This window comes from Hipposideros armiger, unplaced genomic scaffold, assembly GCF_001890085.2.
Source record: "Hipposideros armiger isolate ML-2016 unplaced genomic scaffold, ASM189008v1 scaffold_411, whole genome shotgun sequence".
Lineage (NCBI taxonomy): Eukaryota > Metazoa > Chordata > Mammalia > Chiroptera > Hipposideridae > Hipposideros > Hipposideros armiger.
This window is the reverse complement of record NW_017731761.1, coordinates 1,095,264-1,235,728: the sequence shown is the minus strand read 5'-3', so window position 1 is coordinate 1,235,728 and position 140,465 is coordinate 1,095,264. Positions and strand designations below refer to the sequence as shown.

The following is a 140,465-nucleotide window of genomic DNA, read 5'->3' as shown; positions in this document are numbered from 1 at the left end:
GGATTGGTATTCATATAAAAGCCGGAGTGCATGGTTTTAAGAGCTCGGGTTCAGGAGTTTAAAGGATGTGACTTCCTAATTCCGTTTTACAGAAGAGAAAACAGGCTGAGCGAGGGGAAAGAAAGCTGCCTCAATTTCCTCACCTGCAAATAGGATTAATCCCAAAGACCCCACTGTCACACTGAGGATTATGGGAGCCAAGTCGATAAAGGGTTCAGAGTGGAACCACCCAGCATAGGGGACCATCTCCCACCTCTGCCCTCATCCTTAACAGGTGGCCCATTGCCACGGAGGACACGGAACTGCTCCAGACAGCCTGGCCTTGAAGCCAGACCTGTGGGTGGCCCCCTACCACCCATCAAACACCACCCACTGTATCTTGGCCCTAGTTCCAATGGCTGCCCCATCCTTTGATTCCTGCCCTGCTCCCAGACCTTGGCCCAGGATGAAAGCTGAGGAGGAGACTGGGAAATGAGGGGGTGCTGGGTGGGGCTGGAGGGGTAGAAGGCAGAGCTGGCCCCAGGCCATGGTGATCTCAAGGCAGAGCCGTGTTCTATGGTGCACCTGGGTCCGCGGACCCCTGCAGAAGAGGCAGGAACCTGTACAAAACCCCCTCCCCCACGAGCCCGCCCGGGGCAGGGGAGTCAGGCTGCAGGCTGACCTGGCTCCGCCATTCCCCTGGTCCCTCAGCCCTGGCTCTACCGGGAGTTCACACCATGCGACCTTGTTGTTGTCACAACACACAACAACTGTGTGTTGTTGTCACACAGTTGAAACTGGGCCTCAGTTTCTCCATTTGTGAAATGAGAGAATTGGACGATATGATTTCTGGCATCTGTTCCATTGTTCTGAGTCTTTATTGCTCTGTTGTCTCTCTCTCTCTCCCTCTCTCTCCCATTCTCTGTCTCCTTCACCATCCCGTTCCCTCCCTGAGCCCTCTATATTTCTGTCTCCATCCTGTCTTTCTCTGTCAACTCTCTACTTCTTCCAATCAGGGTCCCCTTTTCTCTCTCCCCATCTCGGTTTCTCTATCTCCCCCTGTACCCCACCTTCCATTACTATCCACTGGTATGACCATTTAATCCCCCCAAATTGATTAAGGGTCCCCTCTGTGCCAGGCCCTGTGCTAGGTGCTGGGGCCCAGGGGTGAACAAGATGTGGTGAAGTTTGGGGCCTCCCAGAAGAAGCACTGACACAGGCAGACATATTCCCGGCCACCAGCTCTGTCCCTGGGGTCAGATACAGGCAGGTCAGGAAAGAGTGGAGGAGGAATCTGGGCCCGACCTGGGCAGAGAAACAGAACCGAGGCCTTAAATATTCAACTCACTGAGCCCAGGGACATCCTCACATCCCTGTCCCTATATCTAGAAGCATGAAGTCAAGCCAGGGCCAAGGTCAGACCGTGATAGAGTGAAGCATACCGGCCGCCATGCCTGGGCTGGTTCCTGGCTTTGCTCATTTGTGAAATGGGCATAATGAAAGTACCCCAAAAGTTGGGTTGTCCGGGGGATGGACTGAGACAGCATGGGTAACACGGTGCTGTGCTTAGTACCTAGTAAGCACTCAGTGAGCGGGGCTGTGGATATTGTATCCACATCTGCCTTTACAGAGCGTTTTCTCATCTCCTATGCTCATCGTCACCTTCTTTTCTGCGTAGCATCCAACGGGGACACTTGTGCCTGCTTGTAACTGCAGTTGCAGAGGTCCTGAAGAGCACAAAGTGACTACACTCTCCACACTCTCCTTGTCCCTGCCCCAGAATCGGCAAGCAGCAGGGACCCCATGGTCTCTCGTAGGCTGGGGTTTTAGAGAGAGGTATCAGGGTCGGAAGCAGGTGAAGTGTCTGCTGATCAGGGTTTCTGCCTGTGTGTGCTGGGTTCACAGTGGAAAGTGCTGCTCTCTGCAGTAACCCAGGCGAGGTTGGGGCCTCAGGCCCCCAACTCCAAGCCCAGGGCCTGCTGAGCCAGCTCCCTCTTTGTGCCACAGACCATAGGGCCTGCTGCCTGCCAGACTATAAAATGGGGGATCGGCCCCTAGTCACCCACAGTACTCACCCGCCCACCTGCCTGTCCCCCAGCAGGAAGTAGCCAGTCCCAGGTAAGAGGGAACCCACCATGCTGCTGAGAGCTGAAAGCGGGTGAGAAAGAGGAGAAGGGAGTCAGAGAAAGGGGGAGGCCGAGAGAGCAGTTACAGCAAAGAATCAGAGACAGGTAATTAAAGGTGGGGGTGCGAAGGGGGGGGAAGAGAAGAGAGAGCACAAAAGCCAGTAATAAAGAACAGAGAGAAGGGACAGGCAGAGCTACAAAAAGAGCAAGATGCTGGAGGCAGGAGAGAGAGAAGGGGAGAGGGGGAGAGAGAGAGAGAGAGAGGGGGAGAGAGAGAGAGAGAGAGAGAGAGAGAGAGAGAGAACTCTAACATCTCTAGAAAGGAATGAGACCCAACTACCAGCCAGGAGAACGTTGATTCACAGGATGATAGGAGGGTAAGCAAGAGCCTGGAAGCCACAGATGTGGCCCAGATGTCTGGCCTGCCCACAGTGGGCAGTGCACCCCAGAGTAACAACAGCCTTTCTCAGGGAAGGCAGAGGCCGGTGGGGATCTGCCATCCACTGGACCACAGGATCTCAATCTGTGTTGTCAGAGGGTCCTCCAACCCTTGGAAATTGTCTCTAAAATTAAAGGGGGCATTTTTTTTTCCTGGGGACAAGGACAAGGCGTTCGCCCAACACTCAAGGGTGTTCATGACCCCAAAGCAACAAGGAACCACTGACACTGACCAGAACCCTCTCCACCCAACGCCTACACAGCCACAGTCCTCATTTTAGAACCCCCGACATGCACTTAAGACGTCCTCTAGGGTCCTCCTTTGGGCCCCAGTCCTAGGCTTGAATCTGCACCCGGACACTCATTCCCAGAGAATGCCCGAGGCAGTAGTTGGACTGGGAAATGAGACGGGAACTTGCATTCATTCCTTCATTCTCTGAACAGATGTTAGATGCGAAGCCTGTATGGGCCAGGGGCTAAGCCAAGTGCTGGGGATGGAAGGGTTAATAAATCAGAATAAGTAAACCACAGAGCATTTCGTAACCCAGTTGCTAGGTCCATCTGCTTGAGCTGAAATTGGAATCCTGCTATTTAGTGGCTGTGTGGGCTTGGGCAGGTCGCCTACCTCTCTGGGCCTCAGATAGCTCAGAGGGGATAAGACAGCACCTACTACTGCATGCCGTTAGGGTGAGGAACAGATGAGTTCATTAACGCATGGAACAGAGCCTGGCATAGCTACCGTTCTCCCCAATGTGACTTCTTGTTACTAAGCTGGTCAGGCAAATTGTTGTGCAAAAAAAGGAAGGAAAAAAAAGGTGTGATAAGTGGTATGGAAAACTACAGGGTGCAAAGGCAGACTCGGGCAGGGGAGTAGCGGGTAGAAGGAAGGCATGGTTGGTGAAGGGCTCAGCCTGGTCCAAGGCCTGGAGGAAGGCCTCAGGGATGATGGTCCCCAGACAGGAAATTCTTGGCTGGGCAGGGAGGTAGGCTAGAAAAATTCCAGTCTTATGTTTTAGAAGGAAAAAAAAGGAGGACATGAGTTGAAAGGAGCCTAAGAAAACACAGGGTGAGGGGATATGAGAGTAGGAAGGCAGCTTTGGGGGTGCCATCCCCGAATTAACCTAGGCCGAAGGTTTCTTTACAGACATTTGCAGGTGGAAACAATGTCTCAGGCTGCGAAGGCCTTAACAACAGCTGCAGGGAACCCAGGGCCAGATAGCAAGGGGAAGGGGGCCCCAGGCCCTGCCCCAGGCCCCGGCTCTGCCCTGGCCCCAGCATCCATGCCCGTGCCCACTGCCAAAGTGGCCGACCTGCCTCCTGGGAGCTACCGGGTAAGGACGTGACGGGTGGGATGGCTAGGCTCCAACCAGCGCTTCCTCCTTCCTCGCCCCTCCCCCTGCCAGTCTCTGACCTGCACAAACACGCGCTCACAGTTTGTGAAGGCAAGAAACAGAAGGATAAAAAAAGTGAGCTGGCTTAGTAGCAGGAGCCACCTGTCCCAGAAGGTTCTATAGGGCAGCAGGATGGCCTCGGATCCCCCTGAAAATTGTGGGTCAGGCTGTAAGGGCTCCTGGAGAGCAAAGGCATGTGGTCCCCTGGGGTCGGGTGGGGTTTGGTTTCAACCTCAGGTGCACAGAACTGGGTCATCATTTCACCTCCCTCGGTTCTTGACACTCTCTCATGTGGTGCACGCATGGCCGGCTTTTATTATGTAGTCACTTACTGAATTGTTCATTTTTATTTAATTTTTCATACGCACCTACAAACCCATCAACCATATTAAAAGCCAGGACTTGGTAAAAATCCTCTTGTTTGAAAATGTTCCCCATAAGCCCACCAGCCTCCTCCCTTGCTCAAGGCAACTTCCATCCTCACCCCTGTCCATCAACTGCTTGCTTGTTTTTAATGTATTCCTTTCAGAGTATATACAGAGGGTGCCCCAAAAATGCATACGCAGTTTAAGAAAGGAAAAATCTGTATCAAATTATGCTGATGCTAACCCCTTTGAGCACCTCCTGTAATTGCAGAAGTCAAACATGACTTGTATTCATCTTTTGTTATCGGTATATATCGAGTACTATAATTTTAATAATTTTTTCCATTCTTAAAATGTGTATACATTTTTTTGGCACCCTCTGTATTTGTAGTTGATCTGGGTTTTTTGTTTGTTTTTACCTTTTTTTTCCTTAATTTTATTGGGGAACAGCCATGGTCATTGGTTACACATTGCTGTCATGCTACAATGGCATAGTTGACTCTTTTAAGGAGGGCGCAGCTCACAGTGGCCCATGCGGGGATTGAACTGGCAACCTTGGTGTTATCAGCACTGTGCTCTAAGCAATTGAGCTAACCTCACCCCCGATCTGTTTTTAACTTATTGAAATATGCTGTATGAAATGACTCTGCATTTTTCTCTTTTCTTTTCATTCACTCTGGGATCCCTGATGGTCATCCATATTGTGCGTTGCTGTGGGTCATTCCTTGTGGCCACTGTCTGATATTTCAGCGTGTGACCATCATTCCTGAACACCCATTGGTGGTCTCTAGCTTTGCTCTGGGGAACAGCAGGGCCAGGCTGTTCTGTCCACGTCTCCTGGGGGCACACGCGCGGGAGTTTCTCTTGGGTAGACAGGTGTAAGAGTAGAAGTGCTAAGTCAAGGTTATGTGCACCTTCTCTTACAGCTGGGGAAACGGACGCTCAGAGGGAAAAAAAAAGACACTTGCCTTGGTTCCAGTAAATGGCAATGTTTTCCCAACTTGGGACAAATGGATACTAAACAAAACTGGAGGCTTAGTGAGGGGAGGGAATTAGCTGACCTTCACACAGGGGCCCCTTTGTGTGGGCCCCACCACATCATGGTGGGTAGGCTGGCACGTGTTTCCCGAGCATCAGTTCTGTGGCAGGAGCTACAGAAATGGATCAACGCCTGTAGGAGCCCTTGGTCTTTGGAGGGGTTGTGTAAAGGGCGAGCGGGATGCATAGAGAGAGACCCAGAAGCAAAGCAATGTGACTGTGCAGTCTCTTCCTTGTACCGCTGATGGGATGAACACAGTGGTGAGCAGTCAACCAACCCCACCTGGAGAGGGGGCATCAGGGAAGGCTCCCTGGAGGAGGTGGCATTCTGAGCCTAGAAAAGGACAGAGAACATGAGCTCTCGGATGGGGATGTGTGTTGGAGAGGGCGTTCCAAGCAGAAGGAATAGCACAGATAAAGGCCTGGAAGGAAGATCCATCAGTGCCTAACAATGGTGCAGATATTAAGTTCAGAAAAGGAGGGAAAGGATGACAGCGTCGTCTCACAGACCTTGGCTCATGTCACACTCTCATGTGGTGTGTGCATGGCCCGTGTTTACTGATATAGGGACTTAATGACCTTTTTGACCTGGAGCCTCTCCAGTTTGGAGACACTCCTCCCCCTCACTCTGCCCCCGACCACTGGGCATGGGGGCCTCTCTCCTCCAGCTGGTGGTCTTCGAGCAGGAGAACTTCCAGGGCCGTCGGGTGGAATTCTCCGGGGAGTGCTTAAACCTGGGAGATCATGGCTTCCACCGAGTGCGCAGCCTCATTGTTACCTCTGGACCGTGAGTGTTGGGTAGGGGAGGAACACTCCTGCAGACAGAATAAAATACAGTAAAACCTTGAATTGCAAGTGACTTGGTTTGCGAGTGTTTCGCAAGACGAGCAAACATTTCTAATACATTTTAACTTGGTAAACGAGCGATGTCTTGCAATGTAAGTAGTTTGTTTCCGGAACGACTTATGCTCGAAAACCAAGGTATTACTGTCATAGCAAAACAGCAGCAGCTGCCATTTACTGGGCACCTGCTCTGCGCCTGCCCCCGTGCTAGCAAAGACACATGGTTTCTTTTCAGTCCTCATTTTAAACCTGAAAGGAGAAGGAGCTATTCTTCTTCTTTCCATTTTACAGATGAGAAAGCTGAAGCTCAGAGAGGTGATTTGATTAGCATAAGGTCACTCTGACGATAAGTCATGATTCTGGGCTCCCAGAAATGCTGTTTCTACTATAGACGGAGCCCTCCCATCACTGAGGGGCGGAGGAGAACAAAGAGCTAAGGATGCACTAGCTGCCCCCTCTCCCGGGCATCAAGCAGCCCCAAGGGTAATAATAAGCAGCTGCTGAGCACCCAGTAGGTGCCAGGCACCGACCGAGGGCTTTACCTGGGATTGTACAATACTCTATGAGGAAGAGGCCATTCTTTTGCCTACTTGACAGGTGGGGAAACTGAGGCTCAGAGGGGTTAAGTCCCTTGGCCAAAGTCTCCTAGTGGTAAGTAGCAGAGCCTGGTTCAACTCAGGTTGATGAATTTCACCCACGAGGCTTTTATGGCCTGCTCCATAGCCTGCCCCTGACTCTGGGTTTCTCTGGGTCTTAGTGACTGCTGGATACAGCAGGAATAATTGTCCTTCGGACATAGTGGCTGCTGCACCAGCTCCAGCCGCTGTGGCCTGAGGTCAGGGCACATGACAAGACTCATGTGGCCCTTTTGCTTCTTGCCTCCTCAACCCGAAAGCTTCCAAGGGGTATGGTCAGCCCATCTGCCCAGCATCTTGGGGCTCTCTGCAGCACAAAGAGCACAGATGGGCTTTGAGCTCAGACAGGCCTGGGTTCCAGTCCCAACTCCCCCAGACTTCGCTCAGTCTCCAAGCCTCAATTTTCTCATCGCTGAAATGGGAGAATAGCAGTCCCCACTACCTTCCACTGAATTATTCTGAGCCCTTAAGAAGATAATGCATCACGGGCCTGGCACTTTGTGGGTGCCCAAACATGACAGGTGACAGTGACGATTAATAGCCCTCCCCATTGCCCTGTGAGTTTAGCAGAGTCATCCTGGTGGAGTGTAGTTGGTGGGGAAGAGTGGGGGGAGTGGGGGAGAAAGGGCATGTCTATCTCCTGCACTCACCCCCACCCCCAGTGTGGTCAACACAGCCTCACCCCCACCCTCCACCCAGCCCCAAAGCCCAGCTAGGAACAGGAGCTGCCGGATGTGGCCAATTTGGGTTTTTAGGCTTTTTTCAGTGCTAGTGACTCAACCCCAAAGTATTTCTCCTCAAACAAAGATGCAGCTGGTCTTTGATGTGTGTCCTGGGGCTGCACCCAATGGGAAAGACAAGAGCCTATGGTTCAGGGCCCTTGGTCTGTATCAGGAACAGCAGGCATGGGGGTGGGGATGGTGATGGAAAAAAGGATGGAGAGGATGAGATGGGCAGGGGGAGGGGTACAGGCATGATCTCAGCACAGAGGCATGCCTCCCTGCAACTTAGGAGACTTCAGCCTGACACCATCGCATGACCTTAGACAGGTGACTTGACCTCTCTGAGCCTGTTTGCATATCTGTACATTAAGATTCCTGCCCTACCTCTTTCCTCGCTTGTAAGGCTCCCATGAGCCATAAGAGATGAGAAGAGGCACTGAAAAAAATTTTTTAAACTTCTCACTTGTGTAACAGGTCCTCACTGGGCATTACGAAGCAGACAGGGGAATTGGGAGGGGAAGTGGGCAGGCTGACAACATCGTATCAGTGTCTGTCTTTCCATGAACTCAGATCTCCAGCAGTTTCCCTCTCTCTTCAATTATAAAATACAGAGGGTGCCAAAAAAAAATGTATACACATTTTAAGAAAGGAAAACTGTATTAAAATTGGAATACTTAATATATACCGATAACAAAAGATGAATACGAGCACATTTGACTTCTGCAATTACAAGAGGTGCTCAAAGTGGTTACTGTCAGTGTCCAGACACTTCTGATGATGGCAAACTACTGCTTGAGCAACTTTGACCAAAGCGTCCACGTGGATGCATTTTTTTGCCACCCCCGGTATATTATTTATTGAGCTTTCTCTGTGATGGACTTGTTCCATGCATTCCTTTTTTAGACCCTCATAACATCCTGACAAGGTAGATACAGTCATTTCTTCTTTTACTGAGACTTAACAAGCCTCCGTGACTTGCCCAAAACCACACAGAAAATAAATGATGAGCTGGAATAAGAGTGTAGGTCTGTTTTCAGAATCAATTCTCTTAACTCCTACATGGCAGCATCTTCCAAGGATTCCTTTCCCATACACCCATCCATCCACCTATCTATCCATTTATTCATCCATCTGCTTACCCCTCCCTCCATCTGTCCATTCTCCATCATCCATCCATCCATCCATCCATCCATCCATCCATCCATCTATCCATCCATCCATCCATCCATCCATCCATCCATCCATCCATCCATCCATCCATCCATCTATCCATCCATCATTGCACTCATCCATAGATCTAGCCATCCAGCCATCTATCTACCCATCTTCCCACCTACCCATCCACCTATCCATCGTTCGTCTACCCATTCATTCAACCATCCATCCATCCATTTAACCATCCATCCACCCACCCATCCTTTTCTGATTTACTCCAGACCAGGCAGGGATGAAGGAGACTCAGCTCTGTTCTGGGAGGACAAGTCTGCATCTTCAGTTTTGTCATTTCAGTGTGGGCTGTCTCATCCCTCAGACAAGACCTGAGGCTTCTGGGACACATTGTGTTTCAGTCCATGGTGGTAGCTCCCCGCCCCATTTTCCCCAATCTCCTGGGAAGAGGAAGGTCCCAGCAGCCCCCAGGGAGATGATACTAATGTCACAGTCCTCTCTTGTTCCAGAGAACTCCTGAAAACATATAGCGCATAGGTCAAGGGGTCCCTTAGTCTCAGCCTTCTCATCTACGAAACGGAGATCATCCACAATCCCTGGTCCCCCTAACACAAGCTCACTTCCTGTCCTTAATCTGGCTGCAATAAGAAAGCCAGGCAAAGCCTCCATTTGACTTCAAGTTTGTAATAGGCCTTGAGAGGACTGAACACCTTCATATGCAGGATCACATTTAATTCTCTTAGGTATCTAAGAGGTAGGTATTATTATCATTTCCCCCCTGCTGCCAACATACCAGTTACTGCGTATCTTCTATATACAGGCCGGTCTTTACCAAATACTCATAGATGATTCAATAACCGGTGTTATTTTTTCCCTTAGCCCTGTACTTCCAGGGCTATTTTTATTTAATATATTTCATTTACAATGACCATTATTAACAGAAATAAACATATTTTAAAAGAACCTCTATATCACTTTTACAAAATGTATATCCATTTTGCAAATGGAAAGTTGGTGCCACTTTCTATAAGTAAAAGATACCATAAAAAATTGATATAATGAACACAGAGCAGGGCTACTGTACTGTTGCCTGCGCAGGACTCTGTGTTACAAAAAGAGAGATTAGTAAGTGTTAAAGACACATTAGCAACCAATAGAGACTTTCTCCTAGCTGTAGTCAAGTTTAACAGAAAATGTCTTCTCCTGTGTTATTTTACCCCAAATCCTCCTAGTACTTAAATCCTGTGGAATCTTACATCTGGGGGAAACTTTCTGTTCACATAATGCACACATTGCTTCATTTAATCCTTCACCAACTCCAAGAATACAGGCATATTAGATGAGGAAACCAAGGCTCAGAGAGGTGAAACCACTTGCCTATGGTCACACAGCCAGCCAGCGGCAGAGACTAGAATCAAACCCATTGGCCTTGGGGCTGCCTTCCAAGGGGAGGAGGTGGGCTTCTGCTAACAATTTCTCTCCGTTTTGCCTTTGTCCCTCCTAACCCTCCCCACCCATCCCCATCCCTCTCATGTCCAGCTGGGTCGCCTTTGAGCAGTCCAGCTTCCAGGGGGAGATGTTTGTCCTGGAGAAGGGCGAGTACCCACGCTGGGACACCTGGTCCAGCAGTTACCGCAGTGACCAGCTCATGTCCTTCCGGCCCGTCAGGATGGTGAGTGGCTCCTGGATGGGGTCTGGGGGGTGAGTGGGGTGGGCAGAGGCACATCTGAGGTCTGACAGCAAGCAAGGAAATGGGGGTGAGCAAGGGAGAGAAGGTGGGAGTGGTGGACAGGGAGGCACGGCAACCTCTGAGCTGTCCAGGGACAGTGGACTCTTGTGCTCGGTAATTCATAAGGTGTCTCTGACACACTCAGGAGGAGCCCTGGGCAGATGAGAAACATAAAACCCATTTCTTTCTTTCCTTGCTGCTATTAAGAATAGACTCGACCTCGCAATTTTTGGAGCTAGGAGCTTCAGCGTCTTCTATGATGCTCCTTGGGGAATGTTTCTAATTCCTGGCTGCACATCATAACCTCCCAGGGAACTTGGAAAATCCCAGTGCCCATCCAAAACATCCAACATGCAGGCTGAAACTTATGCGGTGACTGAGAAGAGGAGGGCTGTGGAAAGGCACCTTGAACTTCTCAGTGATAAGACAAGGTGCTGAATTAGCCCCTTGATCATATGTAACTAAGTTCAATAGTGTAACTTAAAGAAGACTCAAAGCCAAGAGAGGTGGAGTTGTCCCCAAGCGATTCACGGTTTCTCTAGCAGTGTGTTGATCATGATTCATCAACCAACCACATCTTCACTCACAAATGTCAGTTTCCCGTGGTAACCAACTTTTGCCTTCCTGGATGGGAATTTTCCTGAACAATTTTCACAGGCGTCCATTGGAGGCTATCAGGTACCAACAGCCAGCTGTGTGGGCACGCCCAGACTGATCTGAATGGATTAGCCAACCAGGTCATACCCAGGGTCTTCTCAGAACTGGAGGCTAGATTCTCAGCCTTCATAATGGCTTCTTTGTAAGAATACATAGATTTCTCGCAGTCATTGAATGATTCTTAAATGGCAATCTACGGTAAGGGAGTTTGTTTGGGAGAGCCATCAGCTAGGACATTTCCAGTAGCTTCTAGAACGTTGCTGTCCAATACAGTGGGCAGTCGCCATAGGGAATTTGGGCTAGTCTGATTGGACAGGTGCTATAAGTGTAACATACACACCAGGTTTTAAATGCATAGTAAAAAAGAGCAAAGTAAGAATGTAAACGATCATTACATTGTTATATTGGTTGCATATTGAAATTATAATATTAATATTTTGAATGTAGAAAAAAAAATCTAACGCCTGGGTCCCTCCCCAGACCAATGAAATTGGAATCTGTGGGGCTGGGGAGCAGGCGCTGATATCTTTTCCTTGCCCACCACAGGTAGATTCTGTGCAGCCAGGGCTGAGAGCCACCCGTCTGGTCTACTCTGTCCTTTATCCCTGCTACCATCCTGGGGTGGGCCACCTATATCTTGTGCCTGGACAGCTCCCACTCCCTCCATGCTTGGTTTCCTGACTCCTTTTCAGCCTTCTCCCCTGGGATGATAGAGGGCTCTCTAGCCTGCCCAATCTTCCATGTACAGCCATGTCTTCGACCACGGTCGGTTGATCCGTTTCTGCCAGGCTCTGTTGTAGGCTCTGGGTGTACAACTCTGCATGGGACAGGCAAGGAGTCCCTGACTCCGTGGGAGGCAGCTATTGAAACCTAATCACGGAAATCAATCTATTATGGCAAACCACTGTGGTACGTGCTGCACAGGGACCGTGCAGCTTGCTAGGAGAGCGGAAGGGAGGAACTAGAGTTCTATTGTTGTTGGGGGGAAGGGAGTGGTCAGGGGGCAGTCAGAGAAGGCAGCTCTCGAAGGATGAGAACTGAGTCAGCCACGTGAAGAGTGGTGGAGAAACCTTCCAGGGAGCAGTGAGTGCAAAGCTCGGGAAGTTAGGATGGACTAGGTGTGAGCAAGGAACTAAAAAATTGCCAGTGTGGCTGCAGCTGAGGGAGAGGAAGGGAGAGACGTACCACATGGGATGGGACGAATGAGATGCTTCTTTAAAAAGTTCTGTTACTTAGTGGCTGTGTGACATCGATCAAGAGCCTCTGAGCCTCTACATCCCTGACCATAATAACCAACATTTTTTTTCGGCCCCTGGTGTGTGCTAGGCACCGTGCTAAGCAGATTAACTCATGTAATCCTCATGACACCTCCATCAAGTAGCGGCTGGTAGCCTCTTTTTACAGATGACAAGGGCCCTTTCAGGCTGGACAGTGGCAATTCTGAGAGAGTCCCACGGTGGCCTGGGCACACTCAGCTCTCTCTCTTTACACCCACGAGGCCCTGCTAAGTAACTTTTCTTTGCCTCTATTCATATGTCCCATGCCTGAGCCAGCCTCTCCTTCCCCAGGACTCCCAGAAGCATAAAATCTGCCTGTTTGAAGGCACTACCTTCAAGGGCAGCACCATGGAGATCCAGGAAGATGACGTGCCCAGTCTCTGGGTCTACGGCTTCTGTGACCGCGTGGGCAGCATGAGGGTCGCCAGTGGAACGTAAGCATCCTCCAGCTCCCGCTTCAAGCCCAGGCAGACTCGGCGGACTCGGCGGCTGCCTTTACAGGATATAACATCAGACACATCGGAAAGGCCACGGCCCCTCCCAAATTCTCCCCGTGCTGGCAGCTCGGATTCCCCCAACGGTTACATTTTCACAAATTACACATCAGTGTCATCAAACCTGGCAACTGGTTCTAAAAACCTGAAAGATGGAGAGAATAGGGGTGATATTGAAATTGAAAGAATAATGAAGTAAAAGGGGGCAGAGTTGATGCTATAGGTGAGTCTAGATGTGTCTAAGGAGAGAGAATATTTAGGGAAATCCGTAGCCTCCAGGGAAATGAGTGGAATGACTTCTGAGATGAGACTGTGTAATGAAAAGGCCTTGACCCTGTCGCTGATGTGCTGTGGGACCGGGGCAGCCTCACGCCCCGCTCTGTATCTCAGTGTTGCCATCTATACAATGGGCACACCAGACTTTTTTTACCGAAAAGGGCCCTTTGTGCTCTGAACTCTCAGGATTTGAAACATTCAAAAAAGAGCCCCGTGACATCATATCTGTGAGACTACAGGGCAGGGCTGGATGCCCAAAGGAAGCCACTTTACCTATCCCCTGTCCCTCAACCACCATGCCAGACACCCCTGGCCTCCTCTAGGCAAATGTGAAACTCCTGCCTCTCCACTGCTGGTTCTTTCTCAGCTCCTGGAACACCATCAGGGCCCTGCCCTTTTTCTTGCTCCTTTCCTCTTCCCTGAAACCCGTATCCCTGCATTCAAACCATCAGAAATGTCCTACGTATTGTCTGGGAGGCAGGCACTGTGCCAGGCAAACCAAGGAGGCAGAGATGAATAAGATTCAGTTTCTGTCTGCAGGGGGCTTACTTAGCCTGGCAGGGAGACCCACGTATACCTGTGAGATGATGTCCAACCACAATACTAAGTAAGAGATGGTCCACACAGGAGGCCAGAGGAGGAAGAAAGTTTTCTGGGACTTCCTGGATATGTGTGCTAGAATGGAGGGCAGGCCAGAGGCTTACCTGAAGGGGCTGGAACTCAGACCAGACTTTGAAAGGTGACCATCCCCACTTTCTAGAGGAGATTGCAGGGAGAGATGGAGAGCTGGCTGGTCCAGGCGGGGGTCTGGATGCCAGGCAACGAGGCTGGCCATCTCCACACTGTCCTTCTTTCTTCCCTCCCAGCTGGGTTGGCTATCAGTATCCCGGCTACCGCGGGTACCAGTACCTCCTGGAACCTGGTGACTTCCAGCACTGGAACGAGTGGGGGGCCTTCCAGCCGCAGATGCAGGCTGTGCGACGTTTGCGTGACAGGCAGTGGCACCATGAGGGCTGCTTCCCAGTGCTGGCCGCTGAGCCCCCCAAATGAGTCCACACTCTCCTTTGCTCCCTCCTCCCATCCCTCCCTCAGACTCAGTTTCCCTGTTTTTCTCATGCAAATAAAAGTTCCTAAAGCCAGAATATCTCCTGGGTCTGTGAACAGATGTGTGCTGTCATGTGACTTCTTCAGTTTTAATGATAATAATAATAGCAGGGAACACTGCTAAGTTCTTTACAAACATTCTCTCAGTATATCTTTTGGACTACTCTCAGAGGCCAGTGTTATGATCGTTCTCATTCAACAAGTGAGGAAACTGAGGCTCAGAGAGGGAAAGTAACTTGCCTAAAGTCACACAGCTAGAGAGCCGAGAATTGAACCCAGACAGTCTGGCTCCAGGGCTGCACTCTTCAATGAATCTGTGTTTTTAAACTCTACTCCTCCATGCACCATTCTCCACGATTTTTCCCCCCCTCTGTGCTTGCCACCTGCTTTGTTATTTACTTAATATTTTTATTTAAATAGACTTACTAGTTTGTGCTTAAATGCACTGATTTGTAAATAAGACTTTATCATGCTACGAGAAGTGGAAAATCAGCATCCTATGCCACAGATAGGAAGCAATCTTATAAATAAATACAATTTACAGAAGGCCAAGTTTAGAATTCTCAGCAGACGCCCTGGCCTGCGGAAGGCTCTAAGCCTGTAAACTGCTGCTTTGATAAAATGGGTGATTAGCAAGTGTCAGAGGTAGGAAAGACATGCTTGCACCAAACCAAGATTTTTTTTTCCCTCCCTGATTTAATCAAAGAAGATTGAAAAGATCATTGTTTTCTTGTATCTGATTCAGTGTTATTGAATCCTGGGTCCAAGTTCCACCTAGAATCCTGTCTCCCACTACAAATGGTACATGCCCTGCTTTTGGGAAACCCGCACCAGGCAATATTGACTCCCCTATCACCAGTTAGCATTGATTGATGTTATTAACCTTTAATCCATGCAGGAAGCCTGGTGGAGGTGTTGCCATGGCAATCTTCTTGGAGGAGGAGATATTTCAAGGAGGCCTTGAAGGATGGAGCAGGAGCTGGCTTAGTTGTGGGGGGGAGGGGGGGCAGGGAGGACATTCCAGTCAGAGCAAACAGCAGGGCCCCTGCTAATCATAAAAGGATGCCTTTTCCTCAAGACATTGCACTGCTCTCTGCCAGAAGTTATTGGCATACGTCTGTAATGTCCACAATGTGAACGTGGCATCCTTGTACTATGCTCGACTTGCACAACTGTACTTGGCAGCCCTGCAGCCCCGCAGGCAAAGAAAGGCACAGAGGCTGAGAGCGCTTGTGGTGGGCCCCAGTAATGCTTACTGAGGTGGGAGCAGCAGCTTGGTGGTTGTGTGGGCAGAAGTCTGGGGGTGGGGGAGGGAGATGCTGAGTGCGGCAGGAGATGAAGTTGGAAAGAAAGATGGGGCCCCATGACACCAACTCTGTGGTTTACTGAGCTTCGAAGTGGAGCACCACCTGACATAAAAGGTCTTCCTGTCCGGAGCTCACTCTCTCCCGTTTCCTTCTGCCGGAGCTCTCCCAACCTCCACCCTCCAATTTGCCTACCATCTCGTGTTAGAAGAAAGGTTGTCCCTCCTGCCTTGGCCTAGGAGACGGAACTCCTGGGCAGAAATCCGGAGATACGGGTGTTAGCCCTGCTCCACTATTAGAAGCTGCAGGGTTGGGCACATCGCTTCTACTCCCTGGGATTCGTTCTTCCCATCTGTGAGATGACAGCTCGAAGGTCCATCCAGCCCCAAGATTCTAGGATTGTAGGGTTCCAAAATTCCATGATTCTCCAAGATTCTGTAATGTATTTCCAAGCTCCCATGATTCTCGGAATCCAAAGTCAAGCTACATAGATCCCCATGCTCGGTTCCTAAGGCCTTTGAGGGCAGCTCTCCAATTCTATTGTAGTGGAGTCAAGCCTGACAATCATATGAGCTGCACAAACCTAACTTTCATATTTCCTCAATGCTAAGATCTCACCGAGGGCAAGATGCACCATGATTTTCCGATCCAAGAAAATCCTATCAAAGGAAAACATCGGTAAAGTTAGTCCTAAAACTTATTTTCATAGTCTAGGTCTTCTGGATAGCTTTCCCCTTAAAGTGGTCAATCTCCTTATTTTCTCAGGTGTTTCATGAAAAAAATGCGCATGTTAGCATGGCGGAAACATGATATATACACTTGGCAACACAAAAACCGGAAGAAAATAATAAAGTCATTACTTTATATGTAATACATTGTTTTATCAATATGTTTAACTTCTGCTAACGAATTTATGAATAAACAAAACCTGTAATAAAAACACAGAGAACAGATGAAAATTACAAGCAAAAATAAGTTACAGAGATAAAAAGAAACAAGTAAAAGAAAATACACATGAAAAGGTCAGGAGTGAGTGTGACATAAGTGTTATAAACCTGTTGTTCCTTTTGTGGGTCCTAGTTTCAACATGCCTCTTGAAATGTGAAACTTACCACCTGGGACGGGATTTCACAGCTTAAAGATAGGTCACATTTTTGCCTTAAAACCAAAACTTCAAATTTCGACTTCATTAGGTGCTCAGTGGAAGAGAGCATAATGGGTACGACGCTGGAGGTGACCAGTGGATCGGGACTTGACCGAGCGGCCATGCTGCTCACAGCCTCCTTGGGGGCTCCTCCACGCTGGTTTTGACTCTGCAAGAGTTTTGTCCTAAACGCAGGCTTCAGAACACAATGCCTAGGCAAGCTGAGTTGTCACTGTGTTTCATCGCCAGGTCCCACCCAGCTCATGAGTCTTCGAGTCATAGGCCTTTGAAAAGACAAAGCACCTTGGCTGTGGAACATCATCTCTCATCGACGGCGACCGGAAGCAACTCACCATCTTTTGGACACTGAGACACGGACACAAAATGAGCGGTGTGTGTGCGAGAGGCGGGGTGGGTATGTATGGGAGGACTGACCAGAAGTGTGATTCCTGCTATGCCAGGACCAGACGCTGATGGACACACAGCCACTGAACTCTGGATAAAGGGCGTGGTGCCCTGAGGAAGGTCTAGCGAGGTGAGCATCTCTTTAGAGCCATGTTGCTATGACAGCCAGTCACCTGGATCAGATACCCAAGATCAGAGTGCTTTGTGAAGCCAGGGTACCCAGCTAGGCATGATAACCACACACCCTTCCAGCAGATGGCTTCCTGCCCACGGCTGGGCCACCTGCTTCCACCACTGCACTGAATTTGCATCACTAGCTGTTGCTCTAGGTCAAGGCAAATGACCTGAGGGAGCCTCTGTCTCCTCATATGTAAAACGAAAGTAATGATAAGAAACCCTCAGCAGGTTGTAGGGAGTTCAATGATCAGCTGGAATATAATGCTTAGAAAGTGCTCAGAACACAGCAAGCACCTGAATCATCATCAGCAGCAGCCTCTTCTCAAATGTCAGAGAGGAAAAGAGTTTTAGAATCAACATGCTTTATGCCACATTTAGTCTTCCTGCTTTGGGCAAATACTGACTAAGGGCCTCTCGAGGGCCAGGTTTTTCTAGATGCGAGGGATACAGGCTGGGGGAGAAGACAGAGGAGGCCCTGCCTGGCCATTCACAGCCTGGAGGAACCAAACGGGAATGTGCTCTTTCATCTGCCTTCAAAGTCACATCAAATTCCCAGGATGCATGGTCCCGTGTCCATCTCATCAGGATGCCCTAGGGGACATTGAGGCTTCCTCAAGGAGGTGACAGCCAGCTTAAGGCCTGAAGGGGTTTGCTGAGTTGGGAAACTGAGAAAAGGCCCAACTTAGACACCCGAAGTTCATTCTGATCCTCTTCTTTAACCCCACAAAAGATCTAATTCTTTCTTCCAAACATCTCTGGAACTCGGCACTCCCTCCATGCCCCCAACCCCTCCCTGGGTTAGCCAACTTCCCCCTGGAGTTATTTAAACAGCCTCAAAGCCAGTCTCCCTTCCTGTCCTCCTCCAGGCAGCAGCCATGAGGATCTTTGCAGGAAGCAAAGCTAACCAGGTCCTTCCCCAGCTGAGCACCTTCCATGTCTGTCCATCACTGCAAGAGGAAGTCCTGGCACCTTCTCACAGCCCCAGAAGCCCTGCAGCCTCCAGCCCTGCAGACCCCTCTGACCTCCCCTCACCCCTTCTCCCCACATCCCATCTACTCTGCACTTCAGGCAAGGCCCTACCACAAAGGAGCTTCCTGTTGGACATTAGCACCTGTGGGTCCCTGTGACTGGCATATTCTTTCTTCTACGAACCCTCAGCCATGCTTCAGGTCTCAGTGTAAACGCCCCTGGCCCTCTCTCCCTGGACCATGTCAATTCCCTGTCACCAACTCCCCTATGCTTGTTGCACACAAGGCTCTAGTCCTCCTGTTCCCTTGACTCCCAGCACCCAGCACAGGGTGCTCAGAAAATACTATACCTAGAATGTTATTAAACACATGCCTTATTCAGACCTCTTTCCTTGATCTCCAATTCTCTACCCACAAAGGGACATGATCAAACACCCAGCAGGGTTACTATGCAGTTAGTCACACAAAGCCTCCAATTGGTGCCCAATAAGCACTCTATAATATTGTTCTACTGATTTCAGACCGGTAGCAGCCAGCTCCATGGAGGCACAGGATTTCGTTTTGTCAGTTCCAGCACGTTCTACATGGCAGGCACTATTTATTGGATATATGAATGACGTAATGGATGAGCTATGAAGGAACACATGGCAGGCTATGGACAAATCACTTAATATCTGTGTTCCTTGGTTTTCTTATCTGTAAGATGGGATGATAACAGACTTATCACAAAGCTATTAAGGGTTTAAATGTGTAAATATAAAGTGTGTAGAGCAATGTCTGACACTTGGCAGATAATTTTACATATACAAACACACACATATATGTATATATGTATCTATCTATCTATATCTCCGGCATGCCAAAAAAAATGTATACAAGTGGACGCTTTGGTCAATGTTGCTCAAATAGTAGTTTGCTGTAATCGGAAGTGTCTGGACACTGACAGTAAACACTTTGAGCACCTCTTGTAATTGCAGAAGTCAAATGTGACTTGCATTCATCTTTTGTTGTCGGTATATATTGAGTATTACAATTTTTTTTTTTTAAAGATTTTTATTGGGGAATTGGGGGGATGGGAACAGTGCTGGGGAATTGGGGAAAGGGGAACAGACAAGTTGCTGTCGTTTTGTTCTTCAATCTAGTTGTGGAGAATGTTGCTTCACTGGCCCAAGTTGGCACCATCATTGCGCTCTTCTCTGGCGAGGCAGATCAGTCGCCGGCTTCTGGACGGCCGCTCACTGCGGCTGCTGGCCGCTCACGCTGGCTGCTGGCCACACATGGTAGCCCATGGCAATCCACTGCCACAGGGACTGCAGCCCACGCCGTCGCAGGCGACTCATGGCATCCCAGCTCCAGGTTGAGCTGTTGTTCAGCATCTTAGCTGTGGAGGGCAGTGTCACTGGCCCTCATATGTGGGATCGAACCGGGGCCCTCTGGCATCCCAAGCGAGTTCTTAACCATCGCGCCACTCGGCCGGCCCGAGTATTACAATTTTAATACAGCTTTCCTTTCTTAAAATGTGTGTACATTTTTGGCATCCCCTGTGTGTGTGTGTGTGTGTGTGTGTGTGTGTGTGTGTGTGTGTATTAGGGAAACTAAAGCTCAGAGGAAAAAGCAGATAACAATAGTTATCATTTATTGATTGTATAAAATACATTGCTAAACAGATTATATACACACACACACACACACACACACATATATATGTATATACATACACACACATATATATGGTGCCAAAAAAATGTACGCATTAAGGAAAAAATTTTTCCTTAAGAAAGGAAAAATGTATTAAAATTGTAATACTCAATGTATTCCGATAACAAGTCACATTTGACTTCTGCAATTACAAGAGGTGCTCAAAGTGGTTACCATCAGCATAGTTTTAATACAGTTTGTTCCTTTCTTAAAATGTGTATACATATTTTTGGCCCCCTCTGTGTATACACACACACACACACACACACACACACAAATATGTGTGTATATATATACACCATATATATGATATATACACACATATGTGTATATATATAGCATATATATGATACACACATGCATGTGTGTATATACCACATGTATGATATATACACACATATGTGTAGACACATGCCACATATATGATACACACACACACATACACACTTGACCTTCGAACAACGCAGGGGAGGGGTTCAGGTACTGACCCCCTATGCAGTAAAAAATCCGCATATAACTTTGACTTCCCCAAACTTTACTACTAATAGCCTGTTGACTAGAAGCCTTACCAATAACATATGAACAGTTGATTAACAAATATTTTGTATGTATATGTATTGTATACTGTATTCTTACAATAAAGTAAGCTAGAGAAAAGAAAATATTACTAAGAAAATCATAAGAGAAAATATTTTTACAGCATTGTACGTACTTATTGAAAAAAGTCCACATAAGTGGACCTGAACAGTTCAAACCTGTGTTGTTCTAAGGTCAACTGTAAAATATTTGCTGTTATGGTTGTAACTATTACAAATATTTGTTTTAAAGAGGCAATACATACAGTAAGAATAAAATATTTAAACAGAACAAAGAACAAAGGTTCACAGTGAAAAGTAAGCCTGCGTCCCTCCCTGCTCTTGCTTCAGGTAGTCAATGCATATGCATTCATGCATAGATAGAGCTATTATATACGCATTTTATAAGAGCAACAGAGGCACAGAGAGGTTAAATAGCTTAGGCTGAGATCTACCAGTATGTTTTATTTTACTCATGCATATCAGGGTTTCTCAACCTCAGCAAAATCGACATTTTAGGTTGGATGGTTCTGTTAGGGGTGGGGTGAGGGGGCTGCCCTCGACGGGGTAGGACGGGGTAGGACGTTTAGCAGCATCCCAGGGCTCTACTCCACGGCAGTAGGACAACCCCAATCAATTGTGACAACCAAACATGTCTTCAGACATTGGCAGATGTCCCTGGGGCTCAAAGAGGGCAGGGCAAAATCGCCCCCTCCTAGAACTACTCATATATATAGATATATATGAATATTGCTTCCCTCTTTTTTATATGTTTCATACAAACAGTAACGTAAATGCACCCTGCTCAGGGTCTAGTCTACTTGTTTTCTTTTACACCCCTTTTTGGCGATCATTCTACTCGCTGCTTACAGACATAAGGGGAACTTCTCTTAAACAGAGCTGTCACTTCAACAGAACCGGGAAAGGAAAACAGAACTTTCTCCCGGGAGGAAAAGCGGGGAGTTGCCGGTCCTGGGGTTGGCCAGCAGTCAGACCACGGCTTCCGGGGCGGGGGTCAGCTCCCTGGAGCGCCCCCTCCCCACCGCGTGGCCTGGAGGCAGGCCTGCGGGGGCGAGGAGCTGCGGTGGGAGGGGCCGCGTCCGGGCCCGCCCCGCATACGTCACGGCGCCGCGGCCCCGCCCCCCGCCCCCCGCGCGGGTGCCTCCGCCTCCCCCGGCCGGGGTGGCTGGCGAGCGAGGAGTCGCTCGCTGGTCGCGCGGGGCTTCCTCGCTGCGCCTCCGCACGGTAGGTAACGCTGGGGCAGCGCGGGGGACCTGGGCTGCAGCCGCCGGCAGGGGGCCGCCTGCGGATCGGCCTCGGGCTCCGGAGAGCCTTCGGCCCTCGGGGCTTCCTCCTGGGCCCGGCGTGGCTGCCTGGGCTCCGGGGCTGGGAGCAGGAAGGGAGGCGGCGCGGGCGGGCGGTTCGAGGATCCGCACCCGCCCGGCGCTCCGAGCGCTGTCCGCCGGGTGCTGCCGAGACCCGACCCCATTCCCGCGCTTCCCGCTTCGGACTCTGCACCCGGGAGGCGTTCAGTGTTTGTGTGTGTGGCGGAGGGCGGGGGGCTGGGGGAGCGCGACGTGTCACCGCCGTCCGAGTCCACCATCCCTTCCCGGCGTGTGGGGACCCCCCAGGCGGGCGCCGGGACGCCCGGGGGGCGCGTGGAAGTTAACTTGCAGCCTCCGTGGAGTTGCGAGGCGTATCAAAAGTGTTGGCAGTGGGAGGGCGGAAAATCGCTGGCTGGGAAGGGGGGCGCCGAGAGCATGGGTTAGGGGAAGCCCTCATGAACTCGGGGATCACCCGGGAGAGGTGGGGCAAAATTTGGCCAGAGGATCCCATCGCTCGGCAGCCTCTCCCTCTCAGTATGAGCTGGTCGGAAGGCACCTTATAAAGCTGGGACTAGGAGTGGCAGCAAGGGAACGGTGGCATGGTCGCGGGAGGTTGGGCACGCCTGACCTGGCAGAGTGTTATTATGTGGGATGGAAGTGGAGGTTTGGCATTTCCACTCAAAGACCCGTCCGCTCAGGAGGAAGAGTGAGAACCATCCGATTCGGTGCAGTCCTGTCACCTTGCCCCTCCCCGCTTTTACAAATGGGGAAACTGAGGCTCAGAGAGGTCAGGTACCCATGGCCCTAGGTCCCGCCGCTAGGATGTGGCAGGGCTGAAACTCACGGTCAGGCCTCATGACTTCAAGTCATGTGAGAATTTGGGGGATGAAGCTGGCCAACTCCTACTCATCCTTCAGAAGCCTGCCTAGCACCCCCTCCTAGAAGCCTTCACTGGCACTCCCCAGTCATTGTTGGGTGCTTCCTGTTTTGAACCCCACAGAGTTAGCTGGCCCTTTACCTTACCAACCTCCTTGCAGGTCTGTCTCCCATACTGGGCTGTGGACACCTCTTGCATACCCCCCATCTCATACCCTTTCATGCCAGCCGGCTGGCCTGATGGTTACCACAGGCTTTTGTATTTGGGCAGATTTAGGTGTGATTCACCCTGGTTTAGTAGTGATGTGGCCTGGGCTAGTCTTCCTCACTCAGCCTCACTTTCCATGACTGTAATACTGGTTTTGTTGCATCATTTATGAACCATTTTACCCCCATCAAACTACAAGTGTACTTTGCTTACTTAATATGTATGTTTATATCACCCTATTTTTTAAAACCTCATGTAGTTTGATTTATAGCAGCTTTATTGAGATATAATTCATATGCCATACAATTCACCTTTTTAAAGTATTCAATTAAGTGGTTTTGGGGATATTCACAGAGTTGTGCAGCCACCTAATTCCAGAACATTTTCATCTAATTCTAGAACATTTTCATCTAATTCTAGAACATTTTCATCTAATTCTAGAACATTTTCATCTAATTCTAGAACATTTTCATCATGCAAAAAGAAACCCTGGACCCATCATCAGCTACTCCTCAACCTCCCCTCCCCCAGCCCCTGGCAACCTCTAATCTGCTTTCTGTCTCTCTGGCTTTGCCTGTGCTGGACATTTCATATAAATGGAGTCATGCACTGTGTGGCTTGTTGTGACTGGTGCTTTTCACTTAGACTAAGGTTTCCAAGTTCATCTGGTAGCATCAGTACTTCCTCTTTTTTTTAGTATGTCATTACTTTTTCTAGCTGAATAATATTCCATTGTATGGCTGCACCACATTTTACTTATCATTTATGGACATTTGGGTTGTTCCCACTTTTTGGCCATGATGAATAATGAATAATGCTGCTGTGACCATGCAATGTACCAGTCTTCGTAGGAACATACGTTTTCATTTCTCTATAGCGTCTATCCCTAGGAGTGGAATTGCTGGGTCATCAGGTAATTCTATGTTTAACCTTTTGAGGAACCGCCAAACTTTTCCATAGCAGCTGCACCGTTTTCCTTTCCCACTAGCAGCATATGAGGATTCTGATAATCTTACATAAAAATATAGTATTCTCTTAAGCTGTTATAATCTTTGACATTACTGGCTTTGATGTGTTAGTTATAAATTATTTTCTAACATGCATTAAATTAAGAGCCTCATTAGGAGGCCAAGGAGCGTCCTGCAGGTTCACCGACGTCTCTGGGGCCATCAACTAGGAAGCAGATCAAGCCTGTGGAGCGCTTAGCCTGAGGTATGAGTACACTTTTGTTCCTCCTGTAGCAGCGACAATTACTGGCTGAGGGAATTCTGCCAGGCCCTGTGTGGGACAAGGGGGAAGTAGGGAGGAACCCAGGGCTCTGCACCCATCCTGGGACCTAGCACAGGACCTGGTAGTGCCTATTAGGAACCTGTGGGCTGGATGAAGGAAAGGTGGAAACTGCTTAGACCTTCACGCCCCAGGCTGGGGGTGGGGGTGGGGGGAGGCTTCCTCTTGACAGCTGATGATCTGAAGAGGCCAGAGAGACCCTTGGGTTTCCTAGAGTGCAACCCAAAGGGAAGGCCTGTCCCTTGGCCCCAAAAGGGAGACTGGTCCTGTCCATGCTCCACCCTGACCCCCCCATGCTGTCTCTGCAGGTGAGCTCCCGTGGTGGCCCCAGTAAGTAGCCTAAGGGAACCAACCACTCAAGACCAGGCCTTCTGGTCGCTATAGCCAGCCTCTCATGCTTTTGTTCATTTGTGCGTATTTCCCTTCCTTGCCCTTTTAAAACCCTGAATTCCTCCAGGCTGGGGAAATGGACATAGGATTGAGGAGACTAGGCAAGGGACTGCCCCTCTCTGGGCCTCAGTGTGCCCTCCTGGGGAATGGGCATGGATTGAGCCAGAACTCAGATGCAGTAGCACCTTGCGATTGGTAAGTCTGTCCTAGCGCGTTCTCGATGTGACTTTGTGAATTGATTTATAGCAAGAGTGGCAGGTGATATGTAACTGGTATTGGTGATTTGAAAGCCTGGGTGGGGGCTGGTGGCTGGGATTGGCCATGTGGCATCGTGGAAGCTTGTCTGGGTAGCCGCAGCTCCTGGCCTGCCAGCTTGCCACCTCCTCTTACTGCCTGCAAGTCCCCTTGCTCGTCTGGGGCCGCTCAGAGAAGGTTCTGGGATGCCTGCCCCCTCCCATCCACTCCCTCCCGTCTCAGATCTCTTCCACCCCGGGCTGTGGCCTGAGGAGGATTCGTGGGAATGATTCGTTCAGAGCAGCCCTAGAGCTGGGTCAAGCCCCAGAAATTGCAGGGAAGGACGTTGGAGGGCAGTGCCCACGTACCCTGGGGAGCGTCTGGGGCTATCGCCTGGGGAGGAGCTTCACGTTATCCTGTATGCTCAGATGGTGGGCACAAAGGGTGGGCGGTTGGCCCTTTCCCAAGTGAATTCTTGCATCAACCAGACTTTTGACCCAGGCTGCTGTGGCCATCAGACGGGCAGATGGCCAGAAAGCGGGCTTGGTGATAGTGTGCTCGAGGGCTTGGGTCTGTGTTAGAATTCCGCTGCTCCACTTAGGGGCTACGTGTCTGGGGCCATTGGCTACCTTCCCTATGCGTCAGTTTTCTCATCTGCGGAATAGAGGCACAAATAGAACCGACCCTCTGATGTTGTTGGACCTGAGGGGGCGGGGGGTAAAGTACATGCCCTGCCACCAGGCAAAATGTGGAGCCATGGGTCAGACAGGCTCTTTGGACTCTTGAGCGTGTCCCTTTGTGAGCCGTCTGTCAACAGGCAGTCATTACAGATGCATCTTATGTACTTTAACTCACAGAGCTCTCCCATTAGCCCAGTGAGATGAGCAAGAAGAGGCGCAGGGAGGTGAAGTAATGTGCACAGGGTCACCCAGCTAGGAAGTGGGAGAGACAGGATTCGAATCCAGAGTCTATACTCTTCTTTTTTTAAAATATTTAAACTTTATTAGGGAACAGTGTGTTTTCCAGAACCCATCAGCTCCAAGTCAAGTAGTTGTTTCTATCTAGTTGTGGAGGGCGCAGCTCAGTGGCCCATGTGGGGATCGAACCGGCAACCTTGTTATGAGCACTGCGCTCCAACCAATTGAGCTAACTGGCCGCCCCCAGAGTCTATACTCTTAATGACCATCTTCCCCTGCTGTCAATACCCTATCTTAATGCCCAGCACATAGAAAACACTCAGAAAATGTCAGTTATTATTACATTATTATATAATTATTATTATTTATTATATTGTTATATATTAACAATAAATGTTCATCCTGTCCCTTTGTCACACTCTTTCCTGTGTGGACAGAACAAGCAGCTCTTGGTTTGTGAAGTCTAGCATCCTACCCACCCCCCTTACCCCCTACTCCCACCCACTCCCCACACTCTCATGAGCAATTGGGGATGGGCAAAAGCTTGGAGGCAGCTGGGTCCCAACTCTGCCTCCAAATCACTGTGTGACACTGGGCTAGTCACTTAATCCACTTTGACACTCAAATTTCCCCACCTGTGAAATGGGCGTGTTGGTCTGTAACACAAGCTACCTGTCAGTGGTTCGACCCACAATGCTTTTATTTAACTCCCAAGGTGTTTTATTTATTTATTTATTTTAAACTTTATTGGGGAACAGTGTGTTTTTCCCAGGACCCATCAGCTCCAAGTCAAGCCGTTGTCTTTCAATCTAGTTATGGAGGGCGCATCTCAGTGGCCCATGTGGGAATTGAACCGGAATCCTTGGTGTTATGAGCCTGCGCTCTAACCACCTGAGCTAACTGGCCACCCCCATGGTGTTTTGTTTTAAATCGAGCCAACAGTCAAATATTTTTACAGAATAATTCCAATTTCTCACTTCGTTTGGAAACTCAGGAGCTTAGGCCAAACTGGAGCTGCCTGAAGCTGCCCCTTAGATAGCTGGGGTCTCCTGGTCACCACAGTCCCACCACTATGTGCGTGCCCTCTGGCCCTGCGTAGTCTTCAGGGCTCTGAGGACCCCACAGACCTGCCTGGGTGTCACTTGAACAAGCATTTCCATTGCTTTAAGAACAAATATTTTTGTTACCCACTGGTTTCGATGCTCTCCAAGAGGCCTGCCAGCTCTGCGTTTCTAGGACATCAGAGGCTGGCTGAGGCTTCCTGATGCCTTTTTTGCCACTATAAACCCTCAAGGCTTTTAATACACCAGAAGCTTGTCCCCATTCCACACTCCCCAGATGAGGAGCCCCTGTGTCTGGGCCCCAGGGTCTCTCCTTAACTGGTTCAGGCCTCGAACGAACCCACAGTGAGATATTGGGGGCCAGCCGCCATCCCTTTGCTGTGAGTACTGGCAAGTGTATGCATGTGTCCCAACACATCTGCACCCTTTCATACCCTTTCCCTGTCCTCACAAAGTACCAGGGAGGCGTTTGTTACTGAACCCCCCCATTTCCTGGAAACAGGCTTGGAGACAGTCGAGTTACTTTCCCAAGGTCACACAAGGCTGATGAGACAGCACCGGGATTCAAACCCTGGTCTTCCCAACTCCAGAGGCTGCTTCCATTCTGTGACTGCACGACATCCGCTAAGTGACACCCCCTGCTAGCATCTGCAGTCACTACATGTCCCTGGCACCTGGCACTGGACCTGCCGGGGTCATACTAGGCACCCAGTACCTACTTGATGAATAGGAACACGTGGCAGGTTCTCAGCTAGATGCTAGGGTTCAGGATTTAAGAGGCTGCCAGGTCCCAGTTTTCCTGGAGTTTACCTTCTGGTGGAGGCAGCTGATGAGAGAGAAAAAGAGTGAACCACATCTCTGACCAGAGGTGCTGAGCTAGGAAGCTGGGTGCAAAACCTCTCAAAATGTAATGCTTACCTGGGGGACCTTCTTCAAGTGCAGAGTCTCATTCAGCAAGTTTGGGACAGGCCCCTATGACAGCATGTCTAACCAGCTCCCATGAGACCCGAGTGCTGCTCACCTAAAGACTAGACTTGAAGCAGTGAGGGCATAGATCGGAAGTCGGCAAACTGCATGGGCCAAATTTGGCCCACTGCTTGTTTTTATAAGGTTTTATTGGAACACAGCCACGCTCATTTATTTATGTTTTGTCTAAGGCTGCTTCCATCTACAACAACAGAGTTGAGCATTTCCGACAGATCATCATATGGTCCACAAAACTGAAAATATTTACTATTGAGCCCTTTACAGAAAGTCTGGCAACCCCTGATATAATCATTTCTTGGGTTCCTTCAAGTGATACTGTTTTGCGGTTTGGTAAGTGTAAGGTGGTAGTAAAAATGATGGCAGTTAATATTTGAGTGCCTACTGCAGACTTGGCTTAACTCTGATCATAGGTAACACTATTGTCTCCATTTTATAGGTGAGAAAACTGAGGCTCAGTCGCATCACTGACCCTCAGTCTGTGAGCTGCAGAGTGAGGCCCATTGGAGCCTTGTCATCTCATTCTTGCTTTATAGGAGCTTCTGCCTGGAACTTTTCCACAGAGCACAGAGAGGGTTTGGTTTTGATTTCAAGCTGTCCAAGGGCCTCAGGGTACCTTCACTTTGTCTGTGTTCCAGTTTAGTTAACAAATATCCATGCAGCCCATGCTGGGAATTGGGCACCTTGCTGAGTTCTGAGAGGTTATGCATAGTGCTCGGCCTTGTGCATTCCAAAGAGGTCACTCAGGTGCTAAGCTCTTTGGGGGACACTGGTACAGTGATGGGAGGCAGTTGGGGAAGGTGGGCAGTCAGGGAAGGCTTCCTGGAGGAGGGGGTACAAATTACATCAGTAGGCGTTAGCTGGGTAGAAGAGGACAGGAAAGGGTTTCCAGGGGAAGAGAACCACAGGTGCAAAACTTTGGAGGTGTGAGATGCTGGGGCTTCCTAGATTTGGAAGAGTTCATGGCATAGAGACTTTAGTGTGTGTGTGTGTGTGTGTGTGTGTGTGTGTGTGTGTGTGTGTGTTGGGGGTGGGACTTGGGAGATTAACATTGGAGGTCAGCAGAAGTCAAGTCATAACACCTGGGGATTTTACCCTAGAGCATGAGAGAGTTTTCCTCTGCAAGCCCCTCTCCATTCTCTGATGACAGACTTCCAGGAGAAAGCCTCCACTTGGTGCTAACTTAATGCTTCGCTCCAGACTCTGTGGGTTAACAAAGACAGACCCCTGCTGGGCTCCCCCAGGGCCCCTTGGGCAGGTGGCTGCCTCCAGCTGGGAGGCCTAAGGATTGCTTCCTTTGCACTTTATTTTTGCAGATACTTTTATACTTTTTAATTAGGGCATGTTTTATATTTAAGCCAGTGGGTTATACCTTCCTTTGAAAATATGTTTTAGCGATCTTGAATCCATTTAACAAAAATATTCAGTAAGTGAGAATAAAGGGGGTTCTAGATGTAGCCAACATTGGTCAGGTAGTCCTCAGTAGGTGGGAATTTGGGGAGCCCCTTGACAGGAGGTGGGGAGCTTAGAGGGGGCCAGGCCAGCGTTGACCTTGGTCTTAATGTTCTGCACTCTCCCTGAAGCTTCAGGGAACCTTCCTTGGCTGAGGCGCAGGGGCTGACTGTTAGCTGTGGTGGGTGGGGGTGGGGGGTGTCGTCCCTGGGGAGCTGAGGTCGCTGTCCCAGGCTGCTCCCGCTTTGTGTGTCTCTCTTGGTCTCTGTCTCCATCTTTCCCCGGCTCCTTCCCATGCTTGTCTCCCTGTGCGTATGTCTCTCCCCCGTTACTGTCTCTGTCTGGCTGGCTCTCTCCGTCTCTGTGTGTCTGTCTTCTTCCTCCCCGCACTGCACTACTTCCCCTTCCTCCTACCTCACCATGCACAGGCCAGCAAGCACAGCTCTTCCTTTCTCTTATTAGCAACTCTGTCCCACTTCCTTTGGCTGTGAGTGACATCCTGCCTCGGAACTATTGGAACACGCAGAGCCAGGGGACTAAGCCACGCTGTCTTAGAGGCGTGGGAGGCGGTGGTGTGCCACTTCCCAGTGAAGAGGTGGAGGCCCAGGGCGGTCAGCAGCCTGAGGAGGCCACACGGGCATGTCTGGGGCTCTGAATCCCACCCCCACAACCGCCCACTAGCCCCTTGCTCCGCCCCACCGGCCCAGGGCTGTGGGGGAGGGAGAGGAAGAGGAACCCTGGGTTGTCAGCAAGAGGGCAGGATGCCACTTTTGGTTTGATTTGGTTTGGGGACCTCAGCAAGGCTCTGTCACTTGGTTATCCTGCCTCTGGGGTGTCTGCATGCAGTGGATGCTCATACCCCGCCCCCCTTGCCCTCGTCCTGTCCGCACCCCTGTCAGGCCTGCTATGTTTGCAGCCCTGCTGGAGCACACCGCAAGCCAGCAGTGCAGATCTGTTGGCTAAGGGTTTGGGGGAGAAGAGCAGGCTAGAAATTGAGTCCAGCCTCTTCCTCTCACAGATGGGGAAACAGGCCTAGAGATTTGAGGTGACTTGCTCAGGACCGTGCGGTTTTGGAGTACAAAATGGGGTGTGGGTCGCCCACCCCTGCAAGCTAGAAGCAGTGCAGGGAGAGTGTAGCTGATGGGTGCTCTGAGGGGCCCCCTGTGGGTGTCATGTGAAAACCCCTCCTAGGAGTTGGGAGACTCGGGTTTGAGGCTGGCTTGCCCTTGCCCACCTGCTGGGGGACTCTGGACAGGCTCTTCCTCCTCTGAGGTCCTGGGGGTCGCTAGGTGCCTTTCTGGTGATGATAGGCACAGTCCTGAGGATTACATAGGGGGTGTGTCCTTGGGCACAGAGGATTGCAAGGCTGCCCCAGCCTTGGGAACCCCAGTCCTCTGGCTATATGTTGCCTGGTCTGTATTGGATCACAAGGATACTGTTACATGACCTGCAAATTAGCTGGGAAAACCCAAAAGGAGAAGGGGCTCCCAGCCTTAAAGGATTAGGGGGAGCTCCTTCTCATGGCGCTTGAGCCCCGAGATCTGGCCCCTGCCCTCTTCTCCTGCTTCCCCTCTCAAGAAGGTATATAGGAGTGTAGCACCGTTTTTTGTTGTTGTTTTTTTAATTGGGGAACAGTGTGTCCCTCCAGGACCCATCAGCTCCAATTCAAGTAGTTGCTTCATTCTAGTTATGGAGGGCGCAGCTCAGTGGCCCATGTGGGAATCGAACTGGCAACCTTGGTGTTATGAGCACTGCGCTCCAACCAACTGAGCTTACCAGCCGCCCCATGTGTAGCACCTTTGAGCAAGCAGTGTCCCCTGGGTGGCTTGTTCATCTCAGCTTGCTACATCCCATGCCCAGAGTCCCTCATTCAGCAGGTCTGGAAGGGGCCCAGTAATTTGCATTTCTAGCAGATTCCCAGTTGCTGATGCTGCTGGTCTGGGAACCCACTTTGAAAACCACTGTGGTAGACGGTGAGCACACTCTAAATCCAGAGAGTGCAGGTTCAAGACCCTGCCCCACCCCATACCTGCTGGGAGCTCTCAGGCAAGGACTTTACCTCTCTGGGCCTCAGCTTCCTCATTTATAAAATGGGTTAATAATAATAGCACAGTCCTCACGGATTAGTCGTGAGGATTAAATGTGCTAATATATGTCAAGTGCTTAGAATAGTGCCTGAGCATGGAGTAAGCGCTTTATGTGTGTTTGCTATCATTACTATTATTGTTGTTGTTTTAATGACCATTATTATTAACCCCTTCTACCCCAACATTGTTCTCTGTACATCAAATCCTTTTCCATTCCCCTAATTTTCAGTGCACTTTAACACCTCTAGGTCTGTTTATTCCCCTGCTTTAGCCCTGATTTCATTCTGCCAGTTATACAGTTACTTGGGTCTCTGTCTCCCGTGCTGACCCACAACTCCTTCAGATCTCACATCTCGGGACTTTGCCGGCACAAAGAAGGTCCCCTGGGAATGTTGCCCCCAAAGTACAGCCGCGATGTGTTGCAAGAAGGTCATGGGCAGCCGAGCAGAGGTCACAGGAGGCCTCCTCCGAGGCTTCAGGTGGAGCCCATCGGGCATGTGGGATTAGTGAGGGGGGGTAGGATCCCAAAGCCCAAGGTTCAGATCTTGCTTTTAAAAAAAATATTTTATTGGGGAAGGGGAACATTGTGTTTTTCCAGGATCCATCAGCTCCAAGTCAAGTTGTTGTCCTCCAGTCTTAGCTGTGGAGGGCGCAGCTCAGCTCCAAGTACAGTCGCAGTTTTCAATCTTAGTTGCGGGGTGGGGGGGGTGGGGCGCGGGTGGGGCGCGTAGCCCATCATCCCATGCGGGAGTTGAACCGGCAACCTTTGGCAGCTCAGCTCGGGTGCAGCTCACTGGCCCATGTGGGAATCGAACCGGTGACCCTGTTGCTCAGAGCTCGCACTCTTAACTAACTGAGCCACCCGGCCCCCGCAAATCTTGCTTTTACCATTTAGTGCTGTGTGGCCTTTGGTAATTTCTTCATTATCCGGGCCCTTCACATCTTCATTTCAAAATGATACTATCATCACTTCCATCAGTGGGTTTTTGTGAGGATTCAGTGGGGTCTCATTTATGCAGCAAATATCAAGCACCTGCTGTGTGCCGGACTCCATGCTAAGCACTGGGATCCAGCTGTGAGCAAAACAGCCCCTGCCCTTGGGGAGCTGCCGTTTTTTTGTTTTTTTTTTTTTGTTTGTTTTTTAAAGGGACAAAGGGAGAGGTAGGAGGGTTCTCCAGATAAACACAATCAGTAGGATATGCATAGCTATATGCTCGAGATCTATTATAGGAACTGGCTCACCCAGTTATGGAAGCTGTGCAGTCCTCTGATCTGCCATCTGCAAGCTGGAGACCCAGGAAAACTGGTGGTGTAATTCAGCTCCATTCCAAAACCCGAGAACCAGAGGCACTAGTGTGTGAGCGCAGGAGAAGCCATTTATCTCAGCTCAAGCAAGGGGGGGAGTGGGGGTGGGGGTGGGGGAAGCCTACTCGCCCTAACTCCGCCTTTTTGCTCTATGCAGGCTCTCAATGGCTTAGATGGTGCCCACCCACAGTGGAGAGGGTGTTCTTTACTCGGTCTACCAATTCGAGTGTTCATCCTTTCCAGAAATACCCTCACACACACCTCGCCCAGTCAGGTTGACACAGTTAAGCATCCCAGACGTACATAAATGATAGTGTCGGTCCGGGAGGATGGGCCAGGCTGTGTGAAGCGCTCTGTGCCGTCTTGCAAAAAAGAGGCCCTCAGCAATTGTTAGCTGCAATTGTTATTACTGTAATTCGAGCGAGGCGGTGAAAAGGGAAGTATGGTAAGAAGAAGGGATAGTTGCCAGTAACAGCACAGGGATGGGGAGACATTGGGTGTCAACGTCATGATAATCATAGTCACTGCTTACTGATGTCCTCGGGTGGGGAGAGGCTTTGAATTTGTCTGAGCCTCCATTTCCTCACCTGGAAGATGGGTGAACAACAACATCTCGTCAGGTTCATCTTGTCCTACTCTGCTAAGGGCTTCCTAGGTACAAGCCATCTCACTTTCCAGGGAGGTGTTTTTAATATCCCCATTTTCAGAAGAGAATAATGGGGTACAGAGGAATTAGGCCACTTATTTGGGGAAGTAGAGGAGTGGGATTCGAATCCAGTCCTCCACCTGGGGGCAGGGCTGAGGGCTCCCATAGGTGAGTGGTGGGAGGTGAGATTGGGTGGGGCCAGAGCCAGGTGGGGAGGGCTGGAGTTTTCCCTTGAACCCCAAAGGTCGTGGAGCATGTCCTGCTGGAGTCCCTGGGTGGTCCTGGGTATACAGGGTAGGGAGGTTCACGCCTATCTTCCTATTGTACGGTCCAGAAAAACCAGTGTGGGATGAAGCCCCACAAGATGGGTAGTAAGATGGCTCCCCGCTGGCTTCCTTCTGGGGGGGGTCAGCTGGTAGGTGGCAAGTTCCTAGTGAGGCTGAGGTTGTGGCAGGAAGTCATGGGCACCGCCATACCCCTACTTGAGAGCTCATGTTTTGGAGGGTGAGGACGCCCAGGTGTATCCTTCTTCATTGAAAGGAGGGGATTACTCACTGTCACCTTTTCCTAGCTCTGCTCTCTGAGACCGTCTCCACTTGGGAGGAGAGACAGAGAGAGCCCAGACAAAGGCGGTAATGAGGATATAATGAGGATACCAGGGACTTGTGTCTGTCTCCAGCCATTCATTTCTCAGATACCTGAATACCTATGACTTGCCGGTTTTTTGAGCAAACAGGTGTGCAATCTTTATCTTTTCGTGTGTGATGTCATTGAAACTGCAGAATGACCCAGGCGGCAGGCATCAGGAGGACGCCCAATGTGGGGAAAGATGTCACCTTTTGAGTCAGACATACTTGACTTGGAATGCCAGCTGGCTGGTGCACAAGCTATGAGACCTTGGGCCGCCACTTCCCCTCTCTGGGCTTTCGTTTCCTCATGTGTAAAGCAGGGATCATCACATTGATTACCTCTTGGGTTGCTGGGATGATTATAGATAAGATCACATGGTTCCTGATGCACAGAGGTGCTCGGTCATACAAGAATGGTGTTGTTCACCCATTTTACAGATGAGGAAGGGGAGGCTTGGAGACGTTCAGGGACTCAGCACACACACAGCATTTTGCTCCCTGACCTCGTTCCTGGCGATATCCAAGTCTGCTGATGGAAATAGTTTCCAACAAGGCCCCAGGCCTCCTCAGAGCCCCAAGCCATTTTTCTTTAGGAAAAGGCCATTCCCTCACTCTGAATTAGCCCCCCCCCCCCCAAAACTGAACTGTAAGATACCACTTCTTTCTCATGAGTTTCTCCCTTTGATTCTTTGTGTTGGTGTTCTGAGCAGCTCTTGAAGCCTTTGCAATTCTTCCTCTTCTGTTTGCTTCAGGAGCAAGGGAGCAGGAGGAGGGCCCCCCACTTCTGGGATGCTGTTTTTCCAAGAGGGAGGCAGAGGGGCAGCTCAGTGCCCTGGGAAGCGAGATTCCCAGCTGTGTGCTGCCTCTGAACCAGGCCTGTAAACTGTGCTCTTAAGAAAACCCCTACCCATATCCCACCCCCCAGCCCTCACTCACTTGCAAAGGATGAACAGGATGCTAATGCTTTTTGGATGACCCACAAAGGAAGCCTTATCTGGGAACATTCCATCCAGGAACATTACATCCAGCAAGTACTTATTACTTGCTTGTTTTGTTCGAGGTCAAGCTTTCCCACCTTTTGGCCGGCAGCCATTTCAAAAGCTGCACAACAAAGAAGTGGAAGGTAATGCGATCAAAAAAAAAAAAAAAAGCATAAACAACAACTGGGAGCAGGGGGAGGGGGAAGTGAGCCAAGAACTTTCTTAACAAAAAGTATCCAAATGACGGCCCTCTGACCTTTGTGTAAAGATATCATCCTGCAGTCAGCTTCCCAAGTGGAAAACGCAAACCTACACCCTTAGGACAGAAGTGAGATGGTTCCCTGGCTCCAGCCATCACCCTGAGTCTTCAAATCAGACTTTGAAAATCAATTTTGGCTTAGTTTTGTCAAAAATTTTGTAATCATGCTGGGGCCTGGGAGAAAACCATTTGAGTGGTTAAGTGTGTGGAGGTCGAAAAGAGCCTAGTATACGTCTGTATTGGTTGGCTGTGGCTGGTAGAGTCCTAATTTCCAATAACTGAAAGTGGCAAGTGAAGAAATTTATTGGCTCAGGTAAATGGAAAGTCCAAAAGGCATATAGCCTTCAGGTACAGTTGTATCCAGGTGCTCCGGTGTATCAGGGTGCTGTCTCGTTTGCTTTGTCTCTTAGATGGGCGTTCGTCTGTGATGGCTTCCTTCTCAGGCATGCTCTCCCCATAACATCTCAAGGCATCCCTCCTGTTAACTTAGCAGCCTTAGCTATAAGAGAGCTATGTCTGTGCTGAAAGATGGCACATGCTAGGGAAAAAAAGAATAATCGTGCCGTGTAAAGGGGTCTTGCAGTGACATGTTGGTGGGGGCAGGTTGCAGTATGAATTGAGTGATGGGGGGTGAGATGCAAGCGGGAGACGTGGCCAGGTGGCTGTCTGGGGAAAGGAGTCCAGGCAGCAGGGACAGCTGGGGTGAAGGCTCTGAAATAGGACCCTGCTCAAGTGTGAGGCACAGCAAGGAAAGGGAGCCTGTGGCTGGAGGAGAGCGAAGTGGGGCAGGTGGAAGAGGAGGACGGAAAGGCAGGGGGCGGGGTGGAACCTGTTGGGCCTGCAGGCTGTACGGGGACTGGCTTTTCCTGAGTGAAGTCGGGGCCACGGGAGGATTCAGAGCCGAGTGGGCTGCGAGTTGATTTCCATCTTCATACAGCCAGTGGCTGTTCATTGAAAACGGACTGAGGACACAAGGGCAGAATCCGGAAGGCCAGTGAGTTCTGCAGGCAAGAGACGAGGCAGCCCAGGGCGGTGAGAAGTGGGTCACAAAACACACAAACACCCCAGATATGCGAGTGATGTGAACTGGGTGGGTTCTGGCTTTGGTGTTTTTTTTGTTTTCATCGTATCAAAACATACATAACGTAAACGTACCATCTTAACCATTTTTAAGTGTGCAGTTCAATGGTGTTAAAAATACATTCACATTGCTGTGCTGCCCTCACCACCATCCATCCCCATAACTCGTTTCATCTTATAAAACTGAAACTCTGTACCTATTAAATAACTCCCCATGCTCCCCTCCCCGCAGCCCCTGGCAACCACCATTCTATTGTCTGTCTCTGTCTAAGGACCTCGTATAAGTGGAATCACACAGGCTTTGTCCTTTTGTGACTGGCTGATTGCATAATGTCCTCAAGGTTCTTCCATGTTGTAGCATGTGTCAGAATTTCCTTCCTTTTCAAGGCTGAACAATATTCCATTGTATGGATAGGCCACATTTTTTCCATTCATCCATTGATGGACGCTTGGGTTGCTCCCATGTTTTAGCGCATGTGAATAGTGCTGCTCTAAACTTGAATGTACAAATATCTTTTTGAGACCCTGCTTTCACTTCTTTTGGGTAGATACCCAGAAGTGGAATTGCTGGGTTATATCATAATTCTATTTTTAATTTTTTGAGGAACCTCCATACTTTTTTTATAGCGGCTGTACCATTTTACATCCCCACCAACAGCGGGAATATTTTATGCTTTATGTTTTATGACGGTAACCACCCTAGTGAGTGTGAGGCGGCGTCTCATCGTGGTTTTCATTGCATTTCCCTGATGATTAGTGATGCTGGGCATCTTTTCGTGTGCTCACTGGCCTCATATATCCCATTTAGAGAAATGCCTATTCAAGCCCTTTGCCCGTTTTTTAATTGAGTTGGTTTTGTTGAGTTTGAGGATATTTCCTTATATATTCTGGACCGTCAGCCTTTATCAGGTACATGATGTGCAAATATTTTCTCCCATGCTGTGAGTTGCTTTTTCACCCTGTGGATAGTGCCTTTTGATACACAAAATGTTTTAATTTTCATGAAGTCCAGTTTGTCAATTTTTTCCTTTGGTCACCTGTGCCTTTGGAGTCATATCCAAGAAATCATTGCCTGGCGATTTTTGAAGGCACAGTGGACAGGGTTGGATGCTGGGTTGGATTGGGGTTGGAGAGAGAGAGGGGCGTCAAGCCCTTCGAGGCTTTTGGCCTGAGCAGAATGAGCTGCTGTCACCTGTGGGTGCAGTGACTTGGGGGAAAAAACAGGAGATCAGCTTTGGCTGCATTCAGTTTGATGTGCCAGCTCAGTGCCCGGATGGAGGTGACCAGGAGACAGTTGACGCCTGAGTCTGGTGTTGAGGAGAGCTTTGGGCTGGAGATGACAGCCCAGGATTCATCAGCCTGCAGAAGAACGCCTGGTTGGAGGGAGGGGAGATGGTGGCAGACACAAGTAGCTGAGTATGGAACTCCTGCTGTCTGTGCCAGAATTGGCCGGGTTTGGCCCAGTTTAAGGAAAAAACCTGAAAAATGTCACGCGCCAAGAGGTGGTGGTGGGAGAGAGAGAGGAAGACAAGCAGACATCTCATCCTTGGCCTCTAATCAAAAGCCACCTCAGCCTGTCCGCTTGTTTATTGAGTGTGGGCTCGGGGGTACATGTGCCAGGAACTGGGGTGTGGGTGGCACGATTGGGGGCTACGGCTCACTTCACCTTTACGGGCCTGGCATCCAGCACCAACCCTAGCCCTGGGAGAGTGCCTGCCCAGCGAGTGTTGATTGAATGAATGAATGAATGGGGTCTTGTCTGCTCCTCTGTAGCAGACCGGAAAGGTGTGAGGGTAGGAGGATGCCCGGCCAGCACCACCATGCCTCAGCGTTTGACAAAATGTGGTCCTTTAAGACTATTTTTACTGAAGTCAGTACACAGGACAGCTCCCCACCACAGAGAATGGTCTGGACCAAAGGTTGCTGGTGCGAGGTAGGAAACCTTGAGATGGACAGTTACAATGCCATGTGACTTTACAGTTAGGGGAATGAACAGAGGGACCGGCAATCTTAACCCCGTCCAGAGGATGTCAGAGAAGGCGTCACAGAGGGATGAACCTGGAGCTCAGTCGTGAAGGAATGAGTGGACGTTGAGGAAGGGCACAGATGGCGTAGGTGAAACTTAGAGATGGGAAGCTGACACGCCTCGAAAAGAGGTGTGAGGGGGCCATGAGGACCAGTCAGTTAAGGACTTACTCAACCTACGTGTCCACTCTTCAAGCCACACCACACGTGGCTGTTGTTGAGCCCTTGAAAGGTGGCTAATGAGGCTGAGGAACTGAATTTTTTTATTTTAATGTGATTTAACTGTAGATTTCAAAACAAATGACTTGATTCCATTCTTGGAAAACGTTTAAATATGTGTGGCACTGTTTGGGGATGTTCACTATATCTATGAATTTGTTTCTGTTTTATTTTGTTTATTTGTTTGTTTTGTTTTTTTGAGATTCCACATATAAGGGAAATCATATGGTGTTTGTCTTTCTCTGTCTGACTTATTTCACTCAGCATAATTTCCTCTAGATGCATCCATTTGTCACAAATGGTAAGATTTCGTTCTTTTTTATGGCCCAGTAATATCCCATTGTATGTACCACCTCTTTTTTTTTTTTTCCTTGTTTTTTTGGTACCACCTCTTCTTTATCCAATCATCTATGGATGGACAGACACTTGGCTATTGTAAATAGTGCTGCAGTGAACATAGGGGTGCATATGTCTTTTCGAAGTAGTGTTTTGGATTTCTTTGGATAAACAATGAAAAGTGAAATTGCTAAGTCTTATGGCGGTTCTAGTCTTCATTTTTTGAGGAACCTCTATACTGATTTCCATAGTGGCTGCACCAACTTAAAATCCCACCAGCAGCGCACAAGGGTTCCCTTCTCTCCACATCCTCACCAACAGTTGTTTGTTGATTTATTGATGACAGCCATTCTGACAGGTGTGAAGTGATAGCTCATTGTGGTTTCATTTCACCTTTTTCTTTTTACTTTTTTTTTTTTTTAAGATTTTTATTGGGGAATTGGGGGATGGGAACAGTGCTGGGGAATTGGGGGAAGGGGAACAGACAAGTTGCTGTCCTTTTGTTCTTCAGTCTAGTTGTGGAGGACGTTGCTTCACTGGCCCAAGTTGGCACCATCATTGCGCTCTTCCCGGGTGAGGCAGATCAGTCGCCAGCTTCTGGACGGCCGCTCTTTTTACTTTTTTAATGTGGCTTCTAGAGAATTGAATTCCACGTGGTCACACTGGATGTCTGTTGGATATCGCTGTTGTGAGCCATGGCGAGGAGCTGGAATGTCCTGCTGAGGCTGAAGGCTTTAGGCCAGGGTGACGTGACATGGTCAGGTGTCTGTGGTAGCTATACCCTCTGGCTGCAGTGGTGAGCGAAGATTCCAGAAGACGGGCAAGTCTGGCCATAGGGAGACTGCATTGTCTAGGAGGCCTTGAGCTGTAGCCACGCAGAGAAGCCCTGATGCACAGACAGGTAGTGCCCGCTGCCAATCCCTGGGAAGGCGACTAGACTGGACCCAGAAGGAGGAGGGGCCTTTGGGGAGAGGCGTATAGATCTGGGGCTGGCTGATCCTTCAAAAGGCCTCCCAGCTAAGAGCCAGCAGGAGAGACCTCAGCCGCTGCCGACACCTGCCAGCCCCAGCCTGGCCCTCGCCCCTACCCCGGCCGCTGCCTGCACCCCACGAAGGTTTGAGACCCTATCTCTTGCTGCCCAGCCACTGCAGCTGCTCAAGGACAGCTGTGTGACCTTGAGCGAATGGCTTTCCTTCTCTGGGGGCTGCCAGCTTTTCATGGCCTTACCCGCGCGTCACACCTAGACAGCTCAGGAGAGGTCAGAGACGCCCACGGGTGACAGGCCTTCCTGGGCTGCATCTTTTGGGTGGGCAGTATGGAGCCCTGAGGCAGGGGGTGCACGGTACTCTCAGTTTGTAGGGTGGCCTCCCATCTCTGAGCTCTGCGTGGTGTCCGCATGTCATTGCTGAGAAAGTTGAGACTCAGAGTGGTGAGGCAGCTTGCTCGGTCACACAGCTCAAGAGGCAGAATTCAGAGGAGGAATGCTGACCTTGTAGGTCCGAGGCCGTCACTCCTGTGGCCATATCTCAGTGTGCAATTAAGGGCAGGGCTCTGCACCCCTCTGAGCCTCACTTTCCTCATCTGTCAGGTGGGGACGTAGCAGTGCTGACCACAGCCGGCTGTGTGAGGAGGAAGTACGTGGAGCATAGCAGCACAGCGCAGCCCAAGGTAGGGCTCCAGAGGGCGGCCGCTAAGGCCCCCAGCAGCTCTCTGCCGTGAGTGGTATGATCCCATTTTTCAGGGGAGGAAACTGAGGCTGAGATGTGTGGCTGGTGAGAGCAGATCTGGGGTCCCCACCCAGCACTTGGCTCTGGAGCCCTTTCCCTCCACGGCGTGGCCCCCATCTTCACCCTCACTCCAGAGCCCTGGCATTACCCGTTGTGCTTGACAAAGATGAGCTTGCCCCATGCCCCCGCCTGGTCCTTCGTCCTGGATGACTGGACATGGGAGGACACGGGCAGTGCCCAGCCCACAGAGCCTGCTCCTTTCCCCAGGAACTCTCCTTCCTTTGCTCGGTGAGCCCGTAATCTGTCTGCCTTCCCACTCTGAGCTGCTTTCTGACAGCCAGACTGGTTGGGTAGGAAGCTGGCATGAAACATGCCCAGGACGTGGCCGGATCCTAAAAGCCAGAGCTGAGAGAGGCCTTAGAAGTTGTCGACTTGTGTTCTGGTGGTCTAGACGCCTTGTTCGACCTCAGTCTCCACATCTGGAAAATGGGAGGAATTGTCAGCTCTGCATAAACAGAAATGTCTACAATATAAAGTCAGGGAACTTACAGACTGCTGGCAGCAGGGTCTTTTGAGGCACTTTGGCAGTTTCTGCTAAAATGGAAGGGATGCATGACCCCGGAGCCAGCTGAGCCCTTGTAGGTACTTACCTGGAGCTGTGCTTCTCAAGTTTTAATGTGCACGAGAATGCCTGGGATCTAGTTAAAATGCAAACTTTGGTTCAGTACCTCTGGGATGGTACTAACTGCAGGGGACCCTGTTGATGCAGTTAGCAAGGCGCTAGGGTGCCTCCCACACATGTTCCTTTGTGATGGGTGCATGCATCAAAATGAAAGCCTAAATGTCCATCAGGAAGGCCTTGGCGAAATGCATGGTGGGCCGTCTGTGCTGGGGACACTCCAGAGCAATTAAAAGGAGGAAGGGAGGCCCATTGGGTTCTTGCAAATCCATGTGTCGTGTCTTCCCTGAGGATGGGGCACCCTCGGAGTGCCAGGGCTTTGTGTGTTTTATTAACCGATGTGGCCCTGTGCTGAAACAGGGTCTGGCACACAGTAAGTGCTCAGGCTGTGTGTACTGAATGATGGAATCAATATGCTGGTATGGAAAGATCTCCATGACCGAGTGTGGAAAGAACCAAGCAAGGTTCAGAAGGATACGTGTGACCTGGGGCTTCTCAGCCTTGGCGTGACTGACATTTGGGCCAAATGCTTCTTTGTGCTCGAGGCTGACCCCCTGGGCATTGTAGGATGTTGAGCAGCGTCCCTGGCGTCTACCCATCAGATGACCCACAGTGTGACAACCAAAACTGTCTCCAGACATGGCCAGTTTTTCCATGAGGGGCAAAATGAGCCTCGGTTGAGAACCGCTGGTGTGATACGCTAGCGTATAGATGGAAGGAGAGGAGAATGGGGTTTGGGGGTGGGTGAGAGCGAGGCCCTGTGTGATTTCCATTCAGATAGGTATTTGACTATAACCCCAGAAAGCAGGTGTGGGGGCACCTCCCCAAACTGATCAATACCTGTTACTCTTAGAAAAGAGGGATTGAGGTCAGGATTGGAGATTTTCCTCCAGAGAGACTTAATGAAGCCTTCTCTCTCTTTGTTTTTGGTGTTTTTTTTTTAATATGGAGATTGTACCTGTGACTTGAGTAATTAAGTAAATTTTTAAAATAGGAATATGACAAGGGCCGCTTCTAGAGGTGTGAGGATTTAATGAAAGGACGCACTTGAAGTGCTTGGCACAGTGCCTGGCACATAGTGGGAGCACAGCCAAAGGAAAGCATCGTTGTTTTGTTGTGTTGCATCCCTCTGGCAGACCCTAAGCCTACGGAAGCAGTTAAGACCCTCTGTGCATAAGGGCCAAGTGGAGCTCAGAGAGAGGGAGCGACTTTCCCAAGGTCACACAGCAAAGTAGGAGGAAACCAGTTTTCATGGCACTGAAGTAGGGGCCACATCTCCTCTGCCACCCTGTGGCCCCTGCCAGGCATCTGGGCCTCCTGGTCATCACACCTGTGGACTGAGGCCGTGTGGGCTGCTTCAAGTCCCCCAGCTTGTTGATTGCTTGGTGTCCACCAGCCCAGCTGGCGCCCATGGAGTGGGCAAGGCTGGAAGTGGTAGGGGTGTAGCCTGTGGGATTTGTGCTGTATTTTTGCCCAGCAGCATTGCGGGGACTGCCAAGGATGTGGAGCCTGTGATGGAGGACCTTGGCAGAGACAGTCCCTGTAGGTGGGCACTGGCTGCCAACCCTGTGCAGCTTCAGAATTATATTGCACCTCTCCTGTTCAAACACCTGCCGTGGCTCCCTAGTACCCAAGTCTAAATTTCCTTCCTGTGCCTGCTGGGCTAGCATTCCATATCATACAAAAGATTCTCCATGACATAGCTAGATCCCAAATACAAATAGTAGTAGTAATAATAATTAGAGCACCTACCATTTGCCAGTGCTTTACATGCATTATCTTCCTTAATCCTTACAAAAGCTATATGGCATTGCTACAAGTCTGAATATCATTTTACACACGGAGAGGATGATGCTCACAAAGGTTAGTTAAGTGTCTTGTCCAAGGTCACATAGTCATGGCCCAGCCAGGGTCTGCAGCCTGACTACAGAGTCACACTTTTCAACAGGAGGCTAGCCTGCCTCATCTTGTTAGGAGAATGAACCAGCATGATGCCAGCAGAGAGGAGCCCAGGTCTGGGTGTCTGGAGAGCCGGGTCAGGCTTGGCTGCTCCATGACCTTATCTGTGATCGTGGCTGGACTCTCCTCTCTGGACCCGGACCAAACTTTCTCCAAGGCTACCAGGCTTTCTCCAAGGCTGGCTCTGTATTCTGGGACTCAAGGTCCCACAGTTATGTAACAAACCTAGATATCACCCTGATTTCATTTTTCTATTCCTTTATTTTGTCTCACACCATTGATATATGTATATATATATATAAATCCACTGTAGAATAGTTAGAGAATTTCAGGGGGTAAAAAAGAGAAATAAATGGCGCTCCAGTTAGCCTTTGAGGGTCTATCTTTCTGAGGTATTTTTCCAACGTAAATATTTACCAAAATAGGATCAGGTAACCTATGTATCACCTAACATCTTACCCCAGATGTCTCTCAGGGTAATGAACCCTTTTTTTTACAGTCGTATCTAGGTCCGTTATGGTGGTACCATGAACATTTAATTAGAATGTCTAATTAAAGATGATGGTAAATTAATAGCTGGCATTTACTGAAATCCTCCTTTTGCCAAGTCCTGCCCTAAGCACTTGACTCGTCCCCGCAGCCCTCTGCCGCAGGCAGTTCAGCCCCGTTTCACAGACGAGGACATTGAGGCCATTGAAGTTAAGCAGCCCAGGTCTCATGGCCCGTCCTTGGCGGAGGCAGCCCCTCCTGACCCCTCCACCTATGGCCTTAACCATGGGGCCACCCTGCCGTGTGCCTCACCGCCTGTGTTCTCAGGACGCCCTGTGTCTCTGAGGCGGGCATGCTGGGTGCTGGCCAAGGAAGGAGGGCCAATTAGGAGAAGCCACTGTGGTCTGTGGCTGGATATGCAGCCTTGGCCAAAGAAAGGGTGTTCCTGCTGGAAACAGCTCCTCCTCCTGGGCAGGAGAGGCACCTGCCTGCAGGAATTTGCCAGCGCCCGTCTGGGGTGAAACCCAGACTGGCTCAGCTCGATGGATTCCCCAAGCTTCAAAAGTGTGGGTGGCCAAGGCCTCGCCCTGTGGATTTGGGGAATCTTGGATAGAGTGGTTTCTGTTCTTGAAGAGTTTCCACGGTGCCAGGCGCCAGGTCACCCTGAGCTGTTGTGCCTTCCCAATGGCCTATAAACTAGTTTCCATCTTCAGGTGGGGACACTGAGGTTCAGAGAGGTCAAGAGCCTCGTCCAAGGTCACCTTCGCAGTTCACATCTCAGAGAGCTGGGCGTGTAGGGGCATCCCAGGCCATGAGTATTGGAGACTTCTCATGCATCAAGCGCTCCTGTAAACATTTCAGACGTATTATCTCATTCCCTATCAGCAGCTGGTGGAGGTAGATGCTGTCATTGTCCTCCTTTGACAGAAGAGGAAACTAACACTTTTTTGTACTTTTGTCAATGTTAACCATGAACTCCTTTTTCAGGAGAAATCTTTTTTTTTTTTTTTTAATCTTATTGGGAACAGCCATGGTCATTAGTTACACATTGCTTTCATGCTACAATGGCCTGGTTGACTCTTTTAAGGAGGGTGCAGCTCACAGTAGCCCATGCGGGGATCGAACTGGCAACCTTGGTGTTACCAGCACCACGCTCTAACCAGCTGAGCTAACCGGTCATCCCCAGGTGAAATCTTACACAGAGTGCCAAGTCAGGCGCTGAATCAAAGAAGGTTCTAACCGTCGAAGTTGGGTGTGGGGCAGGGGAGGGAGACAGAGGTCAGCCTCCCCCTGGCAGCCAGCGGTGGTGGAAACAGCCCTGGAGAGGGAAGAGGCACGTCCTGGTTGCACAGCGCTGAGGCAGTACAGCCAGGACTGGCACCCGCTTTCCCCCCGTCCCGGGCTGCGGGGTACGCCTCGCTCTGCTCTGCCTTCCCAGCCTGGCCAGCCCTTCCCCTGCCCTCGAAGGCCACAGATTTGGTGACTAAACTTGACGTGGGAACAATGTGCTGTTTGGATAAAGACAGGACGGACATGTGTCCACCACCTCTCAGGTCAGCCAGAGGGGAGGCTAGGAGTGCCCAGAAGCGGGCATTTTACCCCTTGGGGAGCTGTTCATGTGTGATGTGTTCCCTTACACCCATGGAGGGGTCTCTGAATGGAGGAACCTATCACATAACAAGGCAGGTGAAGCCAGCTCAATTTTATTTTTTTATTTTTAAAGAAATTTTATTGGGGAACAGTGTGTTTTTCCGGGACCCGTCAGCCCCAAGTCAAGTCGTTGTCTTCAATCTAGTTGTGGAGGGCACAGCTCCTTGGCCCATGTGGGAGTCGAACTGGCATGTTATGAGCCTGCGCTCTAACCACCTGAGCTAACGGGCCGCCCCCCAGCTCGATTTTAGATTCGGCGTTGTAGAGTTAGACCTCAATATAAATCCTGCCTGGCCTCTCCCAGCTACATGGTGGTGGACAAAGCACATACTTAACTCCCCTGAGCCTCTGATTCCTCATCTGTCAAATGGGACGGCATCATACCTCCCTCTCAGGGCAGCTGGGAGCATCAGATGATGCCGTGATCACAAGGCCCTTAGCCTCGTGCCAGCTGAGTGAGTGAACATTCACTTATATCATTACGTGGCAGTTCACCAAGGACTGTCCTTGTTTCCTCTCAACAGCCCTGTGAGGAGAGCTCCCTGCATGCCCTGTTTAACAGATGAGGAAACCAAGGCCCAGAGAGGCTGCATGTCCTGTCCTGAGCTGCCCAGCCAGAGAGCGGCAGAGATAAACCCAGCTCCGTGGCCCCCCTGACTTCTGTCCCCTGCCTTTTCCCCAGCCTTGCTGTCTGCGTCAGTGGGTACACCTTGACTGTTGGAGGAAACGGAATAAAGTGGCTGGAGAGGTATATACATCTGGAGCTCAATAAATGCCCACTGCAAAGCAGAAGTTGCAGTAGAATTTGTCAGGATGAGTTGAGACAGAATCGTTTCAGAATGAGTGGGGCTTTGTGGGAAACCTGTGTGCACCACTTTATGTGGGTTTCCCTGAGAAGCTCCCAGCAACCCCTGCTGTCCAGGCTGAGGGGGCTTTTGGGGGCCCAGAGTTCCCTGGCTCCTGGGGGCAGGTGTGAACAGAACCATGTGTCAATTTGGTGGTTTTGTAGAAACCCGGATTTGGCCTGGTTGGGGGAGGGGGTGGGCCCAGGCAGCAGGGCTGAGATTAGGGTGCCTCAGGTGCAAAATTGAAGGGCGTGCCAAAAAGCTCAGTAGTCAAGATAAATAATATTTCAATGCAAATTTTAAAATAATCAAAACTAATGGATGAACCTTGAAACCATGATGCTAAATGAAAGAAGCGAGTCCATTTATAGGAAATAGTCAGAAGAGGCAAATTCATACACAGTAGGTTAGTGGTTGCCAGGGGCGGGGGTGGGGTGGATGAGTGACAGCTAAAGGTCGCGGTTTTTTGGGGGTGATGAAAACATTGTAAAAGTGATTGTGGTGATGGTGTGCATATACTAAAAACTGTTGAATTGTACACTTTAAATAGGTGAATTGTATGATATGTGAATTCTCTCTCAGTAAGCTATTACTAAAAAAAATCTAAATCAATGCAGAAATATCCATGATGAACAGTATGTCAAAATTTTAAATAACGTCAGGGTCAGTATTACTGATTTTTCCTTCTGCCTCCGGCCCAGTGTGGCTTGGCAGAGCACCATTTAGTTTTTACCCTAAGACTTTAATTTTTTGTTGGTCGTAGTTTTTTGGAGTTCATTTTAAAAATACTGCATTAAAATAGTATTGATCTTGATTACTGAATTTGGGGGCACCTCCTTAAATTTTGCACCTGCCACTCTCCCTTCCTCCTCCCAGCAGCATCGCCCCATTTGACAGCTGAGGCCCACCTGAGAGTTGTTCGCTGGGCATGAGGATAGAGTGGAAGTCTCTCTCCATGTCACCTCCTTTGGCTCCTTTTCCTGTTTCTCCCTTCTCCCCTCCCATCTCCTCTCCTTTTTTTTTTTTTTTTTAGGATTTCATTAGGGAATCAGGGAAAGGGAACAGACAAGTTGTTGTCCTTTTGTTCTTCAGTCTAATTGTGGAGGACGTTGCTTCACTGGCCCATGTTGGTATTGTGATCATTGTGCTCTTCCCAGGTGAGGCAGATCAGTCGCTGGCCATTGGACAGCCACTCACGCTGGCTGCTGGCCGCTCACGGTAGCTCACAGCAGCCCACTGCAGCCTATGCCGTCGCCAGCGACTCGTAGCAGCCCAGCTCCAGGTTGAGCTGTTGTTCATCATCTTAGCTGTAGAGGGCAGTGTCACTGGCCCTAATGTGGGATCCGAACTGGCGGCCCTGCTGCTCAGAGCCAACTCTTAACCAATGAGCCACTTGGCCGGCTCTCCTCTCCTTTGAAGTGGCTCCCTAGATGCCCCAGCAGCCCCTACCTGGCCCCCAGCCCTCATCTTCTAATACATCCTACACCACAGAGAGCCTGTGTCCCCCTCCCAGACCCCAACCAGACCAGCACTCATAATTTCCCGCTCCCCCAGGATAACCCCAGACTCCCTACTTAGCGGTCCAGGCCCGGCACGGTCTGGCCCCTCCTGACCTCCTTTCCCTGCCCTCCTGCCCGCTGTTGCTGACTTCTAACTAGCACATTTGGAGGGGGCATACATTTCTCAAATCGCTGCAATGCATCAGCCACGGCCACTGCTCTTTCTCATGGTTAAGCCTCCATCTCTCTCTTTTTTTTTTTTTTAAAGATTTTTATTGGGGAATTGGGGGAAGGGAAACAGACAAGTTGCTGTCGTTTTGTTCTTCAGTCTAGTTGTGGAGGACGTTGCTTCACGGCCCCAAGTTGGCACCATCACTGCGCTCTTCCCGGGCGAGGCAGATCAGTCGCCGGCTTCTGGACAGCCGCTCACGCTGGCTGCTGGCTGCTCACGGTAGCCCATGGCAACCCACTGCAGCAGGAGCTGCAGCCTACGCCGTTGCCGGCGACTCACGGCAGCCCAGCTCCAGGTTGAGCTGTTGTTCAGCATCTCAGCTGTAGAGGGCAGTGTCACTGGCCCTCATGTGGAATCCGAACCAGGGCCCTCTGGTGTCCCAAGCCAGTTCTTAACCAGCGCGCCACTCGGCCGGCCCAGCCTCCATCTCTCTTAATCTTCTCAGCAGCCTCGCTGGGAAGAGTGGTTGGCCCCCATTTGACAGATGAGGAAACTGAGGCCCAGATAGAGGAGAGGACGCCGCTAGGGGTCTGGAGCATAGGCAGGTGCACACCCAAGCCGGCCGACCGCACACCCGAGGCTCTGTCCACCTACCTGAACCTTCTCTCGTCCACTGCTGCTGGCTGCTTGTCCTTGAACCTCCTCTTGTACAGTGTCTGGGGCCAGCGTCACTCCACTCCAGCCCCTAACGTCCTCCTCCCACTTCTGACTCGAGTTAATATCCAATATCATGGATATGCCGGCATGTGATGCCAGCGTGGGTGGACTCCTTGCTTCTTTCATAATAGTTCTATTCTCTCCTGCTCTTCTTTTTTTAAATAAAATCAATACACCCAAATCACGTTCCAGAATACGCCATCAAGCTTCTCCTGGTACAGACCCCCTGCCACTCTGGGTTTGATGGTGGAGAGAGAAAATGGGCGAGAATGGGAACCCAGGCCCCTGCTGTGCCCGGAGCACAGCTCCCTGGGTCTGTGGATGGCCCCCGGGGCCCAGGAATTAGGATGGGGAAAATGACATCTTTATTGGCCCAATTTCACACGTCCGTGTAGGTGACAAATCACGGCAGATGGGCCCTGGTCACCAAGAGAAACCACATAGTATATCTTTATATCACATTTCACTGACTACAGATATCTTGTCTCATCACTACATGCAAATTGCAGTCGTTATGAAGCCTGCCCCTCGTGCGTTGTTTATTGTACTAATAAAGGAGTATATGGGTCACTAGATCGCAGCTCTTCTTATCAGGTTCTTAGCCAGCTTTGACTCTAACTGCTGTGCTTTTAATTCTCTGTATTTTATTCCATTTAAAAAGACTCTTCTGGGAAAGAGCCCATAGATGTCACCAGACGGCCGAAGGGGTCCATGGCACAAAAAGGGCCGAAGACCTGATTAGACCGAGGTTCAAGTTCTGACTCCGCCCTGCACCGCTGTGAGTGTGAGCAGCCAACTCCCCTGTCTGTGTCTCTTCTCCGTGGCCTGGTCAGAGGGGAACTTTCTCCCTCATGGTTGTTTTGGGAGGTCAGCAGGGGTGCTGGACGCTGCTCTGTGGTGGCGTCCGTCTGTCCATCAGGCATGGCCCTGAGCGCTCTAGCGTTCCCCTGTAGGGGCTGCCACAGGCACCTGCGCATTCGCCTCCTGACGTCCATTGCTGTCTGTGTGGCTTGTCTGTCTCTCCTGTGTCTGCTGCTGTGGCACTCCTTACAGGCAGACCTGTCGTTCCTAAGTAATAATAGTACATAACCATAGCTAGAGCTCACCCCTGTGCCAGCGTCATGACACCTGGCCAGGTGCTGTTTGTACCCTTATTCTGCAGAGGAGGCAAGTGAGGCACAGAAAGCAGAAGTCTCTGGGTCAAGGTCACACAGCTGTTGAATGGCCAAGCCCAGACTGTACCTCGTCCTGTCCAGTTCTTGACCCCTACACTATATGAGCATTGCATTCCTCGTGCCCAGTGTGGGTGGGTGCCCAGGAAATAGCCCTCAAATGCTGAATTCAGTGGCCGCAGCAGCATTTCAGAGCAAGAGGAAGGGACCGCACATGGTCATGCAGATCCCTGGGCCCCATTTCATAACTTCCAAATTGGACTATGGCGGGGCTGGATCCAGGACTGGGTCTTTTAACAATTTCAGGAGATTCTGATGCACTGGGAAGTTTGAGGCCATCTTAAAGGGTTAAGAAATTGGTATGGTAACAGAGCTCCATTCTGAGCATTGTATCAGTTCATTTATTTAATCCTCAGTACTGCTATTAGCATCCCCATTTCGCAGATGTGGAAACCAAGGCACAGGGAAGTTAGGTAACACCTTCCTCTCCCTTCTTCCCCCGATCCCGCTCCACCCAGGGCTGCAGTGCTAGTAGTCAGCAGAACCAGGACGGCAAGCCAGGCGTGTACACGCCTACTCCAGTGCGTATTCCTCCACGTCTGGGAGCTTCTCTGCAGAGGAATGGAGATGGGTGTGTGTGTGTGTGTGTGTGTGTGTGTGTGTGTGTGTGTGTGTGTGTGTGTGTGNTATATATGTATGTATGTATGTATACATATACATATACATATACATATACATATACATATACATATATATATATATAGAGAGAGAGAGAGAGAGAGAGCGAGCGAGCAAGCGCGGGAGAGTCAGAGAGAGAGAGAGAGAGAGAGAGAGAGAGAGAGAGAGAGAGAGAGAGAGAAGCAGCCCTGGCCCCCAGAAAGTCACTCTGGGCCTTTCCTGTTTGTACTGTTTACCAGGCAAGCGCCCCATGTGTCCCCAAGTAGGAAGCCTGGATGGGGGCTGTGCCAGGTGCTCAAGTTGAGGCTGGGAGACCAAGGCCCAGAGCGGGACACATAGCTTTCCCATCTGTGTATGGGGCAGAGTAGGGATTTTAAGGGTGTGGTTAAGAGCTTGGGTTCTAGCAATAGGGACCTAGGTTCCAGTTCAGACTCAACCAGTTACCAGCTGTGTGGCCTTGGGCTAAACACTTCCCCTGAGCCTCAGTTTCCCCTTCTGTCAGATGGGGTGAATGATAGTGCCTACCCCCTAGGGTTGTTAGAGGCAAAACCTACAGAAAAGTGCCAGGTGCATACAAGTCTCTTTCCTTAGGTCTTTATTTGATGGCAGACCAGATGCCAGGTGATTCTGGGTGCAGGCGTGTGCTTCTTTTCTTAAAAAAAAACAACAACAACTGTTTGCTTTCCCGAGTTGTTTATTTTTGTCTTGCCCACCAAAGGCTGGCTGTGGCCCTTCGGAGCCGGGGCCCAGAACCAAACTACACACCGGCTTCCTGCTGCTCACTGCATTTGCTTTTCTTGGGCTTGTGCGAGTTCCAAGGATTCTGTCTTTTCCTCATACAGGCCAGGGGGTTGGCAGGCTGTGGGCCGCTGGACAAACCTAGCTCGCTGCCTGATTTTATAAGTAGTCAGTCTCTCTTGGAATGCGGCCACACACATTCCTGCATAGGTTGCCTAGGGCTGCTCTCACGCTCCAAAGGCTGAGTGGAGTACCTGCAACAGACCTCTGACCAAAGGGCCAAAGTCACGGCTTTCTGGCCCTGTATAGACGTAGTGTGCCGACCGACCCACCTCACCAGGCCACTCGTTTCTCAGATTGTGTATCCCTTTCAGTCTCGGTCCCTGTGCTGTGATGACAGTGGTCATAATACTCAGTACTGACATTTTTACAGGTTGACCCCGTGCCAGGCCTGAGTTCCGCGTGACTTTTTCCTTCAGGTGTTATTCCCATTTCTCAGATGAGAACACTGAGGCTCAGAGAGCTACCCCAGATTGACCCAGGACATCCAGACTCTGAGTGGGGGAGCTTGTGCCTAACCATGCTGAACGGGCTAAGTAGGAGGTGGGGCAGCATGGGGTGGGGGTGCCCTGCCTTGATCGTTTTAGGTAAAAAAAATTGCAAAGCAAGCCAAGAAAGAGAGATCCTAGATCCAGGAGCATGGGCTATGGAGAGAGAGAGGAAGAACATTTTCCTCCTGGCCCCCCTGCTTACCATCTGTGTGGCCTTGGGCAGGTGACCCCACCTCTCTGAGCCCCAGTATTTGGGTGGTTGATAAAGGAGGATAAAGTGGGGGTAATGGGTGGGAGTTGTGAGGAGAAAATTCAGTGACGTATGCAAAGTCCCTGAGCTCCGAACCTCACATACAACAGTGCGCGATAAGTCAGAGCTCATTTTTAGGCCGTGTGCCAGGCTGCCTTCTCTGCGTCCCTCTGAAGCCACCCCACACACTTTTATGCTCAAGCCATGTACAGAACCTCGGAATTATTACTTTTCTCTTCCTCTCTCCCTGTGGAATCAAGCAGGCTCTTCTTGGCTGGTTTCCTGCCAGAGCCGTTCAGAGGTCTCTGATCCCCAGACGCCCTGCCAGAGCGAGCCTGGGTCTCCCCAACTCAGCGAGGGAGGGTTGGAGCTGGGGACAGTGAGGTCAGTGTTGGGGCCAGAGGGGTAGGTGGTAGCCATGGCAATGGAATGCTTGGGAGCTGGTTCCCACGAAGAGGGCTTGCAGGGCTGATGGCTGAGCTCGGGCACATGGGCACTGGGCATCCCTCCAAGGCCAGTCTGTAAGTGCAGTGACCCGCCATGTTAGCTGGCAGTGTGTGCTTCAGCCCCCGTCCCTTTCTTGGGAACCTCTTGATCTGCTGAGCTTGGAGAAATGCTCAGAAAGTTAAAAGGCATTTGAACCCAAATCAGTGTGGTCTCATTGTAAATGTCACCTCCTTTTATGACCCCCGAGGGCATGGCTCCCCCTCCCATTGGGGCATATCCTTCCAAGTATCTGTCACAGGTGTAATTACTGCCTCACATGCTGATTTCGTTGCTCCCCACTAGAACGTCAGCTCCATGAGGGCAGGGGCCTTTGTCTGCAGCCCCTGATGTGTTCCAGCACCTTGATTGGTGCCTGGCACATAGTAGGTGCTCGATAAACATTTGTGGAATGAATGAATCTGGGTCTAAAGGGATCTGAAAACTGAACAGCCCTCTCTCCCCCCCGCCCCCCATTCCAGTGGTCACCCAGGGCAGCCGATGGGTCAGTAGAAAGAGCTAGCAAAGCCCCCCCCCCATCCTCTCCTGCTGCCCTCATTTTATGAGCTTCCATGATTCAATGCACAGGACGTCATTTTGGGGACAGAGCCAGATTTGGAAATTGGCTTTTCCTCTTACTAGTGGTGGGGCTTCTTCTAAGCACTTCAACTCTCAGAGCTTCAATCTCCTCACCTATCAGATAGGGATAAAAATCCCCATCTTAAAAGTTTCCATTGAGGATGAAATTAGAAAACGAAAGCCAACATGTAAATAGCACTCACTATGTGTCAGGTGCTGTTCTAACATGTTCTAACTTGTTTACACCTCCCAGCGCCTCTCTGAGGCTAGTTTGTGGTTCACTGGGGCCATGTTTCAAGGGCCCAGGTGCCACATGCACGCCTTCTGCGAGGCATTGTTATCATCCCCATTTTACAGATAAGGAAACTGAGGCTCAGAGGGTAAGTGACTTGCCAAGGTCACACAGCCAGTAGCTGGTGGAGCCTGGATTTGAGCCCAAGCAGCCTGCCCCTCTACTATTACCTGGCGTATAATTTTTAAAAATACTGGTCGTTTTATTATTATATAGGAAGACAATTCAACAACACCATAAAAGTATGGTTTTAGGACAAAAATATTATCACCTACCATCGGACCACCACCCCTGGTGGCATTTTGAGCATATTTCCTTCTTGTGTTTTCGTTTTTACCTGTGGTTTATTTTGTGTATGCTGGTTGCTTTGATCGATTTGGCATTCACTTTTTGGCAAAGTCATGCCCACTGGGCACCCACATGACCTTCATCATCCATCAGTTGGAGAACCAGGACCCTCACCCACCCCTCCTTGGGGCTATTGTAAGGATAAAAGGATGCAGGGCATGGAAAGCCCTTGGCCTGGTGTTCAATACACCAGGGTACATAATAAATGCTGATGTTTCTCCTGTAAGAAAGGAGGGCTTTGACCCCCACCCCCATGCCTTTCATTCGTCTTCTACGTCAGCGCTGTCGGACGGAACTTCGTGCAGATGATGGGACTGGTCTAGACCAGGAGTCTGCAGACTTTTCCTATAAATGGCCAGAGACTAAACATTTCAGGATTTGTGCAGCACATAAGGTTATCGTTGTTGATGCTTCTCTTTCTTCCCTCCCTCCCCCTCCTTCTCTTTCTCTTTCCCTTTAAAAAAAAAAAAAAAAGTAAAATCCACTCTCAGCTGGCAGGCCAGATAAAAAAACAAGCCCAGGGGTAGATTTGGCTCCAGGGCCACCATTTGCTCCCCGCATTCTAGATCTGTACTGTTCGGTTCAATAGCTACTGGGCACTTGAACTGTGGCTAGTGCAACTGAGGAGCTGAATTTTAAATTTAAATGCCTAGGAGTGGCTAGTGCTCCCACTGTAGACACGAAGTTCTAAGTGACTGAAGCCTCTGACAGCCCTGCCCCTTCTCCCTGCAAGGCCGAGGTCTCTGGCATTTCAAGGGCCGCCTGAGGGCAGCTGGGCCTGAGCCATCTCACCTCTGGAAGTGCCTGGTCCCTAATTGTTTTTATCTGTTCCAAGAGGCAGGCCTCCCATCTTTAGCCACCCATGCCCAGGAGTGCCAGGCCTGTGTATTCTGTAGCGTGGAGGTGGGGCAGGGAGCTGGTTGCTGTAGTGACACCTGGGAACCCTTCACCATCTGGGTTGGTATTTCAGGGATTTAAAAACCTGTCCAGACGTGAGGGGTCGGCATAGGAAGAGGACCAGGAAATGTAGCAACAGCCTACACCCAGCCTATTTCCATCACAGCACAAGTAAAATAATAGCTGAGATTTTTGAGTACTTGCTATTATCTCGTCAAAACCTCCCAACAGCCCATTTTACAGAATGGGAAAACTGAGGCTCACTGGAGTGACAATCCATGTAGTCAGCGGGTTGTCCAACTCCAGAACTGTGTTCTTAACCACTCCGCCTCTTGGAATGGGACAGAGAGGAGGTCAAGTTGAGTCTCAGACTCAACATGCGATTCTGTGAAGCGATTTCCCCTCGTGGACCTCAGTTGCCCCATCAGTAAAATGGGTTGTCAGAGACACAGAGGCTCCATGAGGCAGCAGTGCCTTAGCTCAGATTCTCAGCTCACACCTCTCTGCCTGAGAAGTGAGCCAGTTCATTCCCTATAGGACCAGGTGAATTCAGACCCCACCTGTGACATCTTGAGCTGAGGTGACCTCCCCCTGCACTGCAACTTGTCCCCAGACTACTTTTCCCCCATATCACTGTTGGGTGCCCTCGGAGAGCCTGGCATCCCCCTCTGCCCATCTGAGTGTGCCCAGCCCCTCTCCATGGCACCCATCCATCTCCTCTGCTCTGCAGGGGTCAGCCAGTAGACAGCCTTGGCAAGTGGCCACTAGGGCTGGAGCCCTGGGATCAAAGTACCCCTGCAGCCCAAAGGCCCCAGAGTCCCAGCTCCTCCTGAGATAGCCCTAGGCACAGCTACCTGCCCATCATGGCAGCTGAGCAACACCCACTGCCCCACCCCCCAGAGTGCAGTGTTCTCTCTGTTAGAAATCTGGTGCTAGACAAAGCTGGATCCCAGCTGCAGGGAGAGGGCAGGCCTCTGCTCCTCCACGTCTCTCAGGAAGCTGATTCTCCTGGTAATCGGATAGAGAAGGCTGAGCCCCAAAGCGGGCAGGGTCTTACCCAGCGTCCCTGGGAAGACTCAAGGCCAGAATCCAAACCCTCTGCATCCCGTTTGACCAGTGCTCGGGCGTTCGGTGTGCTCGCGCAGTGCTTCACACACAAGTTCCCTGAGTCTCATAATAGCTCCCTGTGCAAAGGTTATCATTATCCCTTTTTATTTTGGGAAGAGAAAACGGAAGCTTCTGAATGGTGAAGTCCCTTTTCCGGGTCATCAGCTGGCAAATGGCAGAGGCGGGATTTGAACCCGGGGCTATAAGCCTCCAAGTCTGAGGCTCTTATCCAACTCCCTCACTGTCAGGATGTCGGGACACCTCCCTTGACGGGGTCCAGCGGGGTGGTGGGGTGGAGGGCAGGCCTAGGTTCCTGGGCTGGGCCCCCTGGCCCCTCCTGGAGTGGCACTGGGGTCCTGGCTCTGGGTGGCCAGGAAGCTGCCTTCTGCTTTGTAGGTTGCCAGCTGCTTTCTCTCTGCCAAGTCGCCCGCGTTTGCTTGTCAATCCACCCTCCAGGTCTTTGCGTTCTTCTGCGCATGTCTGATCTGCCGCTCTGAGCTGTTGTCCTCTGGTGGCCGAGATGGGCCTCTTGCTGGGGCTTGTTCAAGGACAGCCTGGTCTCTCTAGCTGTGAGACTTTTGTGCTAGTTGCTTCGTATCTTTGAGCTGCTAGAGTAAGGGATTCCTACCCCAGAGGTAGGAGAAGGTCCCATGAGATATGATGCATGGAAAAAAGCTTGAGCAGAGTACATGCTCAATAAATGTAGAAACACAAAACTCAAGTGCTTTGTTTTAAAGTGCCATTGCCCATTGAATGATCAGTATTAAGCAAAACTGGTGAGTTGATAACATTTTCCTTATTCTGTCTACCTCTTCTTCCAACCCAAACAAGCTTGAGCGTTCCCTCCTGCCTACAGTTTCACTTTTCACGGTTTTGGTGACCTGGGGTCAACTGTGGTCTGAAAATACTACATCGAAAGTTCCAGAAGCAAACAATTCATAGGTTTTAAATTGTGCGCCGTTTTGAGGAGGGGTTGATGAAATCGCTCCCTGTCCCACTTGACACACGAGTCATCCCTTCGTGCAGCGTCTCCACGCTGTATGTGCTCCCCGCCTGTTAGTCACTGGCTAGCCCGCTGGGTTATCAGATCAACTGTCGCGGTGTCACAATACTTGAGTGCGTATGACCCTTATTTTACTTAGTAATGGTCCCAAAGTGCCAGAGTTGTTTAAACTCTAAACTCTATCATAGGTATGTGTGATACATAGGGTTTGGTACTATCTGCAATTTCAGGCATCCAGTGGGGAGGTCTTACAATGTCTCCCCCATGGGTAATGGGGGGCTACTGTATACACACACATGCATGCACACAGTGACATGCTTACTACACCTTTCCTTTCTGGAAAGAGCTTTCCCACATCACCCTCTTTTCTCCCTTTCTCTGCATTCCTCCATCGCCATCTGTTCCCCCTAAAACTCCCATTCTTTCTCCCCAATAAGTGTCAGAAAGAAAGAGTGCTTATGCTAATTCAAACTAAAGTGTGATTGACAGCCCATCAGGGGCATTGACGCTGAAATAATAATAATCAGCAGAATTCTGTCTCAGGTCTAAGTGGAGAATTTCAGTGAGCCACCTGATGAAGCAGAGGGACCCCTTTTGGGGAGATTTCTGAGTGGCTTTCTGTCCTGCCCAGCCTCCCTCCCCTCTGAAAGTAGCCCTGGAATTAGATTTCCCCATCCCAGATCCTGAATTCAGGGCACCTATGAACGCCCAACATTGTCTGCAGCGAGTTTCTGGGGAGAGGGTCTCTGGCTGTTTTCCACTGCTCAGTGACCCCAGGTGGAGACTTATCTTTGCCAGCTGTTTCTAGAACCCCCCAGCAGCCTTTGAGGTCAGTGGACCCACCTCTCTTTGCAGCTGAGGAAATTGTGGCTTAAATGGAGGAAGTGACTGTTCCGAAGCCACATCACCAGGAAATGCCAGGGCCTCTCCACAGTTTTGACCCCAGGCCCAAGACTGTGTGTTGCGTTGGCTTTGGTGTTTATTTTCCACTTGCTGTGGACTGAGAGCCCCAGGCAGCCCAGGCCCTTATGGGTAGAATGGTCCAGCTGCAAACCAGGTCCTTTGATGGTTTGGGGCTGAACCTCATGCCCAAAGAGGAATGCTGTCTCCCCACTTCCTTTCCCTCCAGTCCCTTTACCGGTCCCCAAGCCCCTGGCAGCTCCTGTCATATGGGTTCTTTCCTACCTATGCCTTTGCACTGGCTGTTCCCTTTGCAAGGAACACCCTTCCCTCTCTTCTCTACTTGGCTGTTCAAAACTCCACCTATCCACTGTAAACTCAGCACGAGGGCTGCCTCCAGCAGGAAGCCTTCACCCCCTCCCAGGTGTGGGTCCATGGTGTGTGCAGATTTGGGGGGCTGAGGCTGTATCTCTTAGCTCCATAGCCCAACTCTTGGCACACAGTAGGTACTCATTAAATGTTAGAATAAATAAATAGCCAATGATTGTGGTAGAAACTGCTAATACTCTTTCGAATGCTCCCTACATGCCGGGCGCATTCTTAAGTTCTTCAGGGGGTTGTTTAGTGTTGGTGATTAACCTTTGATGTTGACACTCTTAGACCCATTTTGCAGATGAGGCTCAGAGAGGTGAAGTCTTTTGCCCAGACTCAACACAGACACACAGGAAGTGGCAGAGTTGGGATTCGAACCCAGGCCTGCCTGACTTCCTGAAGGCCCGGAGACCTCAAGCCCTCCCTTTGATTCTGGAAAGAGATGAGAGAGGAAACAAAGTCTCAGAGCAGGATTGAGGCAGAGGGCTGGGGTGGTCAAGAGGCTGCTTGAGTGTCCGTCCAGTGTCGAGTCTGCATCTTCTGTATTGGTCATTCATTGTAAAATTGCATGGCCTTGAGGGTAAACTGAGGGGAACACATCTGTCATTTGAGGTGACCTCGGGGAGTGGCTGGGCTGGGTGGCCCCACTTTCCAAACAAGCCCCTACCTAAAAAATTACCGTTGAAGTTCAGTCTTTATTAGCAATGCTTGGAAAGGGTGAAAAACCTAGGCTTGGGGTTCCCATGTCACCCCCCCCCAGTTCCCATGTCACCCCCATAGTCCCAATATCCCTGAGTCTCCCCAGGATACTAGCAGGAGTTTCCAGGCTGACTTCCCACCTCCATTCTCTCTCCTGCAGGCCCTCTCTCCCCAGGGGCTGCCCTTAGAGTCAGTCTGTTTCCTTCCCCTGTCCCCCTGCCTGGCAGCTGCCCCATCTCCCCTCTCCCCTCCAGTCCCAGCAGCCTCCTCTCAGGTTCTTGAACATCCCACACCCTCTCCCGTCTTGGGGTCTTCGCACTCTCTGTTCCCTCTGCCTGGAGCACCCTTCCCACACATCTTCACGTGGCCAGCCTCCCATCTAGGTCTTGGCTTGGACGTCGCCTCCTCTGAGAGGCCCTCCCTGCCCTCCCTCCCTCCTCCTTCCCCTACTCCATCCCTCTCACGGTATCCAGCTTATTTCTTTGCAGGTTGTACCGCGATCTGGCCGTACGTCGCTTGGGTACCATTTCCATCCCCCAGTAGGACCTAAGCTCCTTGAGATCAGGCCTGGCTGCCTCGTGTCCCCAGCCCTGAGCACAGTGCCTGGCACTTTTTCGTGTTTCATAAGCATTTAGTGAACGAAGATGGAATGAATGGGTGAGGATTCTAGAAGAAGCCCAGACCACAATATTCTGTGCCTTCTCCTGAAAAGCATCTCCTGCACATGCAGTGTGGTCATTCAGAGCAGACTCCGGAGCTGCCTGGCCTGGGTCTGAATCTGGGGCCCTGGCTTGGCTGCTTCCCAGCCGGGTGCCTGTGAGCAACCTCTCCGTGCCTCAGTTTTTTCCTTCCTCCTCAGTGATCGTTTCATAGCACTCTTTGCCAGGCCCTGCTCCTTCATCTAAGACACATTGCGTAAACATTTATTGAGCATCTATTAGGTGCCAGGCACTATGGGGAGACAGCCATGAACAAAACAGGCAAAAACCCTGTCCCTGTGACATGAGGTGCTGCTGGAGTCCGACGTTCTAGTGCATTATTATTTTCTACATTTTGATAATCCATGTAAAAATGATTACTACCCTTTCCATTGATCAGATGAGGAAACTGAGGCATGGAGTGGTTAAGGAACTGAGCAAGGTCACACAGCTAGGAACTGGTGAGAAAGGATTTGAACCCAGGCCATCAGGCTCCAGCATCCCTTGGGGTAAGGATAGTAGCACCTATCCCTAGGATGCTAGGAGGATCTCACGAGTTAAGTGCCCAGCTTGGTGAGCGAGTGCTCTGCTGTGACTGCCCCCATCCTCACATTTCCTGTCATCCAGGTGTGTATGGTAAAGGGCCCGCAGCTCACAGGCCTTCCTGACCACGTGTATCCCCCTTTCTCTCCCCAGATGTGAGCTCTGCGGGCCTCCCTGTGACCTGTCGCTGAAGCAGGCCCCCCACCCCAGGCCCAGCATGCGCCTGTCGGTGAGGAGGGCGCTGCTGGCAGCTGGCTGCGCCTTGGTCCTGGTGCTGGCAGTCCAGCTGGGGCAGCAGGTACTGGAGTGCCGGGCGGTGCTGGAAGGCCCGCGGAGTCCCCGGCGGGCCATGCGGCCAGAGCAGGAGGACCTGGTGATGGTGGGCACGGACCACGTGGAGTACCGCTACGGCAAGGCCATGCCGCTCATCTTCGTGGGCGGCGTGCCCCGCAGCGGCACCACGCTGATGCGCGCCATGCTGGACGCCCACCCGGAAGTGCGCTGTGGCGAGGAGACCCGCATCATCCCCCGCGTGCTGGCCATGCGCCAGGCCTGGTCCAAGTCTGGCCGCGAGAAGCTGCGGCTGGACGAGGCGGGCGTGACCGATGAGGTGCTAGACGCTGCCATGCAGGCCTTCATCCTGGAGGTGATCGCCAAGCACGGAGAGCCGGCTCGCGTGCTCTGCAACAAGGACCCCTTCACGCTCAAGTCCTCGGTCTACCTGTCGCGCCTGTTCCCCAACTCCAAGTTCCTGCTGATGGTGCGGGATGGCCGGGCCTCCGTGCACTCCATGATCACTCGCAAGGTCACCATCGCGGGCTTCGACCTCAGCAGCTACCGCGACTGCCTCACCAAGTGGAACAAGGCCATCGAGGTGATGTACGCACAGTGCATGGAGGTGGGCAAGGACAAGTGCCTGCCCGTGTACTACGAGCAGCTGGTGTTGCACCCCAGACGTTCCCTCAAGCTCATCCTCGACTTCCTGGGCATTGCCTGGAGCGATGCCGTCCTGCACCATGAGGAGCTCATTGGCAAGCCTGGTGGTGTTTCCCTGTCCAAGTGAGTGGAGCCCCCCGACGCTCCACCCAGACCCCCAGTCCTGGAGTCAGAGGCAGTCAGTGGGAAGATGGGCTCCACCTCTGCAAGCTGTGTGGCCTTGGGCAAGTCGCTGTGCCTCTCTGAGCCTCAGCTGCCTCTCTTGTAATGGAGAAGATCTGGGAAGGGGAATGGTTAGGAGCAGAGCCTTAAAGCGGATCTCCCAGCTCGTAGCTCTGTGGCATTGAGCAAGTCACTGTACCTCTCAGAGGCTCAGCTTCATTATCTAAAAAAAAGTAGTACTTCTCTTTTCTGACAGAACCAGCAAACCTCAAAGGTGCTTTGTGGTAAGGGTGTTGTGGGTAAAGGTTAAGAACACAGATTCTAGAACCAGGCTGTCTGGGTTCGAATCCCAGCTCTGCCACTTCCCAGCTGTGTGACCTTGAGCAAGTGACTTTACCTCTGTGCCCCCATTTCCTCATCTGTAACAGGGGGCTACAATCTGTCTACCTGATAGGTAGCTACCTGTGAGCATCAAATAGGGTAGTCCATGTCAGGGGCTACTATTACTGTTATTATTGTTAGTGTTGGTACTGCTTTTGTTGGAATACTCATCATCCTCACCATCACTGCCATTGAATGGGTGCCTGCTATGTGGCAAGCATTGAGTTAAGCCCCCAACAAACATTATCCCTTTAATCCCCACAACAACCTGAAGACATAGGATACTTATCCCCATTTTACAGATGAAGAAACTGAATCTCAGAAGTTACTGGCCAGGGTCACATAGCTGGCAAGTGTGGTGCCAGGATTTGAGCCCAGGTGTGTTAGACTCTAGAGAATGTGCTCTCCAACCCTCCGTGTCCGGACCCCTCCTTCCACCCTCCTTCTGTCCCTGGTTTTCTGCCTTCCTTTCAGGAGGCCAGCCCTCTCCTGAGACACAGAGCACTCCAACAGTGCAGGATCAAAGTGTGTCATCTCCACGTCTCCATCCTGATCAGGCTGGAGTATCCGGGAAAGTCCACTGAAAGGATGGTCCTTCCCAGGACATGCCTCCCTGTTTCTTCCATGGCTGGTGCCTGCCAGGCTCCACCCCTACGAGCTCCTGAGTGCCGCTGGGGGCTTACAGCAGCTCTGCCCCTGGCAGTGGCGTGCCCACATGTTGCCTACCCGAGCTGGTTGGTGCTGGAGCTGGTGTTTTATAAATCCTCATCAGATTACCAAAGGAACACATCCATTATATCTGGTAGGGAATTGGGAAAATGCATATAACAAGAAAGGAAAACAACTGATAATCCCACTATCCAGATGTTGATATATGGCCTGCTGAGCCCCTGGCGGGATGTATTGACAGACCCGGAGCCCTACTGAACATCTTCCTCTGGAATCTTTTTTCACTTTGCATTTGGGACCACTTGCCCATGACCCCCCAGAACGTCTCTGCGATGTCATTTTGGTTGGCTGTGTAATAATCCACTACACAGATTCTATTTAATATTCTATTACATATTCTATTTAATACTCCCTGTTTTTGAACACGTTGGTTATTTCTAGTTTTATTGACTCATCTCAAGCATTGCTCACAGTCATGTTCTGGGATGTGTCTATGTTATTTCTGTCCCATAAAGTCCTGGAAATACAAGAGTTGTGGCAAAGGCCAAGTACATATTTGAGATTTTGACACACTGGCTAGAGTTGAGATTTAAATCCAGGTCTGCAGACTCTAAATCCGTGCTCTTCCCACCATCCACACCCTTTCACCCTCCCCAGTTCTCACTCCCGGTCCTGTCTCCCTTTTGCTACATTTTTTTGTTTCTGTTCTTTTTCTCCAAGTTATCTCTTAGTTGGGATAGAAGCATCTAGAAATAGACCCTCCATCTTAGGAATTCCCCACCCTCCATCCTGCCAGGCCCCTGAACCGTAACTGGTAGGCTCGTCATGATTCAGATGGCTGGGTCAGCCTGTTGTAGGGGAGAGTAAGGAAACATATATAAGATGATGGTTGTTCCACTGTAACAGCCAAAAGTTGAAAGCAACCTAAGTGCCCATCTTTAGGGGAATGGAAAAATAAGCTATGGAGGAATGCTACACAGCTGGAAAAAAGAATGAAGTGTTGAGTGGGGGAAAAAACGTTCCTAATGCATATAGTATATAATTTGTGCTTTAGAAACTGCAGACAAAACCATAGATTTTCTGTGTGTATGTGTGTGGGAGAAGGGAAGGGAAAGAGAAGAAGGTAATACTGAGACCTTGTAATGTACCATACACTTTTCTATTATTAACTAATTTGCTCCCCAGAACAGCTCAATGAGGTAGATGCTATCATTACTCCCTTTATAGATGAGGAAACTGAGGCTCAGAGAGGTGTAGTAACTCTTCCAAGGCCACACAGCCAATGTCGGTACAGCTGGCATTTGAACCTGGACATTCTGGCTCTTGAGTCTGCTCATAGCCACTCCACTCTTTAAAGCATAGAGAAAGGATTGAAAGGATGTGCTCCAAAATACCTAGACCGAGTCCCCGTAGGGAGCTGATGAACTGGGAGTGGTGACCACAGGGACTCTTAGCCTTACCAGAAGTGTTTTGTAATTTCTCAAGAACAAAATACCCACCTTAGTCACATAAATAAACAGGTATTTCTAAAAAGTCAGAGACATCCGAGAAGCAGAATTTAAGCATCAACGGTGTGCACTGCCTAGTACTTTTCTTCCAACTCCCCACCACACACCCTTTGTACAGAGGAGATATGATGAGGCCAAGGGACTCACCCATGGTCTCACAGTTGATGGGGCAGAGCTGGCTGGGGGCCAGGTCCCCCCGCCCCAACCATTCCTGCTGTCCCTGAGTGACTGAGCAGGGACCCCACCCAGGCACCATCTGGGTCTGCTGGGGCCCCATCCAGCCTGTCCTCTCTCCCCAGGATCGAGCGATCCACAGACCAGGTCATCAAGCCTGTGAACCTGGAAGCACTCTCCAAGTGGACCGGTCACATCCCTGGGGACGTGGTGAGGGACATGGCCCAGATTGCCCCCATGCTGGCTCGGCTCGGCTATGACCCCTATGCAAACCCACCCAACTATGGCAACCCCGACCCCATCGTTATCAACAACACACACCGGGTGAGTGCATGTGCACACGTGGAGATGTGCTCTTGGGCGGCGGCAGGGGTGCAAGCTCCAGCTATCTGAGAAAACAGTCTCTTGAACCCTAAGCAGCAGTTGTGTTTCTATCTTAGGAACATGGTGAATCATATGACTGCTTGTATTTCCATTTTTGCTTGGGCCACCAGGAAGCTCAAAGCCAACTGATAGCCTGTCTCTATATAGCCTCTAACAGCAGGCCCATTTGTGCACTAACTTCATTTTATTTCTACTCTTATTTACCCTTTCCCCCCTGTTTCCTTGGCTGTTAGTTTGCTTATAAAGCACTAAAAGTCTATATTGAGATTGGGTATAAATAAACTATTGGTCCCTTTATTGCCCCCGTAAGGTTTAATGTTTATTTCTCAGGCAAATATGAGTTATGGGCAGCTTAAATTACTTTTTAAGTGTTTTTTTTTTAAGGTCAAGAGAAACAACTTGGACAAGATGTTTTGAAAGCGTAAACGTAGGCTAATTCTAGGTAAAAGATGAGTTCACAGGTTCATAATCTTATTTACATGTTGCTGTCACAGCTTCTAGTTTATTTTGGGTGCTGTGTTCTGCCTTCCTTAGAGGCACTCAGTTAGTGAAAATATTTGAAAAGGGGACCCAGGCCTGAGGAAGAGCCCTCCTGGTTCTTAGATCGTTAAGACCCACAGTCTTCATGTAAGCTAAGCTCAGCATTTGAGTCACATGCTGATATTAGAAAGTAAACAGTTGAATCACAAAGAGAGAAAGAAAGGCCTTCCTTCCTCTCTCAAGTCTCCTTGATCTGTCAGTGGACTCAAGGAGAAAGACTCCATTTGGTGCTATCAAGCCTTTCACACCTCTCCTGACATGTGCAAGCTCTCTTTTTCACAGAATTTATAAACACGGAGCTTTGGGAGTGCTGCCCTTATGATTGAGGTGCAAGCCCATCTGTGGGTCTCATGACTACCTCTTCCCTGTGACATCCCTCGATTTTGCAAACTCGCATTTGTGGAAACCCTCAGAAATCCAGTGTAGATCCCCAGACCACGACAGTGTGGATGCTTGCAACCTGGAGACAGTTTATTTTTATTACAAATATTATTCATTAATTTTTTTGTTATTTAAATACAATCATTATTCTTTAAACTGCACTTAGGAGTTTTATATACTTTCCTGCATCTGTGTTATATTTCACAATAAAAAGTCAATGAACTGGAGTAAAAAGAAGAAATCTTGAAATGGTGTTGAAATCCAGCCCCCAGGAGCTTCTCAGAAGCAGCTGCAGTTGAGTGGGGTTTAGGATGAGGACCGCAGCACTGCTAGGCAGGGCTCGCCTTTCCCCACGTCCTCAGCCAGGGGCCTCGCAGCAGCTCCTCTGCTGTCACTTTACGAGACAGAGGCCCCTGGCTTGCCCCAGACTGGGGGTCAGAAGCTCCTGGAGTAAGGCCTTGACCCTTGTGTGTTACATAAAACATTCTGATGAGCACTGATGGTTAAGATCAGCTCTTTGGACCTCTGTTGTGTGTTCAAAATAAAAGATGGCTGTAGTTTTCTTCCAAAGAGGTATCTTCCCTGGGGGTTCCACAAGTCTTGGCAAGTGCCAGACACTTGTCACTTGATTAGTCTTCACAGTGGTTTTGCTAGTACTACAAAGATGAGTCCCCTCGTTAAAAGCCGTGTGTGTGTGTGTGTGTGTGTGTGTGTGTGTGTGTCTATGCATTCATATACTGTAGACACTCTGTTCCTGTAATGGATCCTGGGGTGCAGGAAACTCAGTGACTGAAAGGACCCCACTGTTAACGAAATTGTCTATACCTGAGCTATCCATGATAGCCACTGGCCACTAACTGGGTGGCCATTAAAATGTGACTAGTGAAATGTGACTAGTCCAAATTGAGAGGTGCTCTAAGTGTAAAATACTCACTAGATTTTTGAAGTCCTAGTACCAAAAAAAGCATGTACAATTTCTCATTAGCCATTTTTATATGAATTACATGTTATATTAATATTTTAGGTATATCAGGTTAAATAAATGGTATTACTAAAATTAATTTCCCCTGATTCACTTTTTTTTTTTAATGTGGCTACTAGAGAATTTTAAATTACGTAGTTGGTTCACATTGTATCCTATTGGGCAGCACTGGTCTATACGGTGCCTTCTGTATCACGAGATGGTAGAAAGGCCTGGAATTTTCTGTTTCCCACCTCAGGCCTTTCCCTGGCTGTGTCCTCTGCCTGGAATGCTTTTCCCTCAGGAAAAACTAGCCTGGCCAGTTTTTCTTTTCATTGCTGTCTCAGCTCAAGGTCATCTGTTCCACAAGGCCCTTGTGGACCACCCACTCAGTAGAAGCCCCTTGGTCACTCCTGATCACGTCCTTTTATTTTACTTTCTTTGTAGCACTTCCCGTGGTTTGATATGTCCTTGTTTATTTGGGTTTATTATTACTTGTGTACCCTCTGGCTTCCCCTCTAGAATGGAACTTCCAAGAGAATAAGAATATTAATTGTCTGGTTCATGTTGTACTGTCAGAGCTTAGAATAATGCCTGGCATAAGAAACACTCGATAAATATTTGTTGGATGGATGGATGGATGAATGGATGGATGAATGGATGGGTGGGAGGCTGGATGGATGTGGAGATAATGGACGAAATCTTATTTTTTGATCACTTCCATGATAGTGATATTTTTTTTTCTCTTTCCTAGGTCTTGAAAGGGGACTATAAAACACCAGCCAATCTGAAAGGATATTTTCAGGTTAGAAGCCCCAAGCAGAATTCTGAATGCTGTTGATCTGTACCACTAACTTCCCGTATGCCCTTGGACTCTTCGTTTCTCTAATATAGATGATAGTTTCCCTGTCAGGAAATGGGGTGGGGTGGGGAGATAGAGGCTCTCTAAGTGCCTGGCCCAACTGGGGCCAGGTCTCAGCAGCCTTTCTGCCTGAGCCCCTTCCTTCACCTCCTCTCTGCATAAAAGCAGTCGGAGGGACTTCGGTGGGAACTTTCTGTCTTTAGCCTTAACATTCAGTTTTATTTAAAGCAGCAGTTCCCAGACATGACCCAGTGCAGAATTTTCATCAAGTTCCCAAAAAATGAGTGACATGAAGGTCATGTGCTGTAGGCATATGTACAAATATAGACAAAATACGCTCCTGGACCCCACGCCTATCTCTGTGGCCGTGCCACTCACACATCCCGGATCGCTCCCTTGTCCCTGGGAAGCCCCCTGTGGATCATGTCAGAAAGAACCGCCCCTTGTCAACATTAGAGCCCAACTCCTCTTGTTGTTAAAGTGCTCCCTTTGAAGTGAAGTGGTGGGGTTAAAATTAGTAGTTTTAGTTTGTGTGTGTTTTATTTAAATTGGCAATTAAAGGGCGGGCCACCACCCTGTGCCTGTCCCCAATGTAATTATCAAATGATGAAGTCTGATTGCCCGGGGAACACAGCTTTTGTGCATATCCGTTCTTTGGGGAGAAGTCCATGCTTCCTTTGCGGGAACCAGAAACTCATCTCGCCACTGAAAAAAGTGTCGCCGGAATCAGTCAGTACTATATATATACATATATATATACATATATATATATATATATATATATATATATGTATATATATATGTATGTATATATTTTAGGCAGTACTGCTTTCTTATCTGTTTTAACCAAAAAGATGATGTAGCAAGAACAGCAAACAGAAGTGGGGGTGAGGGGACTAGCCACAATCCGAAACTCTTTTCATTTTTTGCATATTGCCGTTTCTTGCCTACCCAAATATGCAGTTTTGCATTTGTGGTGATTCTAATGTATGAGCTGCTTTGTTTTGCTTTCTGAATGTTTTTCCGTCTTGTGGGTTTCATTCTTGCCGTTTCCGACGGCTACACAGTGTTCTCTGGAATGCATTATTTTGGTGTGCCACTGATCACTTCACTGTTGCCCTAAGTTTGTTTCCTGGTTTGGAAATACCCCAAATGATGTCATGTGCCCATCACCCTGATTTTGCCTCTCTTCTGTGGGGCAAGGGGTGGCGGGGGCGCCTCTGTTGACTCATTCCCTTAGAATACATCTTTAAAGAGTCCAATCAGTGGGTGGAACGGCCCAGATCTTCTTAAGACTCTTGAACTACAAGGCTAAAATTGTTTCACAAAAGAGTTGGTCCAATTTACAGTCCTCTGCAGTGTAGGTCATGTTCAAGACATCCAGCTGGCCTGGGGCTGTTTTTTTGCTTTATAAGGAACAAACTTTGAAGGAATGGCATGTGCTCTGTTATCGCGAGCACGCCCACCCTCAGGAGAGCTGCTCTGCACATTGCGTCACACCCCTGCTTTCCGCCATCATCTCCTCCGATGCCTCCCACTGTGCACAGGACTTCATTCAGAATATTGCAAAGATTGGAAACAATCTTAGGGCCACAGTTAAGTACATGCATTCTATAGCATACTGTACAGCCACCCAAAATGGTAACCGTGAAACCAAAAGAATGGAAACATATCAAGCCAGCAAAACAAAGCAGCTCACACATTGCAATGTATGGGGCTGAAATTGCCAACCTTTTATTTTTTTATTATTATTTATTTATTTATTTTAGCTGAGCCATCCTGCCACCTGTTGGCAGCTCAGTGGCAACTCAGCTCAGGCTGGGACTCGAACTGCTGTTGCTCAGAGCTCACACTCCTGAACCAGCTCTTAACCAATCGAGCCACTCTGCCAGCCCTCGCCAACCTTTTAATCATGCCTTGGTCTTTCTGGCAACCAGCCCCAGCCACCCGTCATCTCATTAGCATACAGAAGACGCTTGGAGATTCCAAGGACAAAGGAAACCAGGACAAAGATCAGATGTGTGTTTTTCTTTGCATTACAGCTTAATTGTCATCCCCCTGTAGTGGCCTTCCCTAGCCACCCCATGTGAAGTAGCCCCAACAAAAGTCACTCAATATTGGTCCATTGTATTTCCCGGAGTTGACATTATCTTGCCTATGTGTTTGTTTAACAGTCTCTCTCCCTGCTAGAATGTAAGCTGCATGAGATGAGAATAGGATTGGGACTGTCAAGTTCACATTTCTCTCCAGCACCTGGCACACAGTAGGTGTGCAGTAAATACAGTAAAACCTTGGATTTTGAGTAACGTGGTTTGCGAGTGTTCCACAAGACGAGCAGACATTTCTAATACATTTTAATGTGGTAAACGAGCGATCTTGCAATACGAGTAGTTTGTTTCTAGAACGAATTATGCTCTCAAACCAAGGTATTACTGTATTTAATGAATGAGTGAGTGTGTGTGTGTGTGTGTGTGTGTGTTGTGTGTGTGTACGTGTGTACATACTCATCTGACTCAGTAATGCTAAGGGGTGAATTTCAGGGCACTGAGACCCTGGCACCCCGACTTGGCTGTGACCCCTTCCTCTGTATGTTGTCTTCCTCCAGGTGAACCAGAACAGTACCTCCTCCCACTTGGGAAGCTCGTGATTTCCAGGTAGGCCTGTGGACTTCACGGGAGGCGGGGAGGCTGCCATCACTTCTGAGCCCAGGAGCCACTTTTCCAAAGCTTGTCTAGGAGTGTCCACCAGGTGGGCTGACCCAGCCCTCTGGGAGTTTCCACAGTGACAGGCTGGGGAGCCTCTAATAGAATTAAGGCATAGTCTCCAGCTCTAGCCAGGGTGGGGGCAGGGATCAGGGCTGAGCCAACCAGAAAAAGGCTTCTCTGCTAGTAGGGAGGGGGCACCGAGGACCAGTGTGATGGGGGATTCTAGAACCACTTCTGCACAGAATGCTGCCTGCCGGTCCAGTTTCTATAAACAGTATCAGGTTTGGCCCAAAGCAATTAATGTTCTAATAATAGCCACGAGCCCTTCTGGTCTAAGAATAAGCCCCGTGGCATTGGGCCAGTGCTCCTCCTGTGTTCCTCATTTAACCCTCAGCATCCCTGGGAGGCAGGTGACATGATTGTCCCATTTTATGGAGGAGAAAGCCAAAGCCCAGAGAAGGGCTTTTTTTCCCCCCCAGAGTTGCCTTTTATGTTTAAATTTTTTAAATAAATAAAAATATGGACCGCTTCATGAATGTGCATGTCACCCTCGTTCAGGGGCTATGCTAATCTCTGCATCGGGCCAATTTTAGTATATGTGTTGCCCGATCGAGCACAAGACTTACCCAAGGCCACAGAGCCGCCAAATGGCAGAGTTCCCCTCCCAAAACCATCTCCCCCGGAGTTTGCTTTTAATGAACAACTTTAAGTGCATATGTATCCATCCATATTTTTGCTAGAGGGTAGGGGAACGGGTTGTGAACTTGGGAGGTCAAAGATTTAAGAACTTGCTTCAGGTTTGACTCATCTCAGCCTCTGTTTTCCGCATCTGGAGAATGGGGATTCATCAGGGTCCATTTCCAAGGGGGGCCTGGAGATGAGGTGAAGTGGCCTGGGCGGCAGGGCTGGGCCGTCGCTGTGGGCGTGGGCACTGGAGTTAAGGCTCCAGGGAGTGGGCTCCTTTCGTTGTGTCCCAGCTTCCCTGATCAGGCTCAGGGAGACGGGGGGACTCACAGAGAGGTCAGCATGAACTTGCATGGGTATTTTTCCCTTGTCTTTTAGACAGAAACAGCTTCGAGCGGAGACTCTATTTTTAGCCTCCTTATCTTATTTTTAAATAATCAGCATATTTTTTTCGTTTTTCTTGAAATCTACTTTGCACCCCCTACAAGGCTGGAGACACTCAGTCCCTGTCATTATCAGGGTTCCCATCTTGAGTTTTGCTAAGATCCCGGAGTTCTGTTTAATTCTGGAAAAGTAGAAAACAGGTTTTCCCCGTGTTTCTCTCTCATTCTATTCCCCTTGTTCTCTATCTGCAGGTTCATTCGTAGAATCCCAAACAGCTTTGCTGACCAAAGACAGATATAGCCCTTGCTTTACTATTTAACCGAGATCTCATATACAGGGTGCTTTAGCTGATCCTTGGTATAGGGCTGGCCTTGAACCAGCGCTAACTCCTCCCTTGACTCCAAGCATTTGTTGGCATGTATCATGCAGTCGTTGTCATTTGCTCTTCGCAAGTAAGAAAAATGTGTATTTGAGGTCAGGTGGGTGCAGGTTGAGATGTGAGAAGAGCCCCCCAAAAAATGTAATTTAAATTCTCTCCGGCCATCTGGGATGCATATAGATAACCTCACAGCTTCTGCGAATGCATGAAGCCCATACGTTCTGCAATCACACGTATAAATATAAAAGATCTATTTCCGAATTGTTACTCTGGGCCTAATGCGGTTTCCTCCCTGACTTTCAGGTCTCTGCGAGTGGCTTCGTTGCCAAGAAGAGAAGAAACTTTTGCACTCGGGTGGAAATCGGACCATGAATCCAAGCATATTGCTTGCCATTAATCGCCAAAAGAGGACTGCTAATGAGGAATGTATTTGCATATGTTTGCAAAGCCTGAATCGTTGAAAACTTTTGCTCTTATCTCACCAGTTCGAAAACAAAGAGTGTGGAAGTCGTCTGGCTTTTGAAACTTGGGTGTTTTATATGTTTCCCCTCCAGAACTTTTTTTTATGAAATGGATCTGCCACCCTCCTTCTTTTGCAGGACTGCCTTGGTGGCTTTGTTTGCTGGGACAAGGCCCACAACTTGTGCCTCTCCTATTGACCCTTTTGAATTCAAAGAATCTATTTAAGAATTTAATATATGAGGCTTTCTTTGATTCCTCCTTGGTTCTACTCCATTTCACAAAGAAAAAACATATTATTTGAATAAAGTGAACAGGAACTCATTTGTCTGTGCCTCACTGCAGTGGTTCTCAACCTGTGGGTCGCGACCCCTTTGGGGGTCGAACGACCCTTTCACAGGGGTCGCCTAAGACCATCGGAAAACAAAAAGATATTTACATTACGGTTCATAACAGTAGCAAAATTACAGTTATAGAGTAGCAACGAAAATAATTTTATGGTTGGGGTCACCACAACATGAGGAACTGTATTAAGGGTCGCGGCATTAGGAAGGTTGAGAACCACTGCTTTACAGAGTGAATCGATTTTTGTGTTTCCATATTGAATTTTGTCAGGTGGATGGATGGCAAGCAAAGGCTAGAGAATAGATCCATTCAAGGCACAGCTGAACTCCTGTGTCAGGGGTCCCCAAGGCCACTCTCAGGTTCAGTGATTTGCTAGACAGACTCACAGAACTCAGAAACCCTGTTAGACTCATGGCCATGGTTTATTATAGTGAAAGGATACAGATTAAAATTGGCAAAGGACAAAGGCACATGGGGTGGAGCCCAAGAGAGACCAGACATAAGCTTCCAGTTGTCCTTTCCTCGTGGAGTCTTATGGACGTGCTTAATTCTTCTAACAGATCCGTGTGACAACATGTATGCATTATTGCTACCCAGGAAAACTCACCTGAACTTCGGTGTCCAGCACTTTTTTGGGGGGCATGTAGCAACCATATGCATGACCAACCTTAATTAGTCTCCAGCCCCTCCAGGGATCAAATGGTCCCCATCAGAAGTCACATTGTTATCATAGACTACCTGGCCTAGTGTGGCCCAAGGGGTATTCAAGGACTATTAGATAATCCAGGAACTTAGAGGTGATCTCGAGCTGGTCAAGGGCCCGCCCTTTCTTTGGCGTGTGTGGAGTGTGAACTCTCCAAGCCTGCCCAGTTTATCTTGTACTGCACAGCCTCCAAATGCTGAGGATCAGCTGGGCTCAGAACAGTTTAAAACCTTTAAAGATGGCAATAGTGAGGCTTTGGGAAGGAAGTGACTCAACAGAGGTTGAGGCATGGAGTTTTGGAATCAGGCCAATTTACCAGCTGAGTGGCTCAAGCCTTCCTTTCTTTGTAGAATGGGGAAGTTAAACTTCCTGGGTTTATTAGGAGGGGCTGATGGGTAACGTGGGCAGTGGTGCCTGGGATGTGATGAGCCCACAATGCAAAACAGTTCTTGTCCTCCTTGTCTTGAGGCTGCAGCGGGTTGGGCACTGATGGAGCTATGAACACTGGTAGCTCATGGCCAACACTCACGGGGAAACACAAGACATCCAGCCTCATTCATTGTTCCACTCACCTATTGCTGCAAAACCAACCAGCCCAAAACACAGTGACCTAAAACAATCTCACAGATCTGGGAGTTAACTAGAGTGAGCAGGGTGGTTCTCTGTCAGATGGTGGCGGGGACTTCTGTCATCTGAAGGCTTCTTCATTCACATGTCTGGTACCTGGGCTGCGATGGTTGGAGCATCCAAAGGCTTTCATGGGGGAGGTGGGGGTGATCTGTGTCAGGTGTCTTCTCCACACAAGTAGCCTGGGCTTCCTCTCAGCATGGCGGCCTCAGGATAGTCAGAATTCTTACATGGCAGCGGGCCTCCCAGAGCAAGTGTTGCAAGAGGCCAGAAACGGCACAACTTCTGATCAGTTACAGGATATGCCTAGAACTGGCCCAGTGTCACTTCCGCTTAGTGTGTCAAAGCAGTCCTAGGGCCTTCCCACATTCAAGGGAGTAGAGAGATAGACTCCTTTTAGAATGGCAAGGCCACGATGCAGAAGAGCATGCTGGGTGACAGATGTTGTGGCCATCTCTGGAAAACAGAATCGGCCACAGTCATCATGAAAACCAATTTATCAGCCTCACCTGCAGATCATCAGATAACATATGAGTTCATATGAGTTTTTTCAATTAGGGTACAAAATAAAGACATACCTTTCCTTTACTATTGAAGTAGTGATTCCAGACCCCCAAAAGGCTAGGTCATCCAGAACCCCAGACTTTATGGGTTTTCCCAGCCTCACCCTGGGACCAGGGATAGTTCTCACGGATGGAGCTCCTCCAGGTGTCCCCAAGCTGACATTTGGACCTAGAACCAGGAAGACATCTCTTACCTCCGTCCTCCTCTGTTCTAATGAACCACTTCTCAGGTAATGTACAACGAGAATCCCGTTCCTTCCGGTGAAAGCTCTAGCTCCACCCACCCAGGTGTGTCCTGGACCAAGTGGCCCAACTCAAGTCCTCCCACAAATCGGGATCATTCTGGTCTAAACGTGTTTCCATCGTTACTGGTTTTTTTTAATGGGTTGTTGGTTAACTTGTTATTTTGCACCAATTATAGATTGATATGAAGTTGCAAAAGGAGTAGAAAGAGCCCCTCCTTGCAGTTTCCCCAGTGCTGACATCTTATACAATTGTAATCAGTGTTAAAACCAGGAAACTGACAGGACAATGCTGTGGACTACACACCACAGGCCTTGTTTGGTTTTCACCACTTTTTGCATGTATTTATTTGTGTGTGTGTATTTTCAGGCTTTTGTTTCCTTCTTTCAGGGGCAGAATCTTCCATATACTGCCCCCTAACACACACACACACACACACACACACACACATCCAAAGTCACATGTAAAAGCTCAATCTATAAAACATAAAAATGGCTGTTCTGAAGAGAAACCCATCCCTGACCCAAACCCCAGCTACTTCTTTTTGAAGCCCTTTATCATACTCAAGGTTTTGCATTTATTTGCCTGGTGATTTGATTCAAGTTAGTCTTATAGACTATAAACTATGAGCTTGGGAACCACTATGTTTCGTCGCTCTCCATTTATCCCCATATCGTGCCTAGCATGTCAGGGGGCATGGGCGCCGGCTCCCAGTGGTCCTTTCCGCCTGGTAGGCACGCCCCTTTTGTATGGTGTCCCTTTCCACACTGACTACAGTTCCAGATAAATGCAACATGTATGATTAAACTTGAATTTCAGATCAAACAATGAATAATTTTTTAGTATTTTACAATATTTCATGGGACATACACTAAAAGCTTATTCATTGTTTATCTGAAATTCATATTGAACAGGGCATTCTGTATTTTTGTTTGCTAAATCAGGCAACCATATTAAGTAGGGCTGACCATGCAATCAGCCAGGTATTAGGGAAATGACAGTGTGTGACTTCGGAGACTAGATCATAAAAAACTTGTGTCTTCAACCTTGGTCTCTCTTGATTCCACTCCCTCTCAGGGAGACCGGTCACTATGTTCTGGGGACACTCAGCAGGCCTGTATAGCGGTTCATGTGGCAAGGAACTGAGGCCTCCGGCCCACAACCAGCACCAGCCTACCAGCCGTGTGCGTGGGTCACCTTGGAAATGGATCCTCAGCTCCAGTCAAGCTGGCAGATGACTGCAGTCCCAGCCGACATCTTGAATGCAACCCCCAGGAAGAAGCCAAGTCGCAACGAGCCAGCTGAGCCACTTTTGAATACTATCCAAAGAAATTGTGAGGTAATGCTCACTGTTGTTTCCAGCTGTTCAGTTTGAAGGTAATTGTTATAACGCAGTAGATGATACATAGGAACTCATTAGATATTTGTCAGTGACTCGATGGATGGATGAATGAATGAATGAATGAATGAATGATGAAGGCTCCTCATCTCACCTGTGTGCTTTGGAGGACGCTTGCATTACAGATAACGCCTCAGGCCTGCAGAACCTCATGTCCCAGCCTTCTATATAAGGATCGAGCACTCATAAGTTTTTGAAAGGGTAGAAACCATCTGTAAGAAACAGTAAAGGGAAATCAAATTTGCTAATCTTGGCGGATCTGGATTTTCAATTCAGGACACGAAATATATTTTCTGTGACAAGATTCAAAATAAGAATAAGCCATGTGCAACTGTATAATGTCACTGTCCTAGAAAAGGTACTTGTGCTAGACTTTAAATATATCAGCTTTGAAATACCACTTACAGATTGTTTCTATGGTATCGAACTATTTAAAGTTGTAACCGAGCAAGGATTTTCTCCCCCAAATGTTTGGAAGGCAGTATGGAAACTGTGCTGTATGGGACAGGCTGTATAAAGGCTTGAATAAGAGTGTGGACTCGGGTGATAATAGAAAGCACCTCGGAAGGTTCAGGAATCTCAGAGGTGATGTATGCAGAGGCTTTGAAGAGACAGGAATCATTCTAGAAGTATTAGCTCAAATAAGTAGGAAGTAATGGTGTGGGGGCCCCATGAGTGGCATAACAGGTAAAGCGCTGGTCTAGAAGTCTGAACTGGGTTCCAGGCCTGGCTCTGTCCTTAAATTTGCTGTGTGGCCGTGGGCACATTCCTTGTGGCATGGCCTCCTGTATCACCTCAGCTGTGAAAAGGGAGGGAGGGGCGGATGAGTTGTCCAAGGGCCCTGCCAGGCTCCTGCTGATGATCCTTGTTGCCTGGCAACCCCTTCTGGGAAGGCCACATGTCTGAATATCTCATTGGGAATCTATACACAGGCCTGGATGTCCCTGAGTCCCAAAGCAAGGGTTTTTCTGAGCAGTGCCAGAGACCAGGATGGATACGAGATCCTGAATGTAAACCTCTGACTGCCTCTGTCCTTGCTTTTCCTGAGTCTGTGCATTTGAACCCAGAAATTCTGGAAAAACCACTGACCTTTGAGGCTGAGAGACCTTCCATGCAAAGGTATGAGATTGGGTCTTTTAAATGAAAATAGCCACAACCATGTACTACACCAGGAGCTTTATATGCATTAATTAGCACACTCCCCAACCCTGCCTCTTTTTTTTTGTTTTGTCCTGAAAACAACCCTTTTAGAGCAACACTGTCATTATCCCCATTTTACAGATAGGAAAACTGAGGTGCAGAGAGGTGAAGCAACCTGCTTCAGGTATCAAACCTAGGAAGCAGCAAAAGGAGATTGGGATCCTTGAAGTTTTACTACAGAATATTCATTTAAAAATTTTTTTAAGTACAGAGAAAACATTTTTTCCTCTTAATCATTTGAGGTTAAGTTCCCTACTGCCCCCAAATACTTATTTCCAAAAAAGACATTCTCCAGTGTAATCACAGGACAACCATCAAAATCAGGAAATTAAGAGGGGCACATCACTACCATGGAAACCTCAGCTCCCATTTAAATTTTATTAGTTACCCCAATAACTTCCTCTATAGCAAAAAGATCCGGTTCATGTGATTGCATGTAATTGCCATGTCTCTTTAGCCTTTCACGACCAGTTACAGGGTCTTTCTTTGACTTTCACGACCTTGGCACTTTTGAAAATTACAGGCTGATTGCTTTGTAGAATGTCCCTTATTTGGGTTCGTCTGATGTGTCCTCGTGATTTGGTTCAGGGTATGCATCTTTGGCAGGATTATCAAAGGAGCAATGATGCGATCTTCTCAGTGCATCCTATCAAGTGGTACGTGATTTTGATTGGTCCCATTCGATTTTATTGGGGAAGGAGAACAGTGTGTTTTTCCAGGATCCATCAGCTTCAAGTCAAGTAGTTGTTCCAATCTAGTTGTGGAGGGCGCATCTCAGTCAAATTGAGCAGTTATTTTCATTCTAGTTGTGGAGGGCGCTGCTCAGCTCTAAGTCCAGTTGCTGTTTTTCAATCTAGTTGCAGGAGCTGCAGCCCACCATCCTATGCAGGAATCGAAGTGGCAACCTTGTTAAGAGCACCGAGCTCTAACCAATTGAGCCATCTGGCTGCCCACCGGCAGCTCAGCTCAAGTCGTTGTCTTCAATCTAGCTGTGGAGGGCGCAGCTCACTGGCCCATGTGGGAATTGAACCGGCAACCTTGTTGTTATGAGCCTGCGCTCTAACCACCTGAGCTAACCGGCCACCCCCAGAGCCTATGTTCTTAATGACTCCACAATAGCTCATTAAGTTCTCTTCTCCAGAGGCCACCTGGTGGGGTCTATTTGGCGAAGCAATCCATCAGTCCCTCATGATCAAAGTAACTGCAGCCCCATAAAGTTGGCTGTAAATCTATAGACATAGCTATAGAGAAGCCAAGCTGAGTTTACTTATATTTTTGGCTTTGCGTTATAAACAGATGCATATACACTTTCAAGCCCAGACTCAAAATGGTTTATCTCATCTTCTTGTTTTCATCACTCTGCTCCTCGGTGGAACTAGTCTGTTAGACTCTCTCCCTCCGGGCTTCTCCTCCACTAAAACCTCACTTTCCAGTTTCTTTCTTGAGTACATTGTGCCTACATGTCACTGTGATGCTACATGTCACTGAGGATACAGAGACCATTAAATCACAGTCCCCATTCCCAAGAAGCCAGCATTTAATTGACTTCATGTAGGTCTCATTTAATTAATTACAACCCTGGGAGATTAGGCCCAACCAAGTCTTCTACCTCTAAGTCCAGTGCTCTTTGTTCACTCCAATAACTGCCTCTTGGATCTTTCCATCATAGGAAGGAGAGAGAACGTAAGCAAACATTAACAGTTAACACTTCCTAAGCACCTGTTGTGTACTGAGAATAGTTTTAATTGCAAATATACATACATATATATATATATATATATATATATATACATATTAAAGTAGTAAAAGAGCAGTTTATTAGACGAAAAAGTACATAGAAGCGGACCTGAGCAGAAAACAATGACTCAAGGACCATTATTAGAAGAGAAAGTACACTCCAAAGAGTCCGGAGCAGGCCAGCAAAAGAAGGAGCTCAAAAGGCCAACTGCTTATATTTTTTTATCCATTGGATCTTCAACCATTTTGCAGAAGAGAAAACTGAGCTTCAGACGTAATGGTCCACAGATGGAAAGTGGCAGAGCTGAGGTTAGAGCTCCAGGGCCCGTGTGCCCGCACAGAGTCCCCAGCTGGTGAGGGATTTCCTGGGAGGGCCCGTGCTTGCTCTGTTCCTTGTATCCTCTGAACTTAGCACAGTGTAGGCACTCAAGTGTATTTTTATTAGATCAGCGAATGAATGAATTGATTTACCAACCTGTTGGAAAGAGAGAGAATGGAAAGATTTCCTGGAGGGAATACTTGGGACCTCTAGAGTTTGCCCATTCATTCCCTCACTCCCTCAAACTCCTAGATAAGGCAACTGCTCTGTGCCCACAGGATGCTCATACTGCGAGACCCCAAAGATACAGGATACGGTCTTGACCTTCATTATTCTCGTATGAATGCCGTGTCCCAGCCCCCTTAATGTCTCATACGATCCCTCACGACTATCCTATGAGCTAGTCCTATATCCCCATTTTACAGATTTAGAATTTCAGGTTGGCAAAGGAGCCAGCCAAGGAGGCTCGGCGACGTCCACACTCATTACAGGCTGGGCGTCGCCACGAAGCGGGCACGGCAGGGAGGCCGACAGAGCCGGCATATCACCTCCGAGCCACTGGGGGCCCTGAAAAGCCGCATCTCCTTTCTAGCATCTCAGACCGCCCCCTTCAGCCCCCGCCCCCGCTTTAGAGCCCAAGCCTCTCAAGCCTTCCGTTGCTACCATGACAACCAGAGCACCAGTTCCGCTGTCTATCGACGTCATTTCCGGCGCGCCGGTTCCGGCACATTTGGGTCCGGACTGTCTGAGCGTCACGCATCTCACCTCGGTTTTTGGGACGCTGGACCCGGGCTAGGTGAGCCGGGCCGGGGAGTGGAAGAGGACGGGGGACCTCCGCACCAGGGGGACTGGGTATGAGGGCTCGGGGAGGCACGCCTCGGCCTCGCCGGTGTGGGCTGCCATTTTGCAAACAGTTCCTCCGAGGCCGGGAGAGGGGCGAGCCTGCTCGGGGTTACCGGGGAGTCGCGGCCTGGATTGAGCTGGGAACCCAGCCTCCACCACGAAGCCTGGACAGTAGAAAGACAGATGCCTGAGCTGTGGCTTCAGGCTCACTTGATGTCGAGCCGTGCCAGCTGTGGAACTTAGGGCAAGGTGTTTAACTTTTCGGAGCCTGATTTTTCTTACCTGAAGCATGGAAACGCTAATAGTACTAACCTCATAGAAGGGGCTTGATGGCTCCATTAGATTGTTGGCCTTAAGTGTCCAGCAGGTACTTGGCACCAGCCGAGGGCTCTTTACCTCGCGCCAACCCTGTAATTATTACCGTGCCCTCTGCCCAGGGAGACAGCGGTATTATTGACTCTGGGACTCAGCAGATTCCCTCCTTTGCACCCCTGGATGTGCTGGGTCCACCAGCACCCAACCAGTGCACCAGTGAGTAGAATAAGCAGGGAAAACTATCTGACAGAGCTGACCAGAGTTTGACACGGCTTGTAGAGGTAGTGAACTCGCTGACCCTGAAGGTTGCTTGCAGAAACTGGTTAAAGAAGAATCAACAGTTGCTGCTAAATTGTATTGAACATATTACTGTGTAGTGCATCATGCTTAGAGCTTAATGTGCCTTTAGTTCTCATACACTGAGTACCTGCTAGAGTGGGGATTTGAACTTAGGCTGTGCTTTTAGCACCTGATTTCACAATCACTTTGCTAGGTTCACTCCCTAGTCCAATAATAGTAATGTTGATGAACCTAATTATTGGACTACAATAACAGCTATTGTTCCTTGAACACTTATCATCTCATTGACTCTGCCTTGCAAGCGTTCTCTAAGGCTGGTACGGTGGTAAATGCATTTAAGAAAGAGCTGAATTTCATCCCCCAGCTACCAAGAACTGAATTTTCTATTCCAGGCAATAGATGTTTGACTGTGAGGTAGTGTTCCTAATCACTACTGCCGTCCAGCTCATCCAAAGATGTTCATGTTTGGGGAGGAAAATGAAGTCTTAGTGTCTCAGCAAGTAATGTGTTTCAAAGCATATTCTAGAGAAATCCCTTCCTAAGACTGCCAAAGGTCCAGATATAACTCTTTTCTCACCAATAGAAAAAAATAATAAAATGTGGAGTCTGGGATGATGTCGGCACAATTTCTGAGACAATAATATGTAGAATATATAGAAATAACTTAGTTATTTTTGTGTGGTTTATGTGTGTATGAGAGAGAGAGAGAAAGAGATGTTTTATGACAGACTAGGACAAGGAAATACATGCTTCAGAATCACATAGACTGTTGGGACTAGTCTTTTGTTCCACCTGTTTTAATACCAATTGGTTTCCAAAATATGTTTTAAATGTCTGCTTTTTTAAAATTGTAACAATGATTTTAATGGACTCTAAGTTTGGAGGAAGTTCTGAAGGTAGCAAGGAGTAGGAACTCACAAGGAAGCCTTCTCTTGCTGCTCTCAGGACTTAACACAGACTGTGCCCTTTTTGTCTCTTGCCTTAGTGACCGGCCATGTCGCTGTCCCACCTGTATCGGGACGGGGAAGGCCACATGGATGATGACGAGTACGAGCGGGAGAACTTTGAGATCACCGACTGGGATCTGCAGAATGAGTTCAACCCCAACCGGCAGCGCCACTGGCAGACCAAGGAAGAGGCCACCTACGGAGTGTGGGCAGAGCGAGACTCGGATGAAGAGAGGCCCAGCTTTGGAGGCAAACGGTACTGGCTAGCCTGGGGCTGCTTCCCCTTGCTTTAGAGAAGGAGTTAGGGTAGATGGGGAGGAAGTTGGGGAGATGCCCCACTAAATACACTCTCCTGGCCTTCCTGCGTCCTTTACTTATGATATCAGCTAGGGAGGCCCAGTTTCCGCTTTAGGCTAGAGTGCTGTTCTTTCACTGATTTAATTAGTCACGTTTATTGAGGAATTATGCAGGGTCTTGTGTTATAGACCTAGTCCTTGCCAACAGCCTAGACCCTAGTGGATGGAGACAGGCATTAATCAACAGCTCACACACTGGGAGTTCGTAACTGTGACTTAGGACCCGAGGGAGGGCACATTTTAGGGTGTTTGACCTAGTCTAGGAGGCCAGGGAAGATTTCTCTAGAGAAGTGACCCTTGAGCTGATAAAAAAAATAGGTAACAAGGGTGGTAGAGGCACGAGTATGCAAAGGCCCCTGATGGGCGCAACAGGGTGTCCACGAGGGTATGAATGGTTCCGCAGGCTGGAGTGGAGGGAGGGAGAGGAGTGGAGCATAGTTGCGAAGAGGCGCATGGTTCTGTGTAGAGAGGGTGTGACATGGGACAGGGCTGCATTTAGAGACCTTGTTGCTGGTGTGCAGAGTCAGTATGGAGCCGCAGCGGACAGGGAGCTCTGTGAGGAGGCCGAGGCAGCGGTCCCCGCAGAGGTGGCGGAGGCCTCGGCTAGGATGGTGGTAGGGAAGTGAGGATTGGGGCCGAAAGTCTCCTCAGTGTGAAGTCACGTGTGTGTGGGCTGCGACTTGCTCAACCAGAGTGTGTAGCAGGTTTGGGTCTGTCTCCCGGACCCCATCCATGGCCCGTGGGCTCCAGCCCACTGAGATTGTGCTTTTTTCACAAAGGAGCCCGAGAAGAAAGAGTATAGTTCAACCTCTTCTCATCTGGCAAGGAAATCTAAAAGTGGATGGTAAATAGGTCAGGAGTCAAGAACTGAATAATCGTAAGGCAGTAAAAGCAGCCGGCGTCTTTTGGTGGCTTGCTTGTTGTGGGTTCTACACATGCCTGGTCTCATTTACATGATGAGAAAGGTCCCATTACCATCATGCCATTTTACAGGTTAAGAAACTGCTGCCAGAGGCCACACAGCGAGGCTGTGAGAATCCTGGCCTGACTCTAAAGTTCAGGCTCGTAACCATTAAGTTACACTGCGTCTTTTAGGAAAGAATTCTCTCCATTTTACTGCTGCCATGGGCATGTTTAATTACTAGGTTAGTCATTTTATGAAGCATCACTTTATTTTGTACTATTCCCAGGGTTTTTCATTGGAACCTTTTCTCTGTGCTCCTTTAACCAATACAGAGGTATTGGCTTCAGTTTATACAAAAGGGAACTGCGGTTAATAACTTATTTTAAGTACCATTCTTGAGGCAATCTGTTAAAATCAGTACTTTGCATCTCAGAGTTAATTTCTTAGGTATTTTAGTTTAGTTTTCATACACAAATTTAAAGGACATGAACTTTTTCATAGAGTTTGGTATAATTGTTAATATGATTTCTATTCGTACAATCTCTTAATGTTTTTTATTTATTTATGATTTTTATGTCAGAATTTCTTTTCTTGTTTGATTTTTGTACTTGAAATAGTGTCCAAAATAAATGCTTTTTTAAAAGTAAGTCATTGTTAAAAAATGTAAAAAAAAGTGTGATTATCACATCATACTTTGAATTTTTCATCAAGTCTACACTGATATCGGTAGCTATTCAGCCATAGAGCTGACTAACACATCAGGTAAAACTGTTAAGTGTGATAACAGGAGGCCAGATCCGGGGCCCTTCTGATATAAGTGAATGTGTTGCTATTTTAAAATGGATCCCATGAGATCCGTGCTAAGGAATTCTCTGGCCAGCAAAGGTTCTGCGAGGGATGGCAGCAGAAGAGTTCTTTACGGCCCCATGTTGTGTTTGCCTACAGGGCCCGTGACTACTCCGCGCCAGTCAACTTCATCAGCGCTGGACTCAAGAAAGCGGCTGCCGAGGATGCGGAGCTGCAAGATTCCGAAGATGAAGAGAAACCTGTGAAGCAGGATGAATTTCCTAAGGATTTCGGACCAAAGAAGTTAAAAACGGTAGTGTCTTCATCAAAGCACTGTGACCTTAGTGATATCCTTGGAAGGTCATTGCAGCCCAAGCATCTCTTAGCAAAGGGGGAGAGGGGTGAGGGGTTCAGCCGGAAGTCGACTGTGTGGGTTTCTTCTTGTGGTGGCTGGTTTCTGCGAGGTGTGAAGTGTTCAGTGCAGTCCGTTTCTTTCCCAGCATGCATCACAGACATTTTTAGTTTACATGACGCTTTTCATGACGCCCTGTGACTGCCAGCCACTTTCCCATCAGCCAAGCTTTCTTTCTTAGATGTTTTTTCCTTTTCTTTTGCCATCAACTAAGCATTGAGTTTTCTTTTCAGGGTGGCAATTTTAAACCCAGCCAGAAAGGTTTTGCTGGAGGAACCAAATCTTTCATGGATTTTGGCAGCTGGGAAAGACATACAAAAGGAATTGGACAGAAGCTTCTTCAGAAGATGGGCTACGTCCCTGGAAGGGGCCTCGGGAAGAACGCACAAGGTATGGCTCCATCGCCCTTGCGTCTTGAGCAGGGGAGGCAAGGCGAGCATAGAAGAGTGGTGTGGGGCATGGTCTGCCTTTTCTCCTGTGAAAGCACTTAAACTCCACAGCCCGATCTGCCAGCACAAGACTAGTTGGGCTTCTAAGCTACCTTGCTTTATCAAACTCAATAAAATACTTGTTTCAGCAGGAGAAAAATGGTTAGCGTCTAAAAGAGGCCACAAGCTCGTAGGTTGAGGACAGGCTTCTTTTTGGCCTGTCCGTTGTTTCTAGAAAAAATGGAATTCATTGCCAATATATAAAAATCAGATAGTCTCACCTAAAACTCCAGATTTGCCCGGCAGTAATTGGTTCAGCCGAATCCTAACTGCCCCAGGACGTGGCACACGGCCTTCTCTTGGACGCAGTCTCCACCACTCCCTGTTGCCTCTCACCCCAACCAACTCAACTTGTTTACATTCATTTTTCTGGGCCACAAAGGCATGAGAGTTTGTAGTCCCTGCTTACAGGGGTTTAAATTTTGCAAAAACAGCTATTTGTCCTTCAGGTATATCAATGAAACATTGTAGCTTTTTAAAAAAATAGAGACATGTAGCTATAAACTTGGCTGAGCAAATCCTGCATTGGTTACCTCCATCCACTCAGCGGCAATGTCCCCTCTCATCCTCTCTCCCCAGCCCCGTCAAGACACAGTTCCTCTCACACATTTTCATCTCCTGATACCAGAGCCTCTCAAACCAACCAGTTGTAGTCTTCCTGGAGGAAATCATTTTCCTTGTCCCTGAGCTATTATTTCCTTCACCAACTAGATATAATCAATAATATTCTCTATAATTCAGATTCCACTTACTAAGTAATTATTAAAGTTAAATCCCGGTTATGTATTGAAACATGAACTGTTTGAGAAAATCCGTGAACCAGAGCGAAGATAGAAATGGTGACCAGGAATGAGGGAGTGGACCATTCTGAGATTTCAGCAGTACTAAGCGGAAGTGGAAGATGGTGGCAGGTTTGGGGTGAGGGGAAATCTTCATCAAAATATTGTAATCTTGTTTGTAAATGCTTTCATAAGAAGAACGTTTATTTCCAAGGCTTAAACATGTTATAAGAGAAGTCAAGCACAGTTGGTGTGAATGTAAACTAGATGGAGGCTCAAATTGGAGCTTCACCTCCCTTCAGTCAGACCAGTAGATACCTGAGTTACTGCACTTCCTGTGGTAAAGGCTTCCAGACGAGCGAGGCATAGAATTTACCTGCCGGAGTTCCCAGTGATAAATGTTCTTTTCTTCCCATGCACTAAAAAATGAATCCAAGTGGACATGGGAACCCGTATTTAGGACATAAGTAACCTGATGTCAGCAAACTGTTCTGTGGCAGCATAAACACCCAGAAGTTTCACATCACACAGGACATGAACCGTCTTAGGGCAGAGAAGAGCTGTCCTTCCCGGGTTGTGTGTCATTGTGTGTAAGGTCCGAGGAAGTGTGATTTCACCGAGGACCTTACTACTCAGGTACCGGAATCGCTGTGATCAGGAGTCTCTTGTGTTTTTCTCTTTGCTGAAATTTGTCAGGTATCATCAACCCCATCGAAGCCAAGCAGCGGAAGGGGAAAGGCGCCGTGGGAGCCTACGGCTCAGAGCGCACCTCTCAGTCCCTGCAGGACTTCCCCACGGCCGACTCTGAAGAGGAAGCCGAGGAGGTGAGGAGTCAGGAGCCTGGGCGCCTGGGTCTGTGCCCGTCAGTTTGTTCATTCATTGTCAGTTTTCAGGTGGTTATTGCACCCTCGGTGGCAGGCCCTGCGCTGGGGGCTGGGGGACAGAGACAGGCAGCAAACAGGCAGCTGCGGTGTGGTGAGGAGGAGCAGTGAGCACTGAGGTGCCGAGGTAGAAGATCAGGCTGGGCGTGTGTATTTTCATGAAAAGTATTTATTACTTTTAATAGCTAGGGTGGTCAGGGAAGGCCTCTTAGGAAGGAAGTATTTCAGTTGGCGCCTGGCACAAGAGAGGGCGTCAGCCACAGGGAGAGTCAAGAGGCCAGAGGACACCGGCGAGGTGACACTCAGGAGATGCTGTGGCGCGATGACCGTACAAGCAGGGCGGGGAAGGAAGCGCCCTGAGGTGGCAGGCCGCCCCACCAGAAGGCCGTGTTAGGTGCTGGGTCTCACTCCAAGCGCAGCAGGGCGCCGTGGGTCGTCAGCTGTGTATCGAGTTGCTGCCTTGACAGAGGGCCCAGCTCTCTCGAGTGAAATGGTACTTTTTGCCCCTTTGCATGTATGAGGGAAAGCAGGATGCTGCAAAGACACAGTCGTTATTGTCCTGTCGCTGACCCTCTGCTTTTCCTGAGGAAGCAGATGTTTGATAATGTGGGGTTGACTGCTGAGTCTTGGGGCTCAGACTCAGACACCAGCAAGGGCCAGGCATGCAGCATAAATGAGGAAGGCGAGCCAGGCGTGAGGCAGCGGACCGGGGAGGCCTGAGGCAGGCGGGCGAGGGCGTAGCCCGTCTAACGGGGGAGTTGCTTTTCAGCACGAGGCGATTAGTGCCATGTGGTGGGCTCAGGATTGCCTGATTTTCTGAATTCCCCAAGTAAAAGTCCAGATTTTTTTTTTTGGAGAAAAAAATTACAAGTTTTAAACCAGCGTGAGATAAAACAAAATGGCAACCACAAAACCCACTTCTGAGGGCTGGACTCTGCCACCCTCAGAGTAACAGTTCCCTCCTTTACTTTAGATCTTCCTTTGGAAAAGTTGTGCAAATGCTGATTGTAAAAGATATCTTTGTCTCGAAACTTAGGGGCCTATTTACCTTTTTTAAAAATTAGAGTCAGAGTTTTGTGTACTTAAAAAATCCTTTGTGTGGTATTTCTAAGTTTTACATGAGGTAGACTTAAAACTAGCATAGTGCCTGACATAGATGCTCTGTAAATGTTGCGCTCTGTTTCTCTGTCTCATCTGGTGCACCTGCCTTCTGAACCTCATTATTTGTAAGACGGGGAGTGGGTGTCGATTACCTTGAGATGGTTTTAGTGTCACTCCGGCACAGTCCTTAGCATAGAACCTTGTGAAAATCGAAGAGCATGGCCAGTAAATATCTATAATGGTCTCAGTGGCCCCACCTGCTGTAAAACATGGGCTTTCTTGTCATGGACTGTATCCCTCTGGTTCAGGAGTTTCAGAAGGAGCTGAGCCAGTGGAGGAAAGACCCCAGTGGAAGCAAGAAGAAGCCCAAATACTCCTACAAGACGGTGGAAGAGTTGAAGGCCAAGGGCAGGATTAGCAAGAAGCTCACCACTCCCCAGAAGGAGCTTTCCCAGGTCAAGGTACGTGGGCCCTTGGACACCTGGTCCAGGGTGGGGCGCTGGAAAACACAGAAACGTAATTCGACACGTTATTTGACAGAGCCAATCACCGAACATCACTTCTGAAGTCTTTTGGGGGCTTCCGTCCAGGCTTTTCTCACTGGATTAAAAGCACGTTCCCATTCACTGCACTCACACTTGAGTCCTGCAGGTGTCACGTTCCCACAGTGTGCCAGGTACGCTGCATGGCCCTGGAGTGGTCAGTCAGACAAGTGTGCCCTTTTTTCTGGAGCTCAGAGCCAGTGAATTTAACAACATTCCTGTTATTAAAAACTCGGGGTAAACATGGTCTTTACAGGTGCATGTCCCAGAAAGCGGCTGTACCATCATCACTAGGCCCTACCTCTATTGCTAGACTTCTAACTTTTTTCTGGTTTGGTTTGGGTTTCTGCTAGGCTAGTTTGTATGTAAAGTCTTGTCTTTGTTTCATTTTCTTCAGGATAGATTCTTAGAAGTACAATCACCCAGTTAGAGAAGAGGAAGGTCTCTAAGGCCTGGAAAGGTTGTACCCACTCCCTTCTGACCAGGAGTGCAGGGGAGTCCTGGGGCACACCCGCATGGAGTATTTTCTTGTTTAATAGATGACATTTTCAGACAGTTATGTGCATGGTCTTAGGTTCTCCTTCACTCCCCCAAGCAGCCAAAGAACAGGATGGCAGCTGTCTGTTGTAGTTTGGTGTAGGATTGATAGTGTGCGTGTGTCACAGCTCAGAGTCTTGAGTGAGGTTGGTTCTCAGTGTCGGGGTGTTGTGCATGAGACTGTCTGGGGGCCGGGTAAGAAATGCAGATGCCCAGGCCCCCGCCAGAGACTTCTGAGTCAGCAGACCTAGACTGGGCCTGAGGGCTCCGAGTTTCTTTTTCTCCACGTGATTCTCATGCAGATGGTTCTTGGATCACACTCTTAAGTTAATGACAGATAATTCTGGTCCATTAGAGACCATCTTCCGATTTCCTCAGTTTTCTTGAAATGTTGAAATCAGCTCGTTTCCCAGGTTGCCTTTGTCCATTAACTACTTTTTTGTATGTTTTTAAAATAAAAAAATTTTTATTGCAGGGCAGTCTGTAGTACATTTTAGACAATTAGGAAATAGAGGCAAAAATATAAAAAATATTATTTTCCTTCCTTCCTAGTTTTAACATCTTGATGTATACCCTTCCAGATCTTAGCCTAAATATCCACTTTTTATTTTTTTATTAAAGATTTTTATTGGGGAATTGGGGGAAGGGGAACAGAAAAGTTGCTGTCGTTTTGCTCTTCAGTCTAGTTGTGGAGGATGTTGCTTCACTGGCCCAAGTTGGCACCATCATTGCGCTCTTCCCAGGCGAGGCAGATCAGTCGCCGGCTTCTTGGATGGCCGCTCACGCTGGCTGCTGGCCGCTCACGCTGGCTGCTGGCTACACACGGTAGCCCATGGCAACCCACTGCCACAGGGGCTGCAGCCTACACCGTCGCCAGCGACTCACGGCAGCCCAGCTCCAGGTTGAGCTGTTGTTCAGCATCTTAGCTGTAGAGGGCAGTGTCACTGGCCCTCATATGTGGGATCCGAACCGGGGCCCTCTGGCGTCCCAAGTCAGTTCTTAAACCATCGCACCACTCAGCCGGCCCTAAATATCCACTTTTTGAACAAAAATGTGTTTTGATTGCATGCTTTACTACCCGCTTTCATCAGTACAGACTCTACTTTTTCCATGAAAATAGATTTTCATCTCAACTAATAGTCCGTATTCAGATTTTATCCCTTTTCCTAAAAAGTCTTCTGCATCTGCTTTGTCTGGAGGGGTCCAGTCTAGAGCTATTTGTTGCGGCCGACCGCCTGGGCCCTCTAACCTGGCGCAGCCGGGACCCCACTCTGAGAAGCCCAGCCCTCCTCCAGCTCTGCTGAGCAGTGTGCTGCTTCACCTTCCCACCAGCATCGTGTCCCCCGGGCCTCGGCCATGGGGCAGCTGTGGTTGAGTGTTGACCTGCGTTCCCTCTGCCATTCTCCAAGGTCATCGACATGACCGGCCGGGAGCAGAAGGTCTACTACAGCTACAGTCAGATCAGCCACAAGCACAGCGTGCCCGACGACGGGCTGCCGCTGCAGTCCCAGCAGCTGCCCCAGCCCGGCCGAGAGACCAAGGCCCCGGGCTTCGCGCTGCCCGAGCTGGAGCACAACCTGCAGCTGCTCATCGACCTCACAGAGCAGGAGATCATCCAGAACGACCGGCAACTGCGCTACGAGCGCGACATGGTGGTCAACCTGTCCCATGAGCTGGAGAAGATGTCAGAGGTCCTGGAGCACGAGGAGCGGGCCATCTCCAACCTCAGCAAGGTCCTGGAGATGGTGGAGGAGTGCGAGCGGCGCATGCAGCCCAGCTGCAGCCACCCACTCACCCTGGACGAGTGCGCCCGCATCTTCGAAACCCTGCAGGACAAGTACTACGAGGAGTACCGCATGTCTGACCGCGTGGACCTCGCCGTGGCCATCGTCTACCCGCTCATGAAGGAGCACTTCAAGGAGTGGGATCCCCTCAAAGTGAGTCCCTGGGGAGACCCGCCTCCGCCTCTGGCTTGGGGTGTGCCCTAGTGGGAAGACCATCAGAGGGCAAGGAGGGCTGGTAACCCACCTGCCTGCAACTGCCGTTTCTCTCCTCAGGACTGTACTTACGGCACCGAGATCATCTCCAGGTGGAAAAGACTCCTGGAGAATGACCAGCTCCTGTCTCATGGTGGGCAGGACCTGTCCGCAGACGCCTTTCACAGGTACTCAGTGCGGGGCGGGGCGCGGCACGGCACCCCAGCTGTGCCCTGGGGGCCTGGCAGGGGTTGCTACCGCGGGGGAAGGTGGGTGCATCCTTATTAGACCTCGGCTATATGCCGCACTGCTCTGGGCATCACAGTTCTCGTTCGGTAGCTCACCCTGCACACCAGGTTATCTGATGAGGATCGTGTGTGGACTAGACTTACCCTGGGATAAAACAGACAGCCTGTGTCCACAGGACATGCAAAAGGCAGAGGGTGAAGAAGGAAGTGGACAGATAAGCCCAGGGTGCAAACTGGGCATGTGATAGAGAATAACACCTTTGTGGGGGCAGGGGCGGATTTGAGGCCATGGTCTCTGAGAGGAGGTGACATTTAAGCTGCGGGCCAAAGGGTTAGGCGTCGGCTGTGCAGAGACCTCTGGGTGGGACAGCACACGACACCTGGGGAGGAGTCCTTGTGTGGGAGCCATGAGCCTGCGTGAACCCACAGCACCCCTGCCAGGCAGGCAGGTACTGCCGAGGCGGCGGCGGCCTGATGGGTGCGCGGCCAGGAAAGCCAGGCGCAGGTCTGGCCAGCATGGCGACTGGCCTGAGGGTTTCCTGACTGCATTTCCACGGTTGCCTTTTCTTTCTTACTGTAGAGCAGTGGGGGTGGTGTGCTGTGAAAGCAGTCCGCGCAGTGAGCTGGCCCGCCCTCTCCTTTCTCCCGTAGGCTGATATGGGAGGTCTGGATGCCTTTTGTTCGAAACATTGTCACCCAGTGGCAGCCAAGGAACTGTGAGCCGATGGTGGACTTTCTGGATAGCTGGGTGCACATCATCCCCGTGTGGATCCTGGACAACATACTGGACCAGCTCATCTTCCCCAAGCTGCAGAAGGAGGTGAGCCCAGGGCATGGGCGAGCGCTCATCGGTGCCGCGGGGACGCGTTCAGCATCTCCGTTCCTCTCAGTGCTGGGAAAACACCTGCACTTCCAGAATTTGTTGGCACAGCTATTGCCCTATATTAACTCCAACCCTTCTCTCCCCAAAGCCTCTGTTAATAGGAATTCATTTTCTTGGTTTCTTTATTGAAATTAGAATTGTGCCATTTCTGAGATTTGAGACAATTGCATGAGTGTGTTTATTTGTGGGTCAGTGTCTCTGTTTTGGGGAAATGTAGTACAAATGCCTGCGAAGCACCGTGGCGGCCTCTTTATGCCTACTGTGTCCCTCCATAAAATGGAGACCGTGTCCCCCACATGTGCAAAGGGCTGGACCTGGGCCAGGAGAGCACGTGGCCTCCTCACCAGTAACTGCACAGGGCGCCATGCGACTGCCTGCCAGGCTCCGCGAATTCTGCCTTCCCCCCCTCCTACTGTAGGTGGAAAACTGGAACCCGCTGACGGACACTGTGCCCATCCACTCCTGGATCCACCCGTGGCTTCCCCTCATGCAGGCGCGCCTGGAGCCGCTGTATTCCCCCATCCGCAGCAAGCTGTCCAGCGCCCTGCAGAAGTGGCACCCGAGCGACGCCTCTGCCAAGCTCATCCTCCAGCCCTGGAAAGACGTCTTCACCCCTGGCTCCTGGGAGGCTTTCATGGTGAAGAACATAGTGCCCAAGCTGGGTAAGGAAGTGGGGGGATGCACCCAAGTCCAGTGGCTTTGGTGCCCTCGTTTCTGTGGCCAGCAGTATTGATTGTGCTTCTTAAAACATGGCCTTTGAGCTGGATGACAGAGCTCAGCACATGACATTTCTCACTGTAAAAGAGGTGCCGTTTTGTGCACTGAGGCTGAAGATAAATGAAACCAGAGTCCTTAAGGCAGTGACTAAACGGCTGTAGTGACCATGTCAGACTCAGCGTGTCTCCTGGCTCCTGGTTGGTCTGGGCTTCCGGTAACAGGAGAGCCATTGGTGTTCTGAAATTTTCGTGGTATTTGATTCTAAATATAAGTTATTTCTGGGTTAGAGAATGACGTGTAAGAGTTGCCATGTTAGGAGTTAACGGCTGACCTTTCAGAGCAGACCAAAGGCTAACACTGTCTGCCGAAGGCTGTGTTCTTTGTGCTCCTGTGGCTTGGCCTCAGCGACTGGGTTCTCTCCTAGGGATGTGTCTTGGCGAGTTAGTCATTAACCCTCACCAGCAACACATGGATGCTTTTTACTGGGTCATCGACTGGGAAGGGATGATCTCTGTCTCCAGCCTGGTGGGGCTTCTTGAAAAGCACTTCTTCCCCAAGTGGCTTCAGGTACACTTTGTTTTGCCTTGTTTTGTGGGGGATGGGATGGAGGCAGGGAGAAGTCACTTCATTCCAGGATAACTGTCAGGTGATAATGCCCTAATTACATAAGAAAAATAAATGACACGGTAGGATGGGAACGAGTTAAGCAGTAACAGCAGTGACCACCATTTATTGGCCACTTGCCACGTGCCAGATGTTGTCCTGAGTGCCTGATCTGCATTTTGGGGTCGGCACTGTGGTATCCCTACTGTGTACACGGGAGGCTGAGGCTCAGAGCGTTTCCGTGCAAGGACACTTAGCTGTCAGGCCACCTAAAGGGTCACCAGCTTGTAGGACTAGGACCAAAACAAAACAAACGGCCCCTTTGGATGTTTTGCTCCCATCTGTTGCCATTGTGGGTGCAAGTTTATTATTGGTTCCTTTTGGCAGGTGCTGTGCTCCTGGCTCAGTAACAGCCCAAACTATGAGGAGATCACCAAGTGGTACCTGGGCTGGAAGTCCATGTTCTCAGACCAAGTGCTGGCACACCCATCCATCAAGGACAAGTTCAACGAAGCACTTGATATCATGAACAGGGCGGTGTCCTCCAACGTTGGTGAGTGGGGGTTCTGTTTTGGGTGTCCTGGCCAAGCTCCATGTTTCTGAACATAAACGACCCAGAATCAGAGCTCTCAGGGCTGCCTACAGCCAGCTCACCCTCGGCTCCCACAGACCCTGGTCTTGCCCACCAGGCTGGGTTACATAGTTAGCTGGCACCCACTGCCAGCTCATCTGTGACTGGGAGGCGCGTCTTTCCCGCAATGGAGACTGACTTAAGCTGATTCACCCCATGTGGGGCCACCTCCAGGGCCCACCTTTGTAACCACTGTGCCGTGTGGCTTTAGGGTTCCTGAGTGCGTCTGCCCGGCCAGCGCTGGGTGTGCAATTGAATGTAACAGCTCATAGCACGGAGCTGGAGCATACACTCTAACTCTTAGTAGCTGCTTCACCTCTCTTAGGCCATTTTCTCTATGTGTAAAACAGCAGCAATACCTCCCTTGTAGGTTTTACTTAAAAGCTTAGAGGGATTACGTGAGTTACTGTTTGTATGTGGTGCTCAGTGGTGGTATCTGTGTTGTGTCAGAAGCAGGCCGTTGACTGTTCGTTTAGCACCTGTTCCCCAAGCTGCTCAGGTCTAGGTGAGTCACTGGGCGCCACCTCAGCCAATGCTGTTAGCGTGCTCACCTCTCACAGCAAAGGCCATGAGCATCTACTCCAACCTCATTTCACAGAGAAGCTGACAAGGCCAAGAGCTTGTTCAAGATCACACTGCTGAAGAGTGGCAGCTGTGATTGGAATTTCTATTTCCTGAGCCTTCAATTCTTTCTATTAAGCCCATTACATGAAAACAGTTAGAATTCATAGATTATGTAATTATATAATGTTTAACAAGGCAGATATACGCCTATGCACTCTACTTACCCAGATATTCAAGCAACATCAGTGGGCCATCTCCATTTTCATGCTGTCATCTAGAAACTCTTCCTCAGCCTCTCGGGCCCCAAGCCCCTGGAACTGCTCCCCGTTTGTACCCCCCAGTTAGCACTGGGCATTTGTGGTCCTGTAATTTCTACCCTTCAACACCTGTGTTTCAGCTCTCCACCTACAGTTTAAATTCTCCCAGGGCCAGGGGGCCTGTATGGGCAGGTTAGAAATAGAACTAGTACAGGCCATGTTTCCAAGGTTCAAGCAAGATGGGAACGGAGTGGTGGCTAACGACTGCCTGTTTCACAGGTTTCCAGCTCTGGAAGGATAAATGCCTGGCAGATATTTCATCTTATGCTGAATATTTAATAATCTCTCTGGTTGCCAGGTACTAGCCAGGAATCTTCAGACTAATTTTTATGGGATTCCAGCCAGCTGTCTAGGTGTTTGTTTGACCATCTGTTTCGTGCTTTGTGTCTTTGAGGCACAGCTGCCCTTCAGTGAGTCCCATAGCTTTTATGGGGATGGCACCTGAGGGAGCCCAGAACTTGGCCCAGTCGTGGTCTCGATTTCTGTGCGTGTGGGAGCACCTTCCTCTCCTCACCCCTGCCCTGTCTCCCAGGTGCCTACATGCAGCCCGGAGCGCGGGAGAACATCGCCTACCTCACCCACACGGAGCGGAGGAAGGACTTCCAGTACGAGGCGATGCAGGAGCGGCGGGAGGCCGAGAACATGGCCCAGAGGGGCATCGGTGTGGCCACCAGCTCCGTGCCCATGAACTTTAAGGACCTCATCGAGACCAAGGCTGAGGAGCACAACATCGTCTTCATGCCCGTCATCGGGAAGAGACACGAAGGGAAGCAGCTCTACACCTTCGGCCGAATCGTCATCTATATTGACCGGGGAGTGGTGTTTGTGCAGGGCGAGAAGACCTGGGTGCCCACCTCCCTGCAGAGCCTGATTGACATGGCCAAGTAGGCTGCGCGCCTGGACCTGGGGGGACACGTTTGTGAATAAACAGTGTTTTAAACAATCTTTGAAAGAGTAGCTTCTCTCTCCAGGAGCTACTCCCTGTCCGGCCAGGTCACCGAGGAACGAAGGATGTAAAACATGATAATGCTACTTTAGAAACATGTCAAACTTTATACCAAGTCCCTCTACTGGCCTGGCGTCCTCTAAACAGGAGAGCCAAGTTGAGGGATTTCCTGTTCGCTCCGAAATTTGGCCCACTGACTGTGGAGAAAGTTCTCTGCGGTCCCTCCATGGCCACGACCCCTTTAGTCTCTGGCGGCAGCTGCTTCCGCCTCAGCCCACACTGAATACATTACAGCGAGTTTGAGTCAGTAGCTGAAGGATCCTGTGTCTTGTTCCTGATGATTTCAAGGTCCTCACAGTCCCGATAGTCCGGTTCTTCCCGAAACGCCCACGTGGGCGCCGAGAGTTGGCTGAGCTTTTGGACAGGGAACCAGTGGACAGCGGTGTCGTTAAACATGTCCGTGTACTGGGAAGTCAGAGGAAACTCCTGCTCCTCCAGTCCTTGTAAAATCTGAGCACGACAATTCAAACATAAAAAAGTATAAAATTGATAGTCGCAGTGAACCCCACTCTACTGGGTTATATTTTGGTTTTACTGGTCACCCTACCCCATGTTGTCCTTTAGAAAAAAAAATAGGAATAGGATATTTTAAGTGCTTCTGTGGAATGCATTGGAAGCTCCAAGGGCAGTGATTACATTGGAATGTGATACTGAAAATAAAGGAAATTAGGAAAAAATTAAGACGTGCTAAGATGTTAGAGCTAGAGCTTTCTGGAAGCAGACCCCTCGACAGCTCACTGACAGTGCATTAAATTCCCTCTGCCTTCAGGTAGCCCCTCATGAGCTTCCGTTACACACGGCAAGGCAGAAGCCCTCACAGTGACAGAAATAGGATTTCACACCCTTTCCATCGCAGCCCCTTCACTCAGATAGATACCTTGGCAATGTAGGCATAATTTTTCTGCAGAATCCTTGTCAACAATCTAGAAATAAAAAAATTTAAAAGCATGATTAGGAGGTACGAGAGTAAACTTAACAAGTGAAGAAAGACAAGGTGATTTAAATATAGGAAGAATTTTTAAAATTAGGGGTGTAGTGTAGGTTAAATATTCAGTAGAAAATGTGAATGCCCCAGTAACTGCCCATTTCATCAAGGGAGAGGTGACAGAGCAGACACCTAGGCATTGCCAAACAGAAGGAGCGCATGTAGCTGTTAAGAAAAATCCAATGTTTTTTTTCCCCATTAAAAAAAAAAAAAATCCTGTCCATCATAAGGGAGGAATTATTGGCAAAAACACTCCTTAACTTGCTTCACAGCTGGACTCAGGCTTGACATCTCCTTTCTCTAACCTTGTGTCCACCGTCCTGTGGAAAAGCATTTCCAAGGACCACACAAGTTCTGCCTACGGGTCACTCGGAGGAACGGGCTTCCGCTCAGGGCCTGCCAGCATCTCGGCGTTCTCAGGCTTACCGATCCTCCAGTCCTCTGAAACTGTTCCCAATGATGACCATCTTGGAAAGGGCCTCCACTGACCAGTTACGCCATAGCAGATTGTTGTACAGGGCCGTCCCACAGTGCAGCATGTAAAAGATGGTGCGCTCCCCATGCACGCTCCGCTTTCCTTCCTGGGGATACAGTATGCGCAGGCGTAAACACACTTCTCACAACAGTGAGGGAGAGGTAAGGCCAGATGAGTAATGAGCTGCGAGTTCTCACCACAGAAAAAAGTAAATTAATAAAAATGTAGCCATGTGAAGTGACAGGTGTGTTAACTGACCTTATTGTGGTAATCATTTGCAATATACACGTGTATCAAATCACATTGTACACCTTAAACTTACACAATGCTGTATGTCAATTACATAAAAACAGCTTGGGAAAAAATGAGCTAAGAGGAAAGCAAACTGAGGTATGAAATGGAAAAAAAAACTACATTCCATTTGGAATAGTTACAATAGTAGTGTGTATGAAATCTATAAAATTATATCGGACTGAAAGTCAGGAAATCATGTCCAGAAAGAACTCATGTTTACTTAATAAATATGTGCCCCACGAACACAGAAAGCTCTGGATCAACGAAAGGACTTGCTGGGTCCATGACACAAGGGCAGGAGGGACGGTGACAGTTGCTGTCCCCCGTGGACTGTGTTTGGTAATGCATCCTGCTTCCTGTGTCACTTTCTGCGGATCCCCATCGTAACAGTCCTTTTCCAGTGCCCCTCGGAGAACCACTGCTCCACGGCCGAAATGCGTGGCAGGAACACAAGGCGCTCCCTTTGCTCTGACTCCTGCTGCCTCTGGGCCCCTCCTCTCTCCTCTTCTCTGCAGCTTCCCTTCTGTTAATCACAAACTGCCAGCTCTGCACAGGCTGCCCGCAGCCGTGGGCTTGTCCCGCTAGCAAACTCCTGGTGGACTTTGCAATCCCAGCTCAGACCCAGGGGCCCTTCCTCCATCCCACCCAACAGCACAGGTTTCCTTCCCGTCTCGGTTCCTAGTCCGTGGCGCTACCTCACTGATTCATCTGGGTACTTGTGTACGGGCCACATGCCTTGGTGGGACAATGGGGTCCCTGGAGGCAGGGACGGGTTCCCAGTTATCGCGGTCTCCCCAAAGCTCCTTGCCTAGCACAGAGCCAGCATTCAGCAAAGATGATCTGAATTAAACGGCCGTGTTTTAGGAGCTTGCCAACATCAGCAAGCGAGTCTCTAGTCTCAGCTGGGCCTAATTTTCATGTTTCATAATGAGCAATGAGAAGGCAGTTTTTCAGAACAGCGAGGAATCAAATGATTATTGTATCATCCCCAAGATAATACAAAACTAAATTCAGAGGTATCTGCCTAGACTGGCTTCAGGCCTCTGCTTGTGAAATGATTTTCTTTTGTCCAGGTCTCAAAAAAATGTCGAATTTCGGCTACTTTAGGGGATTCTGTGGTGGGCAGCGGATTCACCCACACCTCACAGCCAGGTGCTGTGGATGTGACTGGGCTACAGCTTCAAAGAGGGGAGATGTTCCACCCCCTTTTATTACCTCCCCCGGGACAGGGTAAGTTCCAACCAGACAGCCCTTATGAGAGGCAGAGGCTGTGTGCCCTTTCAATATATTAACATCAACAGTAAATACCAACTTAGCATAATTTCTGGACACAGAATCCTCATAAAAATTTTGTACACCTAACGTGTTCTGGTTCATGCCATTTGTGTAATTTCTTTTTTTCTGACGGGCACAACAGTTGGGTAATGGGTCACATTACAGGCGCTGGGAAAGCAAGCCAGCAGTGGGGAGGAACAACTGCTGCTTCAAAGAAAACACGTGCACGGGGCAGAGCCCGGGGTCAGGTGGTCAGGAGTTCCACTGCCCTCCCCACCCGCCTTTCCTAAACCACTCACCTCGTTCTCACTGAGAACAATCACCCCAAGGGTGTTAAGAACTGCAATTTCGAGTTGGCTAAACAGAGGGTCATACACCCAGCAATGACTTCTGGGAATCTGCAGAAAGGAAGGAGTCGTTTAGTTCAACCTACATACCTGTGTGCACACCATGCACAAGACCAAGGCAGGGACGACGACGAAGAGTCAAAAGATATACCTGGCACTTTTCCAGGAAGAGAAGCAAAAATGTGAGCTGGTTTCTAGCTATGACGCAGGTGGAAAAGTTCCCAATGCCGTAACACACGCACTTCCAATGGCAGGTTCCCGTGAGCAGGGTCTCCCCTGGGATGGAGCCAGGGGCCGCATCTGAGTCATCTGGTGATGAGTCAAGGTGCAGGTTTCCAAGGGCTTCTGAAAGAGTCCCTACTGGGGCCATCAGCTGTTCCAGATGTTTCGTAAGACATGTGTTGATGGTTTCTGAAAAAGCGGGCCCCTGGGTACAGTCAGAGGGCATGCTCTTACCCTGTGAACCAAATCATCCACAGAAGCAGCCCACAGGTCCAGGGAGACAAGGAGCAGGGCAGTAACAGCTTCAGCTTCTCAAAGAGAAGGTCTGCCGGCCCACTCCACAACACGCCTGAGACATGCCGCTGTGTCCACCAAAACTGACAGGGTGTCCTGGTCCCTGGAAACCCACGGCCTACAACCTCAGAGAGCGTTTCAGCACAAAACAGGTTTCATTTATAGACACAGTTTCCATCGAAAAATGTGAAGTCATCCCTGTTTAATACGAGGTACCTGGTCAATGCAGGTTATGGTCTGAAGTGCTGACTTTTTTATTATAACAAAGAATACAGGAGCAGATCTCTCACTACCACACTATAAATGGCTGGAAGTAGGAATATTCAACATGTAAAAAGCTCAAAGAAAAAAGGTAGGCTGGAGCTTCTAGAGTCTAATGAACAATACTTTGTTTCAATCTGCTAATACAGTGGTGGGATCTCCTGTCTAATATTATACTGGTGCTGAATTTAGTTACACAAATCTGTATGCAAAACAAAAAGCAAAAAACCATATGTTCCCACAATAAGATACCAGTTTTCACTTATTAGCAAAGATATCTTTATATCAGAGCTCAGCCAGGAAAGGTTGCTCTTTTGATTCTTGCTAGTAAAAGAATTGGTAAAAAGCTTTTTTAGAAAATAACTTGACAATGGATGTCAGAGTGGTCACTGCCTGTCACTTCTGGGAACATATCCTAAGAAGATCATCCTAAATTCGGTAAAAGTTTTATGCATAAAGGTGCTCACTGCAAAGTTATGATAATATCTAAAAAACAAAGAAAGGAAACAAACTTACAAGTTCCTTAATAAAAATTATAACTATGGTATGTTCACTCCACTTATTAATATCTATGTTCCCACACATATTGTTTAAGAAGAGATTATAACTGCATGGGGGAGGGGGGAAGTCTATATTATAATCTCAAGGAAAAAGCAAGATAAACAAAAATTTCAACAGCAATGATAATGACAGCTAGCATTTATTGTCCCTGTGCAGCATCAAGCCCTGTTCTAAGCACTTAATTGCACAGCCTCATTTAACACTCAAAATTACACAACAGGATACGTACATAATCATCTATTTCACAGGTAAAGAAACTGAGGGTCAGAGTTAGTTAAGTGCCCCAAACACACCGCTGTAAGGAAGGGAGACGTCATAAATAGAGCCCAGCATACACGCTGCTGCTCCGTGAAGCACAATGTCATTAACGAGGGCGGGATTCCTTTCCTGGCTCACACTCGGGCCCTCCTCCCGCCCTTACTGCCCCCAGCCTTGGCGAGGTGGTACTCACCTAGGGCCGAACTCCAGAAATCGGAAATAAGCATGTCCTTCCTGATGAAAAACAAAACAATGGTGCGGTCATCTCTCATCCTTTTCAGGCTGCCCCAACCCCCCTCCTGACCATAACCTGGATGTGGGAGCATGATGGAGTACAGCAGACGCAGAGTCCACTCCTGAGTGACAGGAGCAGGACATGTGGTGAACATGTCCAGAGTCAGAGCACGGACTGCTGGGGCTCAGAAAGGGCGGCAGAGGGGGTCTCCTGGACGAGGTCCCCACTTCTCGGGGACAGGTCTTGATCTGCTTTGTGTCCTTGATCCACAACAGAGCCTGGCACAGAGGCGCAGCTCCATGAATAGTTGTTAAATGCACAAACTGTAGCCTCTCTCAGCTTCAGTTTCCTCATCTCTATAAAGTGGGGATTAGACTCCGACCTGTCTGTTACTTACATGGGTTAACCCTCAGCACAGAACCTAGTTCACAGCAGGTACTCAATAAACAGGCTTTGTTATGATAAATAATTCCAAGGTGAAAATAAGAGACAAGACAAACCAAGTGTCTGGCCTTTCTTTAAGTCAACTGGTTTCCACAAACCCAGAACAAAACGTAGTCAATGGTGTATTAAAATGAACTGAATGAATTTGCCAGTCAAAAGACACACAGTGACTGAATGGATAAAAACCTAGACCCATCTATATGCTGCCTACAGACACTTCAGATTAAGGTCACACAGAGACTTAAAGTAGAGGAACAGAAAAAGATATTCCATGCAAATGGAAACAAAAAGAAAGCTGAGATACCCATAATTATATCAGTCAAAACAGACTGCAAAACAAAGAGATACCAAAATTTGGGATGCAGCAAAAGCAGTTTTAAGGGGGAAATTCATAACCATAAATGCCTACCTCAAAAAACAAGAAAAGTCCCAAATAAACAACCTAACTTCACATCTCAAGGAACTAGAAATAGAAGAAAAAAAACAAACTCAAAGTTAGTAGGAGGAAGGAAATAGCAAAGATTAGGGCAGAAATAAATAAGACACTAAAAAAACAGAAAAGATCAATGAAAGTAAAATATCTCTGAAAAGATACAATTGACAAACCTTTAGTACATTCCCCAAGAAAAAAAGGAGTGGATTCAAATAAATAAAATCAGAAATGAAATGAAATAAAATCAGAAATGACAAATACTACAGAAATACAAAGGACCATAAGAGATTACTATCAACAATTATATGACAACAAATTGGACAAACTGTAAGAAACGGATAAATCCCCAGAAATATACAAGCTTTCAGGACTGAATTATGAAAAAATAGAAAATCTGAATAGACCAATTACTAGTAAGGCGATTGAAACAGTAATCAAAAACCTTGCAACAAACAAAAGTCCAGCCCCAGATGGCTTCAGTGGTGAATTCTGCCAAACATTCAAAGAATTAATACCTGTCCTCCTCAAACTCTTCCAAAATACAAAAGAGGAAGGAACTCTTCAAAACTCATTTTACAAGGCCAGCATCACCCTGACACCAAGAGCAGACAAGAACACCACAAAAAAAACAAAACAAAACAAAAAATTAAAGGTCAATCTCCCTGATGAACTCAGATGCAAAAATCCTCAACAAAACATTAACAAATCATATTCAACAATACAGTTGACCCTTGAACAACACAGGCTTGAACTGTGCAGGCCCACTTATACTCAGATTTTATTTTTTCAATAAATATATTGGAACATTTTTTGGAGATTTTCAACAATTTAAAAAAATTCACAGACAAGCCACATAGCCTAAAATGTTGAAAAAATTAAGTATATCATGAATGCATAAACTATATGTAAATACTAGTCTATTTTATCATTTGCCACCATAAAATATACACAAATATATTATAAAATGTTAAAATTTCTCAAAACTTACACATACACGATGTCAACATCATGAAGGAGTAAGAAAACTCCTCTGAATCTCCCCTTAAATTTACAACAAGTCAGACCCTATAATCCAACAAAGGTTCCTCCACTCAACACAAAGGCGCCTGAAGAGACACACACACCGGTACATCTGAAGGTGACTGCACTGAACACAGGGGGAGGTGAGGCAGGGGGAGAACAGGGACGGTGTCCACAAACGAGGTTCAGCAGCCATCGTGGCCCCAGCTAACACGGTAGTGGTGGAGGAGCTGAGATGCGGTGTCCACACTGGCTCAGCGGAGGGTAAGAAGGGCTGAAGCAGTGCTGCTGCTGGAGAATTCAGCTCCCTCCTCCCCACATTGCAGACAAACCCAGTAGCAGCAGAGGAGATGCATCTATGGCTCCCCGTCTACAGCACAGCAGTGATGGTGGCCATAAGGAATGAGGGAGCAGTGTTGCAGGCTTGCAAACTCATCTACTCCCCACCTACCAGATCCCACCATGGTGATGGTGCCCGATGCTGAGGCGACTTGGACACAGCAGGGACAGACACCCACAATCCCGGTCACCCAGATGTCAAGTTTCCATGACTGCACTGATGTTCCCCACACTGTGACCCCAGAGGACAAGGTAGTGCAGGTAACAGAACACAAAAACTTTGCTATAACACCATCTACTGGAAAACAAAAGACCTCTAATTATCAAACTGAATTATATTTAAAGCAATATCCAAACAAGAAAAGTGTTCACGACCTCAAGTGTACAGGCAGAGGAACAACCAAGATAACATGGTAACACAGGAAGAAAATGACAAGTCTCCAGAAACCAAACTCACAGTCATGGATGACTGTGATTTAAATGACAAGAGAATTCAAGATTACAGTTATGTAGAAACTCAACGAGACAAAAAAACTTCAGAAAAGCAGTTCAGTGAGCTCAGGAACAAAATTAAGGAACAAAAGGAGTACTTTACCAAAGAGAATGAAACTATAAAAAAGAACCAAAGAAAAATTCAGGGGCTGAAGAATGCTATAAATGAAATGAAGAATGCACGAGAGAGCATTGGAAACAGCATGGACCAGATGGGAGAGAATTAGCAAGTTCAAAGACAGAAATCTAAAAATGATTCAGGTGGAAGAAAAGAAAGAACTAAGGCTTTTTAAAAATGAAAGAACTCTATGAGAACAATTTGACTCCATTAGAAAAAACAACGTAAGGAAAATGGGCATCCCAGCAGGAGAAAAGAGGGAGAAGGGAACAGAGTTTACTCAAAGAAATAATTGATGAAAACTTCCCAAACCTAGAGAAGGAATTGGGACATTTGAATATAACAAGATAACGGAACACTTTATTATCTCAAGGCAAAAAGACCTTCTCCAAGAAAGATTATATTAAAACTGTCAAAAGTTAATAATAAATAAAGAATTCTCAAGTCAGACAGGGAAAAAAACATAGTAACCTACAAAGAGAACCCATCAGATAATCACCAGATTTCTCAATAGAAACCCTATGGGCCAGGAGAGAGTGGAATGATATATTTAAAATACTGAAAGAGAGAAACTACCAACCAGGAATAACATATCCACCAAAGTTATCCTTTAGACATGAAGGAGAAATAAAGGCTTTCCCAGACAAACAAAGCTGAGAAAATTTACCACCACAAGACCTGTGTTACAAGAAATATTGAAAGGAGCTCTTCTACCTGAAATGCAAAGACAAAAGTATACAAAACTTTGAGTAAGGTCACAGACAAAAGTAGGAAACTGCAACTCTATTTCAGATAGGGTAAAACACTGAATTATAACATAAAATTAGAGGGAAAAAAGCATTACAAGTAACTATAGCTACTGCAATTTGGTAATAAAAGCAGATAAAAAGGGATAATTTGTGACAACAAGAAAACATAAAAGAGGAGAAAAGGAACTGAACTTATATAGGCAAATGAAGATAAGATGCTATCAGAAGGAAAAGGAATATTTTATCTATAAGACATTTTATGTAAACCTCCATGGTAACCACAAAACAAAAATCCAAAGATGAGATACAAAACATTAAAAACTAAAATAGCAGACATAAACACAAAGAAAAAGAAACAATGGAGATACAGAACGACCAGAAAACAAAAGCTAAAAGTTATCATATATCAGTAGTCATCCTAAATATGAATGGACTGAACTCATCAATCAAAAAACACAGAGTAGCTGACTGGATTCAAAAACAAGATCCAGGGCCGGCCGAGTGGCGCGATGGTTAAGAGCTGGCTTGGGACGCCAGAGGGCCCTGGTTCGGATCCCACATATGAGGGCCTGTGACACTGCCCTCCGCAGCTAAGATGCTGAACAACAGCTCAACCTGGAGCTGGGCTGCCATGAGTCGCCGGCGACGGCGTAGGCTGCAGCCCCTGTGGCAGTGGGTTGCCATGGGCTACCGTGTGTAGCCAGCAGCCAGCGTGAGCGGCCAGCAGCCGCAGTGAGCGGCCGTCCAGAAGCCGGTGACTGATCTGCCTCGCCCAGGAAGAGCGCAATGACGGTGCCAACTTGGGCCAGTGAAGCAATGTCCTCCACAACTAGACTGAAGAACAAAACGACAGCAACTTGTCTGTTCCCCTCCCCCAATTCCCCAATTAAAAAAAAAATCTAAAAAAAAAAAACCAAGATCCAACTATATGCCGCCTTCAAGAGACCCATCTCAGATACAAAGACTAACAGGCTCAATGTGAAGGGGTTGAAGATGATACTCCAAGCAAATGATATCCAGAGAAAAGAGAGTGTAGTCATACTTCTGTCAGAGAAAATAGCTTTCAAGACAAAAAAAAAAAAAGTTAACAAGACACAAATATGGATATTTTATAATGAGAAAGGGGACAATACATCAAGAAGACATAACATTTATTAATATATATGCACCCAACCTAGGAGCACCAAAATATATAAAGCAATTATTAGCAGATCTAAAGGGAGAAATACAGTTTTACAATAATAGTAAGAGACTTTAATACCCCACTTATGCCAATGGATAGATCATTCCGACAGAAAGTCAACAAGGCACCATCAGCCTTAAATGATACATTAGACCAGATGGACTTAATAGATATTTTTAGAACTTTCCACCCCCAAATGACTGAATACACATTCTTCTCAAGTAGACATGCAACATTCTCAAGAATAGGCCATATGTTGAGAAACAAAACAAGACTCAATAGGGCCGGCTGAGTGGTTCAGTTGGTTAAGAGCTAGCTCAACAGTTTGAGCTCTGAGCAACAGCAGTTCGATTCCAGCCCTAGCTGAGCAGCCGCTGAGCTGCCAACAGGTGGCAGGATGGCTCAGCTTAAAAAAATAATAGATAAATAAATAAATAAAGAGCTTCAATGCAAGAAACAGTATTTTAAAAATAATAATAATAAGTCTCAATAAATTTAAGAAGATTTAAATCATACCAAGCACCTTTTTGGACCATAATAGTATGAAACTATTGCAGAAATCAACTATAAGAAGAAAGCTAGAAAAATCACAAATATGTAGAGATTAAACAACATGCTACTGAATAACTATTGGGTCAAAGAATAAATAAAAGAAGAAATTAAAAGATACACAGAGACAAATAAAAATGAAAATATGACACACCAAAATTTTTTGGATACAGCAAAACTAGTACTAAGAGGAAAGTTTATAGCAATATAGGCCTAGCTCAAGACACAAGAAAAACCTTGAACAATCTTACATTACACCATAAGGAACTAGAAAAAGAAAAACAAAGTCTAAAGTCAGTAGGAGGAGGGCCGGCTGAGTGGTGAGTTGGTTAAGAGTTGGCTTGGGACGCCAGCTCTGAGCAACAGGGCCCCGGTTCGGATCCCACATGAGGGCCAGTGACACTGCACCCTCTACAGCTAAGATGGTGAACAACAGCTCGACCTAGAGCTGGGCTGCTGTGAGTCGCTGGTGATGTGTAGGCTGCAGTGGGGCTGCAGTGACCTGCTGTGAGCTGCCGTGAGCAGCTGTCCAATGGCCAGCGGCCGACTGCCTCAGCCGGGAACAGCGCAATGATAATACCAACATGGGCCAGTGAAGCGATGTCCTTCACAACTAGACTGAAGAACAAAAGGACAGTAACTTGTCTCTTCCCCTTCCCCAATTCCCCAATGCTGTTCCCTCCTCCCAATTCCCCAATAAAATCTAAAAAAAAAAAAAAATAGATGCAGAAAAGGTATTTGACAAGATACAACATGCATTTATGATAAAAGCTCTGAATGAAATGGCTATAGAAGAAAAGTATCTCAACATAATAAGGCCATATATGACAAACTCTCATCTAGCATCATAATCAATGGTGAAAAACTGAAAGCTTTCCCTTTAAGATCAGGAACAAAACAACCATACCCACTCTAACCACTGTTATTCAGTATGGTACTCGAAGTCCTAGACAGAACAATTAGGCAAGAAAAAGAAATAAAAGATGTCATGTCACTATTTGCAGATATACAGAAAACCCTAAAGGCTCCACCAAAAAATTCAGAATAAACGAATTCAGTAAAGTTGAAGGATAAAAAATCAATATACAAATACCTGTTGCATTTCTATACACTACAACGAAATACCAGAATGAGAAATGAAGAAAACTATCCCACTTACAATCGCAACAAAAGAATACAATACCTAGGAATAAACTTAACAAAGGAGGTGAAGGACATACACATGGAAAACTACAAGACATTGTTGAAGGAAATTGAAGATGCAAAAAAATGGAAAGATAGTTCATGGTCATAGATTGAAATTAACATTATTAAAACTTCCCTATTACCTAAAGCACTCTACAGATTCAATGCAATCCCTATCAAAATTCCAATGGCATTCTTCACAGGTATAAAATAAATACTCCTAAAATTTGTATGGAACCACTGAAGACCCCATATAGCCAAAGCAATTTTGAGAAAGATGAACAAAGCTGGAGGTATCATGTGCCCTGATTTCAAACTATATTACATAGCTATAGTAATCAAAACTGTATGGTATTGGCATAAAAACAGACACAAATCAATGGAACAGAATACAGAGCCCAGAAATAAACCCCATACCAGGAGTGTCAAAAACATGTATACAAGTGGACACTGTGGTCAGCATTGCTCAAGCAGTAGTAGTTCACTGTAATCAGAAGTGTCTGGACGCTGATGGGAACCATTTTGAGCACCTCTTGTCATTGCAGAAGTCAAATGTGACTTGTATTCATCTTTTGTTATGGGTATACATTGAGTATTACAATTTTAATAGTTTTTTCCTTTATTAAAATGCGTATACTTTTTTTGGCCATACACACACACACACACACACACACACACACACACACTCTATTAAGCCATAAAAAGAATCAAATCTTGTCATTTGTAACAACATGGATGGACCTTGAGACCACTATGTTAATCGAAACTATTCATAGAAAGACATATACTGTACAATCTCACTTATATATGGAATAAAAAAAGCAAATATAAAAAAACTGAGCTCATCAACACAGAGAACAGATTACACTGGTGGTTGCCAGAGGCAGGGGAATGGCGAGTGGGCAGAATGGGTAAAGGGGGTCAAAAGGTACAAACTTCCAATTGTAAAGTAAGACAAGGAGATGTAATGTACAGCATGGCAACTATAGTTAATAATGCTGTATTGCATATTTGAAAGTTGGTAAGAGATCTAAAAAGTTCTCATCACAAGAAAAAAAAATTTGTTAAAAGAAAAAGTGAACTGGATTTGAACTGACAAGCCATAAGCCACTGTTCAGGAACTCAGAGGGTAGAAAGAATTGAAAAAAGCTGCCCAGAGGCTGCCCTGGTGTTCCCCACAGAGGGTAAAGGAGGGTTCTAGTGTACAGGGAGTGCTTTGTAAACTGGTGTGCACAGGACATCAGCATGTAAAGTGCTGGGCTGCTCTCTATCAGGGTAGTGGGGACTGCACCACACTTGAGGGTGCAGGTAGAGAGAAGTAGGAAGCTCCTGGGGGGATAATGAAGAAGTTGAGGAGTAAAAGGTGTATGGAAAGTGCCTTAAGAGTTCTCCATACACAGGCACGCTCATCGTTATTGGCATCTTCTGAGGTCCGAGAAAAAGTCACTGCAGCTTTTTTTCTCAGCGTCCGTCAGCTGGTCAGCCAACTAATTTTTATTCAGTGGTAACCTGAGCCACCATTGCCTCTTGACGCTAATTCTGGGGGCGGGGAGCACATAAAATTAATCTGTATGAAATGGTTTGCATTAACTAATTCACTGAATGATTAAAGCAAGCCTATCTGGGTACTATTTTCATGCCCACCTCACAGATGAGAAAACTGAGGCAGAGATTACATAACTTGCAGCTGTAATTGCAGTAAGGGCAATGACCACTTTTATTGCGTGCTTACTATAATCCAGTCTGTAATGAACTCGTTGCCTCTGTTAAGTCCTCACAATAACCCCGTAAAGGTTTTGCAGTTATTCCCACTTCACATATGGAGAGTCTGAAGCTCGGAGAGGTTCCCACAGGGGTGAAGATTCGGACCCAGGGCCGACCCCACACTCGCCTGGCCTCCTGCATGCGACGAAGCACAACTTCGCCGTCCACCTCAGGCTCCGCCTCCGGGCCCCGGGCCGCCACCGCCTCCCTGGGCCGCGGACGTCGAGCGGCAGAGCGCCTTCTCCGCGGAGCCGCAACTTGCCAGGGTTCCAGCGCCGCAGCCGCCATTGGCCCCAGACGTCGTGGGCGCGCGGCGCGCCCGGGCTACGTCATCGCCGCTCGCCAGCTCTGCGGAAACTTTAAGAGGCAGGAGGCGCGGGCGGCGCGTGACCCTGTGGCCTCTCCGCCGCGCGCGTAGGTACCGGGCGGGAGTCGCTGGCGCCCCGCTGCCGCCCACACTCCGGGTCCCGATCCCCGATTCCCGGGCTGCCTGGCTACGCTGGCGGGTGGGCGGCGCGGGGACGCCGAGGGGCAGGAGCGCGGCTGAGAGCGCCTCATCGCGGCCTCTGGGCGCCGTGACCGGGCCCAGACTGACCCCCGCACCTTTGCTCACCAATTCCCAGTACCCTGGAGCTGAGGCCAGACACCTCCTAATGCCCTAGAAGGTTACCGATGGCTTCCCGGCTCTTTGCAGACTTTAGCGCCTTGCAGACCCACTTGAGGCCACTTCCTTCACCCCCACCCCCACCCCCCCATTCCACCCCCAGGCCATTACCAGCCACTCTTGACTCCCCCTGCTTGTTACTGCCACTTCCTAGGCTGTCAGACCCTTCTCTGGACTCATCCCAACACCTTCCCTACCCCAAGGCCATTTCCGGCCTCTTCCGGACCTTTCAGAGATAAGAGACTGGACCTTTCGCAGTGTAGGGCCCAGTCCTGTGGAAACAAGGGACAAAGGGTTTCAGGCTGCTGTCCTGCTTCCAAGAGCTTAGATGCCTCTCCACAGGCATCTAAATATGATTCAGAGAATACCATTACTGGGACCCTATGGAGGCCGACCTCAAGATATCTAGAGCCCGGAAAAGACAGATTGTACAGGCCTTCAGAGATTCAGTGGGGTCCCTTCTAGACGCTTTGATCTACCAAAGGAGCTTTAAAAAACTCTGTTGTGTTCCCCCAGGAGGATGCCAGATGGTGAGAAAGCATTTTGAAACCATGTTGCTGGGGACGTTAATCTTGGAGAAAGTGATAGTAGACATACACTTGGAGGGAGCAAAGGGCTGTCTTGTGGAAGGATTAAACCGTGTTTTATTTTCCTGGAGAGCGTTATGCAGACCGGTGTGTGGAGGTGACAGGGAGGACAGTTTGAGCTTCATGCAAGGATAAATTTAACACAACTGTCTCTCTCTGAAGGGAGTAAGCCAGAGACCATCTAGGTCATTTTTGAAGATGAGCACAAGAGATAGGATTAGAGTCAATGATGCAAGCGTCCCTTTAAATTCTGAAATTCCATGGTAGCTGAGTTCTCTTTCTTCTTGGAGTTTGACAGCCACTTGATAAATTCTGTTTGTCTTTTGGAAACTTGCCCATTTCCAGAATTCGGTACATTACTTTGGGGCTGTCAAGGTGACAGTTCCTCATTTGAGTTCCAGTCTCACTACAGCAACTGCCTCATTTGTATAGATGTCCTTGACACCCAGAGCTTCACCCTAGTTATTTAATTTTATCTTCTGTGAGTTATCACTGTTCAAGAAACTAAGGGATTTACTCTGAAGTCCTGCTACCCTATCTTTTTTGTTTGTTTGTTTTGAAACAGTTTTCTAGAAAGCTCTTTTGAAGTATACCATTTGCTTCACCCTGCTGAGTCACATGCTCTCTCGTGGGTTTCTGAAATAATCTATCTTGTGTTTATTTTAGTGCCAAGGCACTGATGTTTAACAGGAAGCTTCAAAACTTTTAAAAGAACCTCCGGAATCGCTTTGAACCAGACAAGCTATCAGATAAGAAATCACCCCCAGAACACCGCCTTCATCGTGCACCTCCCCTGTTGGGCTTTCCTGTCGAACGGTTTTTTGAAGAGCTTAATTTTGCAGAGAGCCAGGGAACTGATGCTCACAGAACCACATTAGAGGATCTGACTTTTTCTGTAGAATTCTCTTGCTTTATTATATCCTCTCCCAGAGTTTTAAGAGGCATGGAGGTATTTATGGACCTGAGGGCCTTCAAGGAGGGAAGTAGCACTTTCATGCTGAGTGAAAACTAAGCAAGTAACAGTTGTGACTGAAAAACACCCAAACCTCCCACATCCGGATTCATAGGAACAGGGACACAGAGGAACGGTCACTGCTGGGGAGAAAGAAGCCAGAACTAGAAAAGAAGACCCAAATAAAGAGAATGAGGGCGACTGGGATGTAAATGGCCGCCTCCACCTCAACAGAGACGAAGTCAGCCTCCTGGTGAGTAGCAAGGCCTGTCGCGGTTTAGTTCCTGCCAGGCTGCTGGACAGATGTTTGGGGTTACCTGCAGCCCCCCCCCACCTGCCCCCTGCCAAGCCAGATTGCCTTGATTTTATTAATGAAAAATAAAAAGCTATTTCCCTCAGAGCAGCTGAATCAAGCATATGAACCATTTCTCACCAAAGCAGACGTGCTGTAAACTTGCAAGCCTCTTGCTATGTTCAAACGAGTCCAGCATTACTGGTAGATGGTAGAAAAGATAAGCATGGTTGGTTGCATCATGCATGTGGCTTTGATCATATTGTGGGCATTGGAATCTTCACTTTTGAAAGACAGAAATGGTTGCACTACAGAATTACACCATGAGATGTTTGGCCGGCCTTCAGTTTGTCTCTCGAAGGGTCTTACATAATGTCTGCCTGTAGCTCCGTTGCTTTCTCAACCCCAAATGGGTTAAGCCTCTCTCATAATCTGGTTCAGCAAACGTTAATCAAGGAGATGAGCGTGGGAAGGCATGGTTTACATAGAAAGAGCAGGGTTTAGTGACAGATGCATGTGTGTGGAAGTCAAAAAGATGGGGCAGTTCAAAATGACACCCAGGTTTTCTTATGTGTATGTGAAAGAGGGGGGCTGCTTTCACCCAGAGAACATACAGAAAGGGTAGGAGGGGGCCCGGCAGTGGGGTTTCTGAATTGAATTTGAACCAATTTTAAGGCTTTTTGACCTGGACTTGTCCTGCAGCCAGTGACACATGTGGAACTCAGGAAACCAGACTGTACTGGAAACTGAGTTAATGCTTGTCATCAGGAAGATAAGGTGGGAGCCAGAGAGGGTGGAAGGGGGTTCCTGGGAGAAGAGCGCAGGTGACAGAGTGACTGGTCACAGCTCCTCCTACCAAGCACAGCCTGATAGCTGTGCTTTCAGAGGTTTAGGAGTAAAACTCAGGTCCAGCCTTTGTGGAGTTTGCTTTGTGGTCTTAAAGAGGTGATTACAATTATACTGCACAGCAGACTAAGACCGTCAGGAAGAAGGGAGGGTGGGGGCTGTGGAAATTGTGAAGAGAGATTCCTCTGGGGATCAGAAGTTGGATGAGAGTTCATGTATGATTTATCCTCATAAGGTCTTGACAGGCAGTGAGGGGTTTGGTCCTTGTCTGTGAACTCTCACAGGCCCCTGTTTGTCCCGTTAAAGACTCACTATCCTGCATTGAAACAGACAGTGGCCCCAGGGCCGGCAAAGGCAGCGCCCATTGGAGGCCCTCAGTGAAGTTTGTTAAATGAATCGATCACTTCCTGGTCGAAGGGATAATTCAGGAGATCATCGTGCCCAGCAGGAGTACATCTGAGACATCCCTAACTTATTTTGTTCTCAGAGACTTAAAAGACAGCTCCCCAATCCATGTGGTAAGATAGTTAAGGTTCAGCATCTCAAATAAGAGGCGTCATTGTGGGCGCCCCGTCTTTCCTTAGCTACTCGTCTGTCTTTCACACAGATGGTATGACAGCTGGATAGAGGCATATTTTTAGGTTGACTCAACTGCACTTATGGTTTTTATCTATTTGGAGCCACTGGGTTCCTTCTCTGGGGCCACGAGAAGGCTTTTCAAACACTGAGTAATGAGCCCTTCTCGGGCTGGGAACTGACTAGGAAACTTTTTCAAACGCCCTGATCGCTGAATGAAAGGAAACATGGCTCCATTCTGTTCTCTTGCCAGGTGGAACTATTTTTTCCTTTATGATGGTTCAAAGGTAAAGGAAGAAGGTGATCCAACAAGAGCTGGCATTTGTTATTTTTATCCGTCTCAGGTAAGCCACTTACGTGTCATTGTTCTGTGGAGATCCCACCGCCTCAAAACAGACAGCTTTTCAAAAGGATAGAGTTTATATTGGGACAATTCCTTTGGATAACCTAGGCAGTTGACATGTCCACTCTCTTCTTCTTAGCTGTACCCATTCTTGTCCTGGCCTTAAAATTCCCAGGCAGCTCCGTTCTTCCATCGTCTCTAGCTCTCTGTTACCATGATGCTTTTCTGTCTGCCCCCATTGCTCCCAATTTTTGATTGGCTCATTTAAGGAATAAAACTTATTCAAACATATAAAAAGTAGAAAGGAGAGCATCATGAACCCTCGTATGCCTGTCACCAGCTTTTACAGTTAATACTGCCAGTTTTACATATGACCTAACCTAACCTCTCTCCCCTCTTTTTTTTCTGGACTATTTTGAAGCAAATCCTAGACTTTGTGTCATCTCATTTTTATCAAGTGACATCTTTAAATGAAAAGGGCTTTTAACATCATACCTAACAAAAGTTACAATCATTAGTAACAATAATTACTTACTATCATCTGACAGTGTATTCAGATTTTGCCTTATTACCTTAGATGTTACTTAGACGCACCTTCCATCTTTCCTTCCGCCTTTCTCTCTCTCTTTCCTAATCAGGGTCCATACAAGGTCCACATATTCCATCTGGTGGTTTTGTGTTTTAAGTCTCTCTTACTGTGTAACACTCCTCACCCACTCCTCCTTTGCCCCTATACCCCTGAATTACTGAAGAAACCAGGTCATTTGTGCAGTAGAGTATGAGGCCCCTGCCCTAGATTTGTCTGATGACTTCCGCGTGGTGGTGTCATTTAGTGTCTTCTACCTGCTGTATTTCCTGTAGTTACTAAGATCTAGAGCATTGATTAGGTTCCAGTTCAGTTCTTTGAGGCAAGAATTCTCCATAGGCGGGGCATGCATTTTCTGTTCATTACACAAAGCCTGGCCACTGCTGAGTTGATGCTAAGATCGATTAGGAGGTCTGTATATTCGCTCATGTGATTACCCTCTGACTTGGATAATTGGGATTAACCTAGGCTGCTCTGGCCGCTCTGCGGGGGATTTGAATAGGGATGAAAGGCTCATGCTTCTACCCATCAGGCACATGGGTTTAATTATAGGATATAATCCTGGGAACAAAAATGCAGTTTTGTGCAGTTACCTTATGTGTTCACTGTGGGTATTCTGTGACTGTTCATTCATCTGGGCAGGGGTTAGCAAACTTTCTCTAAAAAGAGCCAAAGTGAGTATTTTAGGCCTTTGCAAGCCACCTGAGGTCTCTGTCACGTATCCTTTGTTGTTGTTTTGACAACCCTTAAAAAAATATAAAAACCATCCTTAGTGCATGGGCCGTATAGAAACGGGCTGCCGACTAGCTCTGGCCTGCCAGCTGTATCGTGCGCCAGCCCCTGCTCTTTGGAAGGACATGGGAGTCAACAGTTTCAGCTTCCTGTCTGGAATTTGCTCCTTTCCCATAGACCCTGCTTGACCAACAGGAGTTGCTTTGTGGACAGATTGCTGGAGTTGTCCACTGTATTTCAGACATCTCCGGCTCTCCTCCCACCCTCATTCGTCTGCGGAAACTTAAGTTCGCCATAAAGGTTGACGGAGATTACCTTTGGGTAAGTTTCACAGGCAGAACCAGTGCCAACAGTGTCCCCTCTACCACGATTCATTTGTCTTGGTGATAAGAATTGTGATGATGAGGTTTAGAAAGTCATGCTTTCTGTGGCTCTCGAGCCTACATTCTCCTCCCCTGTCCCCATGTGCTTTGTCCAGGATCATCCTCAGTGCCTGTGTCACTCTCCGCAGGTGCCATGTAACTGAGTGCTCTCCAAAACATTTCTGACATATCCTGCATTGCACCTGGCTGGTTTCTCCTCTCCTTTGAAAGACTTAATTAAGCCAGCCTACGGAAATCCTCTTTGTGATGCAAATTGAGTTTTTAATCCCCATCTTTTCTTCTTTATACTCTCTCTGCTTCCCTCTACTCCCCACACTTACTGGGCAAATGACCCACAAACTCTTATGACACTGATGCACATATGCTAGGTTTCAAAGAACATTAAAAAGAAAAAAGAAAAACCATTTCTTTACAGCTGGTAGTACCATCTACTCTAAAGTGCAATTTTCCCATGCCCGCACTTACTTTTTTTTTAAAAGATTTTTATTGGGGAGTTGGGGGATGGGAAAAGCGCTGGGGAATTGGGAGAAGGGGAACAGACAAGTTGCTGTGCTTTTGTTCTTCAGTCTAGTTGTGGAGGATGTTGCTTCACTGGCCCAAGTTGGCACCATCATTGCGCTCTTCCCGGGCGAGGCAGATCAGTCGCCGGCTTCTGGACGGCCGCTCACAGCGGCTGCTGGCCGCTCACGCTGGCTGCTGGCTGCTGGCTACACACGGTAGCCCATGGCAACCCACTACCGCAGGGGTTGCAGCCTACACCGTCGCCGGCGACTCACGGCAGCCCAGCTCCAAGTTGAGCTGTTGTTCAGCATCTTAGCTGTGGAGGGCAGTGTCACTGGCCCTCATATGTGGGATCCGAACCGAGGCCCTCTGGCGTCCCAAGCCAGCTCTTAACCAATGCGCCACTCGGCCGGCCCCCCACACTTACTTTAAATGACTCCCAAGGTGAAGGGATGTTTAAGTATGAGGAAATATATTCAGCTTTGTAGGTATTGTTTGCAGCATCTTATGAAAATGTTTTAGCATAGCGAACAGTTGGAAGAACTTGACACTGAAGACTCATACAGTTCACCCTTGAACAACACAGGTTTGAACTGTGTGAGTTCACTTAACACATGGATTTTTTTCAATAAATATCATAAATGTATTTTCCTTATGATTTTCTTAATAACATTTTCTTTTCTCTAGTTTTCTTTATTGTAAGAATACAGTATATAATACATGTAACATAAAATACATGTTAATTGACTGTTTATGTTAATTGGTAAGGCTTCTGGTCAACAGTAGGCTATTAGTAGTTAAGTTTTCGCGAAGTCAAAAGTTATATATGGATTTTCAACTGCATGGGGTGTCGGTGCCCCTGACCCCCACATGGTTCAAGAGTCAGCTGTACTTCCTAGATTCTGCAATGCACATTTCATTATAGTTGCTTTATCACATATTTATTCATCCCTTTATCTTCCTATCAATCCAGTTTTTATTTTAATGCTTTTCAAAGTTGTATACATTAGTATATTCCTCCCCACCTCCCAGCCCAGCTCCAAATACCTCATCGTGCATAATGTTAATGAGCATTCAATATTTGCGGTTCTTCTTTTCTTTTGAGTTAAATTTATATATGGTGAAATACACAAGGATGAGTGTACCATCTGATGCCTTTGGACAAATGGTGCACCTTTCAACACAAATCCCTATCAAGATACAGAATATTAGCATCACTCCTGAAAGTTCTCTTTTGTCTTTGCCCAGTTAATTATAACCACCCCCGCCGTCTCATGCAACCATTGTTGTGAATTTTTCTGCCACAGATTAGTTCTGCCTGTTCTAGAGTGTCATTCGTATCGGTGAAATATACGAGAGGTAGAGTTACTGAGTCAAAGAATATGAACTTTTTTCAGGCTCTTTACACATATGGCCAGATTAGTTTTTAACTGAGCAAGTATTTATCTTCTGCGGAACTAAACACTATACTCAGCATTTCGGAGCTCTAGAGCTGTATGATGATTCAGTCGTTTTCTGTTCTGAAAGCACTTTGTCCAGCTGGAGAGACGAGATGGCTACTGATGAAACAGTTTGAGTCCAGTGTTTGCAGTGAAACCCATGTTAAACATTCAGTGTCCAAATAACAGTCCTAACACTGCAAGGGGTCCGAAAAGAGGTCAGCATTGGCTAGAGGGATCAGAACAGGCACCGTGGAGGTGCTAGAATCTGGTGGGCCCTGAAGGGGAGGGGAGAGCCCTGGTAATGAACAGAAGGAGGGCATTTCAGGCTGGGCAACACGAGTACATTGTTCTCAGTGGAGACCAGCTTGGCTGGCACAGAGGGTGTGGGGCCAGGCAGCAGGTGATCAGTGTTGTCGGCCGGGAAGTCTGGCTATAGCGAGCCCTGAATGCCAGGATTCCGGCCTTGGACTCAGAACAAAGGAAAATGCCTGTCTTCCTGGGTTCCCTTTTTCCAGGTGCTGGGCTGTGCTGTGGAGCTCCCTGATGTCAGCTGCCAGCAGTTTCTGGGTCAGCTCATCGGCTTCTTTAATTTTTACAATGGACCTGTTTCTCTGGCTTACAAGGTACGAGGATAGCATTGACAAGGCTTACGTGGGGCCTCTTGAACAAAACTGATATTGCCCAAACACAGCACTTACTCTGGGGTCTGTTATACTTTACATAAACACATCACATCCAGGGACAAGGTCAAGGATCCCTGGAGCCTCTCTCAGATGCCTTTGTACTCCAATGGCATAGGTCATATTCATGCCAAGTACAGTAAAACCTTGGATTGCGAGTGACTTGGTTTGCGAGTGTTCCGCAAGACAAGCAAACATTTCTAATACATTTTAACTTGGTAAACGAGCGATGTCTTGCAATATCAGTAGTTTGTTTCCGGAACGAATTATGCTCGCAAACCAAGGTATTAACTATTTCCATCTCCTTCTCCCTGGGACGGGTAGAAAGATCTGGGCCTGGTTGCCACCCTCCCCCTGCAGGTGATCTGGGCCTGCAGTGGGTAGGTTATCAGGGTAGGAGGGGAGGTCTCATGTGTGTAGGAAGTTTAAAACACGCCCTCCCTCCTAGCCAGTTTCCTGTGTCAGGAATCATTTTTGTAGCAGTTGGGATCCTTGGCGAAGAGTGTGCGTCTCAGAATCTCAGATACTGACCTCAGGCTGTTTCTGTTTTAGAACTGTTCTCAGGAGGAACTGAGTGCCGAGTGGGACACCTTTATTGAACAAATTCTGAAGAACACCAGTGACCTGCATAAGATATTCACTTCCCTCTGGAACTTGGACCGAACTAAAGTAACATTTGCCTCCCCCTTACTCTTTTCATGTATAGGAATAGAGCTTCCGGACCCTTTTTTCTTTCCCCCTTTAAATGAACTATATTTCAAGAGAGGTGACTGGAATGTGTCACTTCTCAGGCAGGGTGGTTGTTAAGACCTGCACTCAAATTCTGTCATGATCCTCACTAGCTGTGTGAACTTGGACAAGTCAGGTCACCTCTCAAAACCTCACTCACCTTAACCATAGAACGGTGTCACCATACCTGCCTCCCAGAACCGTTTTGATGATGAAATGAGACAATACCTAACTGACACAAAGTAATTACTCGGTAAGGGTATTGCTATTTTGCTAATGCCCAGAGGGGACATTGAACTCAGCGATCTGAAGGTCCCTTTTTCTCTTGATATGAATATGATTTAATTATTCTTGACATCAAAAATGCCCAGTGCTAACGTTTTAAAAACAAGGTCGCCCCATCTGGGAGAGGGCGGGTGGGAAGTGTTCTGTCTCTTTAAGCCAGTCCATTCGCCAGTGGCATTTGGTGACATGTCGGCTGCTTGTGTGGCTAGCCTGACCGCCTGTGCTGCCTGTTGCTCTGTAGCCTTGATCTTGGTAAACATCCCATCCTCACTGTCAGAGGGCCAAAGGGAGGTGCAAGCCTGTGGCCCCTAAGAACCGCCCACCTGCGCCCTGACTCTCAGGAAATGAGACCCATTCTGTGGTGACAGCCCTCTGTTATGTGTGGACTGGGTCTCACTGCGGTCGCTAGTGGTGTCCCTTTAACAGGGATGTGACACCGTGACTCTGCTGGAAATGGGGCTGGGTTTTCCCTGCTCCTGTTTGGAGGGCTTCTGAAAGTCAGCCCCAGAGCCTTACAGAGTGGCTGCCTGGGACTGGGCGCTATCTTGAGGCCAGGAAAGAATAAACTTCACGTGGCAGCAGCTCCAAAGCTTGGCTCTGTTAATGCTCAGTTGTAACAGCTAATGGGTATTCGCTCGCAGGTTCTAGCTGGCAGGTAGGAAATAGGAAGAGATTTTTGGTTATTGCTGGCCATTCTTGACAAGGTTCAGATCCTTTTCTGGTATTTTTAGGAATTTCGGACAACTGACTCCTTACAAGGAATGTGGAACTGAGGCGTATTTCCCCGAGTGAAAGATCATGATGTTTGCACTTTATGTAATAGAATAGAGTTACAGGAGCTGGTCAGACGTCAAGCCAGCTGTGTCGCGGGGGACTTGTGCTTCAGAGAGAGGGTAGAGGATGGGGGTGGCGGTTTCACCCGGCACCATCACCTTCATGTGAGACCTCTAGGCTCTCCTCTCCTGCTGCCTCCTGGTCTCAGCATTGATAGTCAGGGGCTCCCGGTCATCAGTCTACCTCGTCCTCCGAATAGCCATATGCCCTAGTCACTGCACCTCCAGCTTCTGGAGAGGACTCCTTGTTCCAAGAATTGGGCATTTGTGGTGTCAGCACTTCTGGGTATAGAGAGGACACGGATTTTACACGGATGTGTCACAGGCTTGGGTTATGGCCTGTCCACCTGTTCTGCAAAGTCCCTTCCTTGCTGATTGTAAGCTTGGTAATTTGTGGGTGCACATCTTGCCCTGCACAGGTGGAGCCCCTGCTCTTGCTGAAGGCGGCCCTCATCCTCCAGACGTGCCAGCGCTCCCCTCACGTTCTAGCTGGCTGCATCCTCTATAAAGGACTGTGAGTAACGCCAGGTCCCTCCCCTCCACCCCGTTCCCCTGCTGCAGACCTGACCATCCCCATCATGGCCACCTGCAGGTCATAGGCAGGAGCTCCGTCTCGGGCCAGTTCCGAGGGGGCTGGTTTGGCAAACATGAGGTCGTTTAGATTTGATTTAGCGTAGGTTCCTGTCTTTGAGCCAAGCTGGGAAATGGGAAACTGTAGTGTCCAGAAAAGAGTTAGGAATAGAAAAGGCAGTTTTAAAGAGATATTTGTAATTCTCAGGATGGGGCTTGCCATTATAGTTGTCAGTCTACACAGTGCTAATTCAAACCCCCAAGGTCACAGCAGCCAGCCTGGTAAGTGAGGGGGCGTGGCCACCTGCTATGGCTGCCCGCCTGCTGCCTGGGGCCTGGAGCCTGTGCTGCTCAGCTCTGCAGAGCGGCCTTCGTGCTTCTCCTCAGGCTCCCGCCAGCCTCTTGGCTGGGTCTGTCTCTTGGCTGGCCTCTAAGATCTCTCTACACCTTTTCATGTATAGTTGGAGGGCCTCTCTGTGAGCCTGAGTGCCTAAGAGCCACTCCACGCATCTTCCAAGGCCGCTCTCCTCATGGAGGGTTCATCCTCACAGCCCAGGGGCAGGCGGGGCTGGTGCTGTGTACCCAGAGCCTTCTCCAGGCGCTTGAAGTGGTCGGGGGGCCTTCCTGGCTGCGTTCCCAGTCCTGGCTTCTCTCCTTCCCAGCCGTGTGACCTTGGGCAAGTTGCTCGATCTCTGTTTCCTCTTGTGGGAAACAGAGATACTTTGTGGAGAAGGAAACGAGATGACAGATGTAGCAGGACGGAGCGTAGTCCCTGGTTCACAATGGCCTTGAACACATTAGACCCCTCATCCCCTTTCTCGTTTTCATTGCAATGGTTCTCAATCAGCTTGTGCCTCCAGGCTCGCTGGTGACATGGCCGCCAAAGATGGAATATTTTTCTCTTCCTATTTTGTTTTTCTAATTTATTTTTAAATTGTATACCTAATGCCGGACCACATTCTCATTGTCAGAAACTGAATCCAGAGAGAAACACACAGAGCACAATTTAAAAGTTGCCCCACTGCCCGCCCCCTCTGCCCATCCCCACAGCTGGCATTTGCTGTGCATCCTTCCTTTGTTCCTTAGGTGTTTCCACACATGTGCACATATATGTGTAGCGGGGCTGCCAAAAAAGTGTATACACATGACTCGTATTCATCTTTTCTTATCGGTACATATTGAGTATTACAATTTTAATACCTTTTTTCCTTTCTTAAAATGTGTATACATTATTTTGGCACATTTTTTTGTCACCTTCTGTATATTGATTCTGTTTATTTTTGCTGTCTATGTAAATGGGATCATATGGTTCCTCAATGTAACGTGTAGAGTTGAGGTTTCTTTCTCAGTCCGTAGTGGGCTGCCTCATAGTAGCTGCACATTTTTTGGTGTTGTAACCGTGCCATGATTAATTGAATTACTCTCTTTTTGATGGAAATTTAAATTGCTTACCCCACCCCCCTTTTTTTCTTTTTCTTTTATTTTTTTTTTAAGTAAATTTTACCATTTTTCTCTGTAACGAATATTTTTAGGCATACTTCTTAGTACCACCTGGGTCAAAGGGTTTGGACATTTAAAATTTTGATGGAAATTGCCGGAGTGCCCTCCACAAGGCTTTATCAGTTGAAACTTTCACCAGCTGTGTCCCCAAGATCCTGGCCAACATGGGGATTTAGGAATCTTTTCAATCCAGAGTCCTGCAGCGTATTTCTTCTCACAGTGTCATTGTCCTGTGTCTGACCTCCTAGGATTGTCAGCACCCAGCTCCCACCCTCCCTCACTGCCAAGGTCCTGCTTCATCGAGCCGCACCTCGGGACCAGGTATTGTAAACTCCACCTACCTGTCTGGGATGCTTCTGCACCAGGTGGCTGCTGGCGAGGCTAATCCCAGTGCTAGATGGATGGGGCAGCTTGGGGGGGGGGGGGGGGTTCCCCTTAATCTGTTTTTTTTGTTTGTTCGTTTTGTTTTTTAAAGATTTTTATTGTGGAATTAGGGGATGGGAACAGTGCTGGGTAATTGGGGTAAGGGGAACAGACAAGTTGCTGTCTTTTTTGTTCTTCAGTCTAGTTGTGGAGGACTTTGCTTCACTGGCCCACATTGGCACCATCATTGTGCTCTTCCCGGGTGAGGCAGATCAGTTGCCGGCTTCTGGACGGCTGCTCATTGCGGCTGCTGGCTGCATACGGTAGCCCATGGCAACCTACTGCCACAGGGGCTGCAGCCTACGCCGTCGCCGGCGACTCATGGCAGCCCAGCTCCAGGTTGAGCTGTTATTCAACATCTTAGCTGTAGAGGGCAGTGTCACTGGCCCTCATATGTGGGATCCGAACCGGGGCCCTCTGGCGTCCCAAGCCAGTTCTTGACCATTGTGCCACTTGGCCGGCCCTTTTTTTTTTAAAAGATTTTTTTATTGGGGGATTGGGGAAGGGGAACAGTGTTGGGGAATTGGGGAAGGGAGCAGCCAAGTTGTTGGCCTTCAATCTTAGTTGTGGAGGGCGCAGCTAGCTCAGCTTCCAAGTCCAGTCACCATCCAGCCGCCGGTCAGCAGCTCACGCTGCTCAGCTCAAGGTGCCATGTTCAGTCTTAGTTGCAGGTGGGCGTAGCCCACCATCCCATGTGGGAGTCGAACCGGCAGTCTTGTTGTTAGGAGCACGTGCTCTCACCAGCTGAGCCATCCTGCCACCTTTTGGCAGCTCAGTGGCAGCTCAGCTCGGATGCAGCTCACGGGCCCATGTGGGAATCAAACTGGTGACCCTGTTGCTCAGAGCTTGTGCTCTTAACCAACTGAGCCACTCGGCAGACCTCCCCTTAATCTTGTTAGAACCCCAGGTCCATCAGTGATTTTCCTCAAGAGTGACGTCATCATCCAGGCTGGAAGACAGTGTTTCTTTCCGCATGATGGGCTTGAATAGTTGGGTTTTTCTTCAATCCAAGTGAAACTATGAGAATTCAACTTCCCTCGAGGATGGGCTTTATGTCAAAGAAATGTTGGCTATTTAGAGACAGACACTCAAGGATGACTAAGGAAATCAGAAACTTTTAAAATCTTTCCATCTTATATTTGTTTAATTGCTTTTATAATGAAAAGAAAAAGGAGCCATACGTGCTTATTGAGAATAAAATTGCCCACAATTAGACTGCGCAGAGACAGTCTCCGCTAGCATCTGGCGTACCTCCTTCTAGTCCTGTTTTCTTTTGTTTTATTTACTTATTCTTAGCTTATGAAGCTATAGGGTTAAGTATATCAGAAGGCTAGGTCTTTGCATTTATCAAGTCAGACATTTAAAACGATGATGGGACTCTTGTCAGGCTCCTTCCCCGCTGGTGGTGATGTGTCATTTCTGGTAAACTATTTGATGAGTGGATGCCCTTTCCATTTTTCCTAGTAATTCAGCTTCCTAGGATTCAATCATAAGGAAATCGTCTACTTGCTAAAAAAGATTTAAACTCAAAACTTTGTAACAACAGGGTTTATGAAAGTGAAAAATCAGATATAACTTAAATGTCTGTGGTTGGAGTTGGCAAATGATGGCCTACAAATTTATTTTATTGGATGCTTTCAAGCTACAACAGCAAGTTGAGTAGTTACAACAGAGACCATATAGCCCACAAAGCCGAAAATATTTACTATCTCACCCTTTACAGAAAAGGTTTGCCTATTGCTGGCCTAAAGTAGGGAAATGATTAATTCACCTACACCACTTTAAGCTTCATATAATTTTAGTCAGCCATTTATTGTAAAATGGCTAAAGATGTTTTCATGACAGGACTTGTATGTTACTGTGTAAGAAGAAAAATAGGATTTTATATAATGCAGTCTTAAAGTATTAAAGAATGCATAGACTTAAAGGAAAATATGCCCAATAGTAATGGTAGTAGCTTGCAGGTAAAGGAATTAATGTGATTTTTTTTTAAACAATTTTTGTCTAGAGTAAGCTTATTTGAAGAGAAAGCCGTATCATTTCATAGGAGTGAAAGTCATTTTGGCTAGAAGAGTAGTTTTTGTTTGTTTTTTTGTTTTGCTTTGGTGGGTCCTTTTGGAACCTTTAGATTGAAAAGGCTGGAAAGCTCTTTTGAGAAAATCGTCAGGTTTCTCACCTTGAGTGTGAATCAAATGAGAGATGTGGCATGGCATTTTGTTTAGATATAATCCTTTATCACGAGGGTCATCGGACCTTCACATTTTTGTTATAATGGAACTTGTGTGAGTTCTGGGCCACGGCTATTCTAGAAGACGAGTTTTCCGGAGGTAGAAAAGAGAACACGAACCCTCACTCATTCCCAGAGGGGAGAGAGAAACAGAGAAGTTGGAACATAAAGACTGCTGTGAGTTGGGATGGGGCTGCTGCCCTATAGCCTGTGTGGGCCCAGGTTCTCGCCTGCCCCCAGCCGTGGTGGTGAGCAGGCAGTTTTGGGGGGCGCCTTTCTTCCATCTGCTTTCCTATTGGCATGTGGCGAGGACAAGCGCTCTGGGCCTGGCGAAGTTTTATGAGCGGCAGATGGCACAGCGCAGTCCTGATGGTGAGGTCAGGAGAATGTGGTACCCAGCGCCAACTTCTGTGTGTGTTTATTTTCAGAGAATACCTACAGCAGGGGATGTCCTGCAGGAATGTGGTAAGTAGTGAGGTGCATTGTTGCCTCTTGTCTCTGTACAAACCCTGAGAAAGGCCGAATAATGCCACGTGGTTTTTCATCTTGTGAGATTATGCAAATAGGTAGAGAAACCTTCAAGTACAAAGTTACCCATCAAATTCCTAATTGTAAAGCTCATGATTTCAGACACATTTTTTAAAATTAAATGTATTGGGGTGACACTGGTTAATAACATTATATTAGTTTCAAGCATATGATTCTGTAATACACCATCTGTATATTGCATTGCGTAGGCACGCCTTTTAAACCCCTGTTTTCAGACCCTCCTTAACTCACTATAATGAAACTGCTCACACAGGTTCCGGAGGCTCCTGATTAGGCAAGGGGAAGAGAAATGGCAGCTGCCAGGAAGCCCTTTGGCAGGATGTGGGGCAGCCCCAAGAGGGCCGTTTGGTTTGGAAGCATACGTTGGGGCACATCTCTGTCATCAGTTAGAAGTGCTTTTTTCCAGCTTCTGTCTTTTTATTTTTTTTATTTTTAAGTGCCACTAAATTTTCTTGCACCAGTCATCCCCCTTCTCCTCAGCCAGGCGTGAAGGTGCCCACATGGGCTCTTCCTTGATGATCGCAGGCATTGTGGCTACGGTTTTGTGCTTTGGTTCTGGGCTGAGGAGTGCCCCAAAGCTCTGCTCCCTGACTTGACTGGCCTGTGGGTTGCATGCGTCAACCCCAGAACAGGTGCTGCCCCTCTGCCTTCTCTGGCCCAGGGGAGGACCCTGTCCATGTTGCCTTGTGATTCTAGGAGTTGCGCTCCCCCCGAATGTCCACATCATCCCGGTTTTCGTGACAGAAGAGGAAGCCACCTGTCTCTCTGAGTTCCCAGGGGAGCAGATGACTAGGTAAGGGGAGCACAGGGCCTTCATCTGAAACCATTGCTTTTGGGACTCCCTCACGTGGGTTTATCCAAACAAGCCCCTCCTTTCTTAGCACCATCTTCTCTGTGCTCTTCCCTGGAAGGGGCTTCTGGGACTTCAGCGGACAGATAAAAGGCAGCTAGCGTAGTGACGTGAGTGTGGGTTTCAAATCCCAGATCTGCTGCTGCTTAGCTGTGTGACCTTGGGCAAGTCCATTCCTTCCCTGAGCCTCAACTTTTTCATCTGTAAAATGGACTCGGTAATACCTCCTTCATGGGCTCATTGTGAAGGTTGGAAATAGTGTACGTGTAGCACCTGGCATAGGGCCTGACTCACAGTAGGTCTCCAAATGTGGGTGACTTTTATCCAGGGGCCCTGCCGTTTTTAGGAAGTGATCCAGGCATAGCCTTAATTTTACTCTCATGATTTGACCATGATGGCCTCTTAGCCTCTCTGGCCTCAGGCACCCACTTGTCACCAGTGGCCTTGCTTTTTAGGGAAGTAGTGCTTTAGTCTCCCCGCGGGAAGGGCATGGCCCTGTGTCCACTCAACGTGCCCCTCCTCACATCTTGTTCTCCAGCTCTCCTGCATCTCCAGCCAGATTCCAGGAGTGCTCAGCCCGGCACCTTCCAAAGGGGGCCCTGACAGACGATGCCCCCGGGCCTGAGGAATCCACGGCCCGGACGTGGGCAGCCAGCCCCGGGCCCAGGCTCCCTGATGCCGCTCGGTCGAATGGCAGGGGCGAGAATGGACACTTCTCTGGCTGTGACCTGGGGAGCATCCAGCCTACAACACTGCACAGCGCTGCCAGGCACGAGGATCCTGGTCTCGGCTGCTCCCCGGGGAAGGAGCCTGGTTTGTCCAGGGGGAAAGAGGACGTGGACTTATCCGAAATCCACATTCCAGAAGCTCAGGAAACGGAAACATCCTCAGGTTATCTCACCTCAAGTGTGTGTGTCCCAGATGGCCCTGGTCCTTGTCTCAAGGAATCTATCAGCAAGGAGTCCGTCAACGACTCTGGCAACCCGGAACCCAGGCCGCCCAGGGCCCCGCCTGTGGGCACAGCCATCAGAGGGCTGTCTCCCTCCGCTCCGGACAAGCTTACTCAGAATGGAGCCCTAGAGCAGCGCAAAGACCTTCCCGGGGACAGCAGCCAGGCCCCCAGTAGAAGGAGCAGGCCATTGTCATTGCCTCACCTAGATTTGAGGCAGAGGGGAGCTAAGCTTCCCCTGGGGGGACAAGGCACGGAGCCGTGTGTGGATGGGGTACCTGAGAACCACCCAGACTCTGGCCTGGAATGCCAATCAAGCTCTGCTGACTCTCTGGGCAACGCCCCCTTTGCGGACAGCACTGGCTCCAGGTTGACACCAGCATCCCGTGGAGGACTGGTACGCAAGAACCTCTATACTCACAGTGTCAAAGGGCTGGTTCTGTCCCTGCTGGCTGAGGAGCCGCTGCTGGGAGACAGCGCAGCCATCGAGGAGGTGGTGAGTTTGTGCAGACCGGCCCCAGTCCCTCTAGAACGTGGGCAGGCAGGGAACGGGCTCCCCTAGGGGACAAGGACTCAGCCTTGCTGCGTGACCTTGTGCAAAAGTCCTTGTTTAAGCATGGCTGGTTAGCTCAGTTGGTTAGAGCATGGTGCTGATAGCACCAAGGTTGCTGGTTCAAACCCTGCATGGGCCACTGTGAGCTGCGCCCTCCTTAAAAAAAAAAATAAAAAAAAGAAGAAGTCCTTGTTTATATGGCGGGGATGGTGGTAGTGCCTGTCTCCCTGGGTTGGTGGGGGTGAGGGAGGCGAGTCCAGTGAAGAGCTTGGACTTTCCTGCTTCTTGTAGTTGCTCGTAGCGCAGGCCTCGGGCAGGGGAAGACCAAGCCAGAGTCCTGGTTCTGGCTGTGTGATCGTGTACACAGGTCTTTGCCTCCCTGAGCCTCTGGTTCCTCCGCAGCCGTGTGGGGGTGATGACAAGCGCTGTCCGTCCAGATGTAGTGCAATCACGCAGTGACCACACACACACGGTGGCTGTGCCATCGCCACCACTGACGGCCTCACTTCTGAGCCTGGGCAGCTCTAAGATCTGTGTTGGCTGAATCTACGCTCTGCACATGTCACAGCCAGGGCTGGGAGTTCTCTGGAAGCCCCCCCGTTTCCCTCCATAGCCCCTCCACTGTACCATGGTGGTCTGAGGCTCCTTCCTAGAGGGCCTGGGACAGCTGAAACCCTAACTGCCTCCAGAAAGCTCCTCTTAACCCATTCCAGCTCCTTTCCCACTTCCAGTGGTACCTTCTCCAGGGCCTACCCTGGAGATGCAGTTGCTATAGTAACAGCCTTGCTGTTGTTGGCAGGGAAGTGGTAGCAATAAGAATAGCAGGTTGAAATTGCTGCAGGGTGAACGGTGTCCTGGGGCTTGCCTTGTTTTTGTTATTAAATCTATATTATTCTAAGCTGGTCTCATTAGCATGCGGGGCTTGTGACCCTCCGTAAATGAGCTAGTCACCTTGGAGCATAGCGAAGGGGTGGCAGCATCCTTAGCTCAGAGCCCCAGGCGAGAGACTGCGCCTCTGGGGACCTGCTTTGCTTATCTCTCCCCTTTCCATAGGCTGCTGTCACGTGTCACCGAGTGATGGCTTGTTTGCTTCTCTACCCTCTAGCACCATAGCTCGGAGTGACTGCTCTACCTCCTTAAAACAACACAGGGACCCAGGAGTGCAGTTTTACACGTCTCAGCTCCCTGCCAGTGCCTTGGGTTTCATGGCCTCTTCTGCTCAGTGCTGAGCTGTAGACATGCTATTCGGAAGGCTCACTGTTTGGATGCAGTAAAGTGGAAACCATATCTCTCTTTTACCTTCCCCCCAAAAAAGGAAAAGAAAAAATAGTTCAGGCAGCACTTGGAAAAGGAAGTGAATCCAGTTATGTTCTGTACGCTCACTATATGCTGACTGCCTGACATCTGTTATTTTAGCCAGGCCTTAGAGCAGTTCTGGGGGCGGGCGCTGTAACTCCCACTTTACCAGCAAGAACACTGGGCCTCGTTGAATCAAGACCTAATGCAAGTGGAGGGTCCAGAATCCTTGCTTGTTTCTCATCCACCCGCCCCCGCCTCTCTCTCCTGCGCTGACCCAACCTTGGAATGATAGGTGGGAAGGTGAAGAAAAGGGGACATGCCCTATCTTCCATGGCTCCTGAGATGGACCTGTCACACGATCTGTCACAGCCCATCCATGTTGTTAAGACAGTGGCCTTCACGGGTTTTCATGTAGAGTAGGGTTTGGTGTTGGGTAGGCCCTAGGAAAGAATGGAGCTTGACGGAAGAAGGAAAGCTTGTCTTTTCTAAAGAGAGTTGGGCGTGACTAACTTGGATCAGCTTGCTGGTTTGAGAGCAGGGTTGGCTGACCAGACCTAAAGGCCGCCTACTTTGTCATTTTGGGAGAGATCGGCTCTTGCCTTTTTGTCCCAGACCTGATTTCCCTCCGGGCCCTCCGCGGCTGTCTAGAAAAGCCAGTCCCCTGCAGAACGGTAAACTACAGCTCAAGTGTGACAGTGAGCACATGCCCTTGAAAGGGCGCCTAGGTTATGCTATACACTGCCAAGGCACCCTGGTATTATTTTGCCATCTTGTCTTTCAGTGAATCAACGGGCACCTCTTTACCTTTGCCCAGGGTGGAGGGCGGAGAGGTGGGTGGAAGGGTCAGAAGAGAGGGGAGCAGCCAGGAGAAGCCAGGATTAGTTCAGAGGGAACAGAAGAGGCTCACACCAGGGGGCAGCATAGAGCCACGCATTCCTGCTCACAGCCCAAGATAATCTCACTGACCTTCAGACACAGTGATCCCATCAGTTATTCATGGCTATGATAGGACGTTGAGCTGTCTGGATAGTAGATGAGGCCTGAGATTAGTGCAAGAGTGTTATCCTAAAATACGAAAATGCACCCCTCCCCATGGACCTGGGTGAATGTGTGTTACTGCATCGTTTCTTCTGCACCTTATGGCTCACTTGGACCTTCCAGCCACTCACTTCGCTATGGATGGAAGCCGGAGGATCCAGGCATTAGCCCCAGCTGCGGGCCTCCTAGGGCTGTTGTGAGGATTGGCTTGTAGTAATACAAATATATATCAGGGGTTGGCAAACTTTTAACGTAAAGAAACACACGGCATGTCTTTCCCACTTTGCACAGCCATTCATCTCTGCTTTTGGAGTACAAAACCATAGATAATATGTGAATAAGTGGCGTGGCTGGGTTCCAATAATATATTACCAATAGACACTGAAATTGGAACTTAATATAATTTTCACGTCACAGTATTACTCTTAATTTTTTTCCTAAACCGTATAAAAATTCAGAAACCATTCTTAGCTCTCAGGCTATACAAGAACTGGCAATGGGCCGGATTTGGCCCATGGGCCGTAGTTTGCCGACCCCAGGTATATATGAAAGCACTGGGTTACCAGTAACATATCGTGCACATCATCTGATGTATCCTGTGACTGTGCGTTTATGGTTAAGTGATTCTGCCTTGAGCACAAGTTGGCAGCGATTTCAGAAGCAGAGCTCAGTGCCTACAGGGACGAGTCGGGCTTTGTCGTGTCTCCCTCTCAGTTCCCATTGTGCCTTCCTCTGGGCACCGGCTCAAGATGGGGAACACGTCTATTACCAGGTTCCCCAGGGCAGAAGCTTGCAGTGAGGCCGTGGTTTGACTTCATGGCGAAGCTGTGTAGGCTTGTGCACACGCACATCTGTTAATCCCTGTGCTGGTTAGGCTGTCCCAGGAATCTGAACAGGAGCTGTGCGCGTGTGCGCGTGTCTTTCCTGGGCATACGTCTTTCACTGCGCACCTCAGTTTCAGCCAGACAGCTCAGATGTTGAATGTGCTTGCCCAGGGGTGTGCTCGTGTATCTGTTCGTTTAGCAGCTATGTACTGAGTACCTACCTACTAGGAGCTCGGTACCCTGCTAGGCATTGAGGATACAAAGATGAGTGCATAAAATAAAACCTCGTGTGTCAAGCCTGTTGCCTTTGAATACCATTTCTAAGACATTCACATAGAAAACCTAATTTATGAAGGGCAGTACACTACCAACAATAACACTTAAGCTTCATGACATTCACCGAGGAAGCATTCTGTTTGCATTTTGTACTTTTTATGTGCACTTACTGTTTTTTACAAAGCTGTTGAAAATATAGTCAATCCACAGACCAGTCATATGTGCTGCTCGTTAAAGAGATATCACTTCTGTCATAATGATCATTTTCATTTGCTTGACTCTATAAAAATGCCGTCCCTCAGGGTGGCACTTAGAGTTGACAAAGGATTTTTATATGTGCTACTGCACTTCATCCACTCAACAATCGCCTTTTTGCAGATGAAAATACAACAAGAGGTGCAGAAAATTCAGGAACTTGTCCCTGGTCACCTGGCTAGGAGCAGGCAGAGACAGGATGTGCCTCACTTGGGAGCCATCTGCTGCCTGGGGACAGTGGCCTTCTTATGGCTGAAATAGCCCTAGGGGAGCCGCAGGAGACCCCGTTGCAGACTGAGTCCATCAGGATGTGACTTCCCTACTTGGTCAAACCCACAGTGGAGCTAAAGGATACCCCAGCCCTTAGAGTATGACACTGTAGGAGAATAGTTTAAGGATGAAGAGAGTCGTTCATGCTATATCATTAGGTTCCGAAACTATTATAGTATCAATATCTATGGCTGGATCCCATTTTTAATTTATAAAAAAAGCATCGTATAGAATGGTATAGTCGTGTTCTCAGCTGTACCTGCACATGCATCTTCCCTAGGAGAGTTTTTAAAATACAGGAGCTTGGCCTCACCTCCTGGACAGTCTTCTCAAGTGGGTTCCTCCTCTGAACCACAGAGCACAGAAAACCATTTGACCAACACGTCTCAGTCCTTCCAAGCGTGGTGCGTGGCTGGCACCATCCTGGATGCACAGTGGAGGATTTCTCAGCCCAGGTCCAGTTGAAAAGCACTAGAGGGTAGGCCCGGCCAGCTGTGCTGTGAAAACGTGCAGCCTGGGTGGGGAAGTCATGGCCGTGGGAAGGTCATGGCCGTGGGAAGGTCATGGCCGTGGGAAGGTCGTGGCTAGAAGGAGATGTACCAAGGGGCTAACAGTGGCTATTCTGAATGGTGAGATTATGGGCCATCTCTCTTGGCTTTTTTTTTTCCTTTTTAAATGTAAATATTTTTCTGCTCACCACTATTTTTTGAGTTTTCTACAATTTGAAAAAGCTTTAGAACATAAGGGCAGAAGTTAGTACTTGTCTATTAACAGGTAAAAATACTGGTCAGAGTCCTTTTTGCAAAACCCATTAGCAACGCAGATATCTCTGGATGCTTATTGGCTAAGCCTATGGCCTGCTGAGGGGACTTCTGCAGCCATGACCCTCTCCCGGCCCCTTTGCAGTACCACAGTAGCCTGGCGTCCCTGAATGGGCTGGAGGTCCACCTGAAGGAGACGCTGCCCAAAGACCAGCCCACCGCCGCCAGCAGAACCTACAACTTCGTGCATTATGACCGCATTCAGAACGTGCTGGCAGGTAAGCAGCCGGCACTGCGCAGAGGTGCGGGCCCGGGGCACCTCCGAGAGGTGGAGGGAGCTTAGAATGGGGGCCCAGTGCACAGTGGGGTTGGTGTTTTCCCAGCAGTCAGTGTGCTGCTTTCTCACTTTGGAACCCTGCTCCCACTGCATTTAAAATTTGCTTGGCAACACTTCCTTGCTCATTTGTCTTTTTGAGGTTTTTGGGGTTTTTTTGGCTGTTTCTCCAACATTTTTGAGGGAAGCACACACATGTTCAAATATCTGTGATAAGGTCTGCCTTAAAATTTTGATCCTCATGCACAAACCCGGCGATGCTCATTATTGAGGACAGCGTGTCCTGTGCCGCATGGCGGCAGCTGTCAGGGCCCAGCGCGCTGGGCAGGCCTGGGCCCCTCCCCCTCAGCGCCCGCAGTCCTGGCCGTGAGCCACGTTCTGTCACACTGGACAGTACTGGCTCGGGGACATGGGGGAAAGGAGTCTGCGATTCATAACTTCTGTGTCCTCTTCTGGAAGCAAACGTGCCTCAGGTGGCCACCCCCCAGGATCACCGCTTCCTCCACGCCGTCAGCCTGATGCATGCTGACTTCGCCCAGCTGCCCTCGCTGTACGAGATGACCGCCAGGTGAGCTTTCCCCTCAGTCACCCTCACAGTCCTGGACCAGGAGCCGCCTTCCCAGGGATCCGGGGAAGACACTCACTCATAACTAACGGAAGAGCATGTCACTCACTCTCTTTAAGGCCTTCTCTTATGCGCTCCTGTGGTTGCCATTATTTACTGTCATGCTTCCCTAGGTTGTGTATTTTCTGGGTCCCATCCTGGGGCTCAGACCTGCTTGAGACATTGGGGTACAACAGTGAGGAAACCTCAGGTCCTCACACTCTCAGAGCTTCCATTCATCACTGGGGAAGGAGGGTTCTCTCCTTGTCGTAGATGATGCTGAAGTGACAAGTCATACGTGCTCATCACCAAAGGATTCAGACTGCTCCCAAATCTATAAAGTGAAACATTTCTTCCCCTTGCCCGTCAATACCTGAAAGATACCCATAGTTAGTAGTTTGGTGTACGAGGCCTAACAATTAAGTTCATGAACTTGTTCCAACACTGTTGCTAGCCTTTTTTGATATCAGAGGGATTATTCATTAGGAATTTGTACCAACTGGACAAACAGTGAACCAAGTTGACTATTTGGAAGTGCTGAAAAGGCTGCATGAAAAAGTGAGACGACTTGAACTTTTTTTGCCAACAATTCAGGACTCTTGCATCATGACAATGCACCGGCTCACACGGCACTGTCTGTGAGGGAGTTTTTAGCCAGTAAACAAATAACTGTATTGGAAAACCCTCCCTACTCACCTGATCTAGCCCCCCAGTGACTTCTTTCTTTACCCAAAGATCAAGGAAATATTGAAAGGAAGACATTTTGATGACATTCAGGACATCAAGGGTAATATGATGACAGCTCTGATGTCCATTCCAGAGAAAGAGTTCCAAAATTGCTTTGAAGGGTGGACTAAGCGCTGGCGTCAGTGCATAGCTTCCCAAGGGGAGTACTTCGAAGGTGACTATAGTGATATTCAACAATGAGATAGGTAGACTTTCTAGGATGAGTTTGCAAATGTAATTGTCCAACTGGTATATTACTCCAGGTTTTATTGTTTTTGGTTTTCATTTTTTATATATAAAATATAGATTAGCATTTTTATTTTAATTATTTTAATGGTGTTCTAGGAAACAGGATTGTACTAATGTACTGTTTTACAAGTTCCTTTTTTCATTCTATTGCATACCTTGAATATCTCTATGCTGGTAGATACAGATCTATTAATTATTATTACAATTTATAGTTTTAACCAACCGAATTCTCCTTTTTCTTTCTACATGCCTCTCTATGAAACTGGTAGCAGAAAATAAGGCAAGTTAGAGGGTCAGAGGGGAGTGCCTGCTATGTGTGTATTATTCCATTTAGTCCTTGGAACAATTTGGGCAAGTGCAGTTTTTATCCTTATTTTACAGATAAGGAAATTGAAGCACAAATAAGCTAAGTGACTTGCCCCAGTCACATTCTTATTAAGTGGCAGAGCCAGGATTTGAACCCCGGTCTCTGACTCTATAAAGTGCATGTTCTTTCCACACACGTTTCCAGTTTCAGAGGGCCGTGTGGTCAAGAGGGAGTGCCGGGCATTCCTGCTGCCCAGCGCCATCTTCCGTCAATATTTCAATAGATCTTCCCACAACAAATGTGTCTTCTCTGGCTTTAAGTCAGAGCTGCCCCAGGCCAGCAACCTAGATATGATTTGTATCGACAGTCACTAATTTGGGAATTGGTTTGGGGGTGTGTGTGTGTGTGTCTATTTTGTGAGCGATGGAAATAAGTACAATGTCAGCATCTGATGCATCAACCCGTTGGTGGCTCTGCAGTATTTCACCTTCCTTGGAGCTGAGAGGGTTTTAGCATTGGGATATGTAGCTTCTTTTAATAGTAATAGAAACAACAGCTACCATTTCTTAGCCACTCACTGTGTGCTAAGCAATTTATATGTATTTTTATCTATTCCTACTCATTTAATATCTTAAAAAATCCCATGGAGGGATTAAATCCATTTTATAGATGAGGAAGCTGGGGCTCAGAAAGTTTGAGCCGCTTAGCCAAGGGCACACAGCAGGGCTGGGATCAGCCCATGCCCTCCAGACCACAGTCCCCCCTCTCCATGGCACAAAACACGTACACCAGGTGGAGCCTCCCGGCCCTTGAGGTCCCAGAAGAAGCCAGAGGAGGCTGGGACTCTCCCTCCTTATGTGAAAGGAGAGATCTGGGTGAGGGGAGCCTCAGTGGTTCCTGGCTCCACCTCCTTATGCTGGATTTGGGGAGCTGAGCCCAGCGGGGAAATAGTTTGAGACAGGCAGGATCGAGGAGCCAGGGGGTCCTCCTTTGAATCAGACCCTCAGCCCCCCTCTTCTGTCCCCTCGCTCATCCAACCGCCCCCGTGTGTGTGGAGGTCAAGACCCCTTCCTTGGACACGGTCAGTGCTTGTCATAGGGGCCTGAGAGCATCAGCCACCTCTGAGCCTCAGCGTCCTCGTCTGTCAAACGGGAGAACACGGCTACTGCGTAAGGCCGTGTGAGGAGTCAGCCAGGCTATGTGAGAGGCGTTTGCACGGCTGGTATTATAGCAACAAGACACGCACCCATCGGTTATTTATTCAGTTATTATAGCTTCAGGTCCTGTGGCTGTGGCCGCCATGGACCATCCCAGGATCCAGTGAGTTGAAAGGAAGGGAAACGGTTATTGGCACCGAACCTGAACTTCAGGTGAACAAGCAGAACCCTGAGCCATGACAGCTGCACCCACGGCAGGTGGTGTGCAGGGCCTCGCTCGCGTGAGTGCCTCTCAGAGCCTCTGTGTGGCCTGAGATGTGCGCAGGCAGCGGCAACTGTCGTCCCCTCTCCTCCTCCCACAGAAATGCCTCCACAGCCGTGTATGCCTGCTGCAACCCCGTCCAGGAAACCTACTTCCAGCAGCTGGCGTCGGCAGCGCGGAGCTCCGGCTTCCCAAGCCCTCAGGACGGCGTCTTCAGCCTCCCAGGCAGAGCCAAGCAGAAGCTGCTGAAGCATGGGGTGAACTTACTTTGAACTGGGCCGCAGTGGGAGGGTCATTCCCCCAGGAGACGACCATCAAATCGAGTACCAGCAAGGAAACTCTGCCTTTTCAAACGCAAAAAAGCCCTTCCCTTTTATTTTCCTGGGACTAGTCCCTTTCTTAGGAACGTAATGGTGTTTGAGTGTCCGTGACCCCTTTTGCAGGTTAGGGGGTAAGCAGTCAGGTCTTCAGGTCCACAGACCTAGAGCACCTGAGAAAGACCATTATCACGCTGGCAGTGTGGGGCCTGCCAAAGCGGGGCAGGGCCAGTTATTTAATAGTTTCCTGAGGCATGTGTCTGTCCAGCCCTGTCTCCAGGGGGAGGTCTGAGGTGTGAGCGCACAGTGAGGAGATGGGCTTGTCAGCAAACAGAGCGGAACTCACAGAACTCACACTTCTCAGACTGTCTTCAGAGCGGTCCTCCTGGGAGGCTGCATACTGAACTCAGGGAACGTCAGGGAGGCTGGGACCACCTTGTTGGGATTCTTCTGGAACTGGATTCAAAACCAGGAGCCTGTTCTTTGGAATACCACGGGGGGGGGGGGGGGCGGCAAATCTTGATAATGTGGGAGGGAGTTTGCGGTTTGGTGATAACCAGAAGCCCCGGGGTGCTGAAACTGGCTAGCACTGGGCAGTGCAGCTGGTTCCTCTTGAGTGAGTGTCCCTCAGTGAGTTTCCCAGGTGCTCTGGGGCAAAGGCAGAACCGTGCTTTTCAGCGGCGGCTGTGTGTCTCTGGGCCCGTGTAGGTACATCAGTTCTATTACATTATAGGCAGACATGTTATAATATGATAACATGGGGCCGATCACAGGATAAAAACATTTACCGAAATCTTAATGTTTACTGCGAGTACTCAGATTCCATTTGAAAACGGCTGTGTTAATAATTCCATGTCAGTGAACAGATGTCTAATGTTTATGACATGGTGCCTTTCTCGAAACAAGTTTCCAAGGGCTAAAATAAAATAGCCAAAAATGCTATTGAGTTCTGAGTCATTAAATTGTAACATCTCGCGTGACAAAGTTAAGGTAAGGGTTAAGATATTGGGTTGTCGGAAAAGTCATGTTGCATTTTTGCAATGAAAAACAGAAAAAAAACGTCATGACTTTTCCGACAATCCAGTAGTTTATAGGCGGACATGTATGTATGTACATATTTTGTGAGGACACGTTTCTCTTTTCCTTGCCTCACCCAGTATGGCCAGGGGAGGAAGGGGGCACCTCAGAATGGCCTCCCTGCAAGGGTGACGCGTCATAGCCAGCTGCTCCAAGGAGCACCAGCTCAGCACCCCAGGCCCGTGTCACCCTTGCCTTCACCCTCCTGCCACTGGCTGGCCTAAGAGAGTGATCTTCCCAGATGGAGGACGATGGTCCCTCACCCTAGGATCAGTGTACATTGTCCTACTTCTCTGCTAAATTCTCCAAAACAAAATTCTTTAAAGTCTGCATGCCAACCTCTCAAGGAACGTTCATGACTGACTTCCACATTACACGTTCCTTTTCCCTTTTGGGGAATTTTTAAGCAGCCACACTTTTCCTCCTGCTCACTGGTGCTCCTGAATGGCGAGGTCCCCAGAGTCTTGAGCTCAAGTGAAATTACAACCCGTTACGTGTTGAAACAGGGACAGAGTTTGGAGCCCGGAGCCCGTTTTCATCTGCCCACCAGTAGCTCCCCCAACTGCGTGTGTTCAAGGACTCTTCCCCACAAGATCTGTTTCACGAGAGAAAATCGAGAGAAAATCGTTTGCCTGCTGGTGGGCCTTTCCTGGATGTCAGGCCATGGGTAGATCTTAATCTTATTTGTTTTGCTTTCAGAAACCTCTCTTCCCCGTCTCATTTCCCAGGGCTGCCTTTGAGCCTAAAAGCACGTTTAATACAAAATGCTTTTGTTTGTGAGAAGCGGTGCTGCAGGCAGCCAGGTGCTTCCCTTTGAGTCTGACAATCAGATGAAGAGCATGTGATTAGCACAAGCTATGAAGACCCACATGTGGTGGTCACTTTAAAATATGTCCACACATTCTTTCCTACAAATTCAGGACCTAATGTTCCCCTCCCTTGAGTGTGGGCCCTACTTCGTGACTTGTTTCTAATGAATAGAATGTGGTGAAAAATGACAGTGTGAGAGAAGGTTAGAAAACACATTACAGCTTTCATCTCTCTTGGTTCAGCTGTTTTGGGGAGAGGTTGACATTCAAGCAGCCCACGTGATGAGGTCTCCTGCCGACAGCCGTGTGAGTGAGCCTTCTTAGAAGCAGGTCCTGTAGCCCCAGTCAAGCCTTCAGATGACTGCAGCCTTATTAGAGCTGAACTAGAACCATCAAGCTAAGAAGCCACTTTCGAATTCCTAGCCCTCAGAAAGTGTGAGATAAATGTATTTAAGCCACTCTTTGGGGGATAATTTGTTAAATAGCAACAGATAATATACTTGCATGCCATATCCCATCCCCAAACTCAGTTCCTCACAGCTTTAGCACAGGGACCCTTTAGCCAAATGCGAGCCAAAGCATCGGTCTCGGATCCCAGCTACCTCCTTTCCCACCTTGGAGAACTGGGCTGGGCAACTTCCAATGCTGAGCGCCTCTCACTTCCTGTGAGTCCCAGAGCCTGACATGACTAGCCAGCTGGGTCCCTGCTTCCTCTGCTCTGGGGCCCGCCCGGGCCCCTCTTCATTCTCCAGTGTCCCAGTTGCCTCCAGCCAGGGCACTGTCATCTGAGGGTGGGCACCCCTCCCCTTGGTCCCCCAGGCCCCAGCCTCCCTGGCCCCCCACCCAGCCTCTCTAGGAGGAATGTAATGGAAGCCCAGGGGCAACGGTGTCACCTCCCTGCAGTTTGAGGACACTCAGCAGGTGGAGTGGGAGGACAAGCAACACGGAAGAAGTTGGGGGGGTGGGGGGCTGTCCCTGGATGAGGATCGTTCCTTGGACCTAGATGCATCTGCTGGGGCTGGGAAGGGAGGGGGAAAGGTTGCCCTCCTCCGCCCACCTACTTTCTTGTCACATAGCAGGGTCAGCCTGGAAAGTGACCTCCCATGGTGTGCGTTTCCGCTGTTCCTGAAGCTTCTGGAACCTGTCCCCAGTCCAGCCCTCCAGGCTCAGCTGTGGCTGCTTCGGCACGTTGCCCTCTGGCTCCAACCAGAGTCCCCCGGTAGCTGACCAAAGAAAACAGCTTTATAACGCATTCATGCTGCGAACCCTTTTCTCTCCACTGAGATAGAACCCTGCAAATCCTCTCCCTTGTTCACAGGAGAGGACCCCCTGTGTCTCACCCGCCCGGGATTAATTCAGAACTAAAGTCCGGAGGCACTTACTGGCTCTTGTCTTCCTTTTGCTTCTCAGGTTCCCTTTGTTTCGTTCCTGCAGTGGAGTTGGCTCAGTCCCGCGGCCACAGCCCTGGTTGTGACTAGCCCCGAGGCTTTTGGAACAGGAACGCTCAGCCGCTTGTCTTCTTGTCAGGGTTGCAGGGGTCCAGGGGGCTCTCAGGAAATCGTTTCATGACAGCCCCAGACCCATACCCTCAAAATTAGCCTCTAAATGCCAGGCGTCCCACAGCTGCTGGAGCCAGCCGCAGCCCTCAGGGCGGCGCTTCCCAGGGAAGGCCGCATTTGTAAGACAGCCTGCCCAGTCTTTGGATTACAGTTGACACCAGAGTGCCACTGTCATCCAGCCCAACAGCCTCCTGCAGGCCCGGAACACAGGAGGAGGGAGAGGGAGTGAAAGGCTCTGTTTCGGGTCATCCCTGCCCTGCCGCACAGCGCAGCTCAGTGTCTGCCACCTGTGAACAGTCAGGACCAAGTGCCCTGTGGAGTGATTAATAGTGGCAAGTAGATTCCCGCTGGGAAAGGATCTCTGTTTCCTAGGGGGGCCTTTGAGCCTAATCAAATGCCTCCCCCCTAGTGGGAAGCATCTGGGCTTATCTGCTCTTGTCATCTTGACAGTGGTATCAGCTGGAGGCTGGATGTTGGTTCAAATCACCCTCTCTGGTGTCTGTGAGTATTTAACCCCCTCGGTCAGTGATCCTTTACCATGTAGCTGAGATGCCCTCCAGTTACTGCGTCCCTAGTGCCCCATCCTGCAGTGAGTAGCAATGAGTCCTCCACTGTGTGAGCCACAGGCCCTGCAGAGTGGGATGAATGGTGACCCCAAAAAATATCAGGTCCTAATCTCTGGATCCTGTGTTAACCTCATAGGCTGAAGGTTTCGCAGCTGTGATTAAGACTTAAGATGCAGAGATTTTCCTGGGTTATTCAGTGGGCCCTCAATGCCATCACAAGTGTGCTTATAAGAGGCAGAGGGAGGCGAGCCACACAGAGCAGGCGAAGTGAAGATGGAGGCAGAGACTGGAGGGATGTGGCCACAGTCAAGGAAGAGGCAAGGGATGGGTTCTGCCGTGGAGCCTGCAGAGCGAATGCGACTCTGCTGACACATTGGTTTAGGGCCAGTGAAACCGATCTTGGACTTCAGATTTCCACAAGTACGAAAGAATGAAGTCCTGGTGTTTTAAGCCACCAAGTTTGTGGCAGTTTGTTAGAACAGCCACAGGAAACTTACAAGCCCGTGCTGAAAACATTGTGTTTCTCCCTCGGGTGATTCCAAGCTCCTTGTCAATCAGCAGTGCAGTGCCAGGGAGCATGGGTGGGTGGGCAGCAAGGAGCGCTGGGGCCTCGCACCAGGTTGCCAAGGTGCTGGGCACATGAGAGCCTTGAAGCAGGGTGGTGAGGGCGGGTGGCTCGCTCTGGTTCTCAGTAGAAAGATCACTGGCTCCTGAATGGCTGATGAGCAGGGCAGATGTGGAAACCATGAATAGGACTCTGGCTGTCCAGGTTAGTGGCCTGGACAAGGAGGTGGCCGGACGTGGAGAGCAGTGGGCAGATTGGAGGGCTACTTCGGAGAGGAGAGTGCCTGCATGGGACCGTGGGCTGGGGGTGCGGGCAGGGGGAGGGATGTGCCTGCTTTGTAACAGGCACTGCTTTCTGGTGGAGGGAGCGGCCTGGGAAACCCCTGTTCTTCAGGAGCTCTTACAGGGAGGAAGTGGGGATGGATGGCTGGTCCTCTCACCCTGGGCCTGTGTGTGTGTGTGTGTGTGTGTGTGTGTGTGTGTGTGTGTGTGTGTGTGTCCCCTCCCACCCCCGCCCCACTCCCACCCTTAACTGTTGACTTGTCCTCTGAAACGCGGCAGGAGGGAGGACTCCCTGTCCCCTGCCCCTGGGCCCCTCTATGAGGAGACTGGGGAGGGGCATCCTAGTTCAGGGGGAAAAAAAGATACTCGGGCTCTTTTCTCAGCATGTTGGTTGAACGTAGAAAACTTTCAGGGCACAGTTCTGAAGGCTTCAAGGTTAACATAGGACACCTCTCTGTTTATTTTAAATGTACTAACCTGAAATCATCTGTATTTCTCCTGGGGATAAAACCTAGAATGCCTTTGTTTCTTTGTCTTTCTTTCTTTTCTTTTCTTTCTTTCTTTATAAAGATTTTATTGGGGAATTGGGGAAGGGGAACAGTGTTGGGGAATTGGGGAAGGGAACCAGCCAGGTTGCTGTTCTTCAATCTTAGTTGTGGAGGGCACAGCTAGCTCAGCTCCAAGTCCAGTCGCC

The 140,465-nt window shown here is 48.8% G+C and overlaps 5 protein-coding genes across 10 annotated transcripts; 4 read left to right on the top strand and 1 right to left on the bottom strand.

Moving 5' to 3' along the window:
• The first annotated feature begins 3,484 nt into the window (after positions 1 to 3,484).
• On the top strand, positions 3,485 to 14,189 carry CRYBB1 (crystallin beta B1). The gene is made up of 5 exons (XM_019663945.1): positions 3,485 to 3,874; positions 6,006 to 6,124; positions 10,244 to 10,376; positions 12,659 to 12,801; positions 14,004 to 14,189. Exons 1-5 carry the CDS (start codon positions 3,620 to 3,622, stop codon positions 14,185 to 14,187), a joined length of 834 nt encoding a protein of 277 aa, XP_019519490.1. The 5' UTR covers positions 3,485 to 3,619; the 3' UTR covers positions 14,188 to 14,189.
• A 7,478-nt stretch (positions 14,190 to 21,667) lies between these two features.
• On the top strand, positions 21,668 to 71,769 carry TPST2 (tyrosylprotein sulfotransferase 2). Of its 2 annotated transcripts, XM_019663930.1 has the most exons (7): positions 21,668 to 21,757; positions 49,211 to 49,327; positions 60,013 to 60,918; positions 63,815 to 64,013; positions 66,710 to 66,760; positions 69,423 to 69,471; positions 71,273 to 71,769. In XM_019663930.1, exons 3-6 carry the CDS (start codon positions 60,077 to 60,079, stop codon positions 69,462 to 69,464), a joined length of 1,134 nt encoding a protein of 377 aa, XP_019519475.1. In that variant the 5' UTR covers positions 21,668 to 21,757; positions 49,211 to 49,327; positions 60,013 to 60,076; the 3' UTR covers positions 69,465 to 69,471; positions 71,273 to 71,769. The 2 variants fall into 2 exon arrangements, with proteins under 2 accessions (XP_019519475.1, XP_019519476.1); XM_019663931.1 differs by lacking the exon at positions 49,211 to 49,327 and having other exon boundaries at positions 21,673 to 21,757.
• A 7,505-nt stretch (positions 71,770 to 79,274) lies between these two features.
• TFIP11 (tuftelin interacting protein 11) lies at positions 79,275 to 95,377 on the top strand. Its single transcript, XM_019663949.1, has 13 exons — positions 79,275 to 79,360; positions 81,008 to 81,225; positions 83,175 to 83,328; positions 83,661 to 83,817; positions 85,391 to 85,518; positions 86,985 to 87,137; positions 89,165 to 89,692; positions 89,813 to 89,919; positions 90,631 to 90,799; positions 91,281 to 91,524; positions 92,004 to 92,146; positions 92,570 to 92,735; positions 94,227 to 95,377. Exons 2-13 carry the CDS (start codon positions 81,017 to 81,019, stop codon positions 94,580 to 94,582), a joined length of 2,514 nt encoding a protein of 837 aa, XP_019519494.1. The 5' UTR covers positions 79,275 to 79,360; positions 81,008 to 81,016; the 3' UTR covers positions 94,583 to 95,377.
• Positions 94,907 to 108,572, bottom strand: SRRD (SRR1 domain containing). The gene is made up of 7 exons (XM_019663955.1): positions 108,311 to 108,572; positions 99,866 to 99,906; positions 98,228 to 98,487; positions 98,029 to 98,127; positions 96,112 to 96,266; positions 95,578 to 95,623; positions 94,907 to 95,150 (listed from the first exon to the last, which is right to left on the bottom strand). The coding sequence occupies exons 1-7, from the start codon at positions 108,469 to 108,471 to the stop codon at positions 94,929 to 94,931; spliced, it is 984 nt and encodes a 327-aa protein (XP_019519500.1). The 5' UTR covers positions 108,472 to 108,572; the 3' UTR covers positions 94,907 to 94,928.
• HPS4 (HPS4 biogenesis of lysosomal organelles complex 3 subunit 2) lies at positions 108,512 to 135,421 on the top strand. Of its 5 annotated transcripts, none has more exons than XM_019663954.1 (15): positions 108,512 to 108,597; positions 110,101 to 110,639; positions 112,354 to 112,444; positions 113,939 to 114,082; positions 116,603 to 116,710; positions 117,320 to 117,436; positions 119,034 to 119,128; positions 120,933 to 121,005; positions 123,763 to 123,799; positions 124,580 to 124,676; positions 125,272 to 126,178; positions 131,104 to 131,236; positions 131,752 to 131,860; positions 133,144 to 133,151; positions 134,698 to 134,776. In XM_019663954.1, exons 2-14 carry the CDS (start codon positions 110,599 to 110,601, stop codon positions 133,148 to 133,150), a joined length of 1,959 nt encoding a protein of 652 aa, XP_019519499.1. In that variant the 5' UTR covers positions 108,512 to 108,597; positions 110,101 to 110,598; the 3' UTR covers position 133,151; positions 134,698 to 134,776. The 5 variants fall into 5 exon arrangements, with proteins under 5 accessions (XP_019519499.1, XP_019519498.1, XP_019519495.1 ...); XM_019663953.1 differs by having other exon boundaries at positions 133,141 to 133,151; XM_019663950.1 differs by lacking the exon at positions 133,144 to 133,151 and having other exon boundaries at positions 134,698 to 135,421.
• Positions 135,422 to 140,465: the final 5,044 nt, after the last annotated feature.

Bases quoted from the DNA above. Each gene is read 5' to 3' on its own strand.
- CRYBB1 (XM_019663945.1), top strand. From the start codon at position 3,620: ATGAGAGTAGGAAGGCAGCTTTGGGGGTGCCATCCCCGAATTAACCTA. The intron at 3,875-6,005 runs GTAAGGACGTGA...TCTCTCCTCCAG, and splicing joins TGCCTCCTGGGAGCTACCGG to CTGGTGGTCTTCGAGCAGGA. The intron at 6,125-10,243 runs GTGAGTGTTGGG...TCTCATGTCCAG, and splicing joins CTCATTGTTACCTCTGGACC to CTGGGTCGCCTTTGAGCAGT.
- TPST2 (XM_019663930.1), top strand. From the start codon at position 60,077: ATGCGCCTGTCGGTGAGGAGGGCGCTGCTGGCAGCTGGCTGCGCCTTG. The intron at 60,919-63,814 runs GTGAGTGGAGCC...CTCTCTCCCCAG, and splicing joins GGTGGTGTTTCCCTGTCCAA to GATCGAGCGATCCACAGACC. The intron at 66,761-69,422 runs GTTAGAAGCCCC...GTCTTCCTCCAG, and splicing joins ATCTGAAAGGATATTTTCAG to GTGAACCAGAACAGTACCTC.
- TFIP11 (XM_019663949.1), top strand. From the start codon at position 81,017: ATGTCGCTGTCCCACCTGTATCGGGACGGGGAAGGCCACATGGATGAT. The intron at 87,138-89,164 runs GTACGTGGGCCC...CCATTCTCCAAG, and splicing joins AGGAGCTTTCCCAGGTCAAG to GTCATCGACATGACCGGCCG. The intron at 89,920-90,630 runs GTACTCAGTGCG...TTTCTCCCGTAG, and splicing joins TCCGCAGACGCCTTTCACAG to GCTGATATGGGAGGTCTGGA.
- SRRD (XM_019663955.1), bottom strand. From the start codon at position 108,471: ATGGCGGCTGCGGCGCTGGAACCCTGGCAAGTTGCGGCTCCGCGGAGA. The intron at 98,128-98,227 runs GTATATCTTTTG...TCCTTTCTGCAG, and splicing joins TCTTCCTGGAAAAGTGCCAG to ATTCCCAGAAGTCATTGCTG. The intron at 95,151-95,577 runs GTATCTATCTGA...TGTCGTGCTCAG, and splicing joins ATTATGCCTACATTGCCAAG to ATTTTACAAGGACTGGAGGA.
- HPS4 (XM_019663950.1), top strand. From the start codon at position 110,599: ATGGCCGCCTCCACCTCAACAGAGACGAAGTCAGCCTCCTG. The intron at 114,083-116,602 runs GTAAGTTTCACA...CCCTTTTTCCAG, and splicing joins TTGACGGAGATTACCTTTGG to GTGCTGGGCTGTGCTGTGGA. The intron at 124,677-125,271 runs GTAAGGGGAGCA...CTTGTTCTCCAG, and splicing joins CCAGGGGAGCAGATGACTAG to CTCTCCTGCATCTCCAGCCA.